This window comes from Callospermophilus lateralis, chromosome 9 (genome assembly GCF_048772815.1).
Source record: "Callospermophilus lateralis isolate mCalLat2 chromosome 9, mCalLat2.hap1, whole genome shotgun sequence".
Lineage (NCBI taxonomy): Eukaryota > Metazoa > Chordata > Mammalia > Rodentia > Sciuridae > Callospermophilus > Callospermophilus lateralis.
The window spans coordinates 55,137,638-55,281,816 of NC_135313.1; the positions used below are offsets into that span (position 1 = coordinate 55,137,638).

The 144,179-nt window shown below is 34.7% G+C and overlaps 1 protein-coding gene and 1 non-coding gene across 2 annotated transcripts; both read right to left on the reverse strand.

Annotated features, from left to right (window-relative positions):
- Positions 1-41,055: 41,055 nt before the first annotated feature.
- Positions 41,056-97,575, reverse strand: Mtx2 (metaxin 2). Its single transcript, XM_076865816.2, has 10 exons — positions 97,356-97,575; positions 72,932-72,979; positions 71,902-71,948; positions 57,822-57,894; positions 52,648-52,724; positions 51,321-51,413; positions 50,772-50,810; positions 50,258-50,383; positions 49,165-49,241; positions 41,056-43,198 (listed from the first exon to the last, which is right to left on the reverse strand). Exons 1-10 carry the CDS (start codon positions 97,393-97,395, stop codon positions 43,027-43,029), a joined length of 792 nt encoding a protein of 263 aa, XP_076721931.1. The 5' UTR covers positions 97,396-97,575; the 3' UTR covers positions 41,056-43,026.
- Positions 97,576-120,999: 23,424 nt separating this feature from the next.
- Positions 121,000-121,107, reverse strand: LOC143407688 (U6 spliceosomal RNA). The gene has a single exon (XR_013092429.1). It is a non-coding gene; the product is annotated as a U6 spliceosomal RNA (small nuclear RNA).
- Positions 121,108-144,179: the final 23,072 nt, after the last annotated feature.

Below are 144,179 nucleotides of genomic sequence, written 5' to 3' on the forward strand. Positions count from 1 at the left end.
TGCATCAGAAGGTGACCCGTGATTTCAAGAAAATAAAGCCTGAGAGGGAGCCACATAGTAGCTGATAGAAAGAATAGGGAGGTGATTAAAAAAAAAAAAAAAAACTAGGATAGCCAAGATGTAACTCACTGAGGTGATAAGTGAGCAGAGATTGAGGGAAAAGAGGTAGGAATGTGGATCAGGCTGAGTTAATAAGAAACTTCACAGAGGCCAAAACTGAATGAGTGAGGGGAGGAAGAAGGTTGGGGAAGTGAACAGAGAAGTATCAGAGGTCAGACCAAATGGGCCCTATTTGTAAGGACTTTGAGTTAAATTGGTAGACATGTGTTCTTATTTATTTTTCTTTTTAGTGGTGCCTGGGATCGAACCCAGTGCCTTACACATACTAGGCAAGCACTCTACCACTGAACCACACCACAGCCCCATCATGAGTTCTTAATAGATTCTTTCATGCACATTCTTAAAGTACTTTTCTTTCTAAGGTATGATTCCTAAAATAATATAATCCCAGTCCTTACATTTCTATATTCTTTCTTCCCATTCCAATCCACCAAAAACATGTTCTATTGTAATCACTCATATCCAAATGCTATTATGAAGTTAAGAACTCTTCTTAATAACCTGCTTGGTTTTTGTTTTGTTTTTAAAATCAAGGAGGGAAACGTACAAAGGGTCAAAAATAAAAACCAATAGATTATTTTTCTGGGTCCAGAAATGGGTTTCCACAGAGATCAGAATTGGGACCATGTAAGTTACCCATTGTGTAATGGCTCATAAGTGTCCTGCAAGAGAGCACAATAGCAGGACACAGTGGTGCATGCCAGTAATCCCAGTGGTTTGGGAGGCTGAGACAGGAAGATTAAGAGTTCAAAGTCAGCCTCAGCAATAACAAGGCACTAAGCAACTCAGTGAGACTCTGTCTCTAAATAAAATATAGTAGTCAAGTGCCCCTGAGTTTATTCCCCAATACTACAAAAAAAAAAAAAAAACACAGAAAAGAAAGTACAAGGGAAAGCCCCCAAAGTATAGGTGAGGCCAAGAAATCCAGGATGTGAAATCCTGACAGGAACAGGATAGCAGAAGGATCCCTCATAATTGTGATTTGATATAAAGTTGAGATGTGATTCTCAGCATTTAGGGGCAGTCATGCAAAGTGTACCTACAAGACTCCAGGATCTGGGCTTTCAGTTCTGTCAGAGTTCAAGGACTTTCTCCACAAGCCTGTCCCTGCCGTGTTTCTGCAACCAAAGAAGCACTTAAATGTTGGAAGACATTTAAAAATATGACAAATAAACATTGTTTCTTTCAATAAATATACATAGAATACAGACCACAATGCCAAACACTGTGCTTGCTGTTGGAAATGCAAAGCTTATAATGTAACTAAATTCTATCCATAAATCGATGGCATCTAATGAACTCTCTCCTATATATGAATTCCCTCTCCACAGATGCTTTTTGGAGAAAGAATACATACATTGGCTGGAAAGGCTCAAGTCGCTTTAAAAAAAAAAAGTTAGCTGGATATGATGGAATTAGAGGATTTGTGTCTAAAAAGGAAAAAAATAAAGGGTGTGAAGGAGGCCTTTGTGTGTGGTTACAAAGCAAAGATGGAGACAGATGAATTCTGAAAGTGATAGGAGAGAAAGGTGAAGACTTGGGCTTACTCTCCTGTGCACAACAAGATATCCATATCTGGAAAACAGCATTCTAATTCCAGTTCTGGTCCTCACACTCACTACCCACACATACCAGAAGCTTAGACAGAAGGCAACTAAAATGATCACATAGGAGAATTAGTTTTCATAGGCAGAAAGACTAAAAAAGAGTTTGACTTCCTTACCCAATCAGAGGTAAGAGGGAAAATGTACCAATGTCTACAAAATTAAGTAACAGAATAGAGAAACATGATATTCTTGTTCATCAAATTCTAGCAAATGAATTTTAGCTGAAATTCATCCAACTATAATGTTTATGCATTACCTTTTCTAAAGTAAAAGTATTTAAACTTGGCCAGCATAAGAATTTCCTGAGGTGCTTGTTATTAAATACATAGATCCCCAGCTCATCTACTTGATCACCACGCTGCCTCATTGTCCTACCAACCTCCTCAATCAGACTCTCCAAGAGACACCTGAGAATTTGTATTTTAACAAACATCTCCAATGTTTCTTATGCTTTGGTAAGTTTATGAAACACTATTCTAAAAGCATAGACTGGAAGTCCCTAGGGCTGATAGTATTAATTACTAAAGGGGTCTCACCTAGCCAGCAGTGTGTTTTGAGCATACCAACTAGCAGGACCCCAAAGGGCTTTAATCCCATTGAATGGCAGCACTGATGTAAAGCACAGATGTTCACTGAAATGGGAGGTCTCATGGTAGCTGGGCTAATCCAGACCTCACAAGCTTCAAAATTTTAAGTAAGTTAACATTTGACTGTGGCCAGCTCAGCATTCCAAGGGTTTATGCAAAACCTTCATTCAAAGCTGTCCCCTGTTGTTTCCCCAGTCTCTACTCCTAGGATCAAGTCCATTCAAGGTTTTCCTCTCAAAAATCATCAGGGAAGTTGTATAGCCATTCAAGGGAGTGACCACATGGTGATTACAGCTCCTGCTGCCCTTGAATCCTCTTCTTCTCTCCTTCCAAATGCCTTCTCTATACCCTCTTCCTCTTCACCACCAGTAACAGCTGGAGGATTTACTTGGGACTGTGCTACACTCCCATTCCTGACTTTAACTTATCCAGGACTTTATCGCTACAGGGGCACCCCACAAAAAAGGCTTGGTTTTTCACCTACTTATCAAATAATGAGTTTCACATCCAGGACTGTCATTATTTAGACAGCATTTTCAAGCACAAAGAATAGAGAAAATTTTAAAATCTATCTAGAGTAGAAATTGTTTTGCCAAATTTTAGTTTGATCACATTTGAAATACTTTAAGTCAGAATCAATAAAATTATGGGACTTCAACATCTTAGGAATCACTACAAGTTCTGGGAAGAAAAAATGCCTTTTCCTGGGATTTACATAAGTCACCAGCATGTGGAAAACATATGCAGCTTATTGAATATGGTGCAGAGATGCTTCTAAAATGCTCTTGCATTTTAATAGTTTATAATAAGTGAATGTATTCTAAGTAAGAAACCAATTTACTCAAACCATAAACACCACTGTTTCACACACCCAATCCAAAACTCCAAAGGTTTAGGATGAGGATAAGATTTTTATTACTCTAAGTCAAATTAGATCCCTTGCTTTTTGGTCATTTCACTATTTGCTAAAACCTTCAGCAAAATACAGATCACAAATCAATGAATGACAGATGTTGATCACTGTATGGTCATATTTACAGTCTGAAATATCGAGAAATGGAAGGACTCCTTTCTGGATGATACAGAAGACCAAAAGAAGTTTCTTTGACAGAAAAAAAAATTCATATACTGGACAAGGGCAACAATTGTAGAAATCATGTTTACAACTTAGTAAAGGTTACCAGCAATTTGGTCAAAACCAAAATCAGCTAACTATAGCCTTGTGACTTCTTAGAATAATTCTGTGACATTTATACAGAGAAAGAAGCCATCACTAAATGAGAGACATTCCCACCAAAACACACATTGTTCTCATGTGATGGTGCACAGGCTCTGATTCAGAGGCTTGCCCAGGGGTGGGCTATGTTCACTCCATCACTTCTGTTTAGCCATGTGTTTATGGGCTGGCCACTTGTAGATGTGGATCCCTCTTCAGAAAAGGGGGTAGTTCTTCAGAGAAGATGTCAGCCCAATTCATAGATATCGACCTCTTTTCGTTATTCAACATTTTGTATTACAAGACCCTTTTCAAAATAAATTATGAGGCAACATATTTGTCCATCTGGCATATTTGTGGACCCTAGACACACATCAATGTTAGTTTTTTATTTCCCCTTCGATTTACTGAATAATAGATCTTAGTGCTGAAATGCTTCTTTCAATTAAACTTGCACTAGATCTAACAATTTGGATTGTATGCTCATTACAATGGGAGCAACATCGAACAATACCATTGCTGGTGGCCCTGACTACCCAGACCTAAGAGGGAGAACTCTTCACAACAAGTTTCAAATTGAATCTTTGTGTGAGTGGATTCAATTCCTATGAAGGAGACAGATGCAAACATCAAAATGCAATAAAAGAAACCTCTGAGCCTGAAAAATCAGGGGTTGTGAAATATTTAACAAAAGCCAAATATTAAACTTCAACTTGAATTTTTGTTCTTATTGTAACCTGTTGGAGGTAAAATGGAATAACCAGTCTCATGTTGAGCCAGACAATAGAAAGAAACTGTAAGATTAACTTCTTGTGACCTAGGGTGAAAGAAAGCAGGGAATCTGAGGGTGTATTCATTCCCTCGGAATATTTTCTCTTCTTTAATATTCTAAAGGTTCTAATGCTGAACAGGTAAGATGCACTAAGGACTCTAATCAAGACTTAGAGACTGATAGCACATGGAATAGAGAAAATTTTAACATTTGACTGTGGCCAGCTCAGCATTCCAAGGGTTTATGCAAAACCTTCATTTAAAGCTGTCCTCTGTTGTTTCACCAGTCTTTACTCCCAGGATCAAGTCCATTCAATTTCCTCTCAAAAATCATCAGGGAAGTTGCATAGCCATTCAAGGGAGTGAACATCCAGTGCATCTTAGAGACTGATGTCTGTAAAAAATAAATAAATAAACACATAGGTCTGGGCTTACTGTAGAAATACTTTTGTGCTAAATTTTATAGGTATGTAAATATGAATAGTGTAAAAAAAAGTTCCATGAAGTCCAACAACTAGGGTTACCAGATCTAGCAAATAAAAATAAAGAACATCTTCAGTTAAACAGGAGGGATAAGCTTTTTTGAGACCTATTGCACAGCATGGTGATGCTTGTTAATAATAATGCATATTTCAAAATTGCAATGAGAGAAAAGTTCAAGTGTTTTCAGCATATAAATAAGTATTTGAGGTTATAATATATGTTAATTGCTTTGATCATTCTACTTTTTATATCATAACATCATTTCCTCCCATAAATTTATACAATAATAATTGGCCCATTCACTATAATAAAAAAATTTTTTAGTTGTAGATGGACACATATTTTTATTTTATTTATTTTTATGTGGTGCTGAGGATCAAACCCAGTGCCTCATGCGTGCAAGGCAAGTGCTCTACCACTGAGCCACAAATCTAGCCCCCATAATAAAATTTTTAAAAGAAAAAAAATTATAATGAAACTGTACAGAACATCAGTAAAATTTGAATTTCAGATAAATGATAATTTTTTAATATTTACTTTTAGTTGTAGGTGGACACAATACCTTTATTTCATTTGTTTTTATTTTTTTTAATGTGATGCCAGGGATCGAACCCAGTGCCTGACACATGCTAGGCAAGAGTTCTACCACTGAGCCACAACCCCAGTCCCATGATAATTTTTTGATATCAGTACATCCCATGTAATAATATCTGGGACAAAAAAAAAAATGTGAATTCTTTATTTGAAATTCAAATTTAACTAGGCATTTTATAATCTGGTAACTCTATTAGCTTACCACCACAAAAGAAGACAACACTTGAATCTACAGATCAGAACTAAATTTGAGCCAATTTTTCTGTTCACCTCCACTTTAGACCATGATTGCTTAGACTGAGAGGGACAGATCTGATACAGAGGAAAGGCCCCAGTTATAATCTTGTTCTTGCCTAAAGTAGAAGGACACTGCATGTCCTGGTTGTGCTTTTACCTTTGTTACATTCCCTTGAGTTACCAGAACACAAAACCATAAGACTTAGCAATTTGTAGTAGCCTGTGTGAAACAGGAACAAAGTTACCTCTATTGCAATTCTAACAAGACTCCACTTACAGTGTAGCCTCCATTATTCTTAAAACAGGGAAAAAGGAGATCACCAATGTGGCCCTTAGGCTTAGAAATGGGAAAATCTGGGTGGTCTTATTTGTTGTGTGGATTCTGGGGTTTGATGTATCTATTAAAATGCATTTGAGGGTTTCACTCCTTACCAAAGGGTAAATCTCAGAAAGGCACTGAATATTACCCTAATCTGAACAAATTATTTTTTAAAGTCAACAATAAAATTGTAACTATTTAGGGCTACTACAGAATATATATATGTATATATATTTTTTTTCATAAATAGGTACTGAAAAGGGCACAGAACATCAGTAAAATTTGAATTTCAGATAAATGATAACACCTCCAATTAAATATTCATTTAAATTAAAAAATTAATTTATAGCAAAAAATATCAAGGTGACTCAAGATTAAAGATTCTCATGTATAATTCATTTCCAAATGTGTGGGATATCTGAAGATAAGGAAATTGTTTGATCAACTATAGTTCTTGAGTATGCTGTGGGTTTTTAGTATATGCAAATTCTATTATTTCCCATTAGGCAACAGGAAATCAAAAACTGATTCCAAATAAGAACCTGAAGCTTAATCTCTTTATTATACACATTAGACTCCCCATATTTACCTGGAAATCATAAAGCACAAGAACTTCACCTGCATTGCTTTTTATGTTTCTGCAGCCTGCCAGTGCTGACTTACAGTGAATGCTCAGTAATAATCCCAATAGGGTTTGTTGTTTGGAAAAGGGGTCACATATGATCTATAGTAGTTTAGTGTGTCAACTGTCTTTTAGTTTGGGTTTCATCAGATCAGATTTGAAGGGGAAAATTTTTTTTTTAATCTCTATAATTTGAATCTGAGAAACTAAAGTCAATCTCTAGCTTGACTTTAGCCTTTAGTTCCAAGACCTCCAAAATTGTATACTGGTTTTCTCTGCACCCAGAAAGGATTCCAGTGCATCTGCAGGAGGAAAGCCGCAAATATTCCTGAACCCATTCAAGGCTTCAAGGAGACTTACCCACAGAGGAGAAGACTGGGGGCTGGGGTTGTGGCTGAGTGCTAGAACACTTGCCTAGCATGTGTGAGGCACTGGGTTTGATTCTCAGCACCACATATAAATTAACAAAATAAAGATCCAAATAAAATAACACCAACTTTGGTTTTAAAAAAAAAAAAAAGAAGACTTACCGACCACTCTACTTCCCCATATCTTGTTTCTAACACCATTCTATCAAAAATATAAACACATTCTTTTTTATATTCTATAACATTCTAACTCTAAGAAGAATGGAGATATAAATTAGCAATAGAGTGATGATAAAGCCAGGATCACAGCAGTGACCCCTGGATATATTTGTTGGCATACTACAGAGAAAGATAACACTGATGTTTTCATAAGAGACAAGGCTGAGAGGGGAGAGAGTGGCATGCACTCCATGTTTAACTACCTCAGCACCTATAATGTAAGCATTAATATGCTCATTTTATAAGTAAGGAAATTGACTTCCCCAAGGGTCAAATGACTATGAAGCAATGACACTAAGACTTGAACCCAGATCCAATAAATCCCAAAGGTTGAACTTTTACTACAGTGTCATGATTCTTCCAGGGTCATCCCCGTCCTCCAGCTTCACCCGGAACAGATGGCTACAGCAGGGCATCACTGCTAGTGACTAGTCATTCAGTACACATACCTGACTAAGACCAGGACAGGTGGGTCTTTTCTTGTATAAAAGGGCAGCAGAAAATGCCGTTCTTTTATGTGACAAGAAATGCCAAAGTTAGGACAAATCAACTCTCACTAAAAATTGCAAGGAAGTACCTAAAATCAGATTACTACAAAAAGAATAAGATACATCATTATTTCTTTTGTTGTTGTTTTTGAATTTCCGTTCTCTGCGTTTTTCTTACTAGGTTGCTGAACCATCAAGGTTAATGTCTCAGTCAGGCTCCAACTTCCCAAATGACCTTTATCCCAATTACCCCTCCATGCAACACCTGCTTCAGAAAAATTAACCTTCAAAATGCTCCTGAAATGGGACATTCTCTATAGATCTTTATCCTCTGAATAATAAATGCTTCCCATCCATTCTTCACTCATGTCTAGAGTTAAATAAGTTGATTATGAAGTTCATTTGAGAGAATACACAAACCAAAATAGCCAGAAAAACACAAAGCAATGTTAAATGGCTAGTTCCACTAAATAACAAGCACCATAAAGCCTCAAATCAAAACAGTGTAGTTGTGGTGCACAAACAAACAGGACAGTTAAACAATATTAAAATTTTCTGAAGTAGACTTAATTGTGCATGTAAATTTAGTATAAAATGGAGGTAGCATTTCAAATCTGTGAAGGAAAAAATGGACCTCTTAATAAGGTAGTATTGAGATAACTGGACAGTTATATGTAAAAAATATAAAACTGAATGTATTCTTCTTACCATACACCAGAATAATTTCCAAATACATAAAATATTTTATAATATCAAAAAATGAAACTATGCAAACACCAGAGGAAAACATGAATGTAGTCCTCCATAACTTGGGTAGTGTGGTAAACTATATATATTTACCAAATCATATATATTTGAACAAGGTTTCCCATGACAAACAATACCATCAGAAAATAAAGATACAAATAACAACATAGGGAGAAATTAGCAGCTTATTCAATAAAGGGTTAATAAAACTCATTTTAAGCATATGTTTAAGCATGCGTGTGTGATTTTAAATTATATACACATGGGCTGGGGCTGTAGCTCAGTGGCAGAGCGCTTGTGTAGCATGTGTGAGGCACTGGGTTCAATCCTCAGCATCACATAAAAGTAAACAAAGGCATTCTGTCCATACACAACTACAAAAAATAAAAATAAATTATATACATGTACATGTGAGTATAAATAGAGGGAGAAAAGTCCAACAACTTGATAGGTGAATAGGCTACCAAAAGAAAAGCAAATTGTCCTGGTTATATGAAAAAGTGTTCAAACTCACTCATACTAAGAGAAGTAAAAGTTAAAAGTAAATGAGAGAAGAACTTCCTGTTTCTGATCATAAGATGTAAACACTATAAATAACTAGAAAAGTGAATAAAATATATGAATCAACTGTTTTCAGGTACTATCACACTAGCATCATGTGACTATGATCTTGGAGAGCTGGGAAGCAGTGAGGTTACCACTGTCACCCATGTTTTGCTTGGAGCCACCTAGGGGACTGAATTACAGAGGAGATCCAAGTGCAGCAGAGTGGTTTCACTAGGTTAAAAAGACAAAGACCAGAGGTCAGAGAAGTCAGAGAGGTAAGGCGGCAAAAAAATTGATGGTGCACTAGCCTTAAGAGGCAAGAGCTGTACAGAAAAGGTTTCAAAACTTTCCCAGGGGTTCTCTTGAGTTTTTACTAAGTACACATGAGGAGGGTAGAAAAGGCAAGACCAAGCAAAGAACTAACGGGGAGTTGTAAGGATACTTTCAAAGCTTCAAGAGGGCTAAGAGATTGAAATCTGACCATAGAATTTGAAACCGAATTAGGCTCTTAGGCAATTCAGTAAAAACCCTAAGGGTCACACTTTTTAAATTTTTTTTTTTTTTTTTAGTTGTAGTTGAACACAATACCTTTATTTTTCACTTATTTATTTTTATGTTGTGCTGAGGGTGGAACCCAGGGCCTTGCATGTGTGAGGCAAGCACTCTACCATTGAGACATAACCCCGGCCCATGGGTCACGCTTTTTAGATCACACACTAGCCCTAAGGTTAAGAATACCTCTAGAACTACCCTACACAGTCTTAAAAATAAACCTCAAAAAAAAATAAAAATAAAATAAAAATATCAAACTGATCCTCATTCGCTTTACTTCATGCCAAATCAAAATTTAAAACTCCTTAGAGGTAGGCAACAAAATCCACACACTTAATAAAGCAACATTCAAAATGTTGAACATTCTGTCAAATTTTGCAAGAGATCTAAAGAATCCAGAAAAAAAAAATAGCCACTAGAGACAGGCCACTAATGACAGAGATGATGAAATTATCAGAGAATAATTTTAAAGCAGGTCTTATAAAAATGTTCAAAAAAGATTTTTAAAACTATGAAAATGATGAGGAAGAATAGCAAAGCTATCTTTCAAAGGGACCAGGAAAACTTGTAGAACTTAATACTTGTAATACCTGAAGTAAAAAAGTTAATTCACTGAATGGAATTAAAATGGAAATTAGTGAACTCAAAGACACAGAAATAGAAGCTATGAAGGTATGAAAAGAAAACTGAGGAAAAAATTAACAGGATGTTGACATGTGGGACAATAAATATCAAAGAATCCAATGTACATGTATTTTGATTCTCAGGAAGAAAAAAAGAAAAACAAAAAACAGTATTGGAAAAACAACATATCTAACATTTTTTCCAAACTTGAGAAAATGATAAACCCAAAGATATTAGTTTAAAAACCCCAACAAAATTAAGAATGTGTGTGCATAACATACACACACCTTATATAATTCATATCAACATAGGCCCTAACTGTCACACCATACACAAAAATAAGTATAAAATCCAAGACTCAACAACTTCCAAAAGGAATTCATAGAAAAGTCTTTGTGAACTTAGGGTAGGAAAAGATTTTTAAATAAGACACAAAAAAAAATGATCTTGGAAAAAATAAACTGAATTTTATCAAAACTTGTTATTTTTGCTATTCTGAAGACACTTTTTATGATATGAAAAGGCAGCCATAGCCTTTCCATGTATTCAAAATACAGACAAAAACTCATGTCCATAATATCGACTTTAAAAAATAATCTCTTAGAATTCAACTGAACCTGGACAAAACATTTAAATAGATACTTCACAGAAGACATATAATTACCCAATAAGCCCATTAAAGATGCCCAGTATCACTATCATCAGAAAATGCAAAATGAAAACACAGTGAAACTTCAGAACTCATGCACTAGAATACTAAATTTTAAATGGCTGCCAAAAACAGGTGATAGTATGGTGCAGCAATTGCAAAGCTCATATATTGTCCTAGGAATGCCATATGGTGCCACAACTTTGGAAAATATTTTGTAGTTTAACTGATACATGACACAAAATGGGTGGATCTCAGAACAATAATGTTAATTGAGAGAAGTCAGATAAAAAAGAGTTCATAAAGTGTGATTCCATTTATATGAAATTCTACAAGAGGAGAATTAATCTATAATGATAGAAAGCAAATTAGTGGCTACTTGGAGTCAGAAGTGATGGGTAAGGACTGGCTGAAAAGAGTCATGAAGGACTTTGGCATAATTGGAAGGCTGTGTTGATTTGGGTGATAGTCACAGAGTTGTACACATTTTTGCAAATCTAAATACTATACACTTAAAATTTATATTTATATATCAATAAAGTCTATTTTAAAAACTAAAATGAGATACTATTTCTTACCTATTAAATTAGTAAAAATCAAAAAGTTAGAAAAAGTACTTTGTTGGTGAGACTTTGGGAGACGGGCAAACACTCTCACATATTACTAGTAGCAATGCAGTATGGCACTATTCATAGGGAATTTGCTAGCAAAATGACATATGCATTTACCCTGTAACACATTTATCTCACTTCTAGAAACATAAGTCAAAGGTATGTATGCAAAAATATGGACAAAATATGCATGCAGATACTGGGGGTGTAGCTTAGCACTTGCCTCGTGTGTGCAAGGTCCTGGGTTTGATCCTCATTGTTGAACTAAAAGCAAAGCTGGGCTCAGTGACACACAATGTAGTCCCAAATTTCTTGGGAATCTGAGGCAGGAGAATTGCTTAAGCCCAGGAGTTCAAGGACAGATTTTTTTTTTCCTCCAAAAAATTACACACACACACACACAATTTTTCATTGAAGCACTGTATGTTCTGCAATGGGGTGCAGAAGAATGAGAAAATACCTAGACACCTAAGGAAATATGGTATTCAAGACGGGAACACAAACTAGAGTTCTCTAAATGTGCCTGAATTTAACTTACATACACAAATACATTCATGTGCCTAGAAACAATGATCAATCTCAGTAGCAATGAGAATCTGAACTGTGATCACTATATAACATTTTCCAGAGCTTTTAAGAGATATAGCTGATTCCAGTTCTAGGCAAATAGGTGTGTAAAACAGATCATAATAAAAGCTACCAAATAGTACCCCAATGAAAAGTACTCAAAAGTCAAACTGAAGAAGCTCCCACTGGCCAAAGAGAGGACAATTTGGGCATCAACAAATATGATAAATACAAGGATCCAAATAACGTTTTTTAAAATCCATGCATTCATAATACTATTATGAAAAAATACACTCATAATCACCTTTGAAGGGTGTCAAGGAACAAATTCATTTGAAAACTAGTGAATAAATGAAAAGAAGACACCATCGGCAAAATCAGATTGCAGAAGAGTCTACAGGACACACATCTGTTTTTTATCAATGACTAAATGCCGAGGGGGTGGGGGAAACAAATCTATCCAATAGTAGCATGTGGACCCTAATTTGGATCTTTATTTGAGCAACATAATTTTAAAAAGACATTTATGAGACAACCTAGGAATATTTTGACAGTTGACTGGTTATAAGAGGAGTGAAGTGTTTTGCTAAGTGTTATAATGATATTTAAAGTTTCTTATCACTTAGAAATACATATTATATTTGAAGTTGATGTATGTCATCCAGCATCTGATTCAAAACAATGAAGCACAGGGAAATGGGTGTTCAGATGAAATAAGACAGTCCACAGGTCGTGTTGGCTAAAGCAGGTAATGGGTACAGGGAGCTCAATATATATTCCCTCTATGTTTTTGTATGTTTAAATTTCTTCATAATAAAAAGTTTTTTTTTAATTATTTACTATATGTAAATAGTTGGAGGGATAAGAGAAGTCTAGATCTGGACACATAAAAACTGATGTCAAGTACACAAGACATCAGACAAGTTTATGAAAGCAACACCTCAACGTAAAGAATTACATCTTGGGTTGTAGCTCAGTGATAGAGTGCTTACCTCACATGTGGAAGACACTGGGTTCAATCCTCAGCACCACATAAAAATAAAATAAAAGTATTGTGTCCATCTACAACTAAAAAAGAATTTAAAAAAGAATTACATCTAAAATTCAATCAATCAAAAAGAAAAGCTCTACTGAGATTAGCAATAAGATAATATTTAGTAAGTTATATTTAGTAAGAAATAAATGAATAAGTAAATAGGAAAATATTTGAAGACTAGAAGTTCCCCAGAGTAGGAAGAAGAAAACAGCACATGAGCCCAACTAGAACAGAGGGCAGAAACAGGGACCTTTTATGGAAGGAATAGTTAACAATGAATAACAGAAGGAGGGTGAGAGTCTGAAACCAGGGAAAAGATAGGAAGAAAGACAAGGGAACACATTGAAGAGATGGTTCATAAGAATAATTAATAGTACTTGATATTGAGATGCAGAAGGAAAGGGAACCAAAGATGATTCAATTCAATTCAACAAATATATATTGAGCATCTGAGTACCTGACATGATCTCAAAGACCCAGAACTCAATTGTGTAGATAATAACTAAAATAATTTGTTACAATATATACATGTGCTTTATAACAAATTAGCATAAAAATTTGTAAGGAAACATCAACAAGCAGTGACTACATGGTGATATAACTGAGTTGGGAGAAATGCTGTAAGAACAGCAGTTTAGAAAGGACATGCAGAATTTGAAGTATTTTGGGGGCATATAATTGAACAGGCTCAATGGGAAGTTAACATGGAGATATAGGGCTCCTATCAGCATACAGGCAACAACCCTCCAAAATAGATAAAGTAGTTAAGTTTGTTGGAAGATAGTTTTAAAAAAATCCATCTTTACAATGGTCCTATAAATATATTTTATTTTATTTGCATTTCCATAGTTTAAATTTCTATTTAATTTTTTCCAAGTTTTAAATATATTCAAATTTAATGCTACTGTAAAGATCTTCTGAAATCATTTGAACTGCATATCAAATCTCCTGCTGTACCTTTTAAGTGTATCATTTAAGATAGATTTAAACAACTTATTTGTAAATACTTGTCTCACTATACTTATCATATAGATATAACATAATGATAATGGCTACCTTCAATAAGAACAAACACTATTTCAAAGATGGAACTGTAACAAATCTTTGTTTTAAGTGTCATATAATGAGAAGAGATAGATGCAGCTCTGCTGATATTACTGAATGAAACTAATTTTTTCAAATGAAAACAAATCACACTTCTTTTCTGAAATTTTGTACTCAATTTATGAATGCCCTATTTTAGAATTTACAGTTTTCTTGGAAATGCTGGGAAATTGAGAAACGCTAAGGTCCATTTACCAATTGGTCCAAGTATATTTATTAGAGCAATGAGTTGTACACATTTATAACATTTGCTTTGTATGGTTAAACTGTAAAACACAGTTTTCAACATCAATTGGCATCAAGCACTTAATAAGTAAAACATGCCATATGGCATTAGGTTCATACAATAGAAACAGGGACAACACAGTTATTTAATCATAATTTACAGTCATTTTCTCATTCTGAGAAAGAAATTCAATAATACCATATATAAAATTTAAAAGTGGCTAAGATGTATCACTGAATATTTGCATACTAACTACAATTTATTAGAAAACATACTTAAGAAATATCCTCATGGTGGACCATTTTCAATCTTCTACACATTCTATATAGCACACTAGAAAGGAAAGTTAACATTTTCTGGAATAACCTCACTAACTTGAAAAATGAACTAAAGTTGACTGATGATATGGATGGAAAGTTTTATTTAACTACCGCCTCACAAAGATATGAAATGGAAGACTGCCTTGAGATCCCCATCCCATGGAATGCACGTTTTTATTTTTATCTAAGCAATGTGCATGATACAGTACATGACTAAACATAATCCAATATGATTTGTGTTGCAGTGGTTCTCCAAAGAACAAATCTGTAAAATTACAACATGTGAAAGCTTAACACAGTGATATAAAATGGCAGTGGCATGGTTCATATCTTAAACTGACAGACTGATGGTGATTATTGCAAGGACAATGCCCTGCATATGTCAAACGATTTGCAAATAATTTATGTCACCTTCCCCTCCATTATTGTTTTTGCAGAGGACATAAACTGTGTCACCAATATTAAACTGTCTGCAAAAAGAGCCGAGCTCAGCTTTCTCCTCTCTCAGAACGCAGAGCCATCTGCACCCAGACAAACATGCATATGGCCATCATTTGTCCAACATCTTACACAGTGTGAAGGTTTTTTACTTGAAATGCCAACCTGTGTGGCAGATGATGTATGTGTTTCCTCAGTCCTGTGATTACCAGGCCCGCGCCGCTGTGCTGCGCTCTCACCTCATCAGTTCCACAAGCCGCACTCCAAGGTGTGTGAAGCATTTGCAGCAATATGGCTTCTGACACACAGGGAGGTGGAGGCAATCCGGTGCGAATATCTGACTCCAGATTTTGTTCCAATCAGGGTCAAAGTCTGACCCACAGAAATTAGTGTGGGTAGAGATTTAGGACTCAAAAACAGCAATTTGAAAACTGGAATGAATATATTTTGATAAAGGGGGAAAGCAAAGGATACCCTTGTTGTCCCTGGTTAACTGGTGTACCAAATGCCTTAGAAATGACCTGTGTTTTGTTCCTTTGGAAGAGAACATACTGTAAGTTGTATTTGATATCACCAGTTGTAAACAGAAAAGGTTACACCTGCAACTAGCAGGTGTAATTCATTTTAAGGGTTGGCTATTACTATAGCAATAGGGAATGGTGGTCCCTGCAAAATTACATGACAAGACAGCCCTTCTACAGATCAATGTAAAGTTTTAGGAAGCCTTCAATAGGATTTTCTTTATACACACACACACATAGAGAAGAGTGGAATAAACATGATTTCTAAATCCCAGAGATAGCAATATTTTGCTTTGCAGAGCTCCCCAAAATCCAGACATTCGATTCAGGTGGAGCACAATATTTTTCTTTTATATTATGAGCCTATTTCACTGCAGAGGGAAAGTGAATGATAGAAGAGATAACTATGAAGCTTGGAGTGTCCCAAAAGGATCGGTTTAGACATCAAATAGCTTTTACAAAAACCACGGATTGTTGATGAGTGAAGTGCAAATTCATCAGAAACATATGGATTCATTTTTCTATAAAATTTACACGAACACAAAAATATTCCTCCACCTTCCTTTTTCAGTGATAGAAGGGTAGGATCTTAATTTTCCCATAAAATTCACATGGACCAAAAATATCCCCTCACCTCCTTTATCAGGGATGGGAGGCTATGAGGTTTAATCCTCGTCCTTGACCTCAGATCATATTCAGACATAAACAAAAATGTTTCCAAACATGCACTTTGAACATTTTACCAAAAATATCTAACTTAATGAAAAAGTATAATTCCTTAAAATTAATTTATAATACAAAAAGCTATGTGTCCTAAAACAGAAACATCCTACTCAGGACCAATCATGCTTACCGGAACAACAAAAAAAACAAACCATGAAAGCCATCTTGGTAGTGACACTTCATGACTTCTAGAAATTGAATACTTTCAATTGAAAATAATGGGCAGTTAAATTTCCATCAATATTTGCCACTTCTGATTACCTGAAACTCTTTCAATTAATGACAAGATGGGAGAAAATGGAACATACATATGTTATTAATAAAATTAGAGACTAACAAGCATGATGGATTTTGTGAATTTACATTTGAGGAGTTTTTAAGATGTGGCTAGCAGCCCCCAAGGATCTTATCCTAACAAGTTCAATTCATTTGTAGAATGTTGTAAAAACATTGGCAGAGTTTGCCCCTCCCCCATTTCCAGACTTTTTTTTTTTTTTAAACCTGAAAATACTAAGGACATGATTATTAAAAATCTCACGTAACAGAAAATTCTTTGGGAGATTGTTAGGTTGTGAAAATTAATCCTGTTTAAAACTGCCTACTGCACACCCGTATTTGCATGTCCAACTCAACATGTCCAAAATTGGCCTTCAAATTGTCAGCCTCTCATAAGTGTCCCTTTCTACCTAAATCTTCTGCCATCATGGCTCAAGATCTTGGACTCAACTTTTTCATTTAGCTGTCAGCCCTGTTTGCTTTTCTTTCCAAATTCTCAGATCTTCCCCTTTATTTCCTTTTTCTTGGTAACTTTCCTAATCCAGGTACTCATGACATGAATTTAATAAAATGCCCTTTCATTTTTGTCTCCTAGTTACAGACGCCATGCTACACATCCCTTCCGGATCAATCTTGCTCAACAGCCAATTCAATCACACAGCATTCTTTTTCCCCACTAAAAATAACAGTTTGGATTTATGGAGTGCCTCATAATACACAAAGCACTTTCCCATTAATTTGTTTGATTTTTCACACCAAGTCTGTGGGGTGGGCATTTTGTAAATGAAGAAGCTAGAACTCAGAGAGGGAATAAACCACTTGCACACAGTGGCCAACTGGAACTAGGAGTCTAAGCTCAGGGTGATTACCATAACACCATTATGTGGATGATGACTGTGTGTTGCCCAAATGTCAAAATTACTTAAATGCTCTCAAAGCCCTTTGTAATATAGTCCAAATTCATAACTTCATCTTCTCCCGCCCACATCCCACACAGGTGGTGGAGATAGGATTTCCCTGGTAGAACAGGATGGCTGAGGAATAAAAGCCAAGAAAAATTAAAATGGAAGCAACTAAAGAACACAGAAAGTAGTTTCAAAAGCAGGGGAAGGACGGGCAAGCTGATCAGACAAATGGAGCTTCTTGCAAAATGGCGCCAGTGCTTGCTTTATTTATACCAGGAAACATCAAAGGCCTTCAACAGATGTTCTCCAAAAAAAGGTTGGGCTATTCAGTTCCTAACATTAGGCCCATCTCCGAAGCTACTATGAGGAACCTTAGGAACCTTCCTAGCAGAGCGGAGAGATAGGTCATGTGCATTGGGCAATCTGTTGAGCCATGGAAGTTCCCAATGCTAGGCCTAACTCTCCCTGGCTACCATGCCAAGAGAAGGTCCTCATGTATTTTCCCGTATGACTTCCTGTACTCTCCCATAGCTACTTTACAGAAACCTTCTGACATAAACACATTGATTTAATTACTGTCCAGGAATGTTCTAGACACTGTTTATTGTGACATTCTGAGTCTTTCCCTATTCAAAGTCAACCTGCTTTTTTAAATATACCTTTATTTTATTTATTTATTATATGTGGTGCTGAGGATCAAACCCAGGGCCTCACACATACTAGGTGAGCGCTCCCCCAGTGAGCCACAACCTCAACCCCAAAGTCAACCTACTTTTTAAAATGCAATTCAGTTTACTTTCTCCATGAATAAAGTACAGCCATTCATTCCATGAAATGTCAATAACTTCTCAGTTAAACTACATCTTTTAAATACTTAACTATGACCAAAGTCCCTTCTTAAACTGCTGCCTTTTGTAGTCTCCTTTAACTTTTTACACTTTGTTCTTATCTACCCATATAGATTGTCACTTCTTGAAAGCATGGGTTGCATCTATTTTCCTATGCCCTTCAGCATCAAACAAATACAATCTAAGATGTCCAGTAAATATTTGTTTGCATTAGATTCTTTTTGACTTAGTTTTGTTAATGGATGGCTTATGTAATTGGAATTTCCATTCTGGCCTTATAATAGGAGACCAAAACCAGATTTACCCTCTACTGAGTAATTTCAACCTAATTTGTTATACTTTAAAATTTTTAGTTACTTTAAATACTATATATATTAATCAATCTCAAAGAAGGAGCTTAGAGTAACTTTTTTTCTTGAACTATTTCAGAGGTCATCTTTCATTTGACACATTATTTTCTGATTAGGTGCACAGAGATGGTGTTCATCAAATTCTATCAGAACAGAACACCACTTCAAGCAGAAATATGTCATTAACATATACTACACATATCTATATTACACATATAGAGCACAATTTTTCATATCTCAGGTTGTACACAAAGTAGAGTCAAATCATTCATGTCTTCATACATGTACTTAGGATAATGATGTCCATCTCATTCCACAGTCTTTCCTATCCCCATACCCTTCCTTCCCCTCCCTCCCCTTTGCCCTATCTAGAGTTAAGAATAATGCTTGTTTTAACTAGCATTCTCTTGTCTACTTTTCAAACAGATGGATTCATGATAACTTCTTTACATTCTTGTCTACTAGTTCTATCACATGCATCATTTCTGGGTCTACCAATTGATTTCTCCAAATTGATTTTTCTTCTCATGATTCTTTGCACACCTGGCCATTTTTTTCTTTGATGCCAGACTTTGAGAATTTTATACTATTGGATGCCAGAGATTTTTATGCTCTTTAATTTAAGGTTTGTTCTAGGATGTAGTTAAATTGCCCGGAATTAATCTGTTTGAGGCTTATTTAAGCTGGTATGTGGGTCCAGACAGCCACTATTTTAGTTCTAATTTGACCCTGATACTGAGGAATATCCTTCTAAAAACTCCATTTGATGCCATGTGTATTGACTAGGTGGTCTTTCCAGTCTGACTAGTGAACAAACTATTTCCAGCCCTTGGTGAGCTCTAAAGATTGTTCTGCTAGCTTTTCCAACAATTCTTTCCTTAGTTCCTAGTAGCTTTTCCCTATGCATGTGGTGATCAATAATCAGCTGAAGACAAAAGTCTTCAACAGATTCCAGAATTCTTTCTATGCAGGTGTTTTCTCTCCAGGACTCTGGCTTTGGGAATTCGCAAATCAGGAAGACTGCTGAATTATCTCGTCCCTGGGCTGTAGCCTGGAAATGCTAAGCAGAAGCCCAGGTAGTTGGAAGGATCCATTTGTTTCCCTTCACACAAGGATCACTGTTCTGAACTGTTGTTCCATGTGTGAAATCATTGTTTCATATATATTGTCTGGTTTCTTTAGTTTAAAGCAAGTGGATCAATCCAGTCCTTGTTACTCCTATCATGACTGGAAATGAAAGTTCTTAGATAACATTATGAAAGACAAAACTTCTCTAGAAGTCAGAGTGAAAGTGAGCTTTTCTTTATTTGTTGTTGTCAAAGAATAAAAAGCAAACGAACAAACAAAAATAGACCCTTTCAAAAATAAGCCCTTCAGGGGCTGGTGCAGTGGCTCAGTGGTAGAGCACTTCCCTCGCATGTGTGAGACACTGGGTTTGATCCTCAGCACCACATAAAAATAAAGATATTTAAAAATACATATTTTTTTAAAAGCCCTTTAGCAATTATATTCAGTTCAAAGTAGAAAAAGTAAGATACACTGGCACTTTAGAGTAAAATATCACACACAGACACACACACACACACACACACACACACAGGGGATTAAACTTTTTAAAGTAATTTACCTATCCTACTTCAAAAATCACTTAAGGGTCACAAAAATCATTTTCTGATGTAATACTAAAATACTTGATTTCTCCATTTCTGTTCCTTGATAGCAACAGCAAAAAGTCCCCAAAATTATGTGACTAGCATAAATCTATGCAGAGAATCAGAAAGGGAAAGGACTGAAATAAACAGAAAAATTGGTCTGAGCAAGCTGTACTATTTTTTTTTCCTTACATGCCCCACTTTGTATTGGTAAGACCAGATAATGAGTAGCACTTTTTCTTTGTAACAATTCATTAATCAGAGAAATGATCCTTGCTAGTGTTTAGATGTTTTACTTAATTTGGTACCTCTGGCCTGCTGCCCCACTCGTGCCAAAATTATTATTTCTCACCCAGCAGGTGATAAATAACAACTTCAGTCGTGATTAATACCATGAATCCTTCAACCTGACTAATGCAAAAAAACTTGAGACCTACAGAACAAGTGGGTGATAATTGTTGTGAGAACTGTTGAAGCTCTGCTCAGCTTGAGAGGGAAGAAATCCACAGGAAATGAGGCGTTAGCCAGCAGTCCAGCTGATCCTCCAAGGCTTCATTAAGCCCATCTCAGCGACATTCGCCATTTGAATACTAGTGCTAGGGTTTCTCACTCCCAACACTAAGTTTTAAGTATCTTCAGAGAAAAGAAACCACTAACTCACTTTTGCATACATTTAAATATTTATTAAATGGATGAATGAACAACTGAATAATAAATGAGAAAATAGAATTTTTGCCCAAGTACTAGACATTGTAATATGGGTCATTTGAGAGCTATATACAAGTTGTATCATCATTTCTCTAATAACACAATGGCACACAAATGTAGTTTTGCTAAAACTCAACAAAATTAACATTTTCTGCTGGCAAAAAGAAAACTGTCAGCAATGGCCAGTAACTAAAGCCACATGATGCCATCAACTTGATTATTATCATTTAGCACTAGATACAAAAGCAGAGTTCTAGTGGTCTTCAATTAGGCAGATGGTAAAGGGACTGGGTATTGTTTTAAAAAGAATTGCAGGATATTCCCCACCTCCTAACTGAAGAATGCTTTACATGGTACACAACACATTTTAAGTCAGAAGTCAATGGATTCATGTGGTCAACCAGTTGACTATGCCCTACAGTTTGTTTGGCAGGCAAGTTTTTGGTTTTTTATTATTATTTTAATGCCTTTAAATAGAGAGATACAATCTTCAGTAGGACAGAACCCCCACTAATTCCTTTGATACTTTGTCTCACTCTATTCATTGCATGCCTGGATACTGCACTATTTGTGATTTGGGGCTAAATGTCATACTAAACAATAACAAAGAAGAAAAAAGTATGAGAATAACTTGTATAGAGGCATGTTTCTATATCCAGACATTTTCATAAATCACAAATGAAGCACCGATTTCTTCAGTTAAAAAATATTTACTTGTACCTTTATCTAAAGCAATGCCTGACATGTTGTCAAGATCACTTGAAAATTAAACAGAGATAGAAGCAATATGGAAACACAGAAGGGGGAGATGTAACCCAGCCTGAATTTCAGAACAACTCTTAAGAATTATCTTAACCAAAATCCAAAGTGGGGGAGGAGGGAGAATAAAACAGAACCATCTTTCCTCATTAACCAAATATCTCATAATTCTTAATAAAAAGTGAGTAACCTTAAATCAAAATTCTAGGCTACTGATTTATCACTGATTTGCTTCTTAAATTAGGAGGAAATGGAGATTCTGAATAAATTCACAACCAAAAAATAAACAGAATTGGCAGTCAAAAACCTACTCCTCTCCCAAGCCACTGACTTTGAAGGATAAGCCCTACCTTATGTGTTTCAGAGACTAACAAAGAGGTGTCACACAATTTATTTCTTTAAATTGACTTTATTAGGGTACAAGTCACACATAATAAAGTGTGGTTTGATGAGTTTGACAAATGTATACATTTAAAAAACAACATCAAAATCAAAATACAGAATTTTTTCTTCATTATCCCAAAAAGTGCCCCTCTTTATTCAATAAAAAAAAAAAAACAAAACAAAACAAAAAAAAAAAACCTGACCCCAGGCAACTATTGATTTGCTGTCACTATAGATTAACTTTGCCTGTTCTAAAATTTCACATATATGTAGAGTATATACTTTCATGTTTGGCCTCTTACCCTTACCATATGTAATGGTTTTGAGATTCACACAGCTTACTGCAAATAATAGTTCATTCTTTTTCCTCCTTCTTCTATTGTTTAAATTTACCATCACTTATCTATTCACTCTTAGATTGACTTTTGAATTTGTTTTTACAAATTTTGGGCTCTTATGAATTACACTGCTACCAACATTCAGGTATAAATCTGTGCAGGGACATGATTCCATTCCTTTAAGGCAAATACTTAAGAGTGGAATCTAATATGTAGTAAATGTGTACTTAAGAAACTGTCAGTTTCCCAATGTGCTTGCACCAATTTATGCTTCCACTAGCAGTATATGTGAACTTCAATTGTTCCATGTCCTTGTCAACACTTGATATTGCCAAACTTTTCAATTTTAGCCATTTTACCAAATGTGTGCCAGCATCTCATTGTGGTTCTATATTTCCCTGATAAATAATGACATTAATTTTCAAGTACTTATTGGCTATTCATATATTTTCTTTTGTATAATGTCTTGTAAGACTTTTGCTTATTTTTTAAACCTGGTTTGTCTTTTTAGTAAGTTCTAAGACTTCTTTGTTGTTCTGTAGAAAGACCAATATCAGATATACTACTGCAAAAATTTTATTCTTCTTTGTGGTCTCTTCATTTTATAGCATGTCTTTGGAAGAGCAGAAGTTTTTTAAGTTCAATTTTTCAATATTTTTTCATAAATGTTTTCTGTGTTCTAGCTAGAAAATCTTTGCTAACTCTAAGATCACAAAGTTTTAATCTTTACAATTAGATCTACAATATATTTTTAGTAAATTATTTTGTGTATGTTTGAGAAAAGGGTTGGAGTTTATATTTTCTATAGTGCTAACAAGCTGTTCTAGAAACATCTTTATTTATCTCCCTCCTCTACAACTGCTCCTTGAATTACATAGGTTATACTGATTCTCTCTAATGTATGTTTTCTATGTTATTTGGGGTTTCTCTATTGCTTGTACACTTGCCATGTTTTTTATTTCCATTTTTTTACTCTTCCTTCATAGTACTTTAGAATTGTCCCTTTTCTAGATTCTAAAAATAGAAACTGAGCTCTTGATGGTAGGCTTCTTGTTATTTTCTAATATGAACATGGAAAGCTATACTTTTCCCTCCAGGTCCTCCCCTTTGGTTGAAGTCCACAAACTTGAATATATATATTTTCATTATTACTAATTTGAAATCCTTTGTCATCTCATCTTTGCTCTTGGGCTGTTTTTGAAGTGTGCTATTTAATTCTTGAATATTTAGGGATTTTCCATAACCTAAATCCACTTAGTAACTTATAATACCTACTGTATGCTCAGCAAGTAAGCTCCTAGAGATAGGAGGCAGTGAATTAATCAGCATTACTTTATCCAGAGTACTTACCTTGCACAATCCCTGACAAACTAACATTATTTACTGAATGAATGAATGAATTAGAACTTTGAAAGATATAAACAGGAACTTGATTAGAACTTAACTCTCAAAAGTGATTAGTCTGGAGATGAAATAAGAAGGTGATACTGAGAAATAAAGACTACATGAATACTTGCATTTGTTAAAGCAATTCTTCTTGTGCTGTCCAGTGAGAAATTCGGCATTTCTAATTCTTCAAAGGAACAGATAGGGAAGCATAATCAATTGGAAGTAACTTTTAATATTATAAAGTCTAATGACATAATGAATCTATCTGAATAATGTATTGTTATGATTATACATGATAGTGTTATATCAAGGAATATTCCATAGACTAATTTCATAAGACTGATTTTTTCAACTATTTATTATGATAAACACCTAGACAGAGCATAAGCTTTCTCATTTAAAAGTCCAGACATTTTAGAAATTCACTAATTACCTTAATTTCATTATTAGCTTTTCCTTTTCACTTTGGGATTCCATGTACACTCAACAGATTCTTTTGTTTTTCTTTATAACATTTTCACCTTGCTTTCAGTTTCTCCATCTGTTGTACAGGTTTTCAATAATATCTTAAATATCCTTAAATAAATGCTTGTTCCAAAAGAAAAAAAAAGTAAACAAATCAAGAATTCAAATTAAATATGTAAAACAAACATCTAAAAATAGCAATATTCTTTAGTGTTTTATTTTTAATTATCTTTGGTTTTACAGGGTCAAATCTTACACTTATGAAAGTGTACTGAACTAAACTTGGTAAGCCAACATTTCTGATTTAAAGAAAAAGATCATTACAATATTAGTAGTTTTTCTATTAATATTGTAATTAGCCTGATATATATATATATTTACATATTACTATTTTAAACTACTTTTCTTAAATTTAATTTTAAACCCTAGACAGTAAAAAAGCAACCAATCCTCCAGAAACAACATTGTGCCTACCAGGAATGGTACTTATCTGAATATATGACTAAACCAAAATAAAATAATTACATGTTCAACATTAATAAAATACATTTTTTGGGAACAGAGACTTAAGTTTTTTTCTCTTTTCTCAAGAACATGTACATTTCAACTCAATGATCATTGAAACTTCAGATATTAAATAATTGGGTGTGAAAACCAGAAAAGTACCCAAGTACTGTCTAATACATAAAGTTTGGGACATTGATCTCAATAGTCAGATTAAATTAATCCACCATCTAAGTTAATATTTTAGTAGTCTGACATGGTTAGTAAAGTTTTCAAAATATTTAGTAAATGCAAAGGGTCTGTGGGTTTATTCCCTTCTTTGTATTTTAAGGTCTTGTCTTTGGCTATCCCTCACTAATGAGGGGAACAGGATTCCAGAAAGAGAAACATTGTTTTTCAAATTCCAATCAATATTCTTCTTCCAGTTCATCTTAATCAGAAAGTAGGTGAAGATAAAATGAACCCTACATATTTTCAGTACTTAAATAAGATGTAATTAAATCAACAATGTCTTAGAATTTTATAAAGAAATATTAATGATTATGGTGGAATATGAATCTACCCTTTTAACAAGATTTATCAATAAACTGGTACTAAAACTTGTCATTCTAATCACAATTTATTTTAGTAAGAACCACCCCGCAAAGCATTATAATATCCTAGAATAGCTTTTCATTTATTTGTTCTTTTTAGACATACATGACAGCAGAATGTATTTTGACATATTATACAATACATGGAATGTAACATATTCTAATTAGGATCCCATTCTTGTGGTTGAATATGATTTAGTCGTATATTCATATGTGAACATAGTAAAGTTATGTTTGATTCATTCTATTGTCTTTCCTATGCCCATACCTGCTCCCTTCCCTTCATTCCCCCTTGTATAATCCAATAAACTTCCATTCTTCTCTCCTCCTTCCTTATTGTGTGTTAGCATCTACATATCAAAGAGAATATTTGGCCTTTGGTTTTTTTGGAATTGGCTTATTTCACCAAGCATGACAGTCTCCAGTTCTATCCTTTTACTGGCACATGCCTCAGTTTCATTCTCTAGAATAGCTTTTGATTCACTGAGAAAATTTTAAAATTCTTGATGTAATTTCACTAATTATACTGTACTGCATTATAATGATTTGAAATGATAGTTCATATAACAAGAAATACTGTAACTTTGGGGAGTTGCTGGGATAAAACCCAGAGGCACTTTATCCTGAGCTACATGCCTGATCTTTTAAGTTGCTTAAGGTCTCCCAACTTAGCAATTTAGTTAGGGTCTTGCTAAATTACTGGCCTCAAATTTACATTCCTCCAGCCTCAGCCTCTTGAGTTACTGGGATTATAGTTGTGCATCTCCAGCTAAGTAGTACTAAAAATTTTTCATAATAACTGAACTTATAGCAACATTTCTGAACAAAATTTCAACTTGGAATTTAGCATGACAAATATGTAATTTCTAACCAATGAATTCATAAAATAGTATTGGGATTAACTGGCAAATCACTACATATATAAGTAAACAAACATACAAATACAAATAATAAAGCAAAATCCTTAGCTCCCTCATTTTTTTTCCCTCAAAATAAGTGTCAGATCAAGACAAGCACACAAATCAGAAAGATATATGGAAAAGACTGATTATGTTAGGAAAGATTTATTTTGACTTATGATTTCAGAGGATTTAGTCCATGGTCAGAAGGTTGTTGTTTTGGAAACTGTGGCAAGGAAGAACATTGTGTGTGTGGTGGGGGGATGAGGAGCACATGCTTACTTCATGGTGGCTGAGAAGGAAAAAGAGAAGAGGAACTCAGGGTTTCCATATCCCCTTCAAGGGCATACTTCCAATGATCCAACTTCCACTACGTCCCAAGTCCCAAAGGTTCCACCGCCCCTGCCTCAATAGTCCCATCAGCTATGGACCAAACCTTAACACAATATAACTCAATTCATTAAAAACATTTAAGTTTATTTCTAGAAAAAATAAAGTGCATGTATGTGTATGAGGAGGGTGAGGCAGGGGAACACCTGAATGAATTAGAGAAAACAGTACTGATAGATTGCACAGGGCAAGAAGAGTGTTCCCACCAGTGAGAATCAAAAACCTCATAACTGATAGAGTGTTAAAATATTTAGAAGGGTCTTGTCTTAGAAAATAATTAGCCCTAGACTAAACATGATTATATTACCACATGTAGATTTATTATTACAAATCTTAATAATTTATTAAGATACAAAAGGTCAAAATAATTTCTAGAAATTTAACAATATCTGAAAACAAAGCTCAAGAATATTCTCAGAAATAGAAAAATATATAGTCCATTAAAAGAAAAAAAATCACAGTATCTACCATTAGGTTTTTAAAAATGCCAGATGTGCAAAGAAGCAGAAAAATACAACTTACAGTAAAGAGAAAAATCGTAAATAGAAACCAACTCCAAACCAACACAAATGTTACAAAAATACAACCCAGAACAGACACAAAGAAATTATCATTGTAGATCTAACTACATCTGAATATTTAAAACATAAGAGGAAAGATAAAGGAAGTTGGACTTAAGTTATTCGGAAAAAAAAATCAAACTTCTGGATATAAAAAAGTATAATAAATGAGATGAAGAATACAGTAAATGGCATTAATGACAGAAAAGATACTGCAGAAGATATGTGAATGTGGAGGCACAGAAAAGAAGCTATGCAAAATGACAGAGAATCCTAAAAAAAAATTTAAAAGCTTATTCTAAATTTTACATGGAAGTACAAAAAGCCAACTTCAGCTCATACAGGTAAAGAATAAGATGGGGATTGTTTGATATCACAACTTGTTAGAAGCTATAAGAATTAAGAGAATCTGATTTTGATGCAAAATAAGATAGCCAATGTGATAGGCCAAGGTAATCAGACAGCTAAGAAACAATCATCTAAATATGGCAACCTGACAGATATGAACTGGGATTGCACACTAGCAGGAAAAGGTCCAAACAGCTAATAAACAGTACTGGGGAAATTATCCATTTAAGAAAAGAATAAAATTAAGTAACTACCTCACATTAAGTTAAAGAAAGGCATTCCATATCCAATAGACATGTGGATGAGCCCTTTGTCCCTCAGCACATTTGCAATCTCCTTGAACATCCACTTCTCTGAGTTTAATCCTTGGAATTACTTTTACATCTCAGTCATTTAAGCTTACCCAGTGCTATTTCTTTATTATAAAAATTTTCCTAAGAATCAAAAATTTCAAATTTTTCTGTGACCAAGACTTTGTTAATAATCTCTCCCAGATTGTTTTCCAAGTACTATAAGTTCACAATTTTTCAAAAACATGAATACATTACTCACATTGATAACTACTATACATGAAAGCAAAACTGCATTCAAAATTCACCTCTTAATGAGGTGAGTAAAACTGTTTTTCCAACTAATTTGTTCTGTTATCTAACAATCAAGACTCTGCTCTAAGGAGACAGGATTCAGCCTCAATTTCTATTTTTGTTTTTCTAGGCAAAAACATTATGAAATTTTGCATGAATATGTACATTATAGCAAAGACCTTCAGTTATTTTTTAAACTTCTTCAAAGTGATATCTCTGAAATCAGGAGATCTGAAATAAAGATTGCAAAAATCTGGGCTGGGGGCTCAGTGGCAGAGTGCTTGCTTAGCATGGGTAGGGCACTGGGTTCAATCCTCAGCACGATAAAAAACAAATAAATCAAAAATAAAGGTTAAATTATTAAAAAACAGCAAAAAACATTGCAAAATTTATTTTTAAAAACATATATTCCATGAAGATTAAGAACTTTTAAGATGAAAGGTAAAACTTTCACAAAAAATATTGGGAGTAGCTTTATAACTCCGGGAGTGATGAATATAGTGGATTAAATGTCCAACATCCATTGTCTCAACATTTTAGGGCACCTTCTTCTCCTGCAGAAGCTGGAAAGTTAAAACCTGCATTTTTCAGACTTCTTTACAAAAAGGGTTCTGTATGCTACTTAGGTTCATTTCTCAGATAAATGTGTGAAAGACATGAAAAGCAAAAATGAAGTAGAGGGTATAATTCTACCACTTCTATGGAAAGCATTTGCTGGGAGCCATTGCCAAGTAGGAATGACGCATGGCAATTTCTTTGTCAGCCTACCCAATGTTGCTTAGAGGAAGGACTCTCCATATTGGACCCAGGTCATTGGCAGTGACATTGCATGTAAGGTGACCTTGCTCAAGGACCAGGGCAGATCCAGGTTTAGGGTGTATCCTGCTGGGATTAGGGAGTATCCTGCTCCTTGAGTTTAGGGAGGTTCCAGGTTTAAGGTTATTCCTGCTGGAAATAGGGCGGATCCTGCTGCCTCAGGCACCTTGAGTTCCCTTTGAGTTCCCTTTGAGTTCTCCTGGGATTCAGAGAGTATTTGGGATTCAGAGCCCAGTGGAGAGTGTGGATTTTGCCCAGAACGTGTTTGTAGAGTGCCAGTGTGAGTTCGGGAATAAAGAATTGCTGTTTGAATCTACAAGACTGTGAGTGGCTCGTGATTTTGTGCCCAGCCAGACTGGGGCAAGCATTATCATACAGGCTTTGATGTTTGGTTTGGTGTTTTTCTCCTATAGCAGTATCAGCAGGATCACTAGCTTTGTTGCTGGTGATACGTTTCAGTGGTAAAGTTCCTGCCTGGTGTGCATGAAGTCTCAGACATGACAATTACAATAACGATGGGGGCAGGGAGATAAAGAGAGGAAGGAAGGAAGGGAGGAAGGAAGGGAGGGAGGGAGGGAGGGAGGGAGAAAGGAAGGAAGGAAGGAAGGAAGGAAGGAAGGAAGGAAGGAAGGAAGGAACGCACGCACGCACATAAAAAGGCCTTTTCTAGTTCCACAAAAACCAAACTGGTCCCTAAGATTTTGTCTACCTGATAGGTTAAAGATGAATGAGCCATAGAGCTTTAGGGTCACTTCCAATGGAAGCCAATAAGGCCTTTTTCTTTAGAGTTCCATCAGTGACTTACACATGAGGACTGGGAAGAATGTCTTAAAACACAAAAAGCTCAAATCTTAAGGAAAAAGATCAATCACTACTTTGATTATATCAAAAGTAAGAACTTCTGGACATCCAAAGACACCGTTAAAGAGAGTAAAAAGAGAAACCACAAACTAGGAGAAGATATCAGTAACACTTACAACCAACTAGGAATATCTATAATACAAATGTGACTTCCAGAAACCACCAAGAATTGACAAATAATCCAGCAAAAAATAGGCAAGGCCATTATGAACAGCTATTGCCTCCATAACTTCCCCAACACACAGAAGGAAGGATGATATAGCCAATAAAAATATAATCATTTCAACAGTAGTATAGAAAACACAAATTAAATACACATTCAAAAATTTTTATATCATTCCAAACGTTGGCAAAGGAGTGAATAAATTTAAGTATAGAAATTGGCAAACATACAAGAGAACAATTTGGAATTACCTACTAATGTGAAATACACATACATTTTACAACCCAGTAATTACATACGACCCTGGCACATGTGTACCAGGAGATGTGCACAGGATTATTCATAAGCAGCTATGTTTATATTAGCAAAACTCCAGACACAACCCAAAAGTACACCAACAAAAGAACACAGAAACAAAGTATACATTTGCACATAAAAGATAACATGGAAAGTTAACCATCACTAAGTTCAGTAAAATGGATGAAATTCAAATCTCAAAACTGTGGGAAAAAAAAAGCTAAACACAGATTATCCTTAGAGTAATCCTATTTACATAAAGATCAAACACAAAAACATTAAATCATGGGAATGATTAACAAAATTCAGGATAATATCAACTTCCAGGATGGAAGGTAGGAATTAGGTGAAATGATTAAGTATCAGATAAGTCTTGTAAGATACCAGTAATATTCTTTTCCCCCCCTTAGGTATGACTATGGTGTATGTAATAGCAAAATATTAGGGAAAAGGAACATGTTTGCATATTACATTTCCATAAAAAAACATATGAATTGACATGAAATACTTATTATTCAGTGAATAAAGAAGACAAAAAAGAATGGGGGTATAGATTGCCTTTGAGCTGGTAATTGCTGAAATAAGGTTGATAATGGAAGTTCTTTTTATTACTTTCTCAACTTTTGTGCATGCTTAAAATTGGGCATAATAAAACCTATTTTAAAAAATTTAGCACCTTTAATTCTAAGTGAGCCTTTTGTTAATCTCAAGAATAAAAGGCAACCTAGATTTCCAACTTCTCTTTAGACTGCAGAAAATCTAAAGAACATTGATTCTACCCTTAACAATGACCACAAACATCAGATGATATGCAAATTCATTCAGGTTCTTAAACCCATCAGAGAGCAAAAGTCACAGGGACAACTAATTAAAATCCAAGGGGAGAAGGGACACAAACACTTGTTTATGTGAAACAGATACTACAGGACAATGATAAAAAGAACAAAGCTAAAATTTTTAACTAAATACTGGAGGCTGACTGTGGGCTAACAAGAGACTATAAAAACTCTGGAGGCCCCAGACACCGAGAAAATCTATATTCATTCATAGGTTCTTCCAGGAACCTCACAAGAAGTTCACTCAAAAAAAGAAAAAAAATTAGAGACACAGTATGAAACCTGGGAAAGTATCCCTTGTGGTCCCTTGGATAAAAGAACATTAATAGCTGCAGTTTTTCTCCTGTATCTTTCACATGGAATAAAAGGTGCCAAGGAAAAGCAATGGGATAGCCATATGCAAGAAAAATACCTGAACTCTTACCACATACCATACATTGAAATTAACTCAAAATGAATCACAGATCTAAATATAAGAGCCAAAACAATAAATCTTCTAGTAGAACACATTTAAGAAAATCTTAGTGACACTGGATTAGGCAAAGATTTCTTAGATATGACAACAAAAACGTGATCCAAAAAAGAAAAATTATAAACTGGACTTCATCAAAATGGAAAACCTCCACTGCTCCCAAGACATCACTGAAAAAAATGTAAAATAAGAAAAAGAATAGGAATAAAGCAGTAGAGATACTCCTCAACTAACAATGGGTTACATCCTGATAAGCTCATTATAAACTGAAAACAGTATAAACTGAATATGTATTTATGCTCTACTATAGATACAGTTTAACAACATAGCACAGCACAGAGTACTGGTTTACCCTTATGACCACATGGCTAACTGGGAACTGCTACCGCCTAGTACCGAAAGATTATCATACTATGTATCAACAGCCCAGGAAAAGATCAAAATTCAAAATTTGAAGTATGGTTTCTACTGAATGCATATCACTTTCTCGAACCATTATAAAGTCAAAAAATCCTAAGCTGAGCCTATAAGTTGGGGACTTCTGTCTGTATATATTATTAGAACATAAGCTATAATTAAAGATACATATTGTAAATCTAGGCCACTATTAAAAAAATTTTTTTTAAAGATATAAATAGCCAGGTGTGGTGGTATGCACCAATAGTACCAGTCACTCAAGAAGCTGGGGCAGGAAAACGGGAGTTTAAGATCCACCTAAGCAATATAACAAGATCCTATCTCAAAAAAAAAAAAAAAAAAAAGAAAAGAAAAGAAAAGGTTTTAAATAGCAAATAATGGAGACAAACTGGACAAAATGGCTCATCAAAAACACTTAATACAAAATAAAAAAGGATTAAAAGAAACAAGGAATAAGAGAAACAAATAGGAAACATCTGGCAAGATGATGTTTTTTAATCCCTCTAGATCAATAATTACATTAAATGTCAACACCCTTTAGATACAAATTAAAAGACAGATTGTCAGATAACCTAAGACTCAATTATAAGCTGTTTATAAAAAAATATCCTTTTTAAATTAAAGAATTTAAGTAAACTAAAAGGAAATTAGCAAAAATATATAAATCTTGCAACTATTAATCTAAAGAAACCTAAAGGAGCTATATCAAACAAATAACTAAATTAAGTGGAATAGATATTAGTATCAGAAAAATGGCTCTAGAACAAGATATACTGTAAGGTACAAAGAAGGACAGTACATATCAATAAAGGGATCAATTTTTCAAGAATAAAGAATAATCCTAATGCGTATGCATCTAACACAAGATTTTCAAAATGCATGAAACAAATTGATAGAAATGACAGGAGAAAAAGAAGGCACACACTAACATTCCCAGTAATGAAGAGCAGGAGAAAGAAAATCAATAAAAATATACAAGACCTACACAGCACTATCAACCAACTTGACCAACTTAACATTTATAATATATTCTACCTAACAATAGCAGAATGCACATTTCCTTTCAAATTGCACACAGAATATTCACCAAGAAATCACATTCTACACTATAATGAAAACCTTAACAAACTTAAAAGAAATGAAATTATAAAAACTTTATTTCCAGAACATAACAAAACTAAATTAGAAATCAATAACAGAACAGTAACTGGGAAATTCTTAAATATTTTCAAATTAAATACATTTAAAACTAATCCATGAATCAAAGAAGAAATTACGAGGCAAATTAGAAAATATTTTAATTGAATAAAGATAAAAGCACAATATATCAAGATTACCTACAAGTAGTTATTAGAGAGACAGTTACAATATTAAATGCCTATATTAGAAAAGAAAGTCTTAAATTAATCCACATTAATATACTATAAAACATAGTGCAAGTTAAACCCAAAGCAGGTAGAAGGAAAGATAGAATTAAACAAACCAAGAAGAAACTGAGAACAAGAAAACTACAGAGAAAAATTAATGAAACTAGAAACTGGGTTTTTGGAGCTAGACTGACAAAATTTACAAACATGAAGAAAGAAAGAAGGGACATCACCACAGATGACAGACACATTAAAAGGAATGCCAAGAACAACTATATGCCTATAAATCTGACAACTTCCCAGAAAGGCAAAAGTCAAAGCTCACCCAAGAAGAAGTGATGACCTGAATAATCCTAAATCTATTAAAGAAATTAACATTTTAAGTTTAAAATCTTCCAACAAAGAAACCTCCAGGGCCAGATAGTTATATAGGTATATTCTATCTAACATTTAAGAAAAAAATAATACTAAATCTGAATTCTTCCCAAATACAGAAGCAACACTTCCCAATTTCATTCAAGAAGGCAATATTAATCTGGACAAATGCATTATAACAGAACTAGAAACCAAGATCTCTCATATCCTAGGACATAAAAGTCCTTAACAGTAGGAAATCAAATCTAAGAATAGAAAATAGGATAATACATCATGATTAAATGGGATTTATCTTAGGAAACCAAAGCTGATTCAGCATTTGAAAATCAACTAATTAACTTTTTACTTCAAAAGACTAAATTTTTTTAAAAATCTCAATAAATGAAGAAAAAGCCTTCATTAAAATATACCACCCATTCTTGACATTAAAAAAACAAAGCAAAACTCTCAGCAAATCAGGAACAGAAGGAAATATCCTCAGCCTTATAAAGGGCATCTACCAAAACCTAACTTTGCACTTACATGGTGAAAGACTGAATATTTTCCCTCTAAGATCACTAAAAGAAGGATTTCCACTCTCATGAGTCTATTTAACCCAAGTAACAGTACAATAATGAAAAATAAAGATGAAATAATAAAAGGAATACAGATTGGAAAGAATGAAATAAATCTATTTCTATTCACAGAAAACAGGACTGTCCAAGTAAAAAATCCCAGAGAATCTATTCTAGTCGTATCACAAATTCAATAACTAATTGGGCACTGTGGCACCTGCCTATAATCCCAGTGGCTCAAGAGGCTGAGGCGGGAGAATTGCAAGTTCTCAGCAACTTAGCGAGGTCCTAAGCAACTCAGTGAGACCTGTCTCTAAATAAAATATGTAAAAGGAGAAAAGGGCTAGGGTGTAGATGAGTAGTTAAGCATACCTGGCTTCAACTGCTGGCACAATAAATAAATAAATAACTACCACCAAAAAACTTTTTTTTAAAAGATACAAATTTTATCCCAATTCTTAGGAATTTAAAAATAGATTAGGAAAATATATAAGTCTACTTATAATAAAACTTTTTCATATTTTCTTTTATTGAAGGCTTAATAAAATTTACAAATTATTTTACATTTGTAGACATCAATGGATATAACGTACCACAAAACAGTTGAACAAGGGCGGCCCGCGGAGGGGCAGAGCCGCCGCCCACGCCTGCAAGGTAGGCGGAACTGCGACCCACGGGCAGAACAGGCCCAGCGGCCAGCCAGCATGGTAGACACATCTCCCCGGTTGAGGGAGGGGCAGAGCCGCCGCCCGTGCCTGCAAGGTAGGCGGACCTGCGACCACCAACAGAACAGGCCCAGCGGCCTGCAGAGGGGCAGAGCCGCCACCCGCGCCTGCAAGGTAGGTGGACCTGCGACCGAACGGCAGAACAGGCCCAGCGGCCTGCCAGCGTGGTAGGCACATTGCCCCAGTTGGAGGAGGGGCCGAGCCACCGCCCGTGCCTGTGAGGGAGACTTTGCAATTATATAAGAGCAATATAAATATATAGGGGGAAAATTCAATAACACAACAGTTTCACCAAGCAGAAAGAAACGCGAGCAGTATGAAAAGACAAGGAAAGAGAGGACCACAAGCAATGCAGGTCAAATCAACTTTAGAAGAGGTAATATCTGCAGCAGATGGAATGTCAGATAAAGAATTCAGGATATACATGCTTCAGATGATCTGGAGTCTCAAGGAAGACATTAGACAGCAAAATCAGACAATGAAAGATCACTTTGACAATGAATTACATAAACAAATCCAAGAAGCAAAAGATCAACTATACAGGGAGATAGAGGTTATAAAAAACAAACAAACAGAAATCCTAGAAATGCAGGAAGCAATAAACCAACTTAAAAACTCAATTGAGAATACTACCAGCAGAATAGAACACTTAGAAGATAGAATATCAGACAATGAAGACAAAGTATTTCAACTTGAAAAGAACATAGACAGCTCAGCAAGACTGTTAAGAAACCATGAGCAGAACATCCAAGAAATATGGGATAACATAAAGAGACCAAACTTAAAAGAGTCATTGGGATACAGGAAGGTATAGAGGTCCAAACCAAAGGAATGAGCAATCTGTTCAATGAAATAATATGAGAAAACTTCCCAGACTTGAAGAATGAGACAGAATCCCAAATCCTAGAGGACCACAGGACGCCGAATGTGCAAAATCATAAGAGATCCACACCTAGACACATTATAATGAAGATGCCCAACATACAGAATAAGGAGAGAATTTTAAAAGCTACAAGAGAAAGGAAGCAGATTACATTTAGGGGTAAACCAATCAGGATAACAGCTGATCTTTCAACACAGACTCTGAAAGCTAGAAGATCCTGGAACAACATATTTCAAACGCTGAAAGAAAATGGGTTCCAACCAAGAATTGTGTATCCAGCGAAATTAAGCTTCAGGATGGAAGATGAAATTAAAACCTTCCAAAATAAACAAAAGTTAAAAGAATTTGCAGCTAGAAAACCATCTCTTCAAAACATCCTCGGCAAAACATTACAGGAAGAGGAAATGGAAAATAACAATGAAAACCAACAGTGGGAGGTAGTACAGTAAAGGGGGAAAAAATAATCAAAGAGGAAAAACAAACCATGTTAAGTAACATAAATAAACAAATATGGCTGGAAGAACAATCCATATCTCAATAATAACCCTAAATGTTAATGGCTTAAATTCACCAATTAAGAGACACAGGCTAGTAGAATGGATCACAAAAAAAGACCCAACAATATGCTGCCTACAGGAGATGCATTTGATAGGAAAAGACATACATAGACAGAAGGTGAAAGGTTGGGAAAAATCATATCACTCATATGGACTTCGGAAACAAGCAGGAGAGTCCATACTCATATCAAATAAAATAGATTTCAAGCCAAAGTTAATCAAAAGGGATAAAGAGGGACACTACATACTGCTCAAGGGAACCATACACCAACAAGACTTAACAATCATAAATATATATGCCCCAAACAATGGTGCAGCTATGCTCATCAAACAAACTCTTCTCAAGTTCAAGAGTCTAACAGACCACCATACAATAATTACGGGAGACTTCAATACACCTCTCTCACCACTGGACAGATCTTCCAAATAAAAAGTTGAATAAAGAAACTATAGAACTCAATAACACAATTAATAACCTAGACTTAATTGACATATATAGAATATACCACCCAACATCAAGCAATTACACTTTTTTCTCAGCAGCACATGGATCCTTCTCAAAAATAGATCATATATTATGTCACAGGGCAACTCTTAGACAATATAAATGAGTAGAGATAATACCATGTATCTTATCTGATATAATGGAATGAAACTGAAAATCAACGATAAAAGAAGGAAGGAAAAATCATGCATCACTTGGAGAATGAACAACAGGTTACTGAATGATCAATGGGTTATAGAAGACATCAAGGAGGAAATTTAAAAATTCTTAGAGATAAATGAAAACACAGATACAACATATCGGAATCTATGGGACACATTGAAAGCAGTTCTAAGAGGAAAATTCATTGCTTGGAGTTCATTCCTTAAAAAAAGAAAAAACCAACAAATAAATGACCTCATACTTCATTTCAAAATCCTAGAAAAAGAAGAGTAAAACAACAGCAAAAGAAGTAGAAGGCAAGAAATAATTAAAATCAGAGCTGAAATTAATGAAATCGAAACAAAAGAAACAATTGAAAAAATTGACAAAACTAAAAGTTGGTTCTTTGAAAAAATAAATAAGATCAACAGACCCTTAGCCATGCTAACGAAGAGAAGAAGAGAGAGAACTCAAATTACTAGCATACGGGATGAAAAAGGCAATATCACAACAGACACTTCAGAAATACAGAAGATAATCAGAAATTATTTTGAATCCTTATACTCCAATAAAATAGAAGATAGTGAAGCCATCGATAAATTTCTTAAGTCATATGATCTGCCCAGATTGAGTCAGGAGGATATAGACAACCTAAACAGATCAATATTAATTGAGGAAATAGAAGAAACCATCAAAAGACTATCAACTAAGAAAAGCCAAGGACCAGATGGGTATACAGCAGAGTTTTACAAAACCTTTAAAGAGGAACTAATACCAATACTTTTCAAGCTATTTCAAGAAATAGAAAAAAAGGGAGAACTTCCAAATTCATTCTACGAGGCCAACATCACCCTGATTCCTAAACCAGACAAAGACACTTCAAAGAAAGAAAACTACAGACCAATATCTCTAATGAACCTAGATGCAAAAATCCTCAATAAAATTCTGGCGAATCGGATACATAAACATATCAAAAAAATTGTGCACCATGATCAGGTAGGATTCATCCCTGGGATGCAAGGCTGGTTCAATATACGGAAATCAATAAATGTTATTCACCACATCAATAGGCTTAAAGACAAGAACCATATGATTATCTCGATAGATGCAGAAAAAGCATTCGACAAAGTACAGCATCCCTTTATGTTCAAAACTCAAGAAAAACTAGGGATAACAGGAACATACCTCAATATTGTAAAAGCAATCTATGCTAAGCCTCAGGCTAGCATCATTCTGAATGGAGAAAAATTGAAGGCATTCCCTCTAAAATCTGGAACAAGACAGGGATGCCCTCTCTCACCACTTCTATTCAACACAGTTCTCGAAACACTGGCCAGAGCAATTAGACAGAGGAAAGAAATTAAAGGCATAAAAATAGGAAAATAATAACTTAAATTATCACTATTTGCAGATGACATGATTCTATACCTAGCAGACCCCAAAGGATCTACAAAGAAACTATTAGAACTAATAAATGAATTCAGCAAAGTGGCAGGATATAAAATCAACACGCATAAATCAAAGGCATTCCTGTATATCAGCAACAAATCCGCTGAAATGGAAATGAGGACAACCACTCCATTCACAATATCCTCAAAAAAAAATAAAATACTTGGGAATCAACCTAACAAAAGAGGTGAAAGACTTATACAATGAAAACTACAGAACCCTAAAGAGAGAAATAGAAGATCTTAGAAGATGGAAAAATACACCCTGTTCATGGATAGGCAGAACTAACATCATCAAAATGGCAATATTACCAAAAGTTCTCTATAGGTTTAATGCAATGCTAATCAAAATCCCAACGGCATTTCTTGTAGAAATAGATAAAACAATCATGAAATTCATATGGAAAAATAAAAGACCCAGAATAGCAAAAAAAACTCTAAGCAGGAAGTGTGAATCAGGCGGTATAGCAATACCAGACCTCAAACTATACAGAGCAATAGTAACAAAAACAGCATGGTACTGGTACCAAAACAGGTGGGTGGACCAATGGTACAGAACAGAGGACACAGAAACCAATCCACAAAACTACAACTATCTTATATTTGATAAAGGGGCTAAAAGCATGCAATGGAGGAAGGATAGCATCTTCAACAAATGGTGCTGGGAAAACTGGAAATCCATATGCAACAAAATGAAACTGAATCCCTTTCTCTCACCATGCACAAAAGTTAACTCAAAATGGATCAAGGAACTTGATATCAAATCAGAGACACAGCGTCTGATAGAAGAAAAAGTTGGCTACAATCTACATACAGTGGGGTCGGGCTCCAAATTCCTCAATAGGACACCCATAGCACAAGAGTTAATAACTAGAATCAACAAATGGGACTTACTCAAACTAAAAAGTTTTTTCTCAGCAAAAGAAACAATAAGAGAGGTAAATAGGGAGCCTACATCATGGGAACAAATCTTTACTCCTCACACTTCAGATAGAGCCCTAATATCCAGAGTATACAAAGAACTCAAAAAATTATACAATAAGAAAACAAATAACCCAATCAACAAATGGGTCAAGGACCTGAACAGACATTTCTCAGAGGAGGACATACAATCAATCAACAAGTACATGAAAAAATGCTCACCATCTCTAGCAGTCAGAGAAATGCAAATCAAAACCACCCTAAGATACCATCTCACTCCAGTAAGATTGGCAGCCATTAGGAAGTCAAACAACAACAAGTGCTGGCGAGGATGTGGGGAAAAGGGTTCACTTGTACATTGCTGGTGGGACTGCAAATTGGTGCAGCCAATCTGGAAACCAGTATGGAGATTTCTTGGAAAGCTGGGAATGGAACCACCATTGACCCAGCTATTCCCCTTCTCGGTCTATTCCCTAAAGAACTAAAAAGAGCATGCTACAGGGACACTGCTACATCGATGTTCATAGCAGCACAATTCACAATAGCAAGACTGTGGAACCAACCTAGATGCCCTTCAATAGACGAATGGATAAAAAAAAATGTGGCATTTATACACAATGGAGTATTACTCTGCATTAAAAAATGATAAAATCATAGAATTTTCAGGGAAATGGATGGCATTATAGCAGATTATGCTAAGTGAAGCTAGCCAATCCCTAAAAAACAAATGCCAAATGTTTTCTGTGATATAAGGAGAGTAACTAAGAACAGAGTTGGGAGGAAGAGCATGAGAAGAAGATTAACATTAAACAGGGACGAGAGGTGGGAGGGAAAAGGAGAGAGAAGGGAAATTGCATGGAAATGGAAGGAGACCCTCAGGGTTATACAAAATTACATACAAGAGGAAGTGAGGGGAAAGGGGAAAAAAAACAAGGGGGAGAAATGAATCACAGTAGATGGGGTAGAGAGAGAAGATGGGAGGGGAGGGGAGGGGATGGGGGATAGTAGAGGATAGGAAAGGCAGCAGAATACAACAAACACTAGTATAGCAATATGTAAAACAGTGGATGTGTAACCGATGTGCTGCTGCAATCTGTATATGGGGTAAAAATGGGAGTTCATAACCCACTTGAATCAAAGTGTGAAATATGATATGTCAAGAACTATGTAATGTTTTGAACAACCAACAATAAAAATTAAAAAAAAAAAAAACAGTTGAACAAGAAGCAATGGTCAATACTTTTTTGTTTTTTGTTTTTGCCATACTGGAGATCAAACACAGGTCTTCAATGAATGCTAGGCAAGGGCTCTACCACTAAGCTATATACTCTAGATCCATAATCCTTCAAAACAAGAAATTATATTAAGTTCAAAAAATTTTTATTGTAAATTTTGTAGAATGTAGTATTTGATATGCTTTCCTATAATAGTCACATCATTAAATGACAACAATACATAAGAGTAAAAAAAAAAAAGTATGTTCATCAAGAAAGCATTAACACAGTCAATTTCTCAGATTGACATCCTTTATCATATACATTTTTATTGGATTTAGCATACCTAATGAAATAATATACTATAGCTACTCATCTAATAAACAATTAGAAAGTAACAAAGTAATAAGCTGACTTCCAAAGGATTTCATAGAAAATAAAATTATTTTCAGCTTAATAATACATACCATCATGTAATCAAATGTGATACTGTACACCATCTGTGTTAATTTCAAGTTTCTCATGTATAAAAGTATCATTCTGAAAAACTACTTATGATTTAAATTTTTATTTACATAGGATACATTCTACTTATCTTGAAATTTACAACATATATACAAGTACTTAGAGAGTAAAAAACATTTAACTCTTGTCCCACAGTGGCTTTTCAATGATAATTTTTAGCTATTATGATTTGGCTTTATAGACTCAGATTTAAAAGATAAAGGATTTAAAGAATAAATGCAAGAAACTGAATCATCAAAATAGGACATAAAATTTTCTACTTTCTAATGCATTTGATTTTGACAGTGATTCCTCAACACTAGGAAAAAATAAGCCCTCTCTGAGTGATCCACATATATTAAATATAAATACCTTATCTTAGAACAAGTAGCCAATGTTTACCAATGTTCCTCATATTACAAGAAGAATACAGCCAAGTGTAATCATTAAGATTAAAATATCACAACCCCTGGTGATATGGTATCATTATGCAAAAAAACTCAAAAAGAAAAAAAAATTAAACTCGACAAACTAAGGTATAATATTTATCCAATTAAATAAATGTGATTCCAATAGTAAAAGAAATGCATTATATGCAAACCATCTAAACAAAGACCAGTTATAAAAATTGCAAAAACACAGGTAACAAGGGACTTTTTAATTTTAATATTACACATTATAAAATTATTCCAGAAAAGCTAGTGATAGCACTATAGTTCACTCAAAGTTTATGTGGGGTTTGGACGAGAAGAACCTAATATATCCTTTATATCGTATAAATCTATAATCTTAAGAGGAAAAAAAAGGCAAAGGAAGCCAATTGATATCAGACTACCTGGGTTTGAATTCCAACTCTACCATTTACAAACTATATCCTTGGGGCAAGGTATTATCTGTGCCTCCACTTCTTTATTTGTAAACTGGGGATAACCATGATAGCATTTTTGTAAGGGTTAAATCAGTCAAAAATCCCTGGTTAATAAAGAAGAAAATATGAAAAAGTACCACTATTTAGACATTTTTAACAAAATTTTTAAATCTTTATGGCATCACTGGTTTTATCAAAAACAAAATATTAGAAAATTTGAGACAAGCACAACATATAATTCTTAATGTCTATGTATAAATCCTCACCAATACTTCTGTGAAAACTATCCTTCCTTTTCCAAAAAAGAAATGAAAGAGCATTATTAAAATATTCTTGTCTCAAAAGAAATAAAGTCCTTCAACCCATTCTTTTATCAAATTAAGTCATAGCTGCTCTGATGAAATGTTCAATTCAATTTAGATGTGAAGAACATTTTTCACATGACCAGTTTCATCATCATGTATCTAGTGAAGTAATCTCAAGAGTATATAACACCAAATACTTGCTGTAGAAAAGACACTGTTTATTCCATATATATAAAGCCCAGTGAACAACTTCAGAAAGATCAAAGTAAAGTAAATATAACAACTGTACAGTTGTTTAAGCTTTATTTTTATATGTTTATAAGGGAACAAAAACTTCAAGATGTAGAGTACAATATGTCAAATGAAATAGTTCAATAACGGTACACAAAAAACAGTACAAAGAACATGTACAGGATACATTATATAATTTGTTTTGAGGTTTCAAAAAATTGTTTTTGGTTTAAAATTCTGATACCAATATCTATTATATCTTTCAAGTAACACATATTTCAAAAATCAGATCTTTAAAGAAATAATAACTAACATATCTCTAAGACAACCTGCCTTTACCACGATCTTCAAAATAGTGCTGTTCAATTCTTCTACAGAAAGCCAGGAGGTTGCTATAGTTTTTGACCTTCTCAGACAGTTCATCATTGGTCAACTGTGTGGTTAGAATGGTATATAGATGACCAAATACCAGTGCATCGAGTTCAGTAGGCCTAAAACAAAGGTAAAAATGAGAGTAATATGAGTGACACTACCATATATTATTTCTAAAAACATTTTATTCATCAATTTAAAAGAAAAATGCAGTGGTGGTGCATGCCTATAATCCCAGTGGCTGGAGAGGCTAAGATAGGAAGATAACAAGTTCAAAGCCAGCCTTAGCAATTTGGCAATGCCCTAAGCAACTAAGCTAGACCCTGTCTCAAAATTAAAAAAATAAAAATAAAAGGGATTGGGGATGTGGCTCAGTTGTTAAGTACCCCTGGGTTCAATCCCTGATAACAAAAAAAAAAAAAAAAAAGAAGAAGAAGAAGAAGAAATGTAAAGAATCCTATGAATATATAGATATAATAGATCAATTTTATTCATTATGTTAGTCACCATATACATATAGTAGATCATATATTCAGAAAATGCTAGGTATTAATTGCTGGTGGAACTACAAATTGGTGCAACCAATCTGGAAAGCAGTATGGAGATTCCTTGAAACTTGGATGGAACCATTATTTGACCCAGTATCTTATTCTTAGGCTGATACCCAAAGGACTTAAACTCAGCATATTACAGTGACACAGGCACATCAATGTTTATAGCAGCTCAATTCACAATAGCTAAAATGAAGAACTAACCTAAATGCCCTTCTACAGATGAATGGATAACAACGGTGGTATATATACACAATGGAATATTACTCAGCATTAAAAGAGACTAAACTTATGGCATTTTCAGGTAAATTGATGGAGTTGGAGAATATCATGCTAAGTGCAGTAAGCCAATCCCAAAAAACCAAAGGCTGAATATTCTCTATGATATATGTATGGATGCTGATCCATAATGGGAGGGAGGGGATAGTAAAAATGGAAGAACTTTAGATAGGGCAAAGGGGAGGGAGAAGTGAGAAGGGGGAATAGAGGCAGGAAAGATGGTGGAATGAGATGGACATCATTACCCTAGGTACCTGTATGACTGCACATATGATGCGATGCTACATCATGAACAACCAGCAAAATGAAAAGTTGTGCTGCAATTATGAACAATGAATCAAAATGCATTCTGTCATATATACCTCAGTAGAATAAATTTATTAATTAATTCAAAAAAGAAAATGCCAGGTATTAGAGATTAAAAGAGAGAGATACTCTAAAACATGGACAAAAAACATAAAATTATTACAACATAATTTTTAAATATTTTAATAGATTTAAAGACAAAAAGGCTACGGATATAGCTCAGTTAGTAGAGTTCTTGTCTTGCATGCACAAGGCCCTGGGTTCAATCCCAGCACTACCCCTCCCCCCAAAAAAAAGGATTTATAAACATTTCCACTATGGTGATGAGGGAAAAAAATAGTGATACCTAATTACCCAACCAAGTATCAGCAACATGATATAACTTTAATTATACTGCTTTTAAAGCAATTTAGATTTTTGAAGGTAACAATCATAAGGTCTAAACATAAAATATTCTAGTTTTTTTTTCTCTTTAATCATACATTACAACAAAATAAAATTTACTCCAGAATAAATGCTATATAAATGGAGCATCACCAAGCTATACTATATTAAAATAATTACTAATGCAATACTATTAAAAGGGAAAAAATGCCATAATAAATATTCCATTTTTAATACACTTTCATTAAAATGGCAAACTACCTACTCTAAGTATACAAGGCTAGATGACCTGGTCCCTGCCCACCTCTTTGGCGTCATCTACCATTATCAACAACGTAATCAAAACTGGCTTTTCCGTTTTTGTTTTTTTTTTTTATTATGAAACACTCGTGCCAATCTTGGGGACTTGACACAAACTATGCCTACTGCCTGGAATATTCTTCCTCAGACTTCACATTATTGGCTCCTTGTTTTTCAGAATAAGACTCAAATGTCACACTTTAAAGCCTCCCCTGACCACTCAAACTAAAGTAGATACACAGTTACTTGCTGTGATGTGATCATCTTCTAATTCTCCAAGTAGCCTTTAATACAATCCAATATTTATTGTGTATTATACATCTCTTCTAACAGAATATAGGTTCTATGAGAGGAAGGACCTTGTCCACTTCTTTCCTGCTGTATTCCCAATACTCAGAATAATGCCTGGCACAAAGCAGGTTCTCAACATGGACTGATACACTTCTCATACCACACTACAACTTCATTTGCTTAACTGCTTCCCTTACCACACTCCAAGTTCTTTAAAGAGAGACAACATTGCACATATCTTTATAGTCCAGCTTGAAGCACAATATCTAAGAATCTGAACCAGTACTTGTTAAGCAAAGAGAGCATCCTACCTAAGGAGTGTGGCATAATTTATTTTTTGATAGTAGTCATTCACATCCTTTCAAAGCCTTCCCTCTTTTGATACATTCATGAGATATTAATTAAAGATGTGCAGTCTATGGTCATGCTGAAGAGGCCAATCAATAGCAGAGCTTTTTAAAAATCACGAGTGCGCTTGGACTCAACAGCATCATAATCTTTTCATCACAGATCAAGACTCAATAACAAAACAGATCCCTGCAAAGAACCAAGGATGGACAGTGAATAAATGTACAGCTGAGGCATGTTGTGAGAAGCAATATAAATACCAACTCTTCAACATCCCTAAACATATTTCTTAAAATGTATATCTATCTTACTAGTAGGGCACTTTTCCCCCAATAATGCCAAATATTCTTTGCTTCTTATACCAAAGGTTTAAAAAACATGAATGCATTCACTGATGCTACTTCCAGTGGTATAACTGGGCCTTCTTTATCAATAAATGAGTTCAAATATGAATGTTATGCTCAATTTGGAGTGTTATCTCTCATTTTAGTTTCTATGATACACTAAATCAAGAGAAAATAAACTTTCCAACCTTATACTCACCAGTGGATTTGTTTGTTTTATAATCTGAATAGCAATAGCAATTTTCCTCTTAAGAGCGCTAAGATATTTCAAACATATCATCACATTTATCTATACAGGCTTTTTATTAGAAAGATAGTCTAAGATAACAAAAAAAATTTAAGTTTGGAGAAATTTGTTGCCTTCTTTTCTTACATTGTATCAGTTTTTCCACATTTCTTTTGGTTATCTACTGTCCTTTCATTTGAATATCAAAATTAAAAACAGTACTATAAATGTGACCAATTTCCTGACCTTTTCCATTTTCAATTTTTTGTACCATTCATATTTTTGTTTGCTTATTTGTTCATATTTCCTACTCTTGCTTTCTCTGATACCCTTTTTAGTATCATCTAGTCAGAAATATTTATTTTGTCTGAGAGTTTATTTTCCTAATATACTATTAACTTCTCATCTCCTTACACTACTAGAAATAAGCTACATATCCTTTCTATATCTTTAAAATTATCACTGAAGTTTGTAAATCATGCCCATTGCTTCAATGTCCTCTTTTCCCAATTATTATTCTTGCTGTAAAATCTCCCTTAATAATCTAGTTTTTCTTTCTCTCATTAAGTAAAGCCATTTGGTTTATTTCATGAGTCTTCTCTCAACATCCCCAGTAGGTAATCCAGGAAGAAACTTTATTTTAATTTTAGGGGGTAAAGGAAGAATAAATAAAGAAATTAAAAGAACCTGTCTAAACTCAACATATGTTAGAGTATGTTAGAGCTAAATATAAGAACTCAGGGCCTCTGAATTGGAGTGTAATTTTTATATATATATATATATATAAAACCAACTAAGGTGGAGTACTCCATGACAAAGGAATGACTCCTGCTACAGATAAAGGGAAAGAGAAAAATTTTGCCACAGCAAATACAAGTTACAGTTTTCTCTTTTTAATAAATAAATTAACTTATTTTAATTAGGTATATATGACAGCAGAATGCACTTTGATTCATTGTACACAACTTTTCATTTCTCTGGTTGTACACGCACCATGTATGTATGTATGTAGCATGTATGTACGTAGCATCACATTATATGTGTAGTCATACATGTACCTAGGGTAATGATGTCCATCTCATTCTACCATCTTTCCTGCCCCCATGCCCCCTCCCCTTTGCCCCATCAAAGTTCCTCCATTTTTCTCATGCCTCTCCCCCCATTGTGGATCAGCATCCACTTACCAGAGAGAACATTTGGCCTTTGATATTTTGGAATTGGCTTACTTTGCTTAGCATGATATTCTCCAATTTTAACACTGGTTAAATGATTGGGTAAAACTAAAATGTAAAATTTAAATTTATTCTATTCTTCAGTCATTACTATTGGTTAGGGAAAAATGTTTATCTGTTCAAATATCATATAAGGTAAAATTTCAAACACCTATATCTTCAAACCCAGTGCCTAAACACATGCCAGGCAAGTGCACTACTGTGAGCCACAGCCCCAGTCCCTTGAATACCTACATCTTAACATCTATTAAACAGTTCCTAAATGCAAGGCTTTGGTTTATGTAACTGTTGTAAATTTTAATTTCTTAATATAAGTTTAAATATAATTATACTTTTATGAAGAAAAACAATATTTTGATAGTTCCTCTGAATCACATGCCAAATGATCTCTGGTAACAAACATTTTGACAGTGAATTTAACTGAGAAGAAAAAGAAGTTAAATATATTCTCCAGGCCTCCTCTAAAGATAGCATGCATAACAAAACTAACTCATTACTAAAACAGAATAATGCACTTCAACAATAAAACACATCCCTTCTGAGCTTTTGAATACCTAAGATTTCTTTTTTATCAGAAAGAAAAGGTACTACATAATATAAACATTTAAATACATATCTTTATTTTATGGACTAAATAATGGAAATAGGAATACAGTTGAAGCTGTGCCTACCACAACTTCATGGTTTGAACTGTGTAACCTTTCTGCATCCGAAATCAAGAAGACCTAGGTTTTATCTAAATATGTTATATATAAAATAAACATCACTTATATTATAAAATAATATAATTTAAATATTCACAACCTGTCATTATAGTCATTTTTACAACAAATATAAATATCTTAACCAAAAGATACTTGACATGGCTATAGATGAATGCCTATGAAGATATAAAGTAGCAAAAAAATGCCCTTAAAAAAATTAGCAATTGAAGGGGCTGAGGCTAGCGCTCTAGTGGTAGAATGATTGCCTAGTGTGAGGCACTGGGTTCAAACCTCAGTACCACATAAAAAAATAAATAAGGTATTGTGTCCATCTACATCTAAAAATATTTTAAAAAATTATCAATCTAAAAAGCAAGCCAATTAAAGGTCAGACTTTCTAAGCAAATCACTGGGATTAAAATGCTTGGTTAAGCCCATCTTACACTGAAATCACTGAAGAGCCACCTTTGATATATTAAAACTAATTTTTTTTAATAAAGGAAAAGTCATTCTTTGCCTACATTAGTGATTTTTTCAAAATTACAAAAAAGTCATAAACATGAATTACTCAATTTATGTGCATATACACATTTGATCTATATCCTTCAATATTAATATTTTATACTTTAAAATATTTTCATAGATTGTAAAAATAATTAATAGTGATGCTTGTCTATCCAATGATATTCTTTATTGTTTAGTTTTGCCGACTCTTCTAGTCTCTGGGAACCCACATAGATAATGCTTGTGTGAAGAGCATCTTCATGTATTTTTTTGTAGTAACAGAATTTTAAGATTTTACAGTTCTACACACAGCACTTGAACTCCCTCTATTAGAACCTTTATCATATCATACAATAATGACTGATTTACATGAGTACCCTTAAGAAAACTTACTAATGACTAGGACCACCTTTAGAAATCTTAGTTCCCCAGAGCCTAGCAACATACTAGAGTATTTTTATAATGAGTATAAAAAGTGAATTTTAAAAATAATATTTTTAAATATTTTTAAATAATATTTCTTGCAAAAGCAATTCCTTATGATACAAGAAATCTACAACCTAATAATATAAAAAAGAACCAATAGTAATAATAACAATAATGATAAATGTCTTACTGTTTATTGAAGAAATATGGTTGTGTTCCTAGTCTTTGAGAAAGAGCCTGACAGCACTGGTCCACATCCTCTAAGACCTAACATACACAATGGAGCCCAAAGAAAAACATTTAAATTAACAAAATAGTTTGTATCACAGCTTATAATGAAAATATGCATTTAGTTTACTTTTTATACTTAAATAAGACAATAGACCACATATATATTAGTAATGTTTTCTATATAAGAAATAGGAAAAAAATTTGAGACTGAATTTTCTTTAAATACAAGTGCATTAAAGTTACTCAAAAGGATTACTATCAAGAAAGCTTTTTTTCCCCCTCAAAATTGTGCTCCCTAAAAAAGTTTTCCTGAATCCAGATATTCAAATTATTTTGCAAACATTAAAAAGTATGCCCCATAAAGATGATATCGCCGACCTACCATGAGTAAAACATTTAAGTTGTTTTCCTACTAGTGGAGATGGATTTTATTTACTCCGTCCCTATTCATTTGCTTAATCCCCTTTGTGAGATGGTTAGCTAGGACTGGGGGTAAACTTGACAAAAAGAAACATTAATTAGCTTAAAATGATGCTCAAAATCACCATCTTGACAAGATATTATATTTTTTAATTTTGCTACTTTAGTAAATTTAAGACCCCCCCCCAAAACCAGATATATTAAGTACTGTATTTAAGAAGGTTTTTTTTAAAAAAGCCCTATTGCTGCAGATCTATATTTATTGACAGAAAGATGCCCACAATGTATTGTTCAACAGAAAAAAAAAATCATATTACAGAGTGGCAGGCAAAATATGATCCCATTGAAAGACAATATGACTAAAAGACATCAAGAAGAATGTTCTCCAAATAATTGTGTGTGACTATTTGTGGTGGTAGGATTTCAGACAATTTTTACTTCTCTTTTGCACTGTTCTGCATTACATAATTTTTTTGACAATAAACAAGTGTGATTTATAGAAACTAAACTACTTTGTGAGACAACTATAGCAAATGTTTGCTAATATTATATTATTTTGCAATTTTCTTAAAGGATTGCCATTTTCAAAGCATAAGAGTTAAGCATTTTTTTCACCTTTAACTTGAACTGACCTGATCCAGAGTCTTGTTACCCCATCCAATTGCTTTCATCTTACGTTTGACTTCCCATTGTTTCTGATAGGCCAAAATATGATTCAGAGGCCAAGGGTAAGGAGATCCATACCTAGCATGAGTGATCTAAAGCAAAAAGATTTTGTAAGAAAGCATGATCCTTCCTAAAAACAATGCCTGTTTTTATAAACAGAATTCTTAATAAATATATTTGAGAATATAAATAAAGCAATCTGAAAAAAAAACCCACATAGCTTGCAACTCAAAAAATTAAAATTTTAAACCATTCCCTTTAAAAATATATAAACTTTTATGTACTTTACAACCAGTTATATCAAATAATGACACACAGCTTCCCTAAAATGTATGTGCAAGCAAAATTAAAGTAAGTGAAAAACTATATCACTAATGGTATAAACCACAATGTTTCATTTATGAGCAGGGACTTACGATTCTGAGCAAAAGTGTTTTCTCATTAAATTTTAATTAAGATAAATGCTGCAGAACCACTCACCTCCCCTACTGTAGCTTCATCACACCACTGAAGATACAACTAGGAACAAAAGAACAGTCACTAAAACTTTAGAATATCAAAGAGAAAAAAGATAAAGAAAGTAATTTCTTACTATAGTAAATTTTTATAGGCCAACTTTGTAAGTCACTTATTATGAGGGTTTTTTTTTCCTTAGCTAATGCTGCTGTACAGAATTATTAAATTTAATGGTGGTACTTTATAAAAATATTTCTTATTCACATAATACATATCTAAATATGATTAACGTATTTTATAGATAATTACTTAAATAAATTTTAAAAGGCCAAAATAAAACAATGAGTAACCAAGAATCACCACTTCTTACATTTAGGAAAAACTAAAACTGAAAATATAAAGTAAATTATTCAAAAATAATGATCAAATAATTTAAGTACCCATCTTACCCCCAGAATCACTTGATTGTTTTCCCATTTCCTAACAACTTTAAAAGTAATACATAAAAGGTTTATATTTTATGAGAGAATAAAGATTATAAAATATTTTATTTCAAGTCCTATTATCTTATACCTCTGCAGTCAACAGCATATTGTTGACTAATTCCATGTAAGCTTTCATTTCTGCTTTTTGGACTTCATCCAACCCATCACTAAGAGAATGGCCCTAAAGGGAGTTTAAAAAAATTTGAAAGAGCATCATATTAAATATACAAAAACTTACAGTTATTATACTAACAAGTAATATAACATGCAAGTGTCCAACAGATTAATTTTAAGGGGTCTCCTAAAATAATTTTATATAAAAACATATCTTAAACTATCAAAGTTGTATGTCATTATACAAATGTATCTTTCAATGAACAAAATTATATTATCAATTGTCACAAAAAAGGAAAACAGAATAGTTAGTAAATATTTTTTTAAGAGATTAACCATAATTTTTTTAAAATGCTAGATGATTGACATGTTGTTTATAAAGTGACCAAGGACAAAAAAAATGTTAGAAAAGATATGGGGAAAAAGACACTAATTTCAAAATTCTAATAAAGTACAGTAATGAATATATACTAAAATGATATAACCCTTAGTTCTATCTGGCAATGTCACAAAATTTTTAAAAAGCATACCCCAATTCCATCCAATACTGCTCGTAGGATTTATTCTAATAAGACAATTGTAAAAAAAATTGTATGTACAAGAACACCTATTCTGGCATTCCTAATAGCAAAAAACCTTGACTATAACCTAAATGCCAATCAATAAATACTTGGGTAAATAAAATTATAATACATTCAATTCAATAGAATACCATACAACAATTTAAAAGGATGATGTATATCTATATATCCACAGTCATTAATATGGAAGAATTTAAGAGATATGTTGGTGATTTGAAAAGCTAGGTTGCAAACTATCATGATGCCCAAAATATTAATGGGTATCGTTTTTAGATAACTATTAAAATCTAAACTAAAAGATGATATGTCATGAGCTTTGTAATGTTTTGAACAACCAATAAAAAAAAATCTAAACTAAATAAATGAAAAGTACAATCATTAAAATGAATAAACTAATACTTTCAACTTATAAATACATCCTGCATCTACCTTCTCAAAGGTCAATGAGATACTTTATAATAACTTAAGTTTTCATTTATGACTAAAATTTTCACTATAATATTAGAAAATTATATACCATTTTATTAAGATCAAATTACCTCTTTTGTCACTAATTTATACTATGAAAAAAATATCAATTTATACTTTAGAAATATTTTCTTGTAGTTTACTCATTTTATAAAACTAGGTTAAAATTAATGTAAATGTTAAGACATGCTGAAGAATGATAGATGATTTATTTAAAGTGTGATCAAATATATTTAGTGTCTTATTTATTACCTTGGCTTTAACAAATTGAACTATTGGACCAAGTTCTGAGACTACTTGATTTCCCACATGAATAAAAGGTACTTTACCTGTCAAGGGAAAAAAATGTGTAAAATACTTTTAATAAATTAAAATTTGTGCTAATAAAAGAAACAATAAAAAATTCAGGCATGTTTTATGAACACGAAGATTTTATAGTTATACAAATATAACTTTTAAATATTATAGTCAGATACGTTTAAACTCTACAACTGTTTATACACTCAATACTAATCAATCTTAAAAAAAACAAAAGAAAAAAGAACAAGTAGATTCATTCCTAGAGTTCTCACCTGGATATAGTAACAGTTCACAAAATTCTCTTTTCAGTAATCCTAACAAATCACTGTATAGCAGTAAATACTAACCATCCAAATTAAGCCAGGACATAATTCATGAACACTTACAAAGTTCAAAGATATTTAACTTGGCTTTCTCTTTGGAGTACTGTACAATGAATCAATCTATATTGTGAACTACATATAAGAAGTCTTTTTACATTTTCAAAATTTAAATCTCTGGTATAAATTAAGGTCAATTTTGAGTACATAATGATGCATTACTAAATGTCTCTGACTTAAAATATCACGAATTAAAAGAATTAACAATCTTTGAAGGTATGCTAGTTTGTGAGCATACAAAGTATGTTCCTAATACTCAAGGGCAAAAGGAATGTTATGCCTCTAAAAACTGCCTACTTTTTTTTTAAAAAAAGGCCACATTTAAAATGTAACAGTTCATTTTAATAAATACTAATATTTGATGATATTGTCAGAAATGAGGAGGACAAATAGTAAGGACTACTCCAAACACTAAAGGATGAAACCTGCTGTCAGATCTAGTTCAAATAGAGTTCACACTAACAGCAGGCTTCTTCCTGATCCCTTTCAATGGATTCACTTCTTGGCTCAGTCAGCCTGGGGGTAATGGATGAGGTGCAGAGCACCAACAAAAGCTTCATCTGTATCCACAGGATAACATGCATTACAAAGGAAAGGCAGGCCTTTTGGAATACAACTCAATAGATGTATTTAGAAGACATTTCCCTGTTAACAATTGTGCATTCCTTTCTTCCAGAGAACATTTCCCTGTTACCAAGTGTACATTCCTTCCTTCTACTGCTTTATAAATCTTGTAAAAAAGTATTTCTTAGCAGGGCAAGTATTAGCCCATCGTTTTTTAACTTGACTAAAATCTTTGTAACTACTGTACTATTACAAAGAGTACAGGTCATCTGAGATTAAAAAACAAAACAAAACAACAACAACAACAACAACTAAAAACTAGTGCCTAGACTAAAGGGTATTTGGGGGTATGTCATTTTTAGAGGAAAGTATATTTCTCCTTAATAAGTAGTTTCAAATTCTTGGAAAAAGTATATTTTTTTTCTTAAAAATATACTGAGCACTATAGATTCTGAAGAAGAGAAGAAATCTGGATGCTCAAGTGAGTACTCATGTATCTAATCATAAAGAGATATATAAAAATCAAGGTGTAAGGAACATCTGCCATAGACAATGCTGGGACTCGCTGAAGTTGCTGGCCATGAGGAAGAGCAGCCATTGAACTGTTCCATCATATCTGCTTGCTATTGATAAAGACCTGTAAGGGGCACTAGCCAAAGGCATGCTTAGCAATGACTGGTTACAATTAATAGGGAGCAAATGTCCATGGACATGCGTGAAGAACATTCCCAGTTGCAATTACATCATTTTTTAACTTGACTAAAATTTTAGTAAGATTTTAGTCATAACCAATGGACACTGACTATTACTGGTTGTAACCAATCACCAAGGTACACCACCAACTTCGAACTGTATTTAAAATGCTTGTCCTGCCACACTGAAGAGTTTTGCTCCAAGAACATTGGTGAGACTGGGTGCCTTGCTATGCATCCCCCAACTGACCCATTCCCTGACGACCAGCTATCAGCTGGAGAGAACCACCAGACAAGGACAATGTCTGCTCTTTAGCTAGGAGAAGTCACGTGGCATCAGAGGTATTTTGGGGCTTATGATGCCCTAGGATTGTGCAATTTGCTTATACTGTTTAATTAGTGTGCATGGAATGCCAGTTGAGGTGCTCCAGCACAGCCAACATTTGTTGTATTAATTGTTTATATATGATGATTGGTGTGATCGAATATATGATTGCATTGAAAGACAATTTGCCTCCAAGTAATTATTAATAGCGCCACTCGCCACACAAGGCAACATATTACAAGTGAACAATGTTTTCTGTCACTACCTTGACTTAAAATAGAGCCAATGTTAAATGGTTATTATTGCAGGTTATCAGGCAAAAGCACAGTGACAGTTATTCTCTGGCAGCAAAGGTCATAAAAGAAAACTGAGGGCTGTTTTTCATTTTAGGCAGAATAGTCACTTTTAGAACTTTATTTTTCTTTTTAATATTTATTTTTTAGTTGTAGTTGGGCACAATACCTTTATTTTTATTTATTTATTTTTATGTGGTGCTGAGGATCGAATACAGGGTCTCGCACATGCGAGGCAAGCGCTCTACCGCTGAGCCACATCCCCAGCCCTAGAACTTTATTTCTATGAAAAAGCAAGAACACATTGCTAAACAAGTTTGTAGATTCAGAGAATGTCAGAAACAGAAAGAACCTTGGATGTCATCTAATTTGACCATCTCATATCACAGAGGAAGTTTACTGAAGATAAGTCAAATTTCCCAAGGAACTGTTTCATATTTGACAAAGTCATGGATACAGATTTAACTCTTCAAGACAAATAGTCTTCCATTTTTTGTTCTCTGCTTTAAAAATCTATTACAACTCAATAACAAATAATCATATTTTTTAAATGGGAAAAATCTGAACAGTACTTTACCAAAGAAGATATATGAATGTCAAACATATGAAAAGATACTCAATATCATTAGTCACTAGGGAAAGACAAATTAAAACCACAAGGGGAAATTACTACACACCTATCAGAATAGCTAAATTTTTTTCCTTATTTTTTAATTAGTGCATTATAGTTGTACATGATGGTGGGATTTGTTTTACATATTTGTACATGCATATAATATAACAGTATAATTTGGCCAGTATCATTCTTCAGTATTTTCCCTCTCTCTTCCCTTCTCCTTCCCCCTGGTCCATTTCCTCTACTCTACTGATTTCCCTTTGATTTTCATGTGATCACCCCTACCTTTCTTTTCCTTTTTCCTCTCTAGTTTCCACATATGAGAAAAAAATACAGCCCTTGACATTCTGAGTTTGGCTTACTTATTTAAGTTCTTTCTGTTTTCCTGCAAATGACATAATTTCATTTTTCCATTATAGCTGAATGGATAACCAATTGGCCCAACTCCATTTGTTGAAAAGACTATCCTTTCTCCAAGGACTTCCTAGGTAACTATCAAAGGTCAAACAAGCAAATCAAATTTTTAAACACTGCCCCTATCACCTCAACTCATGTGATGAAGGGGAATACTAATAAGAGATATGACTAAATGTAAATATCTTAGTCATTTTCAAATACTTACAGGAGACTCCACCTATGAATGAGAAATGTATTGTATCTTTCCCTGTTGTCTTTCATGGAGTATGAAAAGAAGACAATTAACTAACTAAATGATACTAAACATAGTAACTTATACATAGTAGATGAACCATGACTTATTATTTACCAAAGTTTTTAATTTTGGTATTAGATTACTGATCTTTTCTTGTATGTGCACATATATACAGATATATGTATACACTCTCAGTATGACTACAAAAAAACAAAGATGAAAAGAACACATATATTTCAACAGAATTCAGAAAAGTTTATTTTTTATAAAGCTTTTTTTAAACTTTGCCCTTATCACCTCAATTCATTTTTTATCTATAAAATCAGCTTAAAAATGAGTCAATGAATGAATTCCATGAATCTAAAATATATTTACATTCAGAAGTCTAAAAAATTATTTTGGAAATATTTTCTAAATGTATATTCATAAGTCTAATAAATGCATATAAATGCATATGTATACATTCAGAATCTTCAGTGTGTATGGGATTGGTATCTTTATGTCTTTTGACAATTACCACTACCCATAAAAACTTAAGGTGAAAAAAAAAAAAAAAAAAGCTTAACAAGTCATTCCTAAGTTATCATCATATCACAATGAAAAGAACTAATATTTTCTCCCTAAAAAAGCAATATAGTTATATTCAATAATTTATCCATGAAGGAGTGATCCCATGTGCTATTACTGCTCCAGTAAAACCACAATTAAAATAACTCATGTCAATTAAATTTAACATTTATTTAATAGCTTTGTGATATATAATTTAAATTATATTTAAACACTACTTTAGTCAACTAGAATACGAAACACAGAAACAAAATACTGATCATAAAACATAGCAAAAGGTGACATTTTAATAAATAATATTTAAAAATCTGTTAAAATAAAACATAGCCTTCCTTCCCTTCCCTTCCTCCCTCAATCCCTCCTGCCCCCTTCTCCCTTTCTTCTCCTCCCTCCCTCCCTCCTTCTTCCTCAGTCTCTTTCTCCCTCCTTTCTTCCTTCCCTCCCTCTTCCTGGCTACCATGAAAACAGTACTGCTCTACAACATTCTTCCCACCACCATGTAAGTTTACAAAATAAATCTTAGGGTATCTGCTGCAAAAAAATAATAAATAAATAAATAAATAATAAAGAGTTAGAAACTAAAAAATGTCGACAATGATTTTAACTAGATGTAGTGACAAGTTAATTATTCCATGATACTCCTTCTTCTCCCTAATATTATGCGACAAGATAATTTAGACAAGTGTGTTCAATAATAAAGGGATTCATTAATATTAGAATTTGTTTAATATTAGAATTTGTCCTGTGTAAGTAAAACTAGGAAAATCTGAGATTATGTATTTCCTTAATATTTAATTATTTAAAATAATTTTCATAACATATTAGTAACCATCTCTGATCAGAGTTGAAATCTGTAGACAGACTGATTCCAAGATTGTTAAGATTGCAATTATTACTTTACAAAACAAAGTGAAAATTCTTCAAAAGTGAACAACATGAACAACAACAACAAAAATCAAGCATTTTTAACATCGACACAAATTATAATTTTATCAATCCAGAATGTAAACAGAGAAGGAAAAAAAAATCATACTTACCAGATGGAGACATATATTCTGCATTTGCCCTATAAACCACTTTGACAGGCAGATTACACATCTGCAAAAAGGCCTATAAATAAGAAGAAATACAGTAAGTCTAGTGGAAGTATATTTATATTTGAACAAAACTTTTTATTTATTTCATAAACTTAATAGTCCATACAGCAATACTCTACTGGAAAAGAATAAACCGTTTTAAAGTTAAGGATTTGTGGGCTGGGGATATGGCTCAAGCGGTAGCGCTCTCACCTGGTGTGCGGCTGGGGTTTGATCCTCAGCACCACATACAAAGATGTTGTGTCCGCCAAAAACCAAAAAATAAATATTAAAAAAAAATTCTCTCTCTCTTTAAAAAAAAAAAGTTAAGGATTTGTTTTCCAAACAAAAATATCATTTCACTAATAAAAAGTCAGTGTGACTTAGACATTAATAAATACATGAAACTGCTAGATGTGGTGGTGCACACCTGTTATCCTAGGAGACTTCGGCCAGCCTCAGCAACTAAGTGGAACCCTGTCTCAAAATAACAAAGGTAAAAAGGACTGAGAATGTGGCTCAGTGGTAAAGCACCCATGGGTTCAATCACTGGTATAATAAATAGATAAAGTCTAACTAACTTAAAATACATATACTTAAGGACACACATAAATATCCCTACTTGTTTACTATATTAGTTTAGGTAAGTAAGCAATCTTAAACTTTGCTTTAATTTTCTTTAATAGATTATTGAAGTCCAAATTTTATAAGATAGTGATTGCTTAATTCCACTACTCTCTGCAGGATCATCATCTCTCTCATCTGCTACTTCAACATTCTCTCTAGTAATATTCAAAATCCTAACTAGGTAGTTCTGTGGTCACTAATTCACTTTTTAAAGGTTTAAACTGTTTATTTTCACTTGGTTTATAGGAACAAAAATTTTACAAACAATTTAAATGTCTTTATAAAGTACAGGTAAATCATTACAGTAATTCTAAACCACAGAGTATTGTACAGTCAATTTAAAAACTCATGCTTTTGAGAATATTTTATGATAAAGAATAAATGTACACATTATAATGTAATGTAAAAAGTACAAAATCAAATTACTACAGAATACTGATTCATTTTTACCTGTTAAGACACCCGTGCACTTTACCAAATCCACTATTTTTTATAATAATCAAAGTTTACTCCCCTTGTTTTCTCTCCTGTGACTTTTTGGCTTCTTTATCTCCACACATAAAACTTATCTATGTTCTCTATGAAACAGTTTAATTATTCAATTAGAACATCATACATTATGATGGTTCTATTACCACATACAAGTTAGAAAACAAACCTTTCATCTTCTTTGAAACTGAGGAAACTATTATAAATAGCAGTCAAATGTAATTTAAGATAAATTAGGGCTGGAGATGTGGCTCAAGTGGAAATGCGCTCGCCTAGCATGCGCTGGGCGCTGGGTTTGATCCTCAGCACCACATAAAAATAAAATAAAGATATTGTGTCCACCAAAAACTGAAATTAAATATTTAAAAAAGATAAATTAATAAATTAACAAGGCTATTACTTATCACATATTAAGATTATGAACAGAACACCTTACTATCACCCAATAGAGATTTCTCATAAGAGTTAGTTCTGGATCAAAAATCAGTCTTTTTTGGGGGGTTGGGGGTACTGGGGATTGAACTCAGGGGCACTAGACCATTGAGCCACATCCCCAATCCTATTTTGTATTTTATTTAGAGACAGTGCCTCATTTTTGCTGAGACTGGCTTTGAACTCACAATCCTCCTGCCTCAGCCTCCCAAGCCACTGGGATTACAGGTGCATGTTACCATGCTGGCAAAAATCAGTTTTAAGACTCAAAAAGTAGTTAAGAGTACTGAACAGTGATTACTGCCTTGTACAAAGAGCTCCATTTACCCCAAATTATGTCCATTCCCTTCTTGAAATACATCTTCCCAAAATTCTAGTCCTCTAAAGAATGTTTCCCTATAAAAATAAATCCTATGAGTCTCAGTCTATTACCCTCACTACTTAGTTTGATTGCTACATTTATCTATAACTTATATATGCATGTCTGACTCCCTAATTCTGTGACATTTCTTAGAAAGCCAAGTAGTAGGTTTTAATTTTTTGTATTTGTTACCCTCCCCACAGTCTCCACTTCCCACAACTAACCTAAGAGAGTGCAGTATTTGTAAATAAGCTTTCAACACTGTTTACTGATGGGCCAAACATGCTCCCAAAAGTTTACTATAGCCATCTGTCCATCAACCCCTCTACCCTTCACAGATGTTCTCCCCTTTCCCCATAGTGAATGAACCTGTGAATTATATCTGTACACAGATGGTGCCTGAAATTAAAAACCTGTATTCCCAGTCTACTTTATAATGAAATGTGGTCAATGTCTCAATTTTGGTCATTGGGACTAAAAGTTCTGCATAACCATTAGGAAGTTTCTTTAAAAGAAGGGGATATGTTTTCATTTTCCCCTCTGCTGACTGAAATGTGAAAAGAATGATTATAGGTACAGCAGTGAAACTGAACCATGAAATAGAAGCTGAGGATGAGGCAACAAGAGTAAAGGAGTCCCTAAACTTGGATTACCTGCTTTTATAAAAGAAAGACATAAGCTTCTTTTTACACTGCTACTATATTTTAGGTTTCTGTCACCCATAGTGTAATCCTAATTTATTTACCTACAATTACTAACCATAGGTTTAAACACCATCTCACCTGATCAAAAGTTTGATTCTTCTACCTCTAAGTGTAAACAAGTAGTCTTCTCAATCTATTACCTCTGATCCCAAATTATAGTAATAGCTTACTGTGGCCCCTATTATAGGCTAGGACAATGATTCTCAAACCTCATCAAAATCATGTGGAAGGCGTACTAAAAAGGAAAGAATTAGAGTAAATGTGAACAATTCATTTTAAAAGCTGGATCAGCAGGAAGAGGGAGTAGAAAAATGGATTCCCTTCTATTACTTATGTATCTATACTGATGATGAAAAGCAGAGCTCTTCACTGAGAGGGGAGTAAAATGGCAGAGATGAGCTCAATGACAGAACACTTGCCTAGCATGTGCAAAGCCTGGGTTCAATCCCCAACACTACAAGAGGAGGAGGAGACACACACCCACACACACACACACACACCCCACACACATACATACAAACACCAATGGAGATAAGCCCAAATTATCAGAAACAAGATCCATGAGAAGATAAACAGGGATAGAATAAGAACACAGTAGAGTGATGAGTTTTTTTCAGGAAACAGGTTTTTTCCCACTGCAATGCAAAGATGTTCAGAATCAATGATGTTGACTATATGTTGATAGGAGAGGACAAGAAAATGAGTACTTGATCACATTCAGTGAAATGGGGAGAGGAATCATTTGCTGAGAACAAGAGGATAAGAGGGATTTAGGCCTTTTGGAGAGCAAAGGAATATGAAAAAACTGTTTAATATATCTTCTCAAATACTCAATTGCTAGTTGACAATTATAATGCTATATAAAATATTAAGTATGATATATTTTGCTAGACTACATGCACAGTGATAACTATACTAATCAATAATCTATAAAGTTATATTTCACTAGAAAAAAGATTAAACAGTCAATCTACCCCTATATTTCATAATCAGTCCCATAATTTTTCACTCCTGTATGAAATATAACTGACTTAATTTTGACCAATTTAACAACACTCAACTTACCACAGACCTCAAATGATGGTACAATTCTGGCCAGCCAGAAATTAATTTTAGAGCATTTACTTCAATTACTCTTCATCAAAAAATTTTCCACATTAATCTGTACATCACAAATAAATTTCGTGGCACAAAAACAGCATTTTTATACAAACATTAAAAATGCAAAACCAACACATCACCATGACTGTTTTCAATAATATAAAAACTTTGAAACAAAGCTATCTTTGACTAAATAGTATTTCTCTTTTCTCTCCTAGGATGGAAGAAAAGTCTGAGAAGTTCCAAAACAGTACTTTCATCTTTCACTATTTTCTATTATTTTATTTAATTTTTAAGTATTCTTCACTGTTATTTGCAATCTTATCAACACACACTCTCACACACACACACACACACACACAAAAAAAAAAACTCCAAATAATAGGCCTGATATACCAGCCTATAACACACATTTTTTACTTTCAGTTTCAAGTAGCAACTTGCATATTTTTATTCTTATGTAAAGCCAAAGAAAAATGTCACTCTAATTATAACAAACTTAGGATTACTCACTTCACTCATTCTCTAGTTGGATAGTTTATTCCAAACCAATTCAAATGAATGGCAACATAAAATAATTTGAATGAAAACAGCACATGCTATCAGAATAATGTTTTATAACTATGCTGCTCAATATGGTAACCACTAATTATATGTTATTATTTAGGTTAAATTTAAATTTATTAAAACTGAATAAAATTTTAAAGTCAGTTTCCCAAACTAGCCACATTTTAAGAGCTCAATGGAACCTGTGACTACTGGCTACTGTATTAGCACAAATACAAAACTCTTCCTTCATCACAGTGTAATGTGGTGATGACTTCTAGATATCTATGGGACAGCATGGGTCTGTAACAATGATAATCAACACATAAAAGAGGTCCTGGTATGAAAGCCTGACATCACCTGTAAGTAATTAAACTAAATATTATTTAAAACACAATCTTCATAACGGTACAGTGCATAAAAATAAGTAATCAACTTTTTAAAAAAATTTTCTTTAGTTGTAGATGGGTATAATATCTTTATTTATTTATTTATTTTTATGTGGTGCTGAGGATTGAACCCAGTACCTCACATGTGCAAGGCAGGTGCTCTACCACTGATCCACAACCCCAGCCTAGTAATCAACTTTTGATGCTGGTGACACATTTTGATGCTGGTGACACAATGTAGGGTTACTCATTTGTTGAATAACTGATAAAACGATCAAGCAAATTAACATGTAAAAACTAAGACCTAAAAAATTAATTAAAATTACAGTCAATAAATATAGTTATATAGTTTGTATTTTTTAAATACAAATCTACTGAGTTCCTATGACACGGCAGGGAATGTTTTAAACACACACACACAAACACAAATAGACACACATGAATGTACACAGTATCTGACTTTTTAAGACCCTGAAATTTAATAAGCTTTAACACATTTAATAAATTAATTAAATTCTTTTTTTAATTTTACTTTTTTTAGGTTTTTTTTTTTTAAGGTGGACCCAATGTTATTTGTTTTTAATGTGGTTCTGAGGATCAAACCCAGTACCTCACGCATACCAGGAGAGCACACAACCACTTGAGCCACATCCCCAACCCCTAATTAAATTCTTTTTTAAAAAATATTTATTTTTTAGAAGTAGTTGGACACAATACTTAAGTTCATTGAGTGTCAGCCAAAGAGTGGGATATCATTTGTTTTTTTTTTATATGGTGCTGAGGATTGAACCCAGGGCCTCGCACCTGCTAGGAGAGTGCTCTACCGCTGAGCCACAACCCCAGTCTATAGTTGAATTATATTAAGGAATCTCGGCAATCTTTTTAAAAAAAAAAAAAAAAAAAAACTACTGAAATAACAGTGGAGGAGTAGAAATGGTATAAGTCCAGAAAGACACAAAGAATGGGAGAAAAAACAAAAGCAGACCAGACAAGTCAACCCATTTTTGTAAGATGGAAAGCTGATTTAGTAGAGCAAAGGAAACTGAAATCTAAGAGCTTACAGAGGAGAAAAATCAATACATTCACATAACAGAAACAAAGATTCCAAACTTGGAGGCATCAGGCAGCACAAAAAGCAGAGGAAAGGCATGGGACTATAAACATAAGGATGGATGAAGGTTTGTTTAAGCGACAGGTGATCAGCCCTCCCTTAATCTATGCAGGAGACAGAGGTTTATTCTTTGGAGAAATAATTAGAGATTCCTAATTCAAGGATCCAAGCACAGAATAAGGAACTGGGTAAGGTGTCACATGGAAAAGACAAAGGTTAAGCCTAAGCGTACATATTAACTGAAGAGATCCTAGTTACCACCCTCCCTTTTCAGCTCCCAAACACAGAATATCTCTCCGGAGGGGGAAAAAAAAAGAAAGATACTCTAAATACTGAAATACTGACAATTTTAGTGCCGCTCAGGGTATGAGCAGACAATAAAAATGGCAGCTCAATGTTTAAATAGAATAATTCTTGTAATCCAAGACCCTAATTTAATTAGCAGGGGCATAGTTGGCACTCAAAGAACTGGAGATTAAAAGAAAAATTATTTTTTCCTAAATTCTATAATGAATGTTTTAAAATTGTTATTTATAGACTAAAACAATATTACCAACTAAGAAAAATAGCAGCAACAAAAACATTTAATTCTTATGATAAGCTAAATAACAGATGGTAGGGACACAAAATTTAGTCATTTCATTTTGGTTAACAGAAATTCAATATTGAATCATTTATCAATAAGCAACACCAACTATCTTCTTTCCTTTTCTTTTTTGGTGCAGGGGAGGGAACCCAGGGCCTCAAGCATGCTAGGCAAGTGCTCTAATGAGCTAAACACCCAGTCCCTTCTTTCTTCTTCTTTATTTCAAGAACAAATGAACAATTGTCTTACAAGTTAAATACAGAACAATTCTCTTCAATTGCATATAAGAAATAAAACCAGCACAATGTGCCAATAAAAGTGTTAAAATAATTCAACATGTTTGAAATTGTCCTTAATAAAATTTTAAGAGCAGATGCTTTACTGACCAATCCTATGGAATTTAAGGTATGTAAGTCACATTAACAAAGTCACTCAAATTCTAGAAAGAACACAATCCATTTGCAGCCAACCAGGTAAAACTAAACTTAAACTCGGGTTTTCTTCTTTTTGGAGAAAGCTTTTATTCATTTCATAATTTAATCTGAAATATTTTATGTAAAAATTCACTAAGGACAATTGTCAAGCATGCAATGCCATTCTTAGGGTAAAAAATGAAAACAATACTGAATTTTAATTTATGTCCTGTTTCACCAGACACAAAAGAAAATCTGTGACAACTGAAGAATTATTTTCCACCTTACTGAAGAAGCATGTTTTAAAATTAAAAACCATGAACAAATCTATCTACAAAATAATTCATTTTTATATCAAACAGCTGCAGACCCTATAATTGAAATAATGCATCTAAGGTTACAAATGAAAAGTGTTAGGTATCATTCTTGAAGTGACAGATTAAGTTCCTAATCCAGTTACAGTAATAGCCATATTTGTAGTTTAACATAAATTAAGACCTTAATTATATTTGTGACTATTTTAAACAAAATAACAAATTCCTTTGTACCTGTGAATGTAATTTATAGCAAAGCCAGGTTCATTTTCCAAACCAATCTATTTCACACTGCAGAAGTACTCTGGTATAATGACATAATGTGATTCTTGTAGAATGTTGAAAGAGTAGATTCACTAAATGCACAGAAGAGGTTTGAAGATAAATGAAGATGCTATTCATTCAAGGGTAATTTCATCTTAGAACTATATGAAAGATGTTTCACTCACACAGGGTAGTGTATGGCCTCAAATTTAAGTATATTTTCAGCTCGAATATAATGCTGCTAGATGGATTATGTTCATACTATATATCTAATAATAAAGAATTCTAGGCTTTTTATGTTTAATAACAGAATTGTATTTTTTTTCATCTTACCATTATGTCTTTATTGTTCTGTATAACAGCAATCAATTTTAAAATTCTGCTTGCTATTTACTTTTTTTAAAAGTATACGAGTTGTATACTAACTTATAATCTTTCAGAATTACAGGAATGTGTATTTTTGCTAAGTTAAATAAATATTTATATTAGCAGACTATTACCCTGTATAACTATTTTGCATTATTTCACTAATTAGTAAAATGACAACTTAACCACCTATTTCTTACATTATGATACTTACATTATTTTGAATATAAAATACTTCACTTCCTCAAATCCTACAAGACAAGTTTAAATGTTTTACATATACCATATTGTTAATGTGTTGAGAGACTAATATTAATATTGAGATTTTTTAACCTACTAAAGTCTGATTTTGTTATATTTTATAAACATCACATTTCATATATTTAAATCATGCCAATTGCTAGAAGCATAACCATCAAAATGCTTTAATACTTCTGGTATAAAAACAATAATATAAAATAGGACAATTAATCAGATGAATTTAAATTCAGTGATAGCAGCCTCCACTTTGTTCATTTAGAATACTAAAAAGGATTTTAAAGTCCCCTATCTAAAAAATGTTCACTAAATTCTCTTTCCTTAGTTTCCCTTTCCTCCTCCCAACTCTGAACATAAACACAGATGTCTCATTTTACAGGATGATCAAAGTGAAAGAGTGAATAAACTTAAAAACTTAAAAATTTTACAGTTTATGAAATTTTAAGGAAGTTCTATCAATATTTTAAATAATTTCCACAAAACACTATTCTGTTAATTCTCTATTAAAATATACCCATTGGCATCATCCTACCTGTATTTATATCAGGTTTAAACTGACCTTTCAAATGACATATAACCCTGAACAACTTTTTTTTTAAAGGAAAACTGTACATAACTGAATTGAAAACTCAAAAATCTTTTCCTCTAAAATTTTCAGGTAGGCTCTCTATTGTGACCATCTGAATGACTTGACAAGTTGAGAGCAGCTTATTTTCATACTCACAGTTATTTCTCCAATGCAACAACCGAACTGCAGGCCCAAAGGAGAGATACTCCTTCCTCTGCTCATCCCCAAACACTACATTAGAATACCATTTAAGCACTAATTAGCATGTCCACCTAAAAAGCATCACTTGCTAAAAGGGAAAAGCAAGGGTCAGCTAAATATTTATCAGCCGACCTGACATTTAAGTGTTATAGTACAGCATTAATGGCGCCTTCAAAAACGCTGACTTTTTAAAAATGATGTAACACATTCAACACCAAGTAGGGTTTTTCCCCGCTGTTGTCATGTTTCATTTTTAGAGATGGAGTATTTATTTAAAAAGGATAAGGGAAAATAAAAATATTAAATATAACAGGAATATTCACTTCATTCTGAGCTTAAATGTTATTCTTGAAGTAAAAATATTTTTCATGTAGCATTCTTATAATGATCATCAGTTTAAGACATTGTCTAAAAAATACATTGAAATTTTTATATTTGGATCAGCCAATCAAAAAAAAAAGGTTTTAATTGGCTTCCTATACACTACATGATATTCTTTTTCAAATTTACTAGAAAGTAACATTTTATTAACGATGTTCACAAATAAGTACATAAATCTTTAGTCAAAATAGGTACTAATTCACATCTTACATTGCTATAGCTTTCACTTCTTTCTACAGAATTTCTCCTTTATTACCCAGCTTGAGCTTCATAATAACATAATATAGTTAAGACTACCTTTATCTCATTTCAAAAATATAAAAGCTAAGACATGTTATCTTTCATACTTTAATAAAAACTATAAAATTTAAGACACATTTGTTGGGAAATGTCAAAAATAATGTGATTAAATGTTCACTTATTATTGGGTAAAAATCCAAAGACCTTCACCACTGGACTAGTCTAATATGCATCAAAGTGTTCTGTGTGTGGGCTGTCAACTCAGTCTCCCTAGCTTTGCATTTCAGTTCTGCCAAGTACAGCCCATACAACTTGGGCAAATCATTTTACCTCTCCACCTTACTTTCCTAATGTGTGGGGAAATTGGAATAATAAAAATACCTAACTCATAAGATTGCTATAAGAGAGGATTATCCATGATACTTATACTATATACCACCCTACTTCAGACAGTTGTTGTAAGAATTAAACAAATTAACAAGAACTTTAGGTGCTCAACACAGTAATAAGTACATGTAGCATTCACCAATGCTGTTATTTTCTGTTTACCTCCACAATTTGTGGACTCCTATGGCCTTGGGCAGAGCACCTCTGAGTTTTAGTTTCCACATCTTTAAAATGAGATTAAGAATGCAACTCCACAGTAGGATGTTGGTAAGGATTAGATGCAATACTCTATATAAATGATCTCCATAGAGAGCATTTTACAATAAAAGCATTTAGTAAATATTAAATTTTAAAACCAAACCTTATTCAATATTATTAAAATAACATGCTATTTGAATTAAAGCATTCAATATTAACATCTTTAAGGTATGGCATAAAAGAATGATTACAAAAATTTTAATGCTCATACAAATATGTCCCCCAGAAATCTTACATATGACATTTACTCTCAATTACTTTAGTGGTTTTTTAGGAATTATCAAGCCCACAAGTTCTATTCCTCTTGCTGAAATTCATTATGTGTTTTTCTGCCGAAGAATCAGGAGAAAAGGAAATAATGACCTATATTCTTTTGTATTTACAATACACCAGGCATTTTTCTAAGTGTTTTATACATTACGTATTCAATCCTCATAACCCAATGGGACAGCATCTACTATATCTCCATTTTACAGATTAGGAAACTTGAAATAAAGAGTCCTATTTAAGGTCTGCTGTATTTGGAAAAGAAACTAATTGCCTACATTCCATTTGTGGAATCTGCTATAAAAGCAAATACAGACTTCAAAAGTTCTTAAAAAGCCTTTTTTTGTAGAAAACTTACAAAGTTCACCTGTATTTGCTCTTTACACCTGCACTCTTTAATACAAGAGTCATCGGCTACACAAGGCTACTAAGCACTTGCAATGTGCCTAAGGATGCACATGTGCCATAGCATAAAATAACATCAGATTTTGAACTTTAAATGAAAAAATGTAAAATATAAACATTGTATTAATTACATGATAAAATATTATTTTGATGAAATGGGTTAAATAAAATACATTATTAAAATTAACTTCACCTGTTTCTTTTATTTTTTTAAATAGGGATACTTTAAATATTTTTAAAATCTTCTGTTAAGAGACGGAGTAATAGAAAATTATTATCAAAGTTATTTTTCCAATCAATATAAACTTCAAAGTCAAATTATTATAGAATAGAAAACTTCTTGTTCTTTTTTTCTTATATGTGCATGTATGCAATATTATACATACACATATGCACATAGCTCACAGGAGCCATAGGAACATACTATATAATACTTCACTATATTCAGTATACAAGGTGACATGACCAAATAACATTTCAGATAAAATCAATACTTTGTAGATGAGGGAAGGAAAGCAAAACTAAGGGCAATAGTCACAGGGGAAAAGATTTTTTTTTTTCTTTTAAACTGAAAACATAAAGGTTCCTTTAACTAAAAAAAAGCTAAGCATTTAGCTTCAGGGATATAATAAATACCAAGTCTAGGAGGAAAATAAAATTTAAATTCCCTGGCTTAACTTGCAGACTATTGAAATATCTGTTTGATATTTGGTATCTTATAGAAAATATTCAGTTTATGGATACCTGTCATATTGTGTTGATCAGCTTTATACATCAAGCAAGAAGCCTTTAAATGATTCTTCTAAACGGATGCTGATCCACTATATAGAAGAAAATTGCTCTATAAAGTTTACATCAGATATCTGGAAAAGTCACATTTATAGTCATGGCTACTATCAGCTGTCAAGCCAAAGAATATTGAAGAAAACTAAGAATTTTAATATATGCTGGTTAATTTATCATCTAAGTGACATATGTAGGATTAAAAAAAGAAATGGTTAAGCAAAATTCTGCATTTTAAAAGATCCTTTTTCTGTTTTATTTTTAATTGCAACAATTAGAGAAACTATAATAAGAAAACAAATTAATAAGAACTACAAAAATAGAATTGATGAAGTACATACTAGATGTCTTTTTTCCTCCCCTTCCCTAGAATATTAAAATGTTAATTAAAAAAAATTTAATTGTACATAGCACTATTTATTTATTTGGTGCTAAGGATCAAACCCAGTACTGCACACATACAAGGCAAGCATTCTACTGCTGAGCCACAACCCCAGCCTCTAAAATGTTAATTTTTAAAAGTGATAATATATTTATATCTTGCTTTGTACTAGAACCTGGTTAAAATATCTATTCTAGGGCTCTTCAACCTTGACACTATTTACATTCGGGGTTGTGCACCGTAGGACAGTTAGAAGCAACCTTTTGTGGGGGTTAAAAAGCTCCCCAGTTGAGAAACATTACTAGTCTATTCCTACCTAAAATGCCTTCCTTTGGGTGAAAATTACTTTAGTTCTTCCTAAATTACTATTAGTTTTAGGGCTCTTCATACAGATTCCCAGATAGCTTGAGGAGGGAGATCATAAACCTGTGAAACCACATGCAGAATAGCCTGGGTATATTTTTATTTCTATGTGTGCAGTGGGGTGTTTTCTGGGAAAATGTTCTATAACTTTTGTTAAATCCTGAAAGAGTTATCCCCAAAATGGCAACTGATAAAGGGTTAAGAATCAGTGCTCAACTAAAATATTCACTTCCCAAAAGCTTTTCAAAAATATAAACATTGAAAATACTATTTTATACACATCAAATAATTATTTGTGCTGTCACTTATTAAGCAAGACTGCTTTCACCACACTTAGAAACCATTCACACAACAAACATTCACCGAGTACATTCTATATTATAGGCAACTGTTATTGCACATGAGAGCTCAACTTGAAATTCCATCTCTCTCACAAAAACAAAAAAGGGTGGGGGTAATAAGCAGCACTATAACATCTGTAATTCTGTAGATGAGGGAAGGAAAGTAAAATTAAGGGCAATAGTCACAGGGGAAAAGATTTTATCAAAATCAAAAGTTAACATAAGGGATGGGGCTGTAGCTCAGTGGCAGAACATTTGCCTAGCATGCATGAGGCACTGGGTTCGATCCTCAGCACCTCTTTCCATCTACAACTACAATTTTTTTTAAAAAAGTTAACATAAAAACTAGTTATAATATTAGTAACAAAAGACAATGCATATTCCTGGTAAAAAAAATATATATATATAAAACAAATCAAAAAGAAAGTTAAAAGATACTTATACTGTCCAGCCACATTTCTCTCCATCTTTCCCTTCCTTCCCTGCCTTAAAACAAAGATGTACTGAATGCCATACTGTTATACTGTCATACTGAATGACACTGTTATTAAGCCTAAAGGATATGAAGTTGAATAAAAAATATAAAAGAGATAACCTAAAAATCAGTGCTTAGCATTATGTCTAGAACACAAGAAAAGCTTTGACAGTTACTTTCCCACCCTTTCTTTCTGTGCTCAAGGAGGCTCAGTCTCACTTCCAATAAATGTCACCTCTTAAGATTTCCCTTCGAGTTATCTTTTAGGTGTTACACAATAAAATCTTCTTTGTTATTCAAACTATATAAACCAAGTAGGTAAAAGCTAAATGTGTAAAATGTTTTTACAACTATAATTCTATAATCTACACAGATAATTCTTTTTATTAAGTAAATAATCCCCCAAGTATCTTAATCTTCCTATAGTTCAAAGTTTACAGAGCCACTAATCTTTTTTGGATTACAAAACTGTGATTATACAACCTGAAGAGCTACTGAATTCAATAAGTGGTTTGGGGATAATAAACACACATGTAATCAATAAATACATAAGGAGCAGCTACAAAAGAACATGTCTATTTTAAGATTACCAAACAGATTAAGGTTAGAATGAGTACAAAGAGCAGAATGATGCTTAAAAATATGTAGTAAATAAATCTTTACAAATAAATTAGAAGATAATTCTGTTCCTAAATAAAATTCTATCCCCAAATAATCAATACAATCGTATCTAATCCAAAGCAAAACAACTGCTTAAGACACAGAATGTGACTAACACTTAACAATGACTTTGTGTAAAAGAACAAGTAATGAAGATTTTTATTTTATATCTGAACAACAATTAACTGATTAATATTATATAGTAAAATGACACTTCACAGGGAAGCAATGAAATACTGATAAGAGTAAATCACACAGAAAAATTTTAAGTATTTAATATGAGATATTCTTGAGGGGAAAAAATAATTGCAACTCCAAATTACACAAATCATTTAGAGGGTAAAAAATACATATTATTTACATATTTACCTGCACAGCAAGAGAAGCTGCATTGTCAGAAAGCAAAATTTGCTCCCCTGTGGAAATACAAGGAAAGACCTCATTCAAAATTAACTGCTAAACAAGCAAAGAATACTTATAATATTCTTATTTTTAAGAACTATTCCTATTTTAAAAAGAAAAGGTATAGTCTACATTGAAGAGAACATGAAATTCTATATCAATGTTGTGTAATCAAAATTTTGACTGTTATACTGTATAAAAAATAATAAAATAGGACTATTTCCTCTGAAACTATATGATCACTTATCTCATTTTATCAGCAATATGTAATTAAAATAGCTCCTTTAGAATAAATTCATTTCTAAGTATTCAAGAAATATCCCCTTTCTTTTCATTAAAATTAAGTAAAATAATATCTATTCAAATCTTTCTAGTTAAAAGTAAAAGCATTCACAATCATATAAAACCAGCTTGCAGTTAATATTGCACAGTGTGTCTAGGTCTGTCACACAAAAGAAAGATGACAAGTTCGCTGCAATAAAAATTCCATGCTTAGAAGACTAGGGCTGCTGCCTATTAGTCTTCATTACTTTGCAGTCTTCTGACAACTGTAGCAGGCTGCTGAGCCCCAAATGGGGTCCATAATGTGATCTGATGATATATGAAGAGCTGCTAAAGGGAGCCTGAACCATCCTAGCCTATACATTTTAACAGTTCCTTTTTACTGAGAGACCACTTTACCACAGGACTTCAAAAAACTGCTGTCTCAGCTATTGGTGCAGTAAATCTGCCAACTGCTCCTGCAACCACATCATTTTACATTGCCTACAGCAGCCAATATAATGAGTCAATAATAAACCAAGGACCTTATAGGCCATGAATAGTTGGTTTACACTGGCAGATACAAGTTTAGGTAAAACCTCCTAGACAAATTATACAAGAGAATCCCTCCTTTACGTTTCATGTTCTCTTTGTATTGAATTACATTAGTGATGATTTTTTTTTGTAATAAATATATTTGGATACAAAAATCACTCAATTGTGATTAAGAACCTACCTTTCAGTTGCTGATATAATGTAGCATTTTCTGGCCAAGGTTCTGTAGCTGAAGAAACAAAGCAATGATAATTAGACATATAGGGCAAACAAAATATCAATCATCTACCAAATTAGTAAGTATTTTCATTGGCCTATAGCATTAAAGTCAATTACTAAGACTACCTTATAATATGGCACCTAATCATATATCTTAATTCTATGGTACCTGTCGAAGTAGGTGAGATCCTTTTAAATGCATGCTTACTTATTATTTGGTGATTGTTTGTTTGTTTGTTTGTTTTTTATGGGGAGAAACAGACAGACACCATGCCCAATCAAAAATGAATCTGAAAAATAAATTCCTTTACCTTCCTTTAAACATTTACACCCAAAATGTTGCTCAAACATATAAAAAGATACTGATGTCTGACTCACTATAAAAAAAGATAGTGAAACAATATTTATGATAATTTACAAAGTGAATTTTCAAGCAACACTATATGAATCAAATATATCTGTATCACGTTGTCTATCTCTTCCTTTAAGCTGGTAGATTTAAAAATACAAAGGAAGCCTATTATATCTAGAACATTTCATTGCTTTGACTCTGCCACCACTATCCCACAAAAACAATTAAAGGAGAATTGTGTGATGAAGCAGGAAGCACCTACAATGTGAAATAAAGCCAATAAAGCTAATTTTAGGCCTGAAGTAAAGCCTGACTTTGACCCTTAGTCTCTCATTTAGAGAAGATTCCAAGATTCCAGCTACAAAGAAAATATCAGTAACCTACCAGTACTGGGGAAAAGCACTAGATTTGAATTTTGTCTCATCAACTGCACTTAAGAAGCAGTGACTCCACTGATAGAATATACAAGATTATTATACAAGAACATCATTTGTTGAAGTCTTCTTTGTAAAAAACACAAAACAACAAAACCATTGATTCTTTTTTCTTTTTTAATCACGGATTCTAATACAGTAACTACATTTGCCCCCAGCAAGAAAGTAAATTAAATATACGCAACTTGATAATAACAGGAATCTTTTTATTGTATTTATATTAATCCAATCTGTGACATAGCAACAAATAATTTTTCATATATAATTATGGCTTTTTAAAAGAAATTTGTACATGTAAAGCATTTTTTATTGTTCACTAAAGAGGAAGCACAGGACAGAAATCCCTTAATATGCTTTTATTATGTTTAAGAATAAAAAGAAAAACAGTAGTATTAGTAAATACTAAAAATCTAACTTTTGGCTTGATTTGAGCTATACAAAATTAAGTTCATACTTAACGATATTACCGTAAAATCGTCAAGCAAAAAATGGACCATACATAGTTCTATATGCTGTTACCTACAATATGACAAGTTACTGGACTTCAATACACAAACCAAAGGCCGTGAAACTAAATATTAATTTTACTGTAAACATTTTAACAAAGTAAAATTTCAATAAGAACCCAATTAACCTGTATAGCACAATTTTTAAAATAAAAGTCACAGAAACAAAAACAAGCTGATATCAGCGAATTACTCAAAAGTAATCTTTTAGCATAAATTGTATGGTCAGCATACCTCTACCATTTACATCTATACTAGAAACAAAACAATGATGTTAATTCTTTATAGGTTCCTAAATCATCAAAGATTCAATTATATGCATTATATTAATCTTATTAAATCAATAAAGCATAGAAATTTAAAAAAATTTCAAAGAATAAATATTAAAACTAAGTTCCTAGATGCAATACATGTGTCTTATGTATCTGCATAAGGCACAGTGTACCTGCTTTGCATACAGTTGGTATTCATTAGTTGTATGTGAAAAGAAAGAAAAGGAATATTTGACTATAGCTATCATTTCATTCCCTAAACATTTTGGCTATTCAAAGTTTTACCCAGTTTAATTTTACCATCTCTGTTAATAGGGTCAACTTTATATACTTTGTATACTCTGGTAATTTTAACTTTTTTTTTTTAGCTATTTTGTGTATATACAGAGAGGGATAAATATTTTCAAAACAATGGAATAAGATACACTTAGCATCTTAGATATGATAAATAAGAAGCTACCCCACTACTTTGTAACAGAAGCTCTCATATGAACAGCAAAAAAAAAAAAAAAAATTCATCACTACCTCCATGAATTCAAATCTAATCCAACAACATATATCAAAGTAATATAAATTTTGCAACATGAATGCAAATAAAACTAAAGAAGCTGCCTACAAGTACCAAAAGCTATTTCCTAAGAACCTAAAGCTGGAAAATAGGGTAAAGGGGCTAAACATTTTGTTTGATCCAAGATATAAATATGTTTTCACCCATAAATAACTGAAAATAAATTTTCAGAAAGCAACTGTACCAAAAAATTTAAATAAATTTAAATGGAAACTGTCATTTAAAGAGAGAAGGCAAGTAGATTGACACAAATCTATATAACCATGTTATTTTACTAGTTAGGAATTCTAGAGTATCATGGATCATAGATAATAAATGTTAAAGAACAAAATGGCCAGCTGCCCATCTCACCCATTAAGCTCTCAGAATATACAATATCACTGATTTTAGAGCACTGTCTATGTGTACAAGCTTAAATAATTACATTTAAAGCATGACATGGGAAAAGAAAACGATAGTATGTTATTTTGTAAGAGTGCCAAAAGTGAAAATCCCTAATTGGGTGGCCTGGCAATGGATCTACAAATCACCTTACGAAGGTGTCATTCTAGAAAATAAACTCTATAACTGTCTTCAGAAGTATGAATCATAAACATTTTATCCACACAAAACACAAAGCCTACTCTTGGTTTGGATAATACTAATTAAATCCTTTTATTGTGAGCACCTATCAACAAAAGATGAAGTCTAAAATGACAACTTCTTTCCCCTCCTCTCTTTCCCAAGGTAAAGTAAATATCCCCACCCCTTGCTCTTGAGCATGTATAAAAGGGAGATTTACACTTTTTAATGATGGTTCTGACAACAGATATTTAAAATATCTGTAGTATTTTAAAAAAGAAAAGTTGTTTTCAAACAATTAAAAAACATTTTTATCTTTTATTAATTTTTCTTCAGTTGATCTAAAATGTTTTAGACTAAAAACTACTTTAATAGTAAATAAAATTTCATGATTCACCTACCCTATCCATTTTCAACTTCTACTACCAAAAGAACTCCCTGATGTGAAATGCTGTTTCAAACATGCCTTAGGGAAGGCACAGGCTTAGAATAATCACAGAAGATCAGGCTGAAAATTTCTGAAAAACAGGTTGGTAAGAAGTAGAAGTGGGCTGGGCTGTGGCTCAGCAGTAGAGCGCTTGCCTACCAAGCATGAGGCACTGGGTTCAATCCTGGGCACCACATAAAAAAATAAACAAATAAAATAAAGGTACTGCACCCATCTACAACTGAAAAAATATTTTAAAAAGAAAAGAAATGGAAGTTGGGGGAGAAAGTTGTCCAATACTATCAAGAATCAAGTTACTAGTATTATTAGCACACCACAAGTAAACTTTATGCTAAGACACACTGGTAATTATATGTGGTTCTTGAAATAAAGGCCAAAATCTTTGACACTGCCTATCAAGTTCTACTTGGCTTTACACATCACCCTTTCTACTTCATCTCACTCACACCCTCCTCAACCCTCCACAACCCTCCACTCCCTACACTCCAGCCACGCTGGCCTTCATCCAATTTCTGAATACTCCACAATCCTTCCTGCCCTAAGACTCATTTATGTTATTTTCTTTGCCTAGAGCAATCTTCTTGTTTCATCACATCTCAGCTCAAACATTACTTCTTCAGGTAGAACCAGGTTCATGGATACGTAACCTGCACAATTCACAGAAACAACACTTAAAAGGGCCCCATGCTTGTAAAGTGTTCTGCTGTCCGCCTAGGAAGTCTTAGTAATTTTTTTGAACAAGAGGTCTCAAATTTTCATCTGCGCTGGGCACTAAAAATTATGTAGCTGGTCCCATGCCCACATAGTTTTCACTGACCTCCCTGAATGGTCCAAATACTCCCTTTACACAAACACATACACCACTTCATACCACTTATCTCAGTCAACATTTTTGCGATATGAGTGATGGTTTATCTCCACCACCAGAAAATAAGCACTGTGAATTCAGCTTTCATGTCTTGAGTTTTACTTACTATTTCATCCCCATAACCTAGCATTAGTAAATACTGACTGAATAAATGTTCATTTTTATTATTATTCCCATTTAGGCTGGGAATGAAGAAGGGAAGAAAAAAATATTGCAAAGCAAAACATAAAAAGCTAAATAAACTTTAACCAGACAACTTTAATACTACAACCAACAATACAAGTTTAAAAATATTGAACAGCTGTCTAAAAACAGTTAGAACTTAAGATGTCAATTTATTTAACTTCCTATTTTATTTTTGGTCTAATTTCTTGATATTATATATGGTACACACACACACACACACACACACACACACATACACTCAGGAATTAGCAATTATTTAATTTCTAAATATATTTGGGCCCGCAGGCACAAATACTTTATTAATAGGGACATGAAATTTTTAAAAATGGTGAACCCTAGGTTAGAGTCATAGGATAAAGAAAACGGAACACTGGGGTGGTTTGTCATGTTAAAAGAGTCTTAACTATAAGGCTTAGGAGTGGTCCAACAATAATACCTAATGAAAACTATACATTTGCTTCAAAACACCAGTTTTAGGATTAGAAATGCATTACCAATTTATAGATAATTTCTTCCTGTACTTCAAAGGATTGTCTTGTATACTACAGGGTACACAAACTCCATAGTAATTTGGAGAATACTGATCTAATTAAATAACGATTTATTCGGAGCATGGAACCAGACATTATATACTCAACAACAAGGAGTATCTCTTGTTTTTTATCTCTCCTGATAAAACTTATCTTTGTTGACCAAGGGAAAAACTGGGGGGAAAGAATACACAAGAATTAGTGAGGAAGGGCTAGGGATCCCTGAGGACCTACCTCCCTAACAAAAAGATCTTTTTATCAACCAGAGTATAACAAATTTCACACACACACTTAATATTTTCTCAACTTTGTGATTTTGCTGAAATTATCCCCCCAGAATACTCCTTTACAGCCACATAACCAAATCCTACACCTTTTTAAGACCAAGTTTAAATGCCACTTCCATCAAGAAGGTTTTTATAATGAATCTAATTTCTCCTTTATCTATACTAGTCCATAGCAGTTTGTACTTGTCTTATGCCATATATTATTTTCTACTCTATCATACTGTTGTTGATTTCTTATCTCTTTTTCTAGGAGGTAAATTCCTAGAATGTGAAAATTTCTACACTCCTGAAGTTATTTATTAATATCTTTGCTTCTCCACTGCTCAAACTAAAGATGGAATTTAAATTATAATATATGCCAAAATGTGAAATCTGAATTAATCAACATTTAATGTTTTATCTAATCATCACTTAAGGCTAACATCTTTATTGCAAGAATTCCAAATTAAAATTGACTACCTTTCAGAAATTAATTCATTTCGAATACAGAAAACTACCAATACTTTCTATGCCAAAACAGTAACTTACTCTAAGATACTCTCAGTGACCTATATTAATTCACTCTTTAAAATCTTTTATCCAAGTAAGTAAATTCTTAAATTTTTCAAAGAAACTTTCTATATTCTTAAAAGTATTTATGTTAAGGAGACAAAGTAAAATTAAAAAGAGGGGACACATACTCTTTGACTTTTGAAAGTCATAAGACAAAATAAATAACACATAAATTATTGGAAATGCACACATGAAAAGGCAACACCCACAACCTAAAACACACATATTTCTCATTCCTTTTTTTTCCACATGAAAACATCTGCTTTATTTGAAAACAGTATCAGAAAAAAGATTATCTTCAAAAATATGGGCAGATTCCCCAACACTAGCAATTACAAAACTGGGACTATGACTTACAAATATTGTTTATTCCATGGTTTAAGTAATCTACAAGTAAGTACAAGTTGTTTTTATTACAAAAATAAGTTTAAATATGTGCTAGTACAAATGCAAAGCAGTAAAAACTACATATTGATTTCAGGAAATACTGTCTCCTTCCTTTTAATTGTCTTTAGGCCTATTTTTTAAGCTTCAATAATAATACAATAAAGATGTTACTACTATATAATTTTTAGTAAAATGACTGCTAGTTAATAAATTTATATATGTATACCCCCCAGCATGTCTGAAAGACTATATATTGCTTGCAATATACTCTTTTGTATCCAGTTAGAGGATAAGTCATTCTGATAGCAGATGATCAATCTATCCCATTCAATTCAGGGTATTCACAGTATGAAAGTGCTATGACCTAATATACAAGTCTAGATTCAAAGTCTATTTCTTGATGATCTAATCTAAGAGGATAAGAGAAGGGCCATGAAAAGAGATGCCCTCTGTTGTTGGCTTTTCTTTAAGTTCTGCATTTTTAATGTACAACATGACTCCTCTGGCATATGAATGTAGGTGAAGACATAATTTGTAGAATAATAGGCACTAATATTACATGCTGCTTCAGTTCTGTCATTTTTCCAATCCATCAAATTGATTAATGCTATAATAACTCTACACAAACCTATCATTTGTGCACTAATGAAGTCAAACTCAGTTTATCCTTAGGCAACTAGATTCTAGAAGCTCAAAGATGTCATCTCTTTAGCCTAGCAAGACTATTTAGACAGTGTTACATAAAAAGAATAAGAAACATGTGTAGCCTATCTCCAAATTTAGATGGCTTTCTGCCAAAGGTGTAAATGCAAATACTACTTTAATATAACAAAATGCTCAAAGAGCATTTGGCAGCTCTTAAACATGGACAAGTTACTGCAAGACACATAAGAAAAGGAAGTAAATTTGCTAATTTGACATAGTTACTATACTGATGATCTCGGGGATATCAACATAGACGATAACTCTAAAACCCACCAAGTTTTAGGCAATTATAATATGAAGGCACCATTTAAAATAAATTTTCAAGATGTTTAGGCTTAAAGTATGATATAGGACCATCAAAACTGGAATTTTAGGAACTATGTACTAGGTTCGACAATTCCACCTGCAAACTACAGTAGAAATCAAAGATAACATTATGTTCCAGATAATAATAATCATGAAATGATTAAATAATAATGCTAAAACTACTGTTTCGAAGCTACTGAGAGGTTTAAAGATATTATACAGGATGCTTAAGAAAAAGTGACTTTTCCCACAAAAGGAGTTCTCCCATCACCTCAACAATCAGAGATCAGTTTGTGTCAGAAATTGGCTCATGTTGAAGACTGGAGAAGTGCAAGGTCACACTTGTCATTTCCATAAACCTACAAAATAGACAGGCAGTCTTATGTAGCACAGTGGTAAGGCAACTTAATATACTATAAGTAAGTGCAGATTCAAAGACAAAAGACTACATTAGGTTAAAAGGGCGGGGGGGGGGGGGTCCCTCAAGCAAGAAGGTGACATTCTAAGACAGTCTAGAGAAGCGTAATTGAAAAGGATTCCTGCCTCTGAAAGAAGATTCTTCTGGAAGAAGATTTAGATTAGACCTATTCTTTTGGCTACAAGTTATTCTAAGTCCTTAAGAAAAAGAAATTTGTTGGCTGACATAAGAGGCCATTGTAAAGCCATTATTGCTGGTTATATATAAATACATATATATAAACACATATAGCATATAATACATAGTTCTCATTTCAGAAAGTAAATTTAGCCATTCAATATATATTCACTGCATGCCATGTGCCACATACCATTCTAAGTGCCAAAGACACAATATATAAAGAAAACCAACAACTGCCCTTAAGGAACTTACAATTTAGAGACCTATCTCCACGTGTTACATTTATAATGTCTCAACTTAAAAACTCTTAACAGATACTGTAGTCTGTCTCATTAGGAAAATAAATATTATCAGCATACCTATAAGAAGGCTTGATTCTGTTTGGAGTACACATTACATAAGAACAAAGAAAAATATATACAACAGAGCACAATTTCCAAAATATCAAATGAATGTCAATTTACTGGCAAGTAACTCAAATAATATTCCACAAATCACTCATCAATACCTCCAACCACCCATTCATTTAGAACAAATAATAAACAAAAGATTAGAATGACCCAAAGCAAGTCACATGAACAAATGATGCAGCAGAATTAATAACCAGGAGAGATGGGTCCTAACACCCTGCCCCTCTGGAAGCAGAAGACACAAAGAATACAGACTGAAAATGTAGGAAACTATCAGTGGGTAGAACTTCCCCCTCACAATCCAAATTGGGGCCCAAATAAAACTAGATAAGAATGAGGATCCAACTCTTTATGATCAAACACTTCTTAGACTTCTACCTAGACAGGTGATAATGATGATGACAAAAGCATTTAGGATTCCTCAAGACTCATTACAGCTTATTTACAGAATATATAAAGAACTATGACTCAATGATAAAAAGACAATATAATCCAATTTTTTTTAGTTGGGCAAAGAATATGAATAGACATTTCTCCAAAGAAGCTCCCTGAATGCTAACAAGCACAGGAAAGATCTCCAACATCATTACTCATTAGGGAAATGAAAATCAAAACCACAAGGACATACCACTTCACACCCATTAGAAAAGACTAAAATCAACCACACAGACAATAACAAATGTTTAGAGGATGTGGAGAAATCTGAACTCTATATTGCTGGTTGGACCATAAAAAGTTCTCAAAATGAAAAACAGAATTATTATACAACTCAGCAATTCCACTCTTGTGTGGAAACACATCCACACAAAGACATACATGAATGTTCATAGCACTCTTAACAACAATAGTCAAAAAGAAGAAGTAACCAAAATGTTAAGTCAACTGCTGAATGTATCAACAAAACATGACATCCATACAATGGAATACTATTTCACAAAGCAGCTACATGCTACAAAAATGAACAAACTACAAGCGTGATACATGTTACGACATGAAAGAACTTCAAAAACATTACGCCCATAAAAAAGCCAACAACAAAAAATATATATATTGTATGATTTCATTTATATGACATATCCAGAATAGGCAAATTTACAGAAACAGAAAGGAAATTACTAGTTGACTCAAGCTAGAAATGGAAATTGGGGGTGATGGAGTTGGGTGATTATAAATGACCAAGGGATTTCTTCTGGAGGTGTTGGAAATCTAAAATCAGATTGTGGAAACAGATAACAATGTAAATAAACTAAAAGAAAGCATTAAATAATACAATGAAGGTTAAATAAATTATACCTCGATAAAGTCAAGATAAACAGAACATTCTGCATTTATAATAGTGAAGTGCTGGACACACAGGAACTACAACAACTTCATAATGTAGACCCTATTATTATCTCCATTTTATAATGAGAAAACTGAGATACAAGTTATTCAACAGAAGTCAGTGGTAACAAATGACAGGACTTAAACTTAAGTAGTCTACCTCCAAGATCAGTGAACATACACCTAAACCCAACAAATAGATTCTTGGGTCATCATTATTACAATTAAGGCAATTAAAATCACCTTCCAACAGTAGTTTTCAGTCCTCACTGTATAAGAATCACCTGAGGAACTTAGTAAAGTTATATATTCCCACTAAACCCAAAACTCAAAGAGACTCTGATACTGTAGAGATCAGGACAGAGAATCATACTACAACAAGCACTCCTAGTAAATCTGATACAGATGGTCTTTGAACCACATACATTGGAGCGGGTATGAGGGTTATAGATAGCACTTGAAATAAGATTTAAGTTCTTTTCATTTCTTTCATTCATTTGGCTCAAAGAAAGTAATAGTGAGGATCTGTACAGATTAATTTTATTCAAAAGGTTTTTGACTCTTATTTGTGAATATGGCTTAAAGATGTGTTTTAAACATACTTTAGAAATAGGTTGCAATTTTGTAATCTTCAAGATTAAACTTTTAAGATTAATGAACTGTGGCCACAAAGATTTTAGAACCAAAGTGGTTAAATGACAGTTTTTTTTTTTTATTATTGGTTATTCAAAACATTACAAAGATTTCAGAATCACAACGGTTACACATCCACATTTTTACATAATACCATAATAGTAACTGTTGTATTCTGCTACCTTTCCTATCCTCTACTATCCCCCCTCCCCTCCCCTCCCATCTTCTCTCTCTACCCCATCTACTGTAATTCATTTCTCTCCTTATTTTTTTCCCATTCCCCTCACAAACTCTTATATGTAATTTTGTATAACAATGAGGGTCTCCTTCCATTTCCAAGCAATTTCCCTTTTCTCTCCCTTTCCCTCCCACTTCATGACTCTGCTTAATGTTAATCTTTTCCTCCTGCTCTTCCTCCCTGCTCCGTTCTTGGTTGCTCTCATCATATCAAAGAAGACATTTGGCATTTGTTTTTTAGGGATTGGCTAGCTTCACTTAGCATAATCTGCTCTAGTGCCATCCATTTTTTAATATTAAATATAATCAATAAGCAAGATAAAAATAATTAAATAATTATGAGATTTGAACATGAGCCATCTAAACCTATTTAAGTGTAACTAGAAATCAATTTCAACATGATATTCAAGAATCAATTTAATAATACTGACAAACTTTGGAGGTTAACAGGATCAGGAAAACAAATTCATAGTATTAATAAGCCAATAACTCAGGCCAAAGCTAAATTTAAAATCTTCCATTCTTTTTTTAAAAAAAGTATGAATGTCATGTCCTCAAATGGTTATGTTTAGACTTTACTTCAGTATAAAAAGGACCTAGGTTGGTCAGTGCAGTGGTACACACCCATAATCCCAGAGACTTGGGACACTGAGGCAGAAAGATCACAGGTGTAAGGTCAGCCTGATCAAATTATTGAAATCCTGTCTCAAAACAAAAAATAAAAAAGGCTGGGGAAAGCTGGGATTTTGGCTCAGTGGTAGAGTGCTTGACTAGCATATGTGAGGCACTGGGTTCAATCATCAGTACAACATAAAAATAAAATAAAGATATTGGGTCCCTATAAAACTAAAAAATATTTAAAAAAAAAAAAAAGGCTGGGGATGTAGCTCATCAACTGATTATCTCAGTTAATAGGAAAGAACCTTGAAGCTAGGTCTTAAAATCGGAATTCTCTTTTTTAAATGGAAACCTGTAATTCAAAAAAGAAGTAGTTCAGACACCATGTCTGAGCTCTCTCAGAAGTCGAAAATAGTATGAAATCAACAGTGGAACTATACAAACACAGCTGGTTAAGATTAAAAGTACAACCTCCAGTCAAAAAGAGATTAAAAGAAAACCAGCCCGACACAACTACAATACTCTTAACCTTCAAGGTGCAACAGTTCTATGGTTCTCTGAATTTAATCCTACAGAATAGAAAACAGATATCTCTCAAATTAAGAAGCAGTTCTCCCCACTACTCAAAACCAAATACAAAAATTGTAATAACAGCCATTGTTAGGTATCTACTATCTCAGTGTTCCAAATACTTTACATACATACTTGTTATCTAACCTCAAGCCAGGTAACAAAAAACTATTCCTCTTCCCTTACCTCTCAGGCTAGTATGAAAGAAATGATCCCCTATAGAGAATCTGACTTGTTATTTATGATTTGACTTGTCATTTATTCCTTCATAAATACATAGACAGGAGTGGAAAATTCTCAAAGATTCCCCCTAAAAATTTTAAAGACATTTAACTGAACAAACAGGTTATTAAATGTACAAAATGTACTGTGACTATAATGATACATACAAAGATGAATGTCAAACTGTCATTATACTCTAGGAGCTAATTATGTTGAGTGGGTGAGAGGCAAGAAAAAGAGGTGGGAAGAAAGGATGACAACCATTTCCAACACAAATCAGTTAATACAGGTAGTACAGGGGAAATTTTAGGTCTTGGAGACAGATATACATGAGTTCTTCCAATTCTAAACTTATTATCTGAATGACCTTGGCAAAGTTGCTTAACCTCTTCTTACCTCAATCATCTCACTATGAAGGAAGGAAATATTTTCTAAGGTTATTGAAAGAATAAAATCAGATAAACTATGTAAGTGACCTATATAGTCTCTATCTCACAGAAATTAACATAAACAATGGTCCTATAGGGGCTTGAAGAATTAACTATGTCCACCTGAGGATGACAGGAATGCATTCCTACAAGGATATGAAATCTGAATTGTGTCCAAAAAATAATTGGAATAATCAGATAGGAGGTAATGGGTAGGGACAAGAGTTAAGATGTTTACCAAAATCCTAACACCCCTAATTCACTTTTAGGAATTAAATGCTCAGCAGAGGGTTCCTGAATTAGTTGTCTCTAGAGATTTCTACAAAACATACCACTTTATACTGAAATTATCTATTTCAATAGATATATCCTACATAAGAATCTAAGTTCATCAAAGGCAAGAATTGTGATACTTGTTTTTGTAGACCAAACACCTGGCCAACCACCTACCACAAATCAGGTATTCAATAAATATATTTTCTAGAAAATACAAGCAGCTTTTTGCTCTCTAAAGCCTAAAACAATGTTAACCTTCAAAAAAACTGCTCTAACTCTGAAAATAAAAACAGTGAAACAAATTAGGAAACAATAGTATCTCAACAACTAAATTCAACAGTATAAACTCAAGGATTCACTTTCATCTTTGGAGCGTTTAAAAAAGATACCTGCTTTAGCACCCCATATCCAACCTTTCCATATAATAATCCTTTGATGCGCTAGGGATGTTAACTCAATGGTAGAGCGTTTGCCTAGCATACAAGAGACCCTGGAATCAATCCTCAGCACAAGAACAACAAAAAAGGAGGGAGGGGGAGGCTTTGGTGAGAACAAAGGTGAATGTATATGCATGCATGTATGTTGGGGCAGGGGTACCACATAAGGCAGACATTTTTACTTTCATAGAGTTTCAAAGATAGTTGATTTTAATGGACAATACTACATACTCCATTCATTCCCACCTCCCATCCACCCCCCACCCCATTTTAGAACTTCTACTGAGTGGCGAATGGAACTAATCAGTTCCTACCTCTAATTAAGCAGGTTTAGCTAGACCCTCTATACCAGTAATATTACCTCCTTAGTTACTGTAGCAGCTTATATTTCTTAAAAATGGCCTATAAGCCTTAGAACCTTATCACTTCCACATCAAGAAATGAAATCTAATTCTCCCCTCGAATCTGAACAACCTTATAATTATTGTCACCAACAATTTGATAGCAGTAACGCTACATGACATCCAAGATGTCATAAAATGTGATGCAGCTTTTATCTTTCTAGCTTGGACACTTGCCTCTAGAGAACTGAATCACCACATAAAAAGTCTGACTATTCTGAGGTCACCAAGATATGAGGAATCAAGACCAGGTAAAGAGAGAAGACCTGTATAGGCATTTTATAGCCTCAGCTGAAGTCCTACCCAGAATCAACTGTCAGACATGTATCCAGTCCTCACTGGATCATTTCTTTGGATCTTCCAGCTGAGGACCCAGACATCCTAAGGTAGAGATAAACTTCTTTCCTGTGCCTCATCTGAATTACTGACCTAGGGGATCCCTGAATATAATAAAATGGCTGTTCTGTACCCTTAAATTTGGAGTGGTTTGTTAAACTACAGTGGTAACTTAACAATTAAGAGTTTTGATAGTTACTGTTAGTCACACACTTATCATAAAGATAAAATTAAATGCTGATTCATCTAAAGCCATAGAATTCCCTGTTCACCTAAATCAATTAACAAACTCTTGACCACATTGTTTATAAATTCCATTTTGATGATTTAGACATGATTTAGACATTTCTATTTTCCCTCCAGTTTCATTTTACTAATCCATTACCTTTAAACATTACTTTCCTGAAATCTTTTATCTATCTCCAACTTCTTACCCAAATCACTATAATTCCTTGGCCTCTAGTCTTCAGAATTTGGTACAGAGCAACTATAATGCCTTACTATTTATAGCATTAAAATCTGGTCTGAATAGTAGTTGCCACATTACTCAGGGAGTAAAGAAAAAAAATAGAATCCAATAGAAAAATATGATTTAATGACTATCTTAATTCAAATCTTACCACATCTTTTCATAAAAGGCAGACCAATAAAGCCAATTACCTATGATACAAAGATAATCCAAAACAGTAAATAAAATACAAATATTTGTCTTTAATATGTATTCCATGGCTTTTAAAACAGATCTCCCTTTTTTAAATGTTTGTTAATACTAAAATAAAATAACTTTATATTTTCCTAACAGTCACCAAATAACAGTATGGGAAAATAAGTATAAAATACATGGCAAGAAGAAAATCTCTCTGGGGAGTATACAGGTTAATTTTAGAGGTCAATTTGACTGGATCAAGAATATTGAGAATTGGTAAAGCATTATTTCTGGATGTGCCTGTGAGGGTGTTTCCAGAGAAGACTGGTGTTTGAGTCTAAGCACTGAGTAAGGAGGATCTGCCTTCAATGTAGGCAGGCACCATCCAATCAGCTGGAGGACCAAATAAAATAAAAAGGCAGGAGAAAGTCAGTTCATCTCTCCCCTCACCCCCACCAACTCTAATACCCACACTGCCCCTCTTTCTCCTAGAGCTGGGTCCTGTTTCCTTCACCTTCAGGGCTGAAGTTATGTTACAACATGGGCTACCGTGGTTCTGAGGCCTTGAGACTGAGTCACACTATCAACACCCCAGGATCTATACCTTGCAGACAGACTACTACAAGACACCTCAACCTCCAAAATCACATGAGCCAATAACCTGAATAACTCCTTCTGGAAAACCCTTGCTAATAAAGAAAGAAAACAGCCCAAGAACTCAGGAGGCTGAGATAGGAGATCACAAGTTCAAGTCCAGCCTCAGCAACTCAGCAAGGCCCTAAGCTACTTAGCAAGACCCTGTATTGATATTAAAAGGGCTGAGGATGTAGTTCTGTAGTAAAGCACTCCTGGGTTCAATCCCCAGTGTCAAAAGAGAGAGAGAAAATATTAAAGAATAATTCGAAAACTCAAGAAGAAAGACCAATTACCAGTTAATCTAATGTAACTAGTTCTCATCACTAGCCAAATTAGAATCTTAACTAAAGAACAGTAATAATAACAATGATAACAATATATAATTGCTAGCACAGCAACTTTTATTTTTGTTGTTTCTTACTGACAAAATTATTTTTCTAAATTCATAAAATAAACAAGTTAGAAACATTACTTATAATTCACAAGGCCAAAACATTTTCTGATAAAGACTAATGATCAAAAACAAAGGAGGTTAACAAAAGTTCTGATCATTAGTCAGCTGCCAATATTACTTTACAGAAACAAATACTTAGGTAATGATGTCCTCTTCGTGTTAAACAAATGACACAACTTATTATAAAGTTCTAATCAGTGCTCTAGGTTGACCAAGTAAAGAAATATAATACGTGAGGGGAAAATCCATTGTATCTAAGAATACTGTATCCACTTGGATAAACATAACCACCAAAAGTCTTATTTTTAAAATCCAAAATTTCTTTGGCTTATACAATTTCTTAGGATAAAAATATATAATCAGCACAAAAACACTGCTAAGTGAACAAGTACAATGAAATGCATTTTATGGTTTCTATTTTGCTAACACGGTCAGAGTTAATGGGAATTGTCATGATAAAATGATTGTTTTTATGAAAAGAACCTTCTTTATTACTAACCAATCAAATTTCATTTTTATTACTGATGTAAAAAAGTTCAAACCCATGATTCATTTAGAGCATACAAAAATAAGAAAAGTGTTCAAGAACAGAGTAGAGGATCATTTGCAAAGCAATAAAAAATTAAAGTGCACATTTCTCTTACTGGTAAGGCAAATGCTTCTCTTCTACATATAAATGTCTATAGCTAAATTGCTGATATTGTAACTTCTGTCTTTAAACAAAAATGACTGCCTAAATTTTCAAGATCTCATCATCTCTATTTGCAATCTTCAGTCTATCTAATAACTAACTGCTGATCAAGATATTTTTTAAATGTTTGAAAATGTTAAGTACTTTGACATTTTCTTTCAAATATGCGAGACTTGAAATAACATTAATAACTCAAAAGTCTACACAGAAATAAAACTGACAAATTTTCCAGGGGATTGTCACCAAAATCTTTTAAGTTTAAATCTAAAACTCAGGAATTTGGGGTATAGCTCAGTGGTAGAACACCTGCCTAGTATGCATGAGACCCTAGGTTTGAGCCTCAGCACCAGAAGGGGGGGACTAAAAACACAAAAACACAGTAACAAATATTTGCCCAAATTTCAAAAGATTAGTAAATTACAGTGTGATGAATTAACTGATATGTTTAAAATACAGCAAAGCTATCCAGGGACAATGGCGCATGCCTCTAATATAGTGACCAAGAGGCTGAGGCAGGAGAATGCCAAGTTCAAGACCAGCCTGACAACTTAGTGAGAACCTATTTCAAAATAAAAACAAAAAGAGGACTTGGGATATAACTCACTGGTGGAACATCCCTGGATTCAATCCCCAGTACTATAAAATAATAATAATAATAATAAGTATCTAGATACATAGATAACACTTGCAAGGTTCTGGTTAAGTACTAATTCAGAAAAGATGATATAGGAATAAATAAAAATAAGAAAACTCTGCGTATTTCCTGCTACGCAAAATAGTAATGGAATCTCAGACACTGGAAAGTAACATCTTCAAAAGACCCCTTTACTACAATGTAAAAAAGCTTTTGGGCAATAATGGAAAGTTTTATGTATTAAGTATTATGTATCACCTTATACAAGGTGATTAATATGCAAGATATTCCTTATACAAATGAGGAAACTGAGGACTAGAAAGGCCTACCCAACATCATAGAACAAGAAGTAAAGCTGAGCTTAGAACTGTTTTCTCCCAAAACTTTGTTACCTAACCTTTACACTCTAGTATCTAACTGAACTTCAATTTTCTTAACTATAATAACACCTATCTAATAATATTAAATTGTTAATATTAGCAATCATGAAAATAAATCATTTGGCACTGTACCTTAAAAAAAAAAGGTTACTCTTATTAGTAGTAACCAGCTATGTCTAATTAGTTGCCTCTATTACAACCTATACCAAGATTCAATTTTATAATAAAAATAAATATGGCTGAAGCACATCAAATACAAAATCATGAAATAAATATCCTATAGTAATTTATTATCAGAAGATAAATTACTAAGATCAACTTTAGTAACTGCAATAACTGTAGATGTTTCATGTTATTGAAATGAATTGTTTCCTATTTACAAATAACTTCTAAAAGCTTTACAGAAATTTCGTCTATACACAGGAAGTTAGAGGCAAAACCAAGAAGAAAAACAATGATAGGAAAGCAGCTAAATATATTCATGAACATTTAATAGGTACTTCCTATGTGCCAGAAACAGTGCCTAGTATTTTAGATATTTCTTCACCTTATCTTAAAAAAAAAAAAAAATATATATATATATATATATATACACACATATACATACATACACACACTATTTACCATTTTACAAGAGAAAACTAGGCTTAAAAAGGCAAGTACTTTGCCCAAGGTCATAGAGCAAGTAGCTGCATAAGAACCCAGGTCTTTGATGGTGTAATACCAGAGGCTCAGGAGGTGAAGGCAGGAGGATCTCGAGTTCAAAGTCAGCCTCAGCAAAAGCGACGTATTAGGCAACTCAGTGAGACCCTGTCTCTAAATAAAATACAAAAAATAGGGCTGGGGATGTTGCTCAGTGATTGAATGTCCCTGAGTTCAATCCCCGGTATGCCCCCCAAAATTAAAAAAAAAAAAAAATTAAATTTAAAAATAAAGCTCCATCAACAACAACAACAACAAAAAAAACAGGCATGACTCTCACTGTATGATCCACCCGGAATACAAAAGGTAAAGGAAGTACTGGGCAAGGTGGCACACACCTGTAATCCCAGCAGCTCGGGAGGCTGAGGCAGGAGGATCACCAAGTTCAAGGCCAGCCTCAGCAATTTAGTGATGCCCTAAGCAATCTAGTGAGATTCTGTCTCAAAATAAAAATTTAAAAAGGCTGGAGATGTGGCTCAGTGGTTAAGTACCCCTGGGTTCAATCCCTGGGACCAAAAAAAAAGGTAAAGGAAGTGATTGATATTACAGTAGATTTTTCAGTATCTCTCTCTCTTCTCTTGTTCGTATCTGCTGGTCCTGTGAAATCCTAATACCTAGAGCCAATCCTGACAAAGGGATGGACAAGTCAGGCCTGTCAATCACAATACTCCACCCTTTTGGCCAGTGACTGCTCCAGAAATGGTCATGAAATCCAAATGGGGTTACTCAGTCCTCCCCTAGGACATATTCATACCCAACTGACTATAAAAAAAAAAAATTAAAAAGACAGAAACTCATTTACTGGAAAAGCTTGCCATTTAGAAAAACAAAGCAGGTGAAAGTCTAAATTATACAGGTTATTCATAAAAAAATTTTAAGACAATTCAATATACATTTTTATCCTCCTTTTAAAATTCTAAATTCAGCCTATCATCATCAGGAGAGCCAAACTTATTCAATCAAAATCAAAATTTACCATTCCTTTCCGTATTGCATAGCTAGCTAAGAGAACAATTCAAATTCTTCTTCCACTTTAAGAAATTTATCCCAAAAAACTACTGGATATTAGGTAGGAATTTAGGGATGACAAGACAGTAGAAGCAGTGTAGAAGAAAAATGCCTCCAGAGTATAGGACAAGGAGATAAGTCATCATGTCCCTGTTTATGGTATAGTTCCATTACCATGGTTAACTCCTACCATAAATGGCTCATCACCATAGTAATTCTATATTCTAATTAGGCAAAACCAATGGAAACAAATAGGACATGGTCTTCATTCAGGTTTGTGGGAAGGGAATGAGGCACAGCTCAGCAACTAAGGCTCACTGAGACATGGGTTCCTTGAGTCACTCTCCTTTAGCTGGTTCCCTTCTACTTTATGGAGGATACTTTGATTTTCAATAAATCTACTCTGCCTGTTGCTTCTGTGTGTCTTGCTCAATTTGTTGTTCAGGATGCCAAGAACTTGGATCCCATGTGGAAACACACACACACTGCTATCATACAGTTGCAAAAATATGTATATGCAAGCACTATTTACAACAGAGAAAAATCATATTCACAGGTAACGGCTTTGGCACACATCAAGTTGGCCATTTGCCAAAATTCCTTTTCTATTAAGTCCCTAGTTAAGGTATCCACAAGGGATATTTTACAGCAGGTGTCAGGAGGACAAACAAGAGGAGACAGCCATTTTGTACAACATAAACACTTTCTTCCACTTATTTTAACACAAATGTAGGTGCTGCTATAAAGGGATTTTGTGGATATAATTAAGGACCTTAATTAATTGACTTTAATCAAAAGGAAGATTATGCTAGGTGGCCTGATTATCAAATGAAAGCCTTTAAAATAGGGCTATCTTGACTGCCTGCGTTGTGTACTTTGAACTTACTTGGCCAGCATGACCCAATTTCTTTTATGTGTGTATGTGTGAGGGGGTGGGGGAAAGTAGAGATGGAGAGCCTACTGCTTCTGCTTCTCAGGTTTAATTAATTAATACAACACCCTAAAAACCCACCTTAATATCACCTCATTAAGTAAATTATGGTTCCATCACTACAATTAAATACTATATAACCATTCAATATGATGAGGTATAATTCCATTCATAGCCATGAAAAAGAGATCCCAATATGTAATATGACAAATAGGTAAATAGGTTATAAAAAAGTATTCACATTATATATAATCTATATCAGTATATTTTAAATTGAGGAATGATACAGCTTTATTCACCCAAGTTTTAAAGACAATGGGATTTTAAAGTCTTAATCTACAGGTTAGGGCCATATAGCTCAGTGGTAGGGTATTTGCCATTTGCCTAGTGTATGCTAGGCCCTGAATTCAATCCCCAGAACTAGAAAAAAAGAAAAAGAAAAAAAAAAAAAAAAAAGAGTCAATCTGGGCAACATGACTCCAGGTAATTTTTACTTTATTCCTTATACTGCTGATAATGGGGGCAGGGGGGGAGGAGGGGGGACTACAAATCTTTCTTATATACAGGGGGAAAAAATGTCACTTATTCAAATGGTGTCCAGAATCTTAAGAAACAGAAATGTCTAAATAAAGTGAACATTTTGGACAAAGAACAACATGTGCTAAGGTTTAACACTACAAATAGTTTAGAAGGTTGGAATTCAGAGAAAGGAATGACAAGAGATAAAGCTGGAGAGAGAGACCTGGACTTAGTCATGGAGCATCTTATATGCCACTTAACTCTACTGACACTGGTAAATCAATAAAAGTATGAAAACAAGAGAAGTCAACCCAATATTTTAGGAAAATGGAAATAAAAAAAATAAGCAAACAAAAATACCCACCGAGGCTTGCAATACAGAGACTCTTTAAGAAGAAGGCCAGGCCTAAAGCAATGAAATCAATGCAGATACTAATACAGAAATCCAAGTGAGAAATAACAAAAGCTTGAAATAAAGTAATAGCAATAACTTAAAGATAGAGCAAGGAAGTCAGACTAATGAGTAGTAGACAGAGTAGTAGATCTCACAATTCCATTTGAGGGCATGACCAGAAGACCTCCCACTTGGTCCTACCTCTTAAAAGTTTCCACCCCTTCTCAATACACACACTCTGAGGATCAACAAAGCCTTTAATACGTGGACCTTTGGGGGAACATATCAGATACAGGCTATGACAGCTTCCAAAATGATGTTGTTAAGAATAAGGCTCTCAAGGAAGACACTAAGAAAATATCACAGACAGATGGCAGATGCCTTTATATGTTTCCAAAAGAAATATCAAAAGCACGTTATCTCATGTCCATCCAAAGAATAATAAAATGAATGTCAGATACGCTAAAAATTAGTGCTCTCAAAACAAAACCAATTCCTAATGACTCATTTAGTTACAATAAGACTATATATACATAGTCTTTTATATATATATATATATATATATATATATACATAAAAATACATATATATATATATATATATATCATATATATCTATCTCCCTTCTTGAGATTGACTCCTTGAAGAAAACCATATGACTACCAGAAACAAAATACTGTAAATAGTTGATGCATCTAAGTCATATTTATAAGTCACTGAGAAGTCAAACCCAAGATTTTTGATGAATGATTATTTTAGTTTGCCTTTCCTTTTTCACTTATTAAAAAATCTTTTTGATTTAAAAAATTAGAATCATTTAACTTACAAAAGTAAAATATGCTATTAAAGAAATTTAAATAATTCAGAAACAAAGTTTCTATACTCTCCATCAACACCCTATCTTTATTACCTTGAAATTCCTAGTGAAAATTAGTTGAATACTCTCCTGCAAGTTTTTCTGTTTATATAAACATAAACATGTCACCCAGCATGGTGGCATATGCTTGTAATCCCAGCAGCTCAGGAGGCTGAGATAGAAGAAACTTGAGTTCAAAGCCAGCCTCAGAAAAAGCAAGGTGCTAAGCAACTCAGTGAGACTCTGTCTCTAAATAAAATACAAAATAGAGTTGGGGATGTGGCTCAGTGGCCAAGCGCCCCTGAGTTCAACCCCTGGTACCCCCAAAAATAAAATAAAAATAAACATGTCTACGTAAGCTTTATTAGACTTACAATGATATATACCACTGTATAACTTTTACTTAATATGATTCATACTTTGAAATCAATGTATTTAACAGGGTCTACCTCTTCATTTTTAGTATCTGACAAATACGATGTTTTGATCTACGTATACATTGCAGAAAGATTACATCAAATGAATTAATATAGCCATCACCTCATGAACTTTTTGTGTGCAATGACAACATTAAAAATATCTATTCTTTTAGCAATTTTGAAATACACATTAACTGTGGTCATCATGCAATACAATAGAGCTCTAAAACTTATCCTTCCAGTCTAAATATAGTCTTTGATCAACATCTCTTCTTTCTCTATCCCATACCCCACCCCTTCCCCACTTCTTTTCTACTGTTTCTACAAGAACAACGTTTTTACATTTCAGATATAAGTGAGACCATACAGTAATTGTCTTTCTGTGCTTATCTGATTTCACTAAACATAGATCCTACAGTTCCATCCATGTTATCACAAATGATGGAAGCACTTCCTTTATTAAGATTGTATAGTATTCCATTGTATATATAAATCATGTATTTTGATACTGGGGATTGAACCCATTATATAATCCATTATATAAATCCATTATATAAATCCCTATAAGGGGGATTTCTGGGTAAGAGGATGACACTTTAATAAATACTGCTATATTAAGTTCCTAAACAGTAATAATTTAGACTCACCAATAATTTTCCATGCTCTTGTCAATATTAGAAATTATCATACTCATTTCTGTTCATCCAACTCGGTGAGAATATTATCTATAAATGATGGTTAATCTATTCATTATCTACTTGCAATTCCCCTTTTGTGAAATGCCTGTTCAGGTCCCTTGCCTTTATTCTGTTTTATTTTCCCCTCCAATTAATTGCTTTTTTTCTTAACTTGTATGATTATGTCTTAACTTATGATGTCTTTCATTATGCAAAGCTCTTAAAACTTTTCCACAACCAACTCTGCCAATTTTTTCTCTTATGGAATCTGGATTCTGTATCCTGCTTAGGTCTCTTCCATTATCCAATATTTTCTAAATAATCTCCTGTATTTTCTTCTACTATTTTCTTCCAATTATTTTATTACAATTTTATTTGTGTTGCTATTTTACATTTAAATCTCTAATTCATCTGAAATTTATTCATGTGGTGCTATCACTTAGGAGCTGTTCCAACATCATTTATTGAACTATCCATCTTTAAATGCTTCCTCCTAGAGTAATAAATCCCTATAAACAGCTTAAAATGGCAGGCAAAATTCCTAGCAATTCTTAAACTTCATTAATTGAGGCAGAATTTCAAACTTATTAAAAATTTATTCAAAAACATTAATCATTTTCTCTTTAAAATAAAATCACACAGATGGGAATGATGTCACATGCCTGTAATCTCAGCTACTAGGGAGGCTGAGTCAGGAGGATTACAAATTCAAGGTCAGCCTGAGCAACTGAGGGAAACCAGGTCTCCAAGTAAAAGGGAATGTAGCTCAGTGGTAGAGTGCCCCTGGATTTGATCCTTAATAGCAGGGGGTGGTCACATATTGGGTACATACACACAGTATATCAATATCAGCATACACTATGAAATGATTTAATGTAATAGCAATCCAAGTCATTGATCTAACTATATGAGCCAGATTTTTTATTTTTAAACCTAAGTGGCAAAAATAAAATAATTATGGCTTGAAATCTCATGATTGATCATTGATTCATGCCACAGATATTTTAACAGGGATTTGGGATACAATGGAGATCAAAGTAAGTCTGATCCCTGCTTTCATGAAATTTATCATGGCTACTTCTCTCCTAGAAAAAAAAAATGTATTCATTTTAACTGGAAAAGGAAAAAAGAAACAGATATTCACACAAATGCAGTGAAAAACATTTTGGCAAAGTATAACGCATTCTTACTTTCCATTTCCAAAATATTACTTTTTTCTTCCAAATGTATTATTTATCCTGGTGACTGTCTCATTTATTATTCTTAAATGGAAAACACTGAAGTTTACTCCATTAACCTACACCTAGATACACATATGTCTCGTCTCCTTACTAGTCTCTCTCTTAATATTTAATTTCTTTCAACACAATAAATAAAAACCCTCCGAAAGAAAACAAGTATTATAAACTTATTGACAGCAGTCAAGATCGGTCCAACAAATCAAAGGTATTGCTTTAAAATACATGTAGATTTAAAGATATTTCAATGAACCTCAGAATTAATAAACGGTAGTATTGTGTCGGTGGAAGAGGAAGCAAGAACCTGGGGGCACCTCAATGACAAGAGGTAACAAGGACAACTCACTGACAGTCACTTAAAATTTGTGGTCCCACGACCGAAGAGACCGCCCCCACTCTTAAACTGAAGCCCTGGGGCAACCAGGCCTGTGGCCACGCCCCCCAACTCAACAGCAGCCCAGGGCCTCCTCCACACACGCCAGCCGCCCCCAAAGGACTGGGGAGCGGGACAAAGCACCGCCCAGGGAAAGCAGACGGGACTCCTGCACCTGCGGAGTGACCTTGGCCCCAGTGCCCTCCTCAGTTTTCTCATCGGTAAAGTGAGACTAGTATTCGGTGGATGCCTCCATTCCCGGACCCAGGTTCAGCATCCAACTCCACAAGGCTGGAGCTTTTCCAGTCCGATATCCCACGTAACTCCCCGCACCTGCCCCGCGCCGCCCCCGCCTCTGTCCCGGGCCACGCGTGCTACCTGCGATCTGGGAGACGAAAGCTTCCGCCACTAGAGACATGTCGGCTGGGCAGCTCCGCGAGCGGGTGCCTGCTCCCCGCGTACGTCAGCGAACTCCGGTACAACCCCGGCGGCTCCGGCAGCTAACGAGCCTAACCTGACTGCGGCGCAGACTCGTTAAGCCCACCCAGCAACTGCAGCCGCGGCAGCCAAGCCCCCCCCCGCAAGGTTACCGCCAGGCCGGGCCAGGAACTTCCGGTGCAGCTGACAGCGGCGGGCGAGCACTTCCGCCCGCCCCGCCCCCGTGCCCTTCTAGCCCGCGCGCGCGGGCCGGGCGGCCCCACATTCCAAGCCTCTGCGCGGTGGGTGCAAAGCGGGCCCAGCGTCAGACTCCCCTGCTAGCTGGAGGGTCGGACGGAGGACCCCGGAGGATCATCAGTGTCCTTTCTTTAAGCAACGATTTTGTTAAGCAAGTAATAACATTTATAAGCTCCCACTAGACAGCAGGATCTTCAAAAAGTGTATATTTATATTTATTTCGTCCTCTCAACAACCATCAAGATGATATTGTTATCGTCATGTTAAGGATAAGGAAACAAGCTTAGAGAGTTTAAACTGCCTGCTCAGGGACTGCCCAGAAACCAAATGAATTCCCTCTATTCCACTAAACTGCCGGGTTGATTGGTCCATGGACAGAAATTAGTGTTAATTATTTCTTTATTCAAATGTGCTTGCCAGAAAGAAGGATGTTTAAGCAACACACCCGAGATGAATCTCAGCTTGGAGAGCAGGCTGCTTTCGTTTCACAAGCTTCTCACCTCTTAAGGAGTGAGGTAGGCAGGAGAAGGAGGGAACACTAAATCCCATAAGTGAATCCTTCCCCGTAGCCTAACCACTTCTTAAATTATACATACACTATTGGCAAAAAAAAAAATCATACATGCTACAGATTTAGAAACATAAGATTACAAGTGGAGCAGACTTCAGAAATCATCTGTTGAGCCAAAGCCCCCTTTCACTGATGAAAAACAGGTTCATAGAGGTGAGGTGACACATTTTAAAACACACAATAAATCGAAGAGTCAAATAGGTTACTAAGTTTGTACAAAGGAAACCTGGTGTTCTAAGAAGTAGAATTACTGTCCATGACATTGAGAAAGCTAACTCCTTCCTTTGTATCCATATATCTCTGAACCTCTATTATAGCTTATTCTTCATATTTCTGTTTTATTAACTAGTATATTAGTTTTCCAAAATTGCCATACAGATTACCCCAAACTGGATGGCTTAAAACCACAGGTATTTATTCCCCCAGTTCTAGAAGCCTGAAGTCTGCAATCAAGGTATTAGTAGGACCATCCTTTCTCTCAAGGCTCTAAGGAGGAATCCTTCTCTGATTCTTAATTGTTTCTGGGGATTGCCAACACTTCTTAACTTATTTATTAACTCATCTCTCTAGTCTCTGGACTCCATCATCACATAGCATTCTCCCTATGTGTCTATGTGCCCAAATTTCCCCTTCTTATAAAGGCACCAGACGTTGTATTAAGGGAGACTCTATAATAGAATGTGACTTCATCTTAACATTGATTAAAGCAAAGAACATATTTTCAGGAAAGGTTGCATTCACAAGCTTTTTCACTGCTGAGACTAAAAGACCCAACCAGAACAATTTCAAAAGAGGAAAAATGTATTTAAGGGTTCATGGTTTCAGAGGTCGTAGTTCATAGATGGCCAGCTCAAAGTGAGACAGAACATCATGGCAGAAGTGTGTAGCAGAGGGAAGCAGCTCACATGGCCACCAGAAAGCAGAGAGGAATAAACTCCACTCTCCAGATACAATATGTTTCCCCCATAGCCAAGCCCTCTGTGAACTACTTCCTCCAGCCACACCCAACCTGCTTCCAATTACCACCTAGTTAATCCCATCGGAGACTAATTCACTAATTAGGTTAAGGCTGCAACACAATCATTTCTCCTCCAAAACTTCTTTCATTGTTTCACGTAAGAGCTTTTGGGAGACACCCAACATCCAAACCACAACATACAGACACTAGAGGTTAGGATGTAAACATATCTTAAAGGAGGACAATTCTACCCACTATATTGGATAATAAATTTTTTAAGAATAAGTCTTATCAATATTTGTATCCCCTCAGCAATAAATATATTTACTAAACTAAATTTGCATTTACTCAATAAACAAAAAAGTGTCTTAAAAAGCAGTATCTTGAGCTGGGGGTGTAACTCAATGCAAGAGCACTTGGCTAGCATGTGTGAGACACTGGGCTCAACCCCCAACACTTCAGGGGGCAGAAAAAGGAGCATCTTCTCTCTGGCTGAAATTCAGAGTTAACAAGGAGCTATTGATGAATAGAAACACAAGATAGTGGGTTGTTGTGTTGAAGGAGGTAACACTGATAGTAAAGAGTATGTGATATCCAATTTCCGCCTCATCCTGTTGGTGATATTGACCGGGAGAAATGAGCTCCCAGTGTTTTGATGTCAATCAAAAGAAAAAAAATTCAGTTCCTGCCTATTCTGTGCATTGTGAAGAATTATGTATAACTGTGAAAATGTAGATCCGTCATCACTTCAAGTTCTACTAGCAATTGTTTGTCACCTTTATAAAGCTGAAGATACAATGTTTTGACCATTTTTTGACATGCTCCATGTCATAAAGGCTGTGTAAAAACTTAAGCCAAAGTAAAGAGTACTGAAGATTGGACTATGGAAACCAAGACCAAAAAGTCCAAGGAGTAGAAGTGACCCCCAAAGTGGAAGACAGTGGCAAGATCCAGGAACTGGGCATACATGCAAACGAAATAAAACACAACTGAGGCAAAATAGAATGTGTCCTCATGATTCAGGTGAAGCATTCATGGCTTGATGCATGGTACATGAATGAACCAGGCTGGCTCAACAGTAGTGGGTTGGGGCTAATACCGACCTTTGCTATTATAGCAAGTGTCTTTGTCTGTTAGGGGGCTAAAACAGAATACCTTAGACTGAGTCGTTTATAAACAATGAATTTATTGCTTCTGAAAGCTGGAAAGTCCAGATCAAGGTACCAACCGATTTAGTGTCTGGTGAAGGGTACATTCCTCATATATGGTTCCTGCTACATATCCTTGTACAGCACAAGGGCAAAAAGGACTAAGAAGCTCCCTCTTGCCACTTTAAATTGCACCATCCTATACACAAGGGTGGAGCCTTCATGACCTAATCACTTCCCAAATGCCCCACCTCTTAATACTAGCACATTGTTGATTACACTTCAACATATGGATTTGGAGAGAGACACCAATATCTGACCACAGCAGTAAGCTTTTTAGCAAAAAAAACAAACAGATCTGCTGGGGGCATTGTCTGTACTCAACTCTTTCTTCGTTGTAGCTAGGAAAGCAGATCATCAGCACCATATGGATTTACTTTTTTTCCCTGACTGACAGGTTCTTTTGCTTCCCACACAGGCAAATTCAGACTGGAAAAAATCTGTAATGTGGGAGGTCTTTATTACTAAAAATTAAGTCCAATAAAATGCAGATGTCCTGACGGTGCCCACAAACAAGCTGTCTTTGTAATAAAGAGCCAACTGGAGAAAATATATTTATACATCTATATTAGAACAACTGGCAGATTTCAAACTGAAGATCTGTTTAAGATCACTACAATTAAGGGAAATGCAAGAAAACCAGCCGCTGGAATTTTTAAGAATGAGGTTGTAAAACAAAAGTGCTAGGGAATCCACATAAAACTAAAAGAATAATCACACAATTAATTAAAATAAAATATTAATTCATGACATTAACAATCTTATTGTTTGCCCGAATAAAACCACTTTTCTTACAAAACTGTCATAAGATATTTTCATGTCCCTAGTCTAGATTTTAATGTTACTGTATTAAATAGAAAAAAAAAGTCCTTATGAATATATACTTTACTAAATTAAAATAGCATGGCATTTTATCTGCATTTCAATTTTTGTCTGACACAATGTTAATATTTTAATGTAAATACTGTAATTTTTAAAAGATCTCTGCAAGAGAAACTTTTGCCTAGGATTCCTTCAAAATTATATTTTTTTATTTGACAATGATATAGTAAGGTCAGGCTTTCAAATCAAGTTAGCCCTTTTTTGCACCATCAACAGAATTAATTGTAGTTAATTCACTTAACCCAAATAGAATATAGTTAAACACACTAAGGTAACCACATTATGCCCCAGAACTTTCTGTCCATTTGTTATCAATCTTTACCTATTTAAAAATAGTGGAATGGTAGACAACTACAAACAACCTAGTATTTGGGATTTACAGAAAAAAAAATATTTTTGTTGTAGTTATTATTGTTGGCACTGGGGATTGAACCCAGGTCTGCTTTACCGCTGAGCTACATCTTCAGTCCTTTTTATTTTTTTGTTGTGAGACAGCATCTCTCAAGGTTTCTGAGGCTGTCCTCCAACTTGCCATCCTCCTGCCTCAGCCTTCTCAATCCCTGGGGTTACAGGCATGTGCCACCATATTCAGTCAAAAATATTTTTTAGAGGATACAGAAATTTGGCAGTTATTTATCATTATATCTCTCAACTCCTTTCCTCCCTTTTCAAATTTCTAAGAAACCACAATCAAGGACTATTACATTCTTGCCCTGTTTTTCACTTTCTGATCATATCCCCTTGTATTTTAGGTTAATACACTATCACATAAACTACAGCATATTTAACTGCACTTTGAGAAATATCCACATTAATGATTATTGTGGACTAAGAATTTTCAAATATTCTGATTTTTCAAAAGATATGAAAATACAAATTTCCAAAATATTTTTCCAAATGGGCCTATCTGTTGCTCACTTTCAAAACTTATTATTAGGGGCTGGGTTTGTTTACCATATCTACTGACTGTGCTCTTCGCTGGGAGAGATAATGTCTTATCTACAGTCACAACAACTGTATTAGTGGACTTTTGTGGTTGCAAGTTATAAAAACACCTAGCTGAAGCGAGTATAAGTTTATTGTATCACTGTGGTAGAAAAGATATTGGGGTAATTCTCAGATCTAAATGAAGAGCTCCCCAAACCAGCTTGGCGCACCAGCTCTCTGTCTCTCTACCTCTCATCTCTATTCAGCTTTATTCTTTTTAACTGAAGACACACATTCTCCCAAATGGCAGGAAAAAAGCTGCCAGCAACACCAACTTGACATCTGCCCAACTTGGCAAGCCCAAGAGTAAAGAGGATTTCTCTTCATATTTCCACATATTAATCCCGGGGAAGAATTATAATTGTCATGTTTGGATATTGGATGTTCTCATCCCTAAATTCAATACTCAGTCCTAGCAAATGGATCAGAGTGACCAGGACCAGGGGGCAGTGGTGAAAGGATGGACCCTGTCACAAGAAGGAAACTAGGAGAACATTCTCCAAGCAGTCAAAATCATGGTATCATTATGCACAGTAAGAACAAAGAGTGCTATACCACACTTACCACTTCTTTTAAAACTTAGACAAGTCTCTTAAGCTATTTAATATTTTTCATTTCCATAAAGGGAGTAGTAAGATGTAATGATGCCTTAATTACAGCTTCTTGGGCTGGGGAGAGGGAGAGGAATTCAGATATTGTGCTAACTTAAAACAGAGCTGAGGACCCCTCCACTAGAATTACTATATAAAACTACTATACAATTGCATTGAGCTAACTCAATTCTAAATCACTATAGCAGTGAACTTACAGGTTTTCACACAAAACAAAAACACGTCACACAATTGTCTTATCCTTCTAGACCTGGCTAATAAGAACATATTTATTCTAAAGCTATAATAACATGTTTGAAGTCTATATATCAGCATGGAAATGTGAATGTTGAAATGGTATATTAAAACTGCAGAATACAAATGTATTTTATTGAGAATGCAACTATGTTAAAATATGTATAAGAAAAAAAGTTGGGTGAGATTTCTCAAGTGTGATAAAATTGTTATCCAGGGGAAGTGAGATTTCAATTTTTTTTTCTATCTTCTGAGCTTTCTGTAATATTTTTTATTCCACTTTCACCATTTTGGAAAAAAAATGTACATCTTAAGTAGAACTTTTTAAAAGGTGAATAATATGGAGACAGCTCTTCATCCAGGTCTTGTATCATATAGGTCTCATTAATTATATTGCTGAGAGCTATCTTAAACCAGCTTCTCATTTCATGGAAGAGCTTTACTACTATAGTAATAATGACAGAAGAACATGTGCAGACAAAACAACCTACAAAATACATTATCTTTTGGTTACCGGTCCTTAGTTAAGAATGTCTACAGATGGGCAAGACTCATCTTGATGTATAACTTCTATTGTTGAATACTGAGTAATGTGTCCAAGAAGAGAGAAACTGACAAACTTTGTGAGCCAGTTGATTTTAAATCTTATCTGAGTGTCATATTTTACTGTATCACCCTTAAAAAAAGCTGAAGGAATAGCTTACAATGATTAAGGAATCTTAAATTAGTTTACACATGTGTGTCATAAACAACTGGTAAAGAGGCCTAAAACACCAGAAATTGGAAAATATTCCTGAGCACTTTTAGACACTTTGGGGATGAAGATCATATGATGAAGAAATGATCACCTCTGAGGTAAAGCCAGCACTTTGAAGGTAATGTTGAACAATGTGACCATCATCATTTTTCTTTACCTCCTTTTCAAATCAGTATCTATGTAAGAACACGGAATTCATTCACTCATTGGTTCATCCATTCATTAGGTAACTACTGGATCCCACTTTGGAATTCTGGGCCCTCAAGTAGACCCTGGATATACTATAGTGAACAAAATTCAATATATGTTCTCTAGGACCTTATAATCCAATCAATAAGATGGACAAGTAAATGGACCATTTCAATACAGTGTAATATGTTAATGAAATTGTGCCCAAGCCCATTCAATGTCATAGGCAATGTTACTGAAGAAATGGTTTAAGTTGCTGTGTTGTGACAGCTATCACAGTTCTTTGGGTTAAGCAAAATGCTTTTACCAGGATACCAAATGCCTTTCTGAAAATTGCATATCTGAAAAATAACTGCTTGAGCTGGCAGGAAGTACCACTTTCAGTGACCCCAAAACTCTTTAGATTTCTTAGCCTTCACAGGGTTTCTGAAAAATCTTGTTTGGGCACATGCTTGAAAATCAGAATCCCTCAGAAACACAACATACCACATGCTTCTGGTCATAGCAACTCTTACTTTGCCCTTTCTAGATAAAATGAGAACATCAAACCATTTAACTCTTCAAAATTATCCAAAATAGTCATTTTAAGATGTTGGTCAGTATAAAATATTTTGCTAGCTTCCTTTTTTTTTTTTTTTTTTTGTATTAGGGATTGAACGCATGAACGTTCAACCACCACTAAGTCACATGGCAGCCCTTTTCAATTTTTTATTTTGATACAAGGCCTCCCTAAGTTTCTGAGGCTAGTTTTGAACTTGCCAATCCTCCTGCCTCAGCCTCCTGAACCACTGGGTTTACAAGCAAGCACCACTGTCACTGGCTGCTGCTGCTGCTGCTTCTTCTTCTTCTTCTTCTTCTTCTTCTTCTTCTTCTTCTTCTTCTTTTCATTTTCTTTTTTTCTGGCACTAGAAAATGTTCTATTTTCCTTTTTTTAAGTGAAGAATGATATTGAGAAATCAAGATCTGGTTGCTAGGTATGCCCAATTCTATGGGGTTCTCATTGCTTCTGGGCCTTCTTAGCAGACAAAGACAGGAAATACATATTTGTGCACAAACACACAAACACACACATCTACATTTATTTTTTAAACTGTGTGTCTATATGTATGTATATAAAACCATGTGTTTGGGCTGGAGCTGTAAGTGATAAAGCACTTGCCTAGGATATGCAAAGTAGTGGGTTAGGTCCCCAGTGCAGCAAATAACAAAACAAAGCAAGACAGGAGTTCATGCTGATACCCTCAATTTTAATCCAATACCATAAAGTTCATTCTAACCCTTTGCTCATTTGTAACTTCTTTCCCTGACAGTGAGACACCTGGCTCTCATTACCCACAATGTATTTTCTTATTTGTTCAATCATAGTGCATACACAAAATAGTTCCAGAATTGCAAACCATCTACCCATGAGAAACAAATTATCAACTAAAGTACAATATTTATGTGCAGGGGGTTTTTTTGTGGGGGGGGTCTTATAGTTTATAGTCCCAATAATATTTTCCACGTTACTCAGGTTAGTTCTTTCCTTTCACACACACCTCAGTGTTATTATGTTGTTCATTTAATACACTTAGGTTCATTCCTCACTCTTCATATTCCATTTGGGATTTTCCCCACATCCTGGCTGTTGTTAATTATACTTATTTGGGAGCAGGTGTGTCATCACCATGTTCAAGAATCAGAGGTATACAAAATATCTGCAGAGAAAAGTATCACTTTCTTGCTATACATTCTCTCCATGCCATTCCCATTCACTCCCTGTAGAAACCAATCTCTTTATTTCTGTTTTATCCTTCCTGTATTTCTTTGACACAAATGAGTAGATAAATGTTTATTTTTAAAAAATCCCCTTATTTTCTACATGAAGTATTTTATCTTCTTCAATGTCTTCTTCTCTTGCCATTTTTGTTTTTCAGTGTTAACCTGACTATTCTTACATGTTTATTTTTCCACATGAACTTTGTATCAACTTATATAGCTCCATTTTTTAAAAGCTTCTTGGTATTTTTATTGGAATTACATTAAATCTATAAATTGACTTAAATAAAACTGGCATCTTTATAATGTTGACTCACTCTGTGCAAGAATAGAAGATGTCTTTCTGTTTACTTGAGTCTTCTTTTCTGCCTTTGAGGAGTGTTTTAATTTTTTCACTTCTAGGTTATGCACATTTTTTACTCTGTTTATTCCTGAGTATTTAATCTTCTTTATTGCTATTAAAATGGAGTTTTCCCTAAATTTACAGACTGTAACTGGTTATTGTGTGAGTATATAAAGGTTATTTGCTTTTGGCAAGTCACTTAACATTTTAAATGTTAAATAATAACCTTGATGACTAAATTGTGGTGACTGTGATTAAAAAGGGACATTTAGAGTGGTATTCTGTCTACCACCATAGTTTCTCCTAATCTAGATATATAGTGCATTATGCAGATTTGACTCCTAGGTTTTCAGGGACTCTTTCCCCCAATGTCTATGACAATGAAAAGAAAGCCCAAAGACACAGTTTTATTAGGGTGAAGCCCATAATATTTATAAAAGTATATTTTTTCCATCAAAAATCAAAATCGTAACTTAAATAATCAGTCCTTGGGGAAGCGAGAAAGGAGTGCATTCTGTGGAAAGAGAAATATAGACATGTTGAATTTGAGATGGCAGCACAATACACGTGAAACATTCTGGAGGCATTTTGCCATGCAGAACTTGAGCCAGGAGAGAGATTAGGAAGTGAGAGATGGTTGAAACCAACAGCTAGATGTGATTTCCAAGAAAGAGAATATAAGAAAGAACCACAAGCTGAAGCCTGAACCTTGGAAAACACACAGTTTTAGGACATGAAGGAGGTAGGAGAAGCATTCAAAAAAGGGAAGTCACAAAAGCCAAGAATGAAGAAAGAAAGTTCTAGAGAACTTTTTCTATGAAAAAGAACTTAGAAACTACAAGGAAAACATTTTAACCAATCCTTTTTACCAACAAGATTTCTCAGAACTAGCTGTAGTTGGGAACACACTTTGAAATTTTTTTTGTGGGGGCGGTGGGCAGGGACAGGGAAGTACCCGGGGTTGAACTCAGGGACCATCACTCAGCCACTGAGCCACATCCCCAGCCCTATTTTGTATTTTATTCAGAGACAGGGTCTCACTGAGTTGCTTATCGTCTTGCTTTTACTGAGACTGGCTTTTTGAACTCACGGTCCTCAGCCTCTGGAGTCGCTGGGATTACAGATGTGTGCCACTGCACCCAGCACTTTGGAAATTTTAGAACACTCTAAAACTTAATTTTCCTTAGCCTCTTCTTTGCCTTAAAAGTCAAACATAGCAGCTGAGGGTTTTTGTTGTTGTTGTTGTTGTTGTTGTTGCTTGTTTGTTTTTGTGTGTGTGTGTTTTTTGTTTGTTTGTTTTTAACAGGAAACAGCATTTTCCAACTCTGGATAATCTCATCAGAATATTCCCAGTGTTTCCACAGCACAGCTCCAGCAGGGACAGATAGAGGGGACCATAAGGAAGAGTGGGGTCCCTGCTGCAGGCAAGGGAGAAAAACAAGCTGCCATTTGAGTCAAAATATGCAGGAGCTTTTGGAATCTCAATGCAATCTGTCAGCATCAGTTCCCAAAAGGTCTGACATTGGTGGGTGGAAAAGACCCTGTGTCTCTCAGAAGCAACCTCTCAACCCTTGGTATGGGGCAGCTGCAGCCTCTTTCCAGAAGGGAGCAGCTTATTGAAACTGAGCCTGAAAATGAGCAACAACATGGCAGGCAGTTAGGGTAGGGACAGGGCTAACTGGGATTCCATCTCTCAAACAGAAAACATCTAAACCTGGGGGGAAAACTCTAGAAATGACCTATAGCTCTTTCTGAGAAATCCCGTTGTTTTTCATTTTCCTAAAATGAAAACTCACTTTTCTTTATCAGCATAGGAAAATGTGCTTTTCTTCATATACACCTTTAAAAAAATTATAGGGACAGTGGAAGCTAGATAGCCAAGAGTTAGATGGATTTATCATGAATGTGTTCACCAAGATACAGTATTCATTTAACAGGAAGTCATAGTATGTGCAAAAATAAATATTTTTAATATTTTGTAGTAAATTAGCGGGGATGACTGTTGTTTTATTATTCAAAACTGATTAAGGTTTTCATTTTGTAAATCTTTAAGACAATGCACAGGATAGAGATAAGTGAATATACAAATACAGTCAGTAGTATCTGTGCCTGCCTTAGGGAACTCCACCCAAATTTAGTCCCCATGTTTGCTCAAATTCTGAATGAATCCTAACCAACCCTGATAGCATGGTGAAAACCTAATTCCTATCAGTATCTGGGGTGCAGAGTTAGTCTTATTATTTTATGTCTGCTGTATGGGGCCCCATAGTCCCAACCTTGAACTTTGTCTTTCCTGCTGTCTCTTCCTCATGCATACCCAACCTGAATTACAGGACTTGTTTCCTAATTTATTTGTCACCTATTTCTCTCTGAAGATATCCATCTGCCCTATACTCAAGCCCTCTTGACTAGATCTTGACAATCATCATAGTTTCTGTCAGATGCTATCCTCCACCCCATTCCCCTCAACACCATCCCTGCACTCTACCTGGTGGCTGAGGCCTTGCTTTCAACTGCACAGAATCTCACAAGTACTGTTCTTGGGTCATTTGGCTTACATTATCACCACTTTATGGGGATCCCCACTACCGTGCCTCACCCCAGAAAATCTGACATTTTTAATGTAAGCACTAACTGAACAGGATAGAAGTGGACTAAAATAAGCCCTTAGACACTATGCTTTGAGAGCTGATAACTCTCAACTATTAGTCTTAGCCCTACTTCTGCCCAACTCACTCTGCTTTCTTAACAACTTGCCCAAAATGACGTCCCAAAATACCTTTTTAAAAATGTTAATGACTTGTTGTTCTCTTATATTTTAAATTTCTTCCTTGAAGTCTATATTTGTATGAATCAGATATTTTATAATATCTAATGCTTCATTAATTGGACTTCTTGAGATCTAATCATGTCAATTGATAAATCTGCTAAATCTTGCTCATTGTAGATTATTCCCTTGTGTATTTCATAAATTTTAATCTGCACAACTTGCTGTGTGGAATTTATATGCAACTAAGGTTAAGTTTATACCCCTCTAGAAAATCACCCTGTTGAGGTCATCATTAGTCTAGTTTTCACTACTTTTCTTTAGATTGATTTTTCAGTGTGGAGAATTCCTGGGTCCCTACAGTTGGTATAGGTTCAAATGACAAATTCATACGAGGGTTCATGGTTAAGAACTTTAAAGTATACTGTTTCATTTCACTCAGATCACAAGTAAAAATCAAACTCCCTATTACCTCCCTATGTTGTTAGGCACATTTTGCTAGCTTGCTCTTTCCCTAGAAAAGAGTACAAACTTTCCAGAGTTTCAGCATTATGAGGGGGAACCTAACATGTCCCTGGATGAAGGCCTCTTGTGCTCCTACATGGAATAATGAAACCAAGGTTCTAAGTTAACAAGACCAACAAACTCTCCAGGGCAGACATAATATCCTCTTCCACCACACAATTTTGGTTTTCAATTCCTTCTTCATTTTTGATGCGTGGGAATGTTTTTATTTTATCCTAAATTTCCAAGTGTTTTTTAATAAAACAGTTTTTCGGGTTATCTAAACCACAACTTTGCAGGAAATAAAAGTGTCAGTTTGCCTTTTTAATAACAAAAAGTTCAACTAATTCTATCAGTATAATTACGTATCATTTAATATATTTTTAATAAATAAAAGTGCCCTCAAGAAAAACAATACAAGATATCACTCATGAATATTTCAGAAAACACCCCATTGTAGTATACATATTTGTTGTAAATGAAAATGCCTAGATACAATTTCTGCTGTGAAATAATAAAATATCATTCATTTTCTATATTTTCATTTTCTTTATATATTCACTACCATTCTGACTCAGGCCATTACTTTGTGTTAGGATTTGAAGATACATTTTTTTTTATTCTCCCAGTACAAGGGATTGGGCCTAGGACCTCACACATATTAGGCAAGTACTCTACCACTGAGTTACCTGAGCTCTTTTTAAATTTTATTTTGAGACAGGATCTTGCTAAATTGCCCAGGCTGGCCTCAAACTTGTGATCCTCCTGCATCTGTCTCCCAAGTATTACAAGCATATGCCATCATGCCCTGTGAGATTAACTTAATCTTCCTGTTGCCAATGTCTCCCAAATTTGTATCATTCCACAAAGGACCACCAGGCTCATCTTGCCAAAATGCTCCTTCTGCTCTCATGCTCTCTGCATATCTGATAGTTCTCTACGCATCTCAAACCTTCCTTACTGTGTTCCCTTTCTGTTGCTATGATAATATACCCAGGAAAATCAACTTAAAAGGAGGGAAGTCTTAGTTTGATTCACCATTTCAGAGGTTCCAGTTTACAGTCTCTTGGTTCCATCATTTGGGGGCTTGTGGTGGGTTAAAACATCATGGCAGAGAGCTTGAGGAAGAGCAAAGTTGTTTACATCCTGCTGGCCAGGAAGCAAAAAGAGAGGGGCTAGAATCCCTACATCCCCCAAAAGAAAACCACCCAATTACCTAACTTTCTTCCACTAGGTCCCACCTCCTAAATGTTTCACAACTTCCGAATAGTGCCACAGCCTACTGACCAAGTCTTCAACACATGGGCCTTAACATTTCAGACCCAAACTATAGCACTATCCCTCTGTATTCCTTGTTAGTTCTTGCTTTTCTTCTTAATTTTTCACTCATTTTGGACCCCCTTTCTCTTTCTCTCTGCCTTTCCAACTCCTTCTCATATCTGTACCAATAAATAAATAAATATAGAGCTAGTTCAAGAATGTGCAGAAGGGGGTTAGGGATGTAGCTCAGTGGAAGAGCGTTTTACAGTATGTGTGTGGCCCTGGGTTCCATTCCCAGTGTGAACAAGGTTGTGGAAGTGGGATCTGCAAATCAAAGTTTATGCTATCCAAGAAAGAACAAAAGTATGAATATTAATATACCCCCTCTCCTTTTGACAAAACAATAATTTCCATACGAGGGCAAATTTCTACTTAATTTAACAAATATTTACTGAACAATCACTAAGTGCTGGGTAGTGTGTTTGGTCCTGTAGAAACACAGTGAACAAGACAAACAAGTTTCTTGGCAGACCTTTATCTCTACCCAATTCCTGTTCACAGCCCTCCCTCATCTCATCATGCTCCTCTCTCAGGGCTCAAATTGTCTAAGCTAGTGGTAACTGGGCTGTTGGAAGTAGTAACCATCAACCAAGGAAGGATAGTTTGGCTTACTTCATTTTGGTTTGACTTGTTAGAGGCTTTTCATTTGGGGTTTTGGATTTGGGGGTTGGTTCGTGGTGGTGATGGTGGTGTGTGTGCATGTGTGTGTGAGATGAAAATAGCAAGAGAAGTGGTTTCTGCTTTCCTTGAATTTGCTGGTGGATGGTAGAGAGGAGGAAGATCATGTATTCTACTTGGAACTTAAAGTATTTGGTGTGTTTGTTTCATTGACTGTGTGAAGAAAAGAAAGGATTATTGTCCCAGAGCTTGTGAGAAGTGGCCTGGACCAGGGTTCGAGCTTTAGGGGTTGTAAGTGTAACAAGTAATCTTTCTCATCATGGGTATGGATAAGATCACCTTTTAAAGTATGGACTGCTGGCAGATTTACTTTTTAAAGTGCTAATGATACTATATTTTATTCTGGTTTTTGTCCTTAAGGCCATGTTGTAACAGCAACTACTTCATTCCCGTAGGGCAAGAACCTTTCCAATGCAGCTTTATGTGCCATAAAGAGTTGCACACTATATAGATTCAATAAATATTTGTCAATTGTTCTACTGTGTCAATGTTACATTCTGAGACACATCAATAATTTCCCTAGGGTTAATAAAAGTAATTGTAAACAGTTGGATAGTCTGATGTACCACAGACTGGCTAAATATAGCAATAATAGCTACCATATTCACTAAAATAACAGCTAAGCTGCTGTGCACAATTTGGGATTACAGGCTCATTAAATAATAAAACAATTCTTTCCCAGCCAAACTGCCCTACTCGTTATTCCAAGACAAGCATTGCATATTTCAGCCCCCATGTGTCCAGTGACTACATTTATCCCATCTATTAAGAACTTATTCCCTCTTCTACCTTGTTCACCTCTCTCAAGTAAAGACCTTCCCAAACACCCTGTTTCTACTCATCATTCCCACCCAGGATGCATTACCCTGTTTACTTAATTTTATCTACCTGATCCACCTGCTCAGCCAAATTGGACAAGAATCGTCAAAATATTTTAGTATTTCCCTTGCCTTAACTCAATATGGTAAAATAATTGATACCCCCCGTAAGTCACTGTTGATGATAGAAGGATGGCACCAACAAGTCATACTGTCATGGACTGTTAGAGGTGAAAGGAAACTTTGGGAATTCCATGATCTTAGCCTAACCTTAATAGACAGTGTACATTTTGTCCTTAGATTGACCCCAGAGGTTAAGCAGTAGTTCCCCAATTAGGAGTTCCCAGAAAAAAAAATGTTGAAAGAAAATTCTCCAGAGATGAAGCAAGTCAGAAAAACTAATCTGACCCACCTGCTCATTTTTTGAAAAATGACTTTATTGTACTTATTTATTTTTATGTGGTGCTGAGGATCGACCCTGTGTCTCACACATGTGAGGCAGGTGCTCAACAACTGAGCTACAACCCCAGTCCCCAACCTGCTCTTTTTTAAAGTTAAGAACAATAACTTCATAGAGCTGAAAGTATTTCCCAAGGTTGCACAGGGTCTAGGAATATAGTTTTCTGACCCCTACCTTGAAAATTTTGCAAAATGCCAGAGTATTTAGAGGTTTCTTGGTTATATTACCTATGTAAAAGACACACAAACTTGACAACTTTGGGACTGGGGTTGTAGCTCAGCGGTAGAGCACTTGCCTAGCATGTGTGAGGCAATGGGTTTGATCCTCAGCACCACAAAAAAATAAATTTAAAGAAAGGTATTGTGTTTATCTACAAAAAAAATTTTAAACTTAACAACTTTCTACTTTCAATAATAATGTTTTGAGTTTAAAATCTTTTTATAATTGAACTAGACAGTGACTAGATAAAAATTGTTCTTTGGATTAACCTAAATAACTTTGCACTTAAAAATGCTCTTTGTGAATCACCAGTGAAGCTCTATTTCAAATGAAATGAAAAAGGAGAAAGCTTCCAGAATAAAACTGTTTCCATTACTATATCCTTGCTACCAACTTCCACCAAGGAAAGGGTGCTATGAATCACTAAATTCTCCACAATATTTCTTTAATGTAGATGTGGCTTCTTTGGAATTGTGAAATTATCATGCTTCATTTTGCTATGAATATTATACATGGAATTCATTGAATTGTCTTAAAATATAGGATGCATTTAAAATGGTGTATGTTATCACTGTCCCTAAAAAATAGTTATTAAGTAATTGAGCATAGCTAGACTCTTTTGTGTGTCCATAAATGTCTGGGAACAGAAATAATCAGTGATAAAATGAAAAGCTGTTCATTTCAGATCCATTTATGCTTTTTAACATTTCAGAGGTACTCTCAATTTTTAAAAAGCCATTTGATAGAGGAATTAGCTTTCTTACTCTCCTTTCCTCCACTTTTAAAATTAACAATAAAAAAGAAATATGAATTTTATTTTTCAGACAATTTATTCAGCCTTGCTATTGTTATATCTCCAGGGGTTAAATTTACATTTTGAAAAAATACTGTGATGTACAAATGTGCATTCCCTACTCAGCCAACATATCATAGATACTATATAATAACATCTGGGAATATTAAACTTTGCCTTTACTGGCAACCCGATTGGCATCTTTAATTTACAGTGCAGATGTTTTATGCTGATGTGTTTTGAAAATATTTGAAGTATTCTCAAGACAGTATTCTGAGGTTTCTCCAGTGGTCCACTTTAGTCTTTTGAAGTTCTTTATACAATAGGATACATACATAGATTTTCCAAAACATGCTTCAGTGAGAAAAGAAGAGAAGTTCAAGTTGGCGGTATACAAAGCTTCCTTGAGTTGTCTGTACCTAATTCCCTTTTGGCACTGTTGTTTTGGCAGTCTGTAAGCTTTATGAGACCAGTCTGATAAAACTGTTCCTCTTTCCAATCTGCTTTGTAAAACCTAAATCATTTTAATGCCTTGTATTTATAAAGCACTCGTATTTCTAAAGTATAAATATACATTTTTAATTTTATTTCTAAATTGATATTCTGATGTGCATTACCCAGAGGATGATGCCCCACGTCAGTAGCTATTACCTCTGTGTGCAGGAATGGTAGGTGAGGTGGGAGTGTAAGGCAGAGTCTTTCACAGTGCACACACTGCGCATGGTTCTTTCATTCCAAGCCTCAGCCACCTATTTCCACCACTGGTTCCTTCACTGGATTTTTGTTGTTGTTGTTGTTTTGTTTTTTGTTTGGGGGGTTGTTTTGTTTGTTTGTTTGTTTGTTTGTTTGTTTTTGGTACTGGGGATTGGACCTAGGGGCACTCAACCACTGAGCCACATCCCCAACCCTATTTTGTATTTTATTTAGAGATAGGGTCTCACTGAGTTGCTTAGCGCCTGGCTTTTGCTGAGGCTGGCTTTAAACTCAAGTTTCTCCTGTCTCAGTCTTTTGAGCCCCTGGAATTACAGGCGTGCGCCACCATGCCCGGCAAGCTTCAAACATCTTTAAAGAGTTTACGTCTCCCCTTTTCCACGTGATATAGTTAGCACATAGACTTTGGAGAAACACTTGGCTATAATTGCCAGCTCCGTTACTTATCAGCCATATCATTTTGAGTAAGTCTTTAACTTTCAGCTTTCCTTCCCTTAAGATGGAGACAGTATAGTTGGTAGAGTGCTTGTCTCCCATGCACAAGGTCCTGGATTCCATCCCCTGCACCACAAGGAGAGAGAGAGAGAGAGAGAGAGAGAGAGAGAGAGAGAGAGAGAGAGAGAGAGAAAGACCTTCTTGATTAGGTTGTGTGAGGATTCAATAAGGAGGTTTAATGAGCACTTTCCCCAGTGTTGGACCCTGTTAGGGCACTTACCATTCTCTGAACTCATTTGTATTAGCCACTATTAAAATGTATGCTATGTCAATTATTTTTTATGTAAAATATGCATGCCATACGTTTACATTTCAACCATTTTTAAGTACTGTAGTTCATTAAATACATTCACATTGTTGTGCTGCCATCACAACTGTTCATCTCCACAACTTTTTCATCTTCCTAAACTGAAACACTAGACCCATGAAGCATGAACCTTCCATTTTCCCCTCATCCCAGCCAGGTAACCACTACTCTACTTTCTGTCTCAATGAATTTGATTACCAAGTACTGCACATATGGAATGGTAAAATATTTATCCATTTTCTTCAATTTATATAAACTAGCTACAATTCAGGACTTAATTATTGATTACCTTGGTTTGGCATTAAATTATTGTTAATATTGCCATATGTATTAGTGCATTCACGAATGCACCTGTGTCTTCCTATTTTCTGTTGAGATATTAAGCAATGTGATGATGATGATGATGATGATGTATCATTCTTGTTTCTCCCCAGCCTTCTCCCATGTATCCTCTGAAACAATAATTCCATTATTAGTAAAGTCCTCTCCCCTTTTACCTCTTCACAAAGTCGCCTCACCTCTTGTCTATGTAGCACTTGAGAATTCACATTCTAGCAATCTCCTGCAACCATTCAGAGTAGAGCTTGCTCACTTTCCACCCTTCATATTTAATAGGTGTAATGATAGTATTAGCATTCTAATATTTCTATTTTGAACCTTTATGCAAAAAAAAAAACTCATCCTAGAGATCTCCCATAAATTGAAATTAGTGAATAAGATTTGCTAAGGGATTGAATGTGGGATGTGAAGAAGAGATATCAATGATGATGTTCATGTTTTAGGATTTGAAAAGGTGAAGTTGCTATTAACTAAAACAAGAGAGCTGTAAATGTGGTTGGGGATAGAAGAAAATAACCTGGGAATATGCTTGGACCTGTTAAGATTTGAGGTGCTCAGCCAAGTTATGGAACCAGAATAGATGTCCATCAACAAATGAATGCATAAAGAAAATGTGGTATATATACACAAAAGAGTTTTACTCAGTCATAAAGAAGAATGAAATTATGGAATTTGCTCATAAATGGAGGCAACTGGAGAAGATCATGCTAATGAAACAAGCCAGTCCCAGAAGGTCAAGTGTTGAACATTTTCTCTCATATGTGAAAGTTAGACCCAAATAAAGAAAAAGAGGGTGGGAGGAATCCCATAAAAATAGGAGATCAGTGGAGTAGAGGGGAAGGGATTGAAAGGAAGGTGAGAGGAATGGGAAAAGGTAGGAACAATTGAATTAAACAGACCAAATTATCCTACGTATGTATATGAATATACTACAGTGAATTTTACCTTTAGGTGTATCTATAATGTACTAATTTTTAAAAACTATAAATAAATAGAAAAAAGATCAGTAGAATAGAGGAAAGGGAACAGGAATCCAGGCAGAGAGGAGGAGAAGGGAAAGGAGAAGTATTGAGGACTGAACTGGAACAAATTATATTCCATGATTGTATAATTACATCAAAATGAACCCCAATATTATGTATAACTATAATTCACTAATAAAAATTTTCTGAAGAAGAAAAAAAAGAGTTGAGGTGTTCAGAAGCTCATGAGACTATCAATGTGAGATGGCAGTAGGCAGTCTGGACACCAGGAGAGAAGTCAAAGAATTTGAAATTCATCAACCTATACATGGTATTTAAAGTGATGAGATTGAATGAGACCCTGTAGAAACAGAACACTCCAATATTTTCAGCTCAACCAAGGAAAACTGAAAGGGAAAGGCCAGGGGATTAGGAGGAAAGAAAACTGGAATGGTGTCCTGGCCCACAGGAGAGAAAGTGTTTCAAGGAAGAGGGGCATCACCTGTCAAATGTTGCTGATGAGCCAAGAAAAATAAGAACCGTGAAATGACCACTGGATTTGGAAATCTGGAAACCACTGGTGACCTTAAAGAGGGCAGTTTCAGTGCAGTGTTGGGAAACGGAAAAAAAATCTGCCTAAAGCAGGTCCAAGAGATAACTAGGGAGAGAAAATGAAGGTGGCTAGTCTAAACAAAGTTTTGTGGGAAGGGGACAGAGAGATAAGGTGATATCTGGCATAAGAGAACAAGCAGGTCAAGAGAGGTTATCTAAGGTAGAATAACAGCATGATTGTATGCTGGCAATGATACTGCAGAGAAGATGGAAATCATGCAAAATAGAGGAGGAGGAATACCGGAGCAGCATCCTGGGTTAAAAGGCTTCACACTAGGGTACAGGCACAGGGATTGCCCTTGCTAGAGGCAGAGCAATTTGTCCATTAAGTGGCATGAGAAAAAGTAGTGTGTATGAGCACAGATTCTGGTAGACAAGTAGAAATTTTAGAAAGATCTTGTGAAGTTTCTCTTCTTTTCTTTCAGTGTTTCCAAAGCCTTCAGATGAGACTGAGGAAGGGTAAAGAAGAGGTGAAGTTTTAAGGAGAGAAAAGGTACAAAATATTCTAGGCATTTACAGTGGCGTTGCTCAAAGAGTAGCCTGCAGACCAGTGCAAGTTCATTGTTATCTTCTTACGTAACGATGTGTTCAGAAGTTAAGAGTAAGCATTTAGAAACCTTTCTAGCCCCCTGACAGAGTAATTTTAGGACTGTTAAATATAGTAATAAAAACTTGGACTTGTATGTTTTTCTTTAATTTCATCTTTTGTATTGAAATTAAACTCCTATCTCTCACCCTGCATAAAACTCAACTCGAAGTGTATCAAGGACCTGGGTATTAGACCAGAGACCCTAAGTCTACAAGAAGAAAAAGTAGGCCCAAATCTCCATCATGTCAGATTTCTCAACAGGACTCCTAAAAGTGCAAGAAACAAAATCAAGGATCAATAAACGGGATGGTATCAAACTAACTTTTTCACAACAAAGGGAACAATCAAGAACATGAATAGAGAACATACAGAAAGGGAGAAATCTTTGCTACCTGCACCTCCTGTAGAGCATTAATCTCCAAGATATATAAATAACTCAAAAAACTTAACACACACAAAAAAAACAAAACAAAAAACAAATAACCCAATCAATAAGTGGACAAAAGAACTGAATAGACACTTCACAGAAGAAGAAATATGATTGGTTAATAAATGTATGAAAAAAAATGTTCTTCATCTCTAGCAATTAGAGAAATGCAAATTAAAACTAAACCAAGATTTCATCTCAGTCAGAATAAGATTTATCAAGACTACAGATAACAACAAACAGTGGCAAGGATGTGTAGAAAAATGTACACTCATACATTGCTGGTAGAACTGCAAATTGGTACAACCACTATGGAAAGCAGTAGTGAGATTCCTCAGAAAATTTGGAATGGAACCACCATTTGACCCTGTTATCCCACTCCTCAGTTTTCACCCAAAGGACTTAAAATCAGCATACTATGGTGATGCAGCCACATCAATGTTTATAGCAGCTCAATTCACAATAACTAAGCTATGGAACCAACCTAGGTGCCCTTCAACAGATGAATGGATAAAGAAAATGTGGTACATATACACAATGGAATATTATTCAGCTATAAAGAAGAATGAAATTTTCCAGTAAATGGATGGAACTGGAGACTATCATGCTAAGTGAAATCAGCCAATCCCCAAAAACCAAAGGCTGAATGTTCTCTCTAATATGCAGATGTTAATTCACAATAAGTGGTGGTGGGAGAATAAAAGTTCACTGGATTAAACAAAGGGAAATGAAAAGAAGAGCTTGGGGATGGGAGCAGGAAAGATAGTAGACTGAATCAGACATAACTTTCCTATGTTCATGTATGAATGCACAACCAGTGTAACTCCATATCATGTACAACCACAAAAATGGGAAGTTATGTTCCATATATGTTTGATATGCCAAAATACATTCTACTGTCATGTATAACTAGAAATAACAAATAAAAAAATTAAAAGAAAAGCAAGAAGGTCAAAGTATGTATCACCAAAACATGTGCTGATACTATATGTCATTTATGGAAATAGAGAACATGCATTACAGTAAGAGAAAGACCACAGTGGGTAATATTAAATGATAAAAGTTGAAAAAAGTTTACTAACTTTAAAATAATAGTTGACTATTGTCATTTATATATAACTTATGAGATCAAATAAAAAATAAAATAATAGTTGACTCTGGAGAGAAAGATGGAGCAAAAGATTGCTTGTGTTTTAGTTGAATCTCTAAATTTTTTATTGTTTTAAAAACATACATGTGTGTGTGCGGATATATATGAAGTCAATATATAAATATATATAAATATAAATAAATATGTAAACATTTGTACATTGTGGCAGCAATGCAGTTTTAATTATTCTGTCACTCTCTATATTTGCATGTTTGAAATGTTTGAGAATTTTCAAAAATATGCAAACTAAAACATAATGATTAGGAACAATGAAGGAGTTTTGTATAGTGTCTACAAATCAACACCTTTTGATTTATTAATTTTTATCTTTACAGAGAAACGGTATGGTTAAATTATAGTGAAAAACAAATAAAACCAATTATTCCAAAGTTTTAAAAATTAAAATAAAAAAGATTGGGGATGTGACTCACTGGAAAAGTGCCTCTGGGTTCAACCTCCAATATTGAAAAAGGCAGAGATGGGGGAGCATTTTTTAAATGATGAATTGATGTATGGAAAGAGAAATTGTTAGATAAATATGTAATAAAACAATGATAGAATTTAAGTGGTAGATATATAAGTGGTCACTGTAAAACTTTTTATATTAAACTGTTGAAAATTATTTCATAATAAATATTGGAAGATTTGTTGCTTTGAATTTTTTTTGTGACCATTCATTTTCCATTCCCAGCCAGTTTGTTAGCTCCAGAAGGACAGAAATAATTATATCTGGAAAATTATCTAGTCCATATTTCCTGTTTCACAGATGAGAAAACTAAGTCCTAAAGAAGCTAAGTGACTTCATCACAAGCAGATGACCAACCAGGGTAATATTTGACTCCATACTTAGTTTTTTCCTATTCCACTAGAGGCAACTTACCACTAGAGAATTCATGGAAGGGCATCTGAAAAGACCATAAACCCCAATAATTCAATATAAAATTTTGAGTATATGTTCAAATGTGCATTATCCTTTCTTTGGTACTAGGGGTTGAACCCAGGGATGCTTTACCACCAAGCTACATTTACTTTGAAAGAGGATCTTGCTTAGCCCCAGGCTGGCCTTGGACATGTGATCCTCCTGTCTCAGTCTCCTAAATAACTGAGATCACAGACATGCTTCACCATGCCTGTATTAGTGTTTTCATTTTTTTAATTCCCAAGCAAAACATTTTATTATGCAACATCCTTTAGGTTCAGGATATGAGCCATCCTGTCTTTGAGGACAGGGTAAGCATACAGGTTGCCTATGAGGATAGAGTAAGGCTTATATGCCCTGGCCTTGTTCTCTGCTCTACCACTAGTTGGAGGAAAAACAGGCTCTTGACTTCAGATTTTTTAATCTATAAATCAAATACCTCCTAAAGCATCCCACAAGTTTTCATTAGTATTAAGTAAATCAACATTTTAAATAGTTTACAGAATATGAGACATTAAAAAAAATATTTGTTCAAGTCAAGGAAAACATATACACACACACAAATGTATAGTTTGTATAATTTGTGACCAAGGATATTCTAAATGATCAAAATGAGTATTTGTCAGGTCTTTTCTAACACTGGGGAAAATACTCTGTGTCTCATAGCACTTTACAGAGTGACTTTTCCATGTATCTGTGCTTGAATTTAACATCCCTCTATTTTCTTATTTCCCAACTTAGTCAGTGACTACCTTGGTGCCCTCCATTTCCTCCTCCTCTTGAATGTGGAACACTTCATGAATTTGCTTGTCACCCTTGCACAAGGAACATGTTAAACTTCCCTGCATCTTTCCAATTTTCGTAATATGTGCTGCTAAAGCAAGCACAACTTTGGTCTTTTAAAGGCCACATTTGTTGAGAAAATACCACAAAAGCATATAAACACTAACTCCCCATGTTTCTCCTGAACACCCCCCCCCAAATACATACTAAAGCAAGACTGTCTGTAAATCCACTTTGGCTGTCAAAAGAAAAAAGAAGAAAAGAAGAATTATACAGGAAGTAGAAAAGTCAATGAGACAAATTAGAGGAAATAAAGAATTCTGGTGTGGATTGAACTGACAAGCACAAGAACAAAATGATAAAGACCTTTAATCACATCAGAAAGTATAAAACCATGTAAGTACAAGGACTAGAAAATGTTAATAATAAACTTTGTCCTATTACATAAGAGACAAAATGAACTGCCAAGACTTGAGAAAGGTCAGATCTATCACATATTGTGTCTGTATTGAATGTTCATATTGAAACTAATTGGAAGTCTAATGAAGAGTTTGTTTTACTAAAAAAGAACAATCTCATGAAGAGTCAGATATTTTAAAATATGGGGGACTATTCACCCACGGTGATTGCCACAAGATTATACTTGAGTTAGTCTTATATAGCATGAGACACAAGCAGCAGATGAGCTGTCCCATTGAAGGTCATCCAACATCAAACAACCACACGCTCAACTAGTGTGTAAGTCCTAGCTGAGACCACAGAAACCAGATAGCCAAGATCAGCCAAGAAACTGCCCAATTAATGCACAGCTCAGTCCCTCCTTAAAGGATATTTTGTATGGGCTAGGATCAAGAGCAAAGTGGGGAGACCACTGAGGAGGCTACTGGAGAATACTGTGCTGATATCCCCTAACTACACTAACATCACGGGCTGGGGATGTGGCTCAAGCGGTAGCGCGCTCGCCTGGCATGCGTGCAGCCCGGGTTCGGTCCTCAGCACCACATACAAACAAAGATGTTGTGTCCGCCAAAAACTAAAAAATAAATATTAAAAAAAAAAAAAGACTAACATCACAAAAAGTGAGACCACAAGCATGATGTGCCTTCTAATGTGCTGCATAGGGAGAACACACCACCAAGGGAATCTTCTTTCCGCCACATAGAACCTGCTTTGATTAACTACCAATTTATAAGAAACACAGGGACAGAAAACAGGTTAAGCAATAACAGGAGGCAGCAGTCATCAAAATGCAGACTGGAAACCCTACAAGGCTGGGGCCCAGATCAGTAGTAAAGCAGGAACGCACCAGGCCCTGGGGTCAATCCCTAGCACTGAAAAATAAATAAATAAACAAAAAAGAAATACCCTACAGCACAAATTGCCTGGTTCTTAAACAAATAAAGGACAGAGCACAGTGAGTGGAGGGGTAGGGCTGTGGGGATGGGAAGGATGGTAGAATGAGACAGACATTATTACCCTATGTATACATGTATGATTATACCACTGAAGTGACTCTGCACCCGGCACAGGCAGAGGAATGGGAAGTTGGGTTTCATTTGTATACAATGTGTCCAAATGTGTTCTACTGTCATGTATAACTAAGTAGAACAAATAAGAAAAAAATAGAAGGGAGACCAGTAGAATAGAAAAGTGGATCCGGGAAAGGGAAGGGAGAGAAAGGGGAGGTATTGGGGAATCAAATTGATCAAATCATACTGTTTTATTGTGTGCACATATGAATATACAAATCCCATTGTTATGTATAATTATAGTGTGTTAATAAAAAGGAAAAAATAAATATTTTTTCATATTAAATTGTTAAAAAAGTAATGAAACATAGAAGATTTAATATAAAAGAGATGACTATGAATGGCATGACCAATAAATGCATTCCTTTCTTCTAATGCTGAGGTTAGCAAACTGTGCTCTTTTTATCTATTTGTTTTTTTAAATAATTATTCTTCATTGATGCATTGTAATTATACATAATAGTGAGACTAAGTTATGTGCATGTACAAATATGGCATAAGGAATTCTGGTTCTTTTTAAACAAATGTTAGTATGTAAAAAAAAAAAAAAAAAGCAGAAGACTTTCTTCGAGGTCTTTATTTTGGAGTTGGGAGGCTACAAAGTTCTTCTGAAAAGTAGTGTCTTGGGAAACACAGAGGACATTTTCAAATATACTAACATATGACAGAAAAATCAAAGAGTTATATGTATCTGAACTTTAAACACAATAAAGGAATGCTCTATTAAAATAATGAAAACTGTATTTCCCCAAATGAAAAGAAATGAAAATGGTACATTTGTAATACATACCATTGAATCAACTATGTTAGCACCTTGCTTGGATCTATTTGGAATCAAATGTTGAAAAGTAAATAAATGGGGGACCCAAATAGGAAGGGGGTAATCTAAAGATAAAAGGCAATCTATAGTCAGGTGCAGTGGTGCAAGCCTATAATTTGAGCTACTTCAGAGGTAGAAATAGGAAGATTGCAAGTTCAAGGCCAGCCTGGACAACTTAAAGAGACCCTGTCTCAAAATTCAAATTAAAAGAAAGCAAAACCAAGACTAGGGATGTAGCTCAGTAGAGAACAGCCTTGGATTCAATTTCCAGTACTACAAAAAAAAAAAAAAGTCTGTAGAAAACTTAGCTTTAAAAAACACATTTATGAGACAATCAGGGAAATTCAGACTGTAACTTTATATTTGACAATATTAAGGAATTACTGGGTTTTTAAATATGTAATAATTATATTGCTATTGCTTTTTTTTCTTTTTCAGTCCTTACAGAAATGCATAGTAAAATATTTATGGATGAAAAGATATACTTGGATATGTTCCAAAATAATTTACTTGGGAGGGAGAAGTGGGTGGGAGTATAAACAAAACAAGATTAGACATGAAATGATAATAATTTGAAGCTGATTGATGAGTGTGTGAGGGTTCATTATATTATTTTCACTACCTTTGAGTATGTTTAAATTTTTCTGTTTAAAAAAATTTTTAAGAGTATTCGAGAATATCATTTATACATAATGCATCACAGGCAAAAGTGCATGGATACTACTCTTTTTCATGGTTGACAATTAAACCCTATCATTGCCAAAAGTCTTCCTCTTTTGCTGGTCTTTGTTCCTCTGAAGAATACTCTCAGACTAGAGAGTGGCCTGAACCTATTTAAGAATAAAATAAGATTCAGCAATCTCACTTCTAGGTATTTACACAAAAGACTTGAAATCAGTATGTTGAAGAGATATTTGCACTCCCATTATCATTCACTATAACCAAGATGTGGAATCAACTTAAGTGTCTATCAGCTGATGATTAGAGAAAGAAAATTTGGTGTGTATAAACACAGTGGAATAGTATTTGACCTTTAAAAGGATAGAAGTCCTATAAATAACATGGATGAACCTGGAGGACAATTGCTAAGTGAAACATCCAGGCACAGAAAAACAAATATTTCCTGATCTCACTCCCATGGGGAATTTAAAACAATCCATCAAAAGTTCCCCAAACAAGACTTGGTGCAGTGGCACATGCCTGTAATCCCAGTGGTTCTGGAGGCTGAGACAGGAGGATCACTAGTTCAAAAGCCAGTCTCAGCAACTTATCGAGGCCCTAAGCAACTCAGTGAGACCCTATCTCTAAATAAAATACAAAAAAAAAGGGTTAGGGATGTGGCTCAGTGGTTGAGTGCCCCTAAGTTCAATCCCCTGTACCAAAAAAAAAAAAAAAAAGAAAGAAAGAAAAGAAAAGAAAAAAAAATCCCAACACAAAGAAATGATAAATCTTTAATGAGATGGAAATGCTAATTATCCTGATTTGATTATTATGTGTTATATACATGTGTCCAATTATTGCACTATACTCCATAAATATGTGCAACTATTAGATGTCAATAATAAAAAAATTTTTCTACCTCCACATTTTTATTGATGTATTATAGTTGTACATAATGATGGCATTTTGTTATATATTTATACATATACACAATATAACAACATAATTTAGCCAATATCATTCCTCAACACTTCTCCCTTTCCTCTACTTAACTCCTTTTTTATTTTCATAAGATCCACCTCCACGTTTCTTTTCCTTTTTCCTAACTTCTACAGATGAAAGAAAACATACAACCCTTGACCTTTTGAGCCTGGCTTATTGTGCTTAACATAATGGTCTCAAATTCCCTCCATTTTCCTACAAATGACAAAATTTCATTTTTCTTTATGGTTGAATAAAACTCCATTGTGTACATATACTATGTTTTCTTTATCCTGTTACTGGATACCCAAGCTGGTTCCATAATTGGGCTATTATGAATTGTGCTGCTATACACATGGGTTTGCATGTGTCACTCTAGCATAATGACTTCATTTCTTCAGGATGAATACTGAGGGGTAGTACAGCTGGGTCATTGGTGGTTCCATGCCTAGTCCTTTGAGCAACCTCCATATTAATTTCCACAGTGGTTGTACTAATTTACACCACCAATAGTGTAAAAATGTTGCTTTTTCTCCACATCCTCTCCAGCATTTATTATTGTTTATTCTTGATGGCTACCATTCTGACTCGGGTAAGATTGGTTCTCAATGTAGTTTTGATTTGCATTTCCCTTATTGCTATAATGTTGAACATTTTTTCTTATGTTAATAAGAAAAAATTTTAGTGAGTAAAAAATTTAAAATGATTGAACTCATGGAAGCAGAGAGACTGATTAAAAGGTACAAAAACTCGATTAGACAAGAGGGAAAGGTGGGATATTTTTTATATCTATTGAACAGCATGGTAAATATAGCAACTAATAGTGTATTGCAAAATTCAAAATTGCTTAAAGAACAAATTTCAGGGGCTGGGGATGTGGTTCAAGTGGTAGCGCGCTCGCCTGGCATGCGTGTGGCCCGGGTTCGATTCTCAGCACCGCGTGCAGATGGAGATGTTGTGTCCGCCGATAACTAAAAAGTAAATATTAAAAATTCTCTCTCTCTCTCTCTCTCCTCTCTCACTCTCTCTTTAAAAAAAAAAAAAAGAACAAATTTCAATTGTTTTCACCAAAAAAAAAAAAAAAATATTTGAGGTGATCAACGTAATTAGCTTTCTTTAATTATCCCACATTTTATTCATAAATCACATCATATTTACATAAATATTTACAACTAGAAGTGGTCAATTTGCAATAACATTTTTCAGAGAATGAAAGGAAAGCATGGTAGAGACATATCCAGTGTGTGCTATAGACTGCAATGTGTTATTGTACACTCCCTGAATGGCTTCTGTTTTTAATTAGCCAGATTTTTCAAATTATTAAAATAAAATCACATTTATGGCAAAAACAATCCAAATGACACAGAGCGTGGGAGAAAGGAGAAGACCAAAAGTTCTCCCTCTGAAGAATCAGTCTCACTCCCAGAGATGTGAAACCACTTAATTTACATATTCCTGAATATATGTTCAGAAATGTTTAATGCATAATTGTATCCTCTGTGTGCTTGTATGTGTGTGCATGCAAAAGTTATTTTTAAAGAATATTTCACTAAGCACAAGGGTATTCTGGCTTTTGGTCAATTGTATTATAAACAATTATTCATGAATATATATTTTGCAGCAACACTTATATTCACAGGAAGGCCTGCAGCTTAATCACAGCTCTTTTGTCATATAATTTTCCAAATCATTCTAATATATTTATATTTTCAATATTTGAAAATATAGCTGAAATTTTCACCATAAATAAAAAGATACATTAAAATGAAAACAAATTAATGGCTTATTTATCATTGTTTCTTTAAACCTTTCAAATTGAAATTGTTTAGATAGATTTTCCTCTGGGGTTGATTATGATGCTGTCTCACATCAACAAAATAATGCAAAATTTGAGGGTATGAAAAGAAAAAACAAGATTGATGTCTTTGCTTACTCTTGTATCATCTTCCTGATTTAGAAATAGAAATAGTTATGTTATAGATAAATGCAACAAAGTTTTCAAAGTATATTAAAATTACCAGAATGAGTTTTTAATAATACCTGTCTGCAATTATTCACCTTTATATTTTTTAAAGTTCTAAGGTTTTGTAGCAATAAACAAAAGTGTCTCATTCTCTAAAAATTCAATCCACTAATTTTCCATAAAACATAAGTGGTGCACTTCTTTAAGATGGCTCTCAATTAAACATTGCCTACAGGTTTCCTTTTTTCCTATTATCTATTTTACAGCATTTTAAGATTCATCTGAGGCTTGAGTTAACTATTATCATATATTTTTTTAAATACTCTATTGACATATGCCTATTTGTGTACTTCCAATGATTACTGGCTTTTCAAATTACTGAAAAAGAAAAGAGTAAGAAAGGTAGCACTGTAGTTCTATGCAAGACTGGCTTCATGAGCATATGAATTGCACATTACATAGCACCCCGTGTTTCAAAGAGCAGCATGCATGGTTTACTGGTCTGCAGTCCTCATCTTGAAACTCCTAATAATTTAGTCTTGAACTTGTGTTTTGTAGGTGGAAGTCTGAAGGAACAATGGTGTGCATGCATAAACAGAAACACACAATATGTGTACCTATCATTCCTTCTAAATACTCTATTTGTATATAGTATGATGGATGTTACATGATCACAGTATCCCAGTAGACCCAGCCTCGGTGACCAACAGGACTTAAGGCAGATCCAAAATAAGCATTTAATGGGAGCTGTGGGCTTCCACAGAGTGTTGGTAGAAGGTGCATGTATCAAGAAGTGAAATAAAAGCCAGTTGTTAGGGCTTGGGGATGTGGCTCAATGGTGCAGGGCTTGCCTGGCATGTGTGAGACTCTGGGTTTGATCATCAGCTCTTGGGGGAAAAAAACAAACAAACATAGTTGTTAGTTTTTTGTAGCTATTCCAATATTGCAATAAAAATGAAATACATATGTATAGACAAAATGCAAATTGTGAAATTTCAGTGATTCTGCAATACAAATTAAATATTGTATTTACATTGAAAAATGTATTTACATTTAATATTGGCATCCCATGATATAAAAATAAATAGTTTTTAAAAAGCACTTCAATAATTAACTTTTTAATGGTTCTTTACTTAGATCAGCATTATACAACAACAACAAAATGACTGTGGAAGAGAGAAAAAAGCTTTATGTTTTAGAAACTTTAATAACATTCTTCTGATTTTTAAACAAGGAGCCCCATGTTTTCCTTTTGCACTCGTCTCACATTTTCTGTAACTAGTTCTGGTTACATATCCTTTGTCTGCCCAGGAATCCTCCTGCAGGAAGCATCTGTCTCCCATTCTGAAGTCATTAGTTTACTCTCACAGCTGAGGTTTGACCTGAGAAAGAACGTCTTTATTTTGGCAAATGGGCAGAACTGGCAAACAGAAGCAGCAAAAGGAATAATCATGTGTCCTACAGTCCAGCCTGGTAAAATGCTTAGGCTCCGATAGATGAGGTTTTCTTTGCTTCATTGTGGTTTACACCTATGGATTTTTCACACCGAAGAACAGTTGTCAAATACAGTAAATATTTACTCCTCATCACTTCTTGTATAAAAACTTAAAAGCCTTCTCAGCACTACCTTACTCTGAACTTTCTTTTCTCTTAGAGCTATTAGAAATGATCTAGAACTAACCCTAAGCTATGCTATTAATTTTTGCTATGTGTTTTGTTGTTGTTGTTTTTATCTCTGATGCACCATCTTGAGATTTCAACAAATAGTTTTGAGAGCCAATTTTATGAGAAACCACTGGCTGGGCACTTGGGATACCATGAAATAGAGTTCCACCTTCAAGGGGTTCAGGTGTCATGGTCCTTCAGAGGGAATAGTGAGGCCAGCACGTGATGGAGAGTCATCTGGTGGTTCACGGGCAAAGTTCTTTTGGATTTTTTTTTCACACCGACTAGCAGACTATTTTTCGTGGTACATAAATCACTTCTTAATAGCCAGTTAAGCGTATTAGGTTAACTTAGAGCACCACTGGGTAAATATATTATTGCTGCAGGAAATGGCAAGAAAGGATTGAAACTGCCTTATTTGGGAGGAGAAAAATACTCCTTGAGAAAAAAAATGTTATGCTTTTGAGTTGAAATTTCAGTTCCCCTGATTTGTGAAACCAAGTACAGAAATGTTGTTTAGGAGAATCAGAACAAAATAGAAGTCCCCAAGTCCCAAATCTGCAATTCAGAGTAACTTCAATGACAATGATCAAAATCATTCCTCAAACTGTGACAGGATGCTGTTACACTTCCAAGGTCCATTCATGCCTACTTCTGTGAAGTCCTTTATTTCCAGCATTCTCTCACTCTTCTTCATTCTCAACACCCACATTAGAAATAATAACTGGTAGCCATGCACAGCGGCACACATCTGCAATCCCAGCTACTGGGGAGGCTGAGGCAGAAGGATCACATAATTGAGGCCAGCCTGGGCAATTTAGGAAAACCCTCTCTCAATATAAAAAAAAAAATTAAAGGACTGTAGGTGTAGTTTGATGGCAAAGCATCCCTGATTCAGTCCTCAGTACCACAGGAAAAAAAAAATTAAAATAAAAAGAATAATAACTTGCAATTTGACTCTAGAGAATTGTGCTTTTGGTTTTATTACAAAAATGTTCTAAAAATGATATAATGCATACTTCAAATTATTTATATAATGTTGGAAGATAGATATTTTGAGGGACTTGTTTGCATGCAGTGCTCATGGGTAATTTGCCCAGTAGTCCCCAGTTACACCATATTTGTGTATTCCTTAATATCTACTTCCTTCTTCTACTACTACTGATTTTTAGCTGGGCACATAGCAACCTGATATGAAGACATTTCCAGCTTCTCTATCAGTTGGGTATGGCCATATGATTAAGTATTATCTAATGTGATATAAGCAAAAGTACATATATAATATCCTTTTTCTTGTCTGGAAGGCAAATGTGACAACTGAAACTTCAGTGACCACTTCGCACCTTGAGATGGAACACTAAATATTGTAAAACAGAAAGACAATAGGAGCCTGACTCCCTAATGACTTTAAATACTGCCTACTTCTAGACTTTTACATGAAAGAAAAAGAAAGGTTCATCTTGGTAAAGCCGCTGTTATTTTGTGCCTCTGATACTTGAGGTCAGATGTAATTCTGACTGATAACAGATTATCATAGATTCCGGACTCACTCTGCTTAGGTGAACCCAGTCTTAATACTCATACTTTTTTCTCTACCTTAAATATTCTTGCTCCTTCTGCTAGAGAATCCTTGAGGAAAGTTATGTTGTTCACAGTTACAGTCAATTTATCTTAGTTATAAAAATTATTAAAGAGTCTAACAACTGCAAATATTAATGTACTAGCTGCAAATATCAGTTATTGGTTTTCTATCAATGCATATTGTGATTCTACAAAGACTTTGATTTATCTAAAGCATTCTGCACTAAGCCCACATCTAGATTGGCTTCCGATTCTATCCATCCCACTAGCTCCCCACAATTCAACATTTAATTAGCAAAATTAATTTATTTTTAGAAAACAGGGTATCTGAGATCCAGCTCATGCTTGGAACAAGCCTGGTAGGAGCATCATTTCCTTCCTAATTGAACTTGGGAGAGTATTTCTTGAGTTGGTCATTCAAGAAATCAGTGGTATGAGGGAGTCTGGAGATGCCAAAGTCGTAAATCAGAAGAAAACTGATGCACTTCCAATCCAAAGGACAAGGTGAGAACAAGATGGACAAATAAGTTGCAGAGTCACTAGTGGAGAAATTCTCAGTGGGGTGGGGGACACACAGTTAGGTCTAGAAGAAAGAGTTAAGATCCAATCCTGCAGCACAGTAAGTACCAGAAGGTCTCCTTACCTCAGACCTTGCAGACACAAGTGAGAGAAGTTCCAGTGGTCTAAAACTGAAAAAGAACCAAGATCATGAGCTAGTGCTACAAATATGAGATGGAAATGCTGGCAGGAATGAGAAATCAAGGTACAGGTTGGGCACATTGACACACACCTGTAATCCCAGTGATTCAGGAGGCTGAGGCAGGAGAATTGCAAGTTCAAAACCAGCCTGAGCAACTTAAGTAGGCCCTAAACAACTTAATGAGACCCTATCTCAAAATGAAAAATAAAAGGGCTGGGATGTGGCTCAGTGGTAAAGCACCCCTGAGTTCAATCCCTGGTACCAAAAAAAAAAAAAAAAAAAGCAAAAAATAAATAAATAACTACATAAAAGCAAAAGTTTGAGAAAAGTTATGAATGTTATTATAACTCTATAGTTGATACCTCTCTTTAATTAAAATGTTCAGGGTTCTGTATGAATACAGCTCTATTATTACCAAGGGATTGTGACCAATATAAAGGCTATTGTCCACTAGAAACTACTCAGTTCTCCTTGCAAAGAACCAATCCCATGATGAAAATCCTGATGCATTTAATAAATTAAATTCATTTTAACTCAAGTAATGATGATCAAGAATGTTGGACATTAAATTAGTAACTGAAGCAACTATTCCCAAACTCAAAATATATTGGTTGGAATAACTGGGCAATTTAGTTCCCTCAAAAGTGAGAGCAAAATATATCAGCCAATGACATCAAATATCCAGAATTCAGTAAGAAAACTAAAATAATAGCTTGTAAATGAATTCCAGAGAGCCTCACCTAGGCTTTCCTTTCCATTCTCCGAATCAGAGTGGTTTGGAAAATAGTTTCTTGCCCTTGAGAGCTGATACTAGTTAGCCTCAGAGCTCCATGTTCTTTGGTCTTTGGTCTTTTCTGTATTGAAAAGGGTTTTTTCATAGTGAGATAGGGAGGCTCCTCAGTAAAGGGAACACCCAAGGCTCCAGGAGGAAGCACTAGAATATGATTGCTGGCCCAATATATTGGACATCAGGAGCTCTGCAGTCTGATTTGAAGGCTGTCATACCATGTACAGGGAGAGCCAAGCAAGCATCCATTTCCAGTGTGGTTTCTTCTTTTGTACCAAGGCCAGACCCAAAGCCTTTGACACCAAAGCAAGCCAAGTAACAAAGTCTGCTCTGTGCTTTGTACTCAATGGGTACCAAACAATAGATATGAGTTCTGCCTACAATGAAGTTGGCAAAACAAGGAACAAACATGTGTAATGATTTTTTTGTGAATCTGAATCTCCTATTAGACTGTAAGCTCAAGGACAGTGGGGTCTATACTCATCATATTCACAGCTGCCCACTATAGTCCAGGCTCTGCCCACTCAATAAATGCTTAAGTAAATGAGTGAATATAAATCACTGAAGTAATGATAAAAGGAATGTACCAAAGATAGGGGTAGAAAATGAAAGCTGGAAGCAGTCAGGGAAGCAACTGTCCACAAAGTGGACAGTTGGTGTTTTGGAGGTTTGGTTAGAGTTGGACCTTCCCATTGCCTGCAGAATAAAAGACTCTCAGTTGGCAGGGCCCTGACTTTGGGGTCAGACTTCCCTATCAAATATATAAAGCATTATCAAGGGAGAACACAAAGCGCCAATGCCCCAACTCCAATGTCAAGACTGTCTTGCCCATAAGACAACCATGGGATCTTGGCAGCGGTTCCCAGGACAACCTCTTTTCTGGAGTCTAGGTACCTCCATACAAAGACACAGTGCAATGGGACTTCCTTTGGTCTCTAGTCCTCTTTTTAATAATTTATTAATTTAATTAGGTATATATGACAGCAAAATGGGTTTTGATTCATTGTGGTCCCTAGTCCTTTGATAAAAATTTTGATTGTAATATTGCAATTTAGGTGTTTGGGGCTCTATGATTTGTAAGAGGTAGTAGACATCTGGGAAAATCAGCTCTAGATTGCCTGGCCACTCTTGACAGGAGTCCAGGCTACATCCAGGACAGCTGGACAACAGCTCACAGACCAATGCATTTCATTACCTGGTGAGGTTGATAGAAATGTCTCACCTTTGACAAGAAAAGGATGGATCCAGTTTTCTCAAAGACTCACAGCTGTTGTAATAATGCCACTCGTCTTCCTTTACAATCAGCATATGCCAAACCCAGTCTGGAGTGGTGAAAAGCCAGATCCCTCTTTGGCAAGGTGCCTCCTCTTTCTTTCCCAAAAGTTCTGGTTAGGGACCATAAAGCCCTTACAGAATCCCGGCAGATAACAGATGGTATACTCACGATGGGATAGTTGAAGAAGAGTTTAGCAAGAAAACTACTTGCAAATGTGTGAGTAGGACAGGAAGTAAGCAAAGGACAGTATTGTAGTGATATCCTTTGGATTGTTCCCACCCTTCAGTACATGCAAGGTACAGTGAAGTTACAGTAACCTGAAGACAGAGGGACTGTGTGCAGGGGGCTGCCAGCTAGGAGTCAGGGCACAGCAAGCTGATGAAACCCCTCTGAGAGGAAATCAGAAGAATATTCTCCTCCCTCCAGTCTCCTTCACCAATACCAACAGGGAACTACAGGACGAATTGCTCTCTGCCATCATCTTCCACCTCAAAGCAGGCACAAAGCAACAGGGCCAAATGACCGTGGGCTGAAACCTCTGAAACTGAGTCAAAATAAAGCTTTCCTTCAAGTTGTTTGTTTATCTTGTCACAGTGACAGAAATGTGACTAACACGATGATTTAAAAAAGGTACTTACATATACATGCTTACAAATTATTAAATAATGAGTGTACCATGTGCTAAACACCCTACTAAGTATTTTAATTTTTTTTATTTTTATTGTAGGTTGTTCAAAACATTACATAGTTCTTGATATATCATATTTCACACTTAGATTCAAGTGGGTTATGAACTCCCATTTTTACCCCATATACAGATTGCAGAATCACATCGGTTACACATCCATTGAATTACATATTGCCATACTAGTGTCTGTTGTATTCTGCTGCCTTTCCTATCCTCTACTATCCCCCCTCCCCCCTCCCCTCCCCTCTTCTCTCTCTACCCCCTCTACTGTAATTCATTTCTCCCCCTTATATTTTTCCTCCTTTCCCCTCACTTCCTCTTGTATGTAATTTTGTATACCCCTGAAGGTCTCCTTCCATTTCCATGCAATTTCCCTTCTCTCTCCCTTTCCCTCCCACCTCTCATCCCTGTTTAATGTTAATCTTCTTCCCATGCTCTTCCTCCCTACTCTGTTCTTAGTTACTCTCCTTATATCAAAGAAGACATTTGGCATTTGTTTTAAGGGATTGGCTAGCTTCACTTAGCATAATCTGCTCTAATGCCATCCATTTCCCTGCAAATTCTATGATTTTGTCATTTTTTAATGCAGAGTAATACTCCATTGTGTATAAATGCCACATTTTTTTTATCCATTCGTCTATTGAAGGGCATTTAGGTTGGTTCCACAGTCTTGCTATTGTGAATTGTGCCGCTATGAACATCGATGTTCCTACTAAGTATTTTACACTTATAACTTCAAACCATTATTATTAAGTATTGTTAGGTGCCATTATTTTCCCTGCTTTGGAGAAGAGGAGTGGCTGGGGCTGTAGTCCAGTGGTGGAGAACTTGCCTGACAGCCTGTTTGTTCCTTGGCACCCCGTAAAAATAAACAAATAAAATAAAAGCAATGTGTCTATCTACAACTAAAAAAAAAACAACAACACTTTTTTGGGGGCTCTATAATTTTTAAGAAGCAGTAGTAGCCCCACCCAAAAGTGTTTTTTGCTTGTTTGTTTGTTTTTAGTAAAAGAGGAGTGTGAGGCTTAGAGAAGTTAGCTAACTTCCCCAAATATTATATGCAGGGCTCAAATATTCAGGGCTCAAATCCCTATAGTTCATGTTCTTAAACATCAAAATATTATTAAAATTCAAGGGTCAAAAAGTATATTATCCAATTCCTTTGACCCAATAAACACACTTATAAAACTACTAATCCAAAAGAGAAACAGTACTATTCTGAAATTAGATGGATATGATGGTTATACAACAATGTAAATGTCCTTAATGCCACTGAATTGTACTCTTAAAAATGGTCAGAATAGCTAATTTTATGTGATAAAATTTATCACAATAAAAACAATTTTAGAATTCAATAAGAACAAAAAATAAAGCAGTGTTTCAAACTAAAAAGTGGCCTTCCTTCCTTCCTTCCTTCCTTCCTTCCTTTCTTTCTTTCGGTGCCAGGGATGGAACCCAGGAGTGCTTAACCACTGATCCACATCCACAGCCCATTTTTATATTTTATTTTGAGACAGGGTCTCACTAAGTTGCTGAGACTGGCTTTGAACTCCCAATCCTCCTGCCTCAGTTCTCTGAACTGTTGGGAATACAGGCCTGTGCCACTGTGCCTGCCTCAAAAGGGGATTTTCATGTGTTGCTTTAAATACTTACATCACAAAATTAATGACAAAATTAAATATTATAAATGCACATTATCGATTTTGTTTCCACATATACAATTGTATATCCGAGTTGCCTAAAAACTTTTAAGCCATCTTCTAAGGAGATAGAATTTTTCTTAAATTTGATTTTGTCATATATTTTGGCCATGGCAATTTTCAATCAAAAATGAATAGCCTTTGGGCTGGGGTTGTGGCTCAGTGGTAGAGCGCTTACCTAGCACATGTAGGCACTGAGTTCAATCCTTAGCACCACATAAAAATAAAGAAAGAAAATAAAGATATTGTGTCCATCTACAACTAAAAATATTTTTGTAAAAAATGAATAGCCTTGCCTAGCATGTGCAAGGCCCTGGTTCAAATCCCAGCACCCCACCCGCATCCCTGCAACACACACACACACACACACACACACACACACACACACACAGTTTAGATGGCTAAACTAATACTTAATGAAGAGAAAAGCAAAGATAGCTTTGGACATGAAGTGAAACAGACTTTGCCATCCATGAACCACTGAGAATTATCTGAGGAGTTATTACAGCAATTGAGAAGTGTACCCAAGGAAGAGATCAGCATGGAAAAATTAAAAATGGTAAGGAAAAAAAAAAGAAAGAAAGGCAGCACCACATAAACAAAGATGCAGGTTGCTACATTATTTTTCATTGAAAATAAATAATTAGTAATTGTAATACCCAGAAAGAATGAGGAAATTAGCTATTCTATAGTACTGTCACTTGAGAGAATATTATGTAGCCATTAAAAATTATAATAATGAAGTTTTTATAGCAACATGGAAATACTTATGCTTAATGTTAAATAAAAAATAAGATGCAAAATTTTATTGACATTATACTTACCTGCAATATAAATATATGTGTGAATGTGGATGCAGACTGAAATAAAACATGCAAAAACTAAAGCAGTGGTTCTGATTGAGTGAGAGACTTATGGATGGTTTTTCTTCCCTTTATTCTCTCAGCTTTCTATAATACCATTTCATTGTTGTATTAGTTTTCTATTATGATGAAACAAATCACCCCAAAACCTAGAGGCTTAGACAATAAGCATTTGCTTTCTCACAGCTTTGCCAGATTCTTCAGTCTCAAGATTGCAGTGAGCTCCAGCCTCCACCAAGGGAAGATTCACTTCCAGGCCCACTCTGATAGCTGTTGACAGGATTCAGTTCCTTCCGTTGTCATATGGAGAGCCTGGGTTCCTCCCTGGCTGTCATCCAAAGCCTACCCCCATCCTTGTCACATGGTCTCTCCGTGGGGCAGCTGAAAACGTGGCAGCTGGTTCTCATCAGAGTAAACATGAGAGAGCAAGCAAGGGCAAACATGATGAGAGCCAGTGTCTTTCTGCAGCCTAATGTCAGAACCAAAATCTTACGCCTTTGCCTTATTCTGCAGGGTAGATGTGTGTTTCTGGGACCAGTCTGCACTCAAGAAATTGGGAATCAGGAGGACCATCTTAAAGGCTGCCTGCCAGAGTTCTCACTAAAATAAAATACTTATGAATAAGAACTCTTCTTTTCATCATCCAACAGTGTCTAAAATCAGCCCCATGAGCCATTTTTCTTTGGGGCTAGGACTTAGCAACTCTTTTTTAGCACAATTATCAGTGGGAGCCAATTAGAAGTATCTAAGTGTACTGTGAAGTTGATGCTTCTAGTCATATCAAGAGACCCCTCAAGACTCTTTCTGAAAGGGCTGCAGTGGAGGTGAAGGCGGGTAGGGAGAAGAGTGTAAAATCAGGCTGCTACTGGCACCCAAAAACAGAATGAGCTCCTCCTCTCCACTTGCCCCCTGAGAGTGAGGATTTCATTTTTTTTTTTTTTTTCGACACGTCTTTGATGCTTTTGACTTGGGAAAGACCACCTTATATTTTTTTAAAGGGTTGGAAGGAGAATGAAAAGACAATCAAGAAAAACAACACTAACCAAGCCCCATCTAGTAGTTTGTCACAGCTACATAGAATTCTACTATAACAGCTGCACAAGGCTTACAGGATGATAACATAACTTTTCATACAGAATTATCTGGTATCCATGGTAGACCAAAGATATAAGTAGGGATGAGAAAAGAAGAAGAATGGAAAATAAAGATGACCTCCTCTCCCCAGAGGATCAAAAAGAGCAAGAAAAAGATTCAACAGTTATGGGGTGATGATATCTAATTATATTCCATCTATCAATCAAAGCCACACTCTACAAAGTTGCCCACCCTGAGTTTCCCAGTCCTGAGGTTACTGTCTTTGCCTCTCAAGCAAAGAGAAACTTAAAGTGAATTTAAGAGAAAAAAGGAAATATGCTGAGTTCTCTTCAGCCCAGGTCAGGTTAGAATGATACTTTTTAAAACCATTCCCTGCAGATACCTGCAACAAAGAAATTGTTTGTCCTGGCTTACTGTCTGAAACACAAGGTGAGCCCTCAGAGGCCTTGGAACCCTGTTCCATCTCACTGTCACAAATCTGGGAACTCTTCCCAAACTGGATAAGTCTCACTTGGAGTTTGTGATTCAAAAACAGTTGCTCCCAATCCTCAAACCAGATGACAAATCTCCAACTAAGAAAGGTTTTCTATTTTGCTTTCTTGAAAAAAAGAAATCTCTTTCTTTTTGTTACTGTCGTTGTTTGGTTTGCTTGTTTTCTGTAATGAGTATGTGGGAAGATTTTTTTCAGCCTTGTGGTAGGCAAAGATGTCTACATCCTGATCCCTAGTATTTATGACTATGTTGTGTTACAGGGTGACAGAGAATTCAAGATGCAAATGAAATTATGTTTTCCAATCATCTGACCTGAAAATAAGGAGATTATGCTGATTTATCCAATAATTGCAAGGGTCTTTAAAAGTGGAACCAAATGGTGTGATGTGTCAATTACCTGGCTATTGCTAAACTTTGAAGATAAAAAGGTCTAGGAGCCAAGAAATGCAGCACCTCTAGAAGTTACGAAAGTGAGGAACAGGTTCTCCCCAGTGCCTCTAGGAAGAAATGAAGCCCTGCAGACACCTTGATTTTAGCCCCGTGAGACCCAAGTCAGCCTCTGACATTCCAGAACTATAGGATAATAAATCTGAGTTGTTTTAAACTACTAAATTTATGATAATTTGATAAGATAGTCCCAGATAATAAATACAAGCCAAACAAATTGCTAGAGTATATCTAATTCAGTCTCAGGTTGAATGGTTGTTTTCCTGGGAGAGGTTTCAGAGAAACATCAGGATGGTCTCAGCCTTGTGTAGGAATACTGTCAAAGCAGGCTGAGCCTACCCCCTCGATCATTAGAAGTAGTCGTAGAAACTGCAGTCGTAAATTTTTCATTGACTTTTCACACTGAGTTGTAAGAGTAACTTTCATCTACTACAGAAATTGATTTCAGTTAGTGAAGAAATTGGAAAATGGAGGACTGTTTATTCAATCAAAATGAATGGAAATATAAAGACATTTAACTTCTACTAATACTCTGAAAGCAAAAAGCGTGTTCTCGGCTTTCTTTAAGAATTCAGAGACATTTTGGCTATTGTGGAAAAAAAAAAAGGAAGAAGTTCTTTAACACCCATGTAAATGAAAGGGGCCTAATTTTTAAAAACTTGTCCTTCATAAAATAAATTAGTTGAGGGGCTGCAGTTGTGGCTCAGCAGTAGAGTGCTCACCTAGCACATGTGAGGCCCTGAGTTCCATCCTCAGCACCACATAAAAATAACTAAATAAATAAAGGTATTGTGTCCAAGTACAACTAAAAAATAAATATTTTAAAAAATAAAATAGTTGAAATCCTATTAGTCTATTCTAGAAAGATAAAGAAATAATTCATCCTCCAAGGATAAGAACCTGTGGTTGCGGTTTAGCCATTTTAAAGATAAGGCTGTGGTGTGTTGAGCTGGTAAGTGTAGAGAGATGGACTCTTCTTCTTTAAAAGCCTTGATAATTCCATGGGAGTGTCTATCCTTTCCCAGCCCCCTTCAAGAGTCTGCCAAATGGAAGACTGGCAGATGAACGTGGATGTTAAGAGGCATATTCTTCTGAAGATGCACTTGCTGAGCTTCCAGTAACACTTAGGGGAATTATGTGCAACTATCAATGGGAGAATATGTCCCTAGTACTCTATTTTTAATTTTTTTCAATTAACAATTATGTTTAGTCAATCCCCAGCAGGATTTGCTGGTGAGATTGCTGGCTTCCTAATGCACATTTCTTTTCAGTTAGCTGAGCTAATGTTGATGACCTGTTTTCACTTGAGGATGCACTGTGAGATATATCCAGTGTCTACCTAAATGCATTTGTGAATTAAATCTTGTCTGGGAAGATTTGCTTATTCAACTTAGGGATTAGAAATTATATTGACCCAAGAAGCAAGTCTTGCTATATTTAGTCTGGGATCAATGCCAAAAATGCATAGCCAGACCAAGGGATTAAGGGGCCCTGATATTTTTACTCCAGCATCTTATAAAACATCAAGGTTAACAATTATACCACAGCGCTTGAAAGACACAATTCCCACGTTTCATTTATTTGAAAAAAAAATTTTTTTGAAATTTCCTTTTCAGATCAATGGTATTCAATCTTTAAGGGAAAGGAAGGAACTGGAAAGGGAAAAAAATAAGTCCTTAAGCAAGGACCAGTTGATATTTTTATTCCCATTCTGTAATTTAAAAAAATACACAGAGAGGCTAACTAAGGAAATTACAGACAGGAACAACTGAGTGGATAGCAAGATCAGTGTTCCAGCCTGTGTCTACCGGACTCCAGACCCCAGGCACTTATCTCTGCTGCTAATCCTATTTTGGTGTGAGAGAAAAAGGGGTGTGTATGCTTCATTTTAGTTGGAAAAGTAAAGAAGTGAGACTATTATAATAATAGAATGGGTTCACAACCTTTCAAGGGCAGCCAAATAGCTTCTGACTCAAGCTTCCATCCCTTTTTTAGACCATCATTTTCCTCCCCTTCTCTTTCGACTTTCCTTCCTAAGAAAAGCACTGATTAAATTAAACATGAAAGCTCCAGGAGAAAAAAAAAGTCTTCAGGAAGGCACAGATTGTCATTTATCTTTGTATCTCCAGTGTCTGGTACAATACCTGGCCCAGAATAGGTGCTTGTCACTGGCTCATCATAAGAAAGAAAGAATGTGTTCATAAACCAATGAATCAATGATGATTGTTCTATTTATAATGCTTATTAGAAATGCTGTTTCACTTTCAAATGTAAGAAAGTATTCTCTTATTACGTTAAGTCAGATCATTTGAATATGTTAAATAGTTCAGATTTCTTCCTTGTGTTACAAAAGACATAGACATGTGTTTTAGTCAGCTTTTTTTTTTTTTTTTTTTTTTTTGCTGCTGCAGCTAAAAGATCTGACCAAAACAATTTTAGGGGAGGAAAAGTTTATTAGAGTGCTCATGGTTTCAGAGGTCTTAGTCTATGGACAGCCAGCTCCATTCCTCAGGGCTCAAGGTGAGGCAGGACATCATGGTGGAAGAGTGTGGCAGAGAGAAGCAGCTCACATGATGATCAGGAAGCAGAGAGAGAGACTCCATTCTCCAGATACAAAATATATACCCCATAGCCATGCCTGAGATGAGCCACTTCCTCCAGCCACACCCCACCTGCCTTCAGTTACCGTCAGGTGATTAATTTACTTATTGGGTTAAGGCTTTCATAACCCAATCATTTGATCTCTGACATTTCTTGCATTGTCTCACACATGAGCTCTTGGGGCACAGCTCACATCCAAACCATAACAACATGGAACTTTTTAATTCTCACTACACACAGACATGCACATACATTTAGTTACTGTCTTTTATTGCAGTTCCAAAACAGATTTGAAATAGTGGATATTCAGAGGCTTCAGCACTCTGATCTCCTATGTAACATTTTTTATCCTATGTAACATTATCCTATGTAACATTATCCTATGTAATATTATCCTATGTAACATTCTTTTATCTTCATTAATTTAAAATAAAGAGATCTTTAAAAACAATAGTATTCATAGGTCTCTCTAAAATGTAGGAACCTCTGGGGTAGAATTTCTAATTGTTCAACTATAATAGAAAATCATTTCAAAAACTTAGGTAGATGTGAATGATGTTACCATTAGCAAGAAGTTTCTTTAAAAAAAAAAGTCACTAATATTTAAAATGTGAGTGTATTTGAAGCCGTTGTTGTACCTCTGCCTGTACAACCCCAAAGAAGGGTAAGACCTTCCAAAAGTAATCCATAGCGATGCTCTGAGAATTGTCAACATTTACATCTCATGTTTCTCACATTAGGTTTTCTTTAGAAGAAAACAAAGCATCTTAAGTGACTTTCATGCAAATATCAAACAAATTTTAGAAGTTTTCTTTCATAGCATTCTATAAAGTACCTTGTTTCCAAGTGGAGAAAATGCTTAAAAATTGTAAGGAATATAAATGTTCCTTCAATACACATATAGTGCCCATAATTTTCTTTTTATCAAAGTGTAGAACAACTTTGCAAAATATTTCTGTCTATATTCTTCAGAGTAGAGATTTTTTTTTTTTCAGAATACCACCTTTGTCGGATGTATTGGTATAATGAAAATGTCGATACACTTAGGTCATACGTGAGGTGTGTTTGGATTGATTATGTGTTCTAATAGCATGAAATCTAAATGAAGAGGTTTTTTAATAAGAAGGTAATAGGACTATAGAGATCTTTGTATGGCATAAAAGCACATAGGAAATTATGTTGTAATGTGAATAAGACTAATTGATCATCTTATTAGAGAAACACTTATCTTGAGAATGAAAAATTACCACACTGTTGTTTGACATTTGGATTGTCAATGGTTTGACCAGAAGAAACCTTAGTTAAACACTCCAGAGACAAAAGCAGTTCAAAGGAACAGTTGTTTGCCAAAGGTCACTGATGGAATAATAGGGTTTTTTCCTTCACAGTCTTAAGAAAGTCATCTCGTGCTGCTATATCCCAATGAGGGAAAAATAAAATGAGGGCCAAAAGTCTTCCTTTTATTAAAAATAACAACACCATTCAATGTTACAACCAACATGACAGTACTAACCCAAATTTCTCCATGACAAAATCCCTAAATAGCATATGTAGGCATATCACCTATACTGTGTTCATCTGTAGTACATCAAAAGTAAAATATTGAGCTGGGCCTGGCAGTATATACCTGTAATCCCAGCAATTCAGGAGGCCAAGGCAAAAGAATTTAAAGTTTGAGGCCAGTTTCTGCGACAGTAAGACCCTCGACAACTTAGTGAGACCCTGTCTCAAAATAAAAAAATGAAAAGGACTGGGTTGTGGCTCTATGGTAACGTGCTCCTGGGTTCAAGTGCCAATACCAAAAGGAAAGTACAATATCAAATTATTTTATTTTTGAAGAATCATAGGCTAAGAAAACAGTCAATTTAAATCACTAGTTCTCTAGTTGAATCATCCCATCAAGTAGAATTTTTAGGATAAGTTTGTAATTCACATTTGTTTTAAAATTTCATAAGAAAAAGAGATTTTAGGTAGGCTTAAAAGTATTCATAACAACAATATTCAATGGGCCCCTCCCCTGTACCTCAGAGCTAAGATTTTCAGACAGGAGAGTAAGGTGTCTATTTTTATTCAATGCACCTTTGCTAATTTCAGTATGTCCTGAAGCAGCTCAAACTAAGAACTTTAATTTTTCAAATTGTTTGGGATTTTAGTATCACATTAACAAATACCACACAGATGAATTACTTAATAGATGCTGGCAATGGTGCTGAGATGTACTGGTGGACAACATGAGGCACTCTAAAGCTTAGACGTCTCACTCTACCAAGGAGAGGATTTCAGAAAAATAGTGATCTTGCCTCCTAGGAAGTGATACAGAATCTAGGACCATCTCTGGTAAAGTATTTTTTCTTCACTACCTCTCCAGCCCAGAATTTTTGCACAGTGGATTTCAATATAAACACACAGTATAGGCAGATGAGAGCAAAATGAAGTCAAAACAATACAGCATGAAACCTAAATTGTGTGCAGAAGAGAAAGAGGCAACTCCAATCCCCTTTACCTTGACAAATTGGCTGTACAGGAGCTTCAGTGCCTTGACACTTCTCCCATGCAATAGATATCCACTCCTTTTTTTTTGCCCATTTGATCCTCTAACATCAAAGGGCTCTCCAAGAATTATTCTCCAACTCATTCGATCCCCATGGACTATCCTAGTAATTTATCTACTAGAATTTGGTGAGAAACTAGATTGACCACCAAACATTTTCTATCCACAGCAATGCAAAAAAAAAAAAAAAAAAAAAAAAAAAAATTTTTTTTTTTTTTACTTCTCTTAGGCAAGAGTAATTACGTTTTGTTTTGTTCTGTTTTGTTGGAGCTGGGGATTGGACCCAGGGCCAAGGATGAGATAAGCACACACTACTACTGAGCTAGAACTCCAGTTCCCTTTTTGATTAATGGAATTATTTGTCAGTGGGCTCTGAAAAACACAGTACAGTTTGGGTGGAAACAAAGGTTGACCTACTAAATTACTGTGAGATTCAAATTGTCACTGGCACTTCATTTATGATGCCTATGCCATTCCTTACAGCTTGAATTGCATGAGAAGACTCAACAACATCTTACCTGTTCTCTTCAATCAGGAATCCACACTTCTAAATCCCAGAAGGAAATGCATGGATGTCTGAACGAATCTTTCTCAGATTCTATGAATACAGTTCTACGAATTCAGTAAAATTAGCTTATTTCTAACATTATGTTTGCAAATTTCTCTGCTATTAAAATGTTACATGTAACCACAGATTGCCAAAACATCATATAACTTCTATTTTTCCCCCCTGATTTGGGAGATTGAACCCAGGGCTTTGTGCATGCTAGGCAAATG

Excerpts from the sequence above, each read along its gene's own strand:
- Mtx2 (XM_076865816.2), bottom strand. The coding sequence starts at position 97,395 with ATGTCTCTAGTGGCGGAAGCTTTCGTCTCCCAGATCGCAG. Across the intron at positions 57,895-71,901 it reads CAGCTTCTCTTGCTGTGCAG|GCCTTTTTGCAGATGTGTAA; the intron begins GTAAATATGTAA and ends TCTTATTTATAG. Across the intron at positions 49,242-50,257 it reads GTAACAAGACTCTGGATCAG|GTCTTAGAGGATGTGGACCA; the intron begins GTCAGTTCAAGT and ends TGTGTATGTTAG.